The sequence below is a fragment of the Lepisosteus oculatus genome, chromosome 14 (genome assembly GCF_040954835.1).
Source record: "Lepisosteus oculatus isolate fLepOcu1 chromosome 14, fLepOcu1.hap2, whole genome shotgun sequence".
NCBI lineage: Eukaryota > Metazoa > Chordata > Actinopteri > Semionotiformes > Lepisosteidae > Lepisosteus > Lepisosteus oculatus.
This window is the reverse complement of record NC_090709.1, coordinates 40,076,496-40,208,312: the sequence shown is the minus strand read 5'-3', so window position 1 is coordinate 40,208,312 and position 131,817 is coordinate 40,076,496. Positions and strand designations below refer to the sequence as shown.

The following is a 131,817-nucleotide window of genomic DNA, read 5'->3' as shown; positions in this document are numbered from 1 at the left end:
TAGTCCTGTCACTCCTGTGTCACACTCAGGGCATGAACACAACCCTACTAGTGAGAGAACTGTTATAAAGTTACTAGCATTGATATTAGTCTGGTGGAGTAGTTATTCTTGAATTAATAGTAATACTATTACTAGATTTATTAGCCGCACTATTATTGGAAGCAGTATTATTGTTGTTTTCAGTAGCAGTACTAGTAATGGAAGCAGTTCTACTGTTTTCAGCAGAAACACTAGTGATAGAAGCAGTGTTCTTGTCACCTGTATGTAATCTGTATGACACCACCATCAGGACTAGAACAGAGAGCTCAGACATGCCTCTGCTCTGTAGTTGTGATAGGATCCACACAGCTCCTCTGTGCCAAGTGATGTTGTGTAGTTATTGTACAGCTGTAATAGTTAAGGTCAGGTTTTCTCTCTTGAGTGACATGTGAACGCTGGGCTGAAGACAGATGACCAGGCACAGAGAGACTGTTGCCCTCAGACACACAAACCAGCTGTCACAGCTGTGCAGCCTACAGCAGCGTGTCCTGGGATGGAGGTGGGATGCTCCCTCCCGTTTCTTCCATTTTCCAGTAAGTCGGGAGGCTGACACTGGGAAGACCTGTATGTATGAAGATTTGAACCCTCTCCTGTTTTCTCTTCCCTAATTTTCCAGGATGTCCACAAGCAAACAGTCGAGAGGCAGGTGTGGTGTTTGGATTGATTCTGAACTCTCTCCTGTCGTATTTTCCAGGCTGACCAGAGGTGGACAGTGGGGAAGATGGGTATGGCTGGGAGTTGAGATAGAGGTTGGTTACCCTCTCCTGTAACTTTTTCCCGTAACTTTCCAGGATGTCCACAAGCAAACAGTCGAGAGGCAGGTGTGGTGTTGGGATTGATGCTCAACTCTCTCCTGTCGTATTTTCCAGGCTGACCAGAGGCTGATACTGGGAAGACGGGTATGTATGAAGACTGAACTCTCTCCTGTTTTCCTTTCCCTAATTTTCCAGGATGTCCAGTGGCTGACCCTGGGGAGACAGGTATGGATAGGAAGATAGAATGGGGATTGTTGGTCTCTCCTGTCTCCAGCGTCTCCTGTTCTCTGAGCTCCAACACCAAAATGTCAGGGGTCAAAGGTCAAGATGGACTCCAATGCAGGGGCAGACAGTGGGAAGACCAATGTGGATGGAGGTTGATGCTCTGTCCTGTGTTCATTTCTGTAGTTTTCCAGAATATCCAGAGGCTGCCAATGGGAAGACAGGTATGGCTGGGAGTTGGGATAGAGGTTGGTTACCCTCTCCTGTAATCTTTTCCCAAATTTTCCAGGATGTCCAAAATAATTGACAGTGGGAAGACGGAGGTGGAAGGGGATTTGGAATGGAGGTGGGAATCTTCTTTTCCCCCTAATTTTCCAGGATGTCCACAAGCAGACAGTCGAGAGGCAGGTGTGGATGTGGTGCTGGGATTGATCCTGAACACTCTCTCCTGTAGTATTTTCCAGGCTGACCAGAGGTGGCCAGTGGGAAGATGGGTATGGTTGGAATAGAGATTGGATGCTCTCTCCTTTTAATCTTGATGTCCAGAAAACTTAAACCCTCTCCTGTATCTTCCCTAGTTTTCCAGCAAGTTCAGAGGCTGACACTGGGAAGACAGGTATGTATGTATGAAGATTTAAATCCTCTCCTGTTTTCTTTTCCCTAATTTTCCAGGATGTCAAGGGGCAGACAGTGGAGAGACGGGTATGATTGGGAGTTGGAATAGAGGTTGGATGTTCTCTCCCAGAATATTTTCCCTGGTTTTCTAGGATGTCCATAAAATTGACACTGGGAAGATGGGTGTGGAAGGGGAGTTGGAGTGGAGGTTGATGGTCTCTCCTGTCTCTCTTTTTTTCTTATTTTCCAGGCTGGCCAGAGGCTGCCAGTGGGAAGACGGGTATGTATGAAGATTGAACCCTCTCCTGTGTTCTTGTTCCCTTATTTTCCAGGATGTTCTGAGGAAGACAGGGGAGAGAAAGGTATGGATGTGAAGATGGAGTGGGGGTTGGGTGCTCTCTCCTCTTTTCTCTAGTTCTCCAGGGTGTCCAGAAAAGTCAGTGGGAAGACCAGTGTGGATGAAGTGTTGGGATGGAGGTTGATGCTCTGTCCTGTGTTCATTTCTGTAGTTTTCCAGAATGTCCTGAGGCAGACAGTGGAAGACTGGCTGACTGTGGGAAGACCAGTGTGGATGAGGAAGACAGAATGGGGTTGATGGGCTCTCCTGGCTCCAGCAGCGTCTCCTGCTCTCTGAGCTCAAACACCAAAATACCAGGGGTAAAAGGTCAAGATGGACTCCAATGCAGGGGCAGACAGCAGGGAGACCTGTGTGGATGGAGGCTGATGCTCTGTCCTGTGATCATTTCTGTAGTTTTCCAGAATGTCCTGAGGCAGACAGTGGGAATGGAGTTTGGATGCTCGATGGGTATGGATAAGGTGTTGGGATTGACTTTGGACTGTCTTTTCCTTATTTTTCCAGGTTATCTAGAGGCTGCCAATGGGAAGATGGGAATGGCTGGGAGTTGGGATGGAGGTGAGAAGCTCTTTCCTGTCTTTCTCTTCCTCCTTGTGTCGGTCTCTGGGACATCTCTTGAGCTGTGTGTCTCTCTCTGTCCAGCTGCCTGTCCTCTGTAAAACACTACACTTCTGCAGTATTAAACAGGGCTTTTTGACTGTGGGTTGCAGGTTTGATTCCAGAGGGGGACACAGTCTTGTACCCCAGAGTGAGGTACTTTGCTCAGATGGACTGTTCTGATCATGGTTATCAGTGGCTGTACTGTAGGGAGTGGAGTACTGACAATGGTGTACTCAGTTCTCAAGACTATTGTACCTTAATACACTGACACGTCTGTGTTGAACTTTCAATGTACTGAGCTTTGTTACTCAATGAAATAGACCAGTGTGCTGAAGTCTTTCCTATATAATACTTGAACACCCAAACCTGTGTACTGTACTCCCATCTGCACTGATCGTTAATACTGGTAATCCTCACACTTGTGTAAGTAACTCTCTCCTGTCCTGAGCTTTAATTCTCAATGACAGACCTGTGTGCTGAGCTATCCTGTGGACTGTGCTGTAATACTGAAACCTGGGTGCTGAACTTGTACTTAATCTAGTTCTCCCATTGACACACGAGTGCAAAACTCACCTTTACTGTGCTTTAATTCTCAAACTGCAGTAAAATACTTTAAACCAGTGTACTAATCCCTAACTTGTAAGTGAGCTTTAATATTCAGTGCTGTGTATACTGAACCTTCATCTGTAGTGTATTTCAATACTCAAATCTGTGTGCTACTCAGTGAGACTTAATACTTACTGACACACCTGTGTGCTTTAATCTCACCTTTTTATAGCTTAATTTTAACACTCACATCTGTGGAGAAAACCCTCACCTGGACTGTACTAAACTACTTAAACCAGTGTGCTGAACTCTCCCTTGTACTGAACTGGAATACTCAAGGCTGTGTGCTGAGCTGTCAACTGTACTATTAGAGTACTCAGCCCTGTGTGATGAACTGTACTGTTGTAATGCTCAGACTTGTGCTGAACTCTCACCTGTACTGAACTTCAATATTCACTGACATGCCTCTATGCTGAACCTTGTAGTGAACTCTTGATTGTACTGCGCTTCAATACTCAGTGACCCAGTATGGTGAACTTTCACCTGCAGTGTTCTTTAATACTCAAATCTGTGTGCTACACTCTTACCTTTTACTAGGTTTTAATACTCAGTGACACACCTGTATAATTTACTTTTTCACCATTTTTAATTTAATGTTTTAATACTCAGATCTGTGTGGTCAGCTCTCACCTGGACTGTACTAAATATAACTGGTACTTTTTTCTGTTTTAATTCTGAAACCTGAGTTCTGAACTCTCATCTGCAGTGAGCTTTAATACAAAACCCTGTATGCTTCATTCTTGTCTGTAATGTGTGGTAATACTCAGACCCGTACACTAAACTCTAGCCTTTTCTGTGCTTTAATACTCAAATCTGTGTTCAGCTCTCCCCCGGACTGTACTAAACTACTTCAAGCAGTGTGCTCATCTCTCGCTTGTACTGAAATTTAATACTCAGTGACACAACTGTCTGTTGAACCTTCACCTGCAGTGTTTTAATACCCAGATGTTTATGCTAAACTAGCAACTGTCCTATTAGGGTACTCAGCCCTGTGTGATGAACTGTAACCTGTACTGTGTTGTAATAGAGATGTGAACTCACAGCAGACTGGTACTATTTTGCTCTGCTCAGAGTTGTGTACTGAACTATCACTTGTACTGGCCTTCAATGGTGAAAACCATTGGACCTACAGGACATTTATGACAGACGGGGCTTGAGGAAAGCTCTAGGCATCATCAAAGACCCCACCCACCCCAGCTCCAGCCTGCATGACCCTCTACCACCTGGACAACGGTACCGGAACATTCGGGCCCGGGCTACCAGACTCGGAGACGGTTTTTACCCCTGCACTATCAAACTATTCAACTCCCAGCCTCTCTCGCCTACGATCTGAACCCCACAGTGCCTTCTCTTACCACAAACTCAAACACACATTGAAATCTACCCCTACCTTCCATGTCAAAAAGCTCACTCCACATTTCTATCCTTTATTCCATTCTGTTGATGCATGTTTTTGCACATTGCCTGTTGTCTTTTATTATATAATTGTATTGTATTTGGTTTTCTTTTTGCTACTTATCATCTGAGCACAAGCTCGATAGTATTTTGTTGTCCCACATACCTGTATGAGTATAATGACGATGAACTTGACTTGAATCCTCAGTGTTAAACCAGTATGCTGACCTTTTGACCTGCAGTGATCTTTATAATACTCATGCCAGGGTGCTGAACTCTCATCTCTTCTATTTAAACAGGTGGACTGTACTCTAATAGTGTGGCTGAACTCGTACTTGTAACTGAGCTTTAATACACAGTGACATGGATGTAGAGTGAACCTTCAGCGGTAAGTTACTTTAATACTTGAGTCTGTGTGCTACACTCACCTTTACTCAGTTTCAGTACTCAATGACACACCTGTGTGCTTTACTCTCACTTGATTATGATTATAATTACTCAAATGTGTGCTCCCCTCTTACCTGGACTGTGCTGAACTCACTTGTACTAGATATTAATTCTGTGACACAACTGCTTGTTGAACCTTCACCGGCAGTGTTTTAATACTCAGATCTGTGTGATGAGCTGTACTGTGCCAATGCTCAGCCCTGTGTCCTGTACTGTTGTAAGACTGAGCCGAGTGTGTTGAACTGTCACCTGTACTGTTGTCATACTCAGTCCTGTGTGGCGTACTGTGCTGTAATACATGGACTGCTGTACTGAACTGTGCTTGTACACTGTTGTAACAGTCACCCTCTGTTCTGTATTTCAGTGTAACATTCAGACTTGAGTCTGAAACAGTCCCCTGTGCTCTAGTGTCATACCCTGACTTGTCTACTGTACTGTTGTCACCTGTAGTGTTTTGTAATATCCTGCCATGTGTACTGATTTACAATGTAATAACCTGTTTGGTGTACCAAACTATCACCTGTAATCTATTGTAATTCCCTGACTTGTCAACTGTATGGTGTTGTAATACCCACCCATGTGTACTGTCCTATAATGTAATAACCAGTTCACTGTACCACTCACCTGTGCTAATAGTCAGACATGCGTATGCTGTTGTCATGTTAAATGTTTCCTGTATTGTTGTATTACTCAGCCCTGTGTGTTGTATGGGGATGTGAATGGTCACTTGTATTGTTGTATCACCCAGCTGTATGACAGTGTAATAAACACAGCAGTGTCAAACTGTCACCTGTGCTCTAGTGTAATACTCAGTCCTGTGTACTGTACTCTCCTGTTAACTGTTACCTATATTGTAGTAATACCTAGACCTGTACTGTATGGTGATGTAAACTGTCACTTGTAATGCCCTCTGTGCTGTATGATGGTGTAATTAGAGCAGTGTGCCAAACTGTCACCTGTAATCTAGTGTGAGATCCTGATCTCTCTTGTACTGTGATGTCAACTGTCACCTGTATGGTGCTGTAATACCCAGCCATGGGTACTGTACTATAATGTAATAACGTGTTCAGTGTACCAAACTGTTACCTGTACTCTAGTGTAATACTCAGACATGGGTACTGTGCTGTTATGTTAAATGTTACTTATCTTGTTATAATAGCTAGACCTCTGTGTAGTATTGTATGGTGATGTGAACTGTCACAAGTATGATATAATACCCAGCTCCCTGTTGTACAACAATGTAATTAGAGCAGTGTGCCAAACTATCACCTGTGATCTAGTGTAATACCCTGACTTGTCACCTGTATTCTGTTGTAATATAGTCATAAGCCCTATACTGCACTATAATAAGTGGACCTGTGTACTAAATGGTCACCTGTACTCTAGTGTAAGAGTCAGATCTGTGTCCTGTACTGGTGAATGTGGACTATTGTACTGAGCTGTCACTTGTACTGTGTATGAACCCTGGGCCCTCTGTCCACTAATCCACTGTACTATGTGTAGTTAAAACAGTGTTACTAATATAGTACTGTAACCTTTAGCCTTGTCGATCATGTGAACTGTTATCTCTATTGTGTTTTAAGAGCCAAAGTTGTGGACTGTAGTACTTGCCCCAGGAGGCCAACAGCTCCCCTGTACTCCACTGTCCTATTCAGTGCACTGTTGTGTACCTGAAGGTGGACTCTCACCTGTACTGTATTGTAGCACTCCTGTCTCTGACCTGTTCTCTTTTAAAAATGGTTGACCTGCGTCCTGAGCTCTGACTAGTGTTGGTGTAACCTCCCCACATGCCCACACACCAGTCTGCTGCTGTCACAGCTGAAGGCAGGCGTTGATGTTCTTCCTCTAGTGAGCTCCAGTACTTAAAGATGGACCCAATCTGGTGCTGAACTGTTTCGTATTCTGTTACACCGCGCTGAGCCTCTCCCTCAAGTTCAGAGCTGCCGTATCCTGAATAACAGAGGTAAGCTGGGGTGGGGTGAGGTGTGTGTGTGGGCGCGCGGGCGGGCGGGCGGGCTTCACAGGAAGTAGGTCATGTTTGGGAAATGTGGCCTCTGTCATCCTGAGTTGTGCACAAACATACTCCCCCTGTAGCTGAAGGTCAAGAGAGCTGCCTACCCTGTGCCTGTGGTCAGTAAGTCGAGGTGTGAGGGAGGATATTAATCCAGCTGCTGCCTGTGCTCACGAGAGACAGGGGGAGAGCTGGAGCTCCTCACTGCTCAAGAGTAAAGAGGTGAAACCCCTGGTCCAGGACCCAAACTGAGCCATGGGTAAGGAGGTGAGTCTGGGGGTTTCCTGAGGGCAGAGGCTGCTCTGTCTTCTGTCAGTATAACCTCCTACCTGTTTCAGATTGAAGACTCCTCAGTCACCAATTCATGTCTAAAGGGCTGCAGCACCTCTCTCATGCAGAAGAGTTACCCCAGTGGGGGAGCTGAGGTGCAGTAACAGCTGTGCTCCAGCAGATGGCAGTGTGTGCAGGAGAGGAGGTGCAAGAGTCCAGGTTTTTTTATATTTGCCATCTACCACAACCCTAGTGGAATTCTTACTTGCTCAGCTGTACCCAGTGCCACAAGAGGGGAAAAAAAGTCCCCTGCCACAGAGATGATCAGTCTGCTTGCTATTCAATCTAATGCACCACCTTGATATTCGCTCCCTGGTGCAGTCACCCACTCCAGGCTGGACTGGTCTTACAGTGGGAGATACAGGTGGGGCAGTGTTAGTGTGTAAAATGGGCCAAGGCAGGGGTACAGTCTCAACCCTCTGCTACTCTCTCACTGGGACTGTCCTGCTGCAGGACTTCATGAACTACATTTCCCAGCAGGCCATGAGGACGATTGTGGCCAATAGGCTGCCTCCCCTGGGTTGATAAGGTGCAGGTGTTGTCAATTGAAGCCTGCAGCCAGTGTATATAATGAGGAGCTCACAAAAGAGAGAGCTCAGGGCCTGGTTGAATTCCTGCAGAGGGCTGGAGCCTGGAGGTGCAAGTTCACACATTCTGTGTGGATTTGTCACTGGGCACAACTCTGTCAGCTGACCAGCTGCAGAAACAGGATTGGTCAGGTGACAATTATAAAGCAGGAAGTGGAGTCTCCCAGTGTTGCTGCAGCCAGAGCAGTGAGTGGAGGAAGGAGCTGCTGAAGAAAGACCAGTTCACAGTTCTGTCTGTGTCCTTCCCAGCACAACCCCCTGCTCTCCTACAGTCAGGGCATGTGTTTCATCTCTCTCACTTCCACAGAGCTCAGCAGGACGGGTTTGCTTTAGACATCGTTCATATACGATCTGGGATATGGTGTATGTACTCTACTACCTATTTTCCTGTTTTTCCATTGATCTAGAGTGGAAGTTTGCTGGTGACCCTGTGACAACTCACAGATTCTCCCCTCATGACGATCAACCTTTCTCACCAGCCCAGCAGTGGCCCTGACTGACCAGAAGATAAAGCCAGTTGTTTTTCCAGCTCAGAGGGGACAGGAGACCTGTCCTGACCCAGTGTCCAGTTGACAGCCCCACTCCCCGTCCAAGTGAGACGCAGGCAGATGGCTCTCAGAACAAACACTTTCACAGCCAGGTAAGGAAGGTAAGGAAACGGTGTTCTTTATTCACAGTTTGGGATAAAGCAGTCCTGAAACCAGAAGACAAACCTCTAGTTCTTCTGCAAACTGTCGCTAGACATGCATCCAGACACAGCTCCCAGGCTCAGAAGTCAGACCTCCCCCTGACTCAGGTCTGCAGCTCTTCCCTCCTGCTCTGCTCAGCACAACTGCTCTCTGTCCCCAGCAGCACCAGACTGAAGGCCTCCCCTCCTGCCTTTTAACTGTCTCCCCACCAATCGTCTTCCACCAATTAGGCAGGTGATTATAGGCAGCAGGTTGTTCTCCTGGGCCTCGTTGGGGATGAAGGTCAGACCAGTGCCACTCTTGCCTGAACCTGCTGTGGTTTGGGAGAGGCGTGTGACGGGAAGGTGAAGTGGTTTTTGGGTCTTTCTGATCCCATATTATAATCAGTGTTAAACCTTTGCTGTAGTTTGTTTTGGGTCTCAGGATTAACCTTGCTGGATGTCCTACAGGCTCACCCTCCTCATCCTCTGTGTTGGGACTCAGTTGTTCCTGAAATCAATAAAAAATAAACCCAGTTCAACTAGGAAAACTGTGTGATTAGTTTTCCATGGTGAGTAAAAGCATAAATGTTAAAATATGCAGAGAATTCAATGAAAATAAACAGCTTGTTTTTCAGAGGCTTTGATCCCACAGCCCCAGAGTTAGAAGCCCAGAGCTCTTCCACTGAGCCACAGTGTCTCTGTGAGTCTGGGGCTCCTGTGTGCTCTTGGTTTTCCCAGCTCAGGGTTTGAGACTAAGGGATAAAAGACAGACCAAATGAGCTCTCCTTCAGGACAGGAGCCAGTGGAGGAGTGGAGATGGTGCGGAGCTCCTGAGCCCAAGGTTGCAGGTTCAAGTCCTGGCTGAGAACTGAGGTGGGTTTGCAGTGTGGTTCTTCCCAGCAGTGACCGGGGTGAGAAGTAAAAGCCCACAGCTCTCGTGTCTTTATTTATCACCGTGTTACTGTTCACAAGAACTAAATTAACAAAAGCTCCAGGTCCTTCCAGGATTTGAACCCACAACCTCCAGGCAGAAGTCCAGAGCTCTTCCCCTGAGCCACAGTGTGTCTTTGTAGGTCTGGGGCTCCTGTGGGCTCTTGGTCTTCTTCCCAGGTCAGGGCTGAAACGGAGGGATAAGAGCCGGACCGAATCCCTTTCCCCTTGGGCCTGGAGCAGGTGGAGGAGTGGAGATGGTGCTGCACTCATGACCAGGAGGTTGTGGGTTCAAGTCCTGGCTGATCCCTGGTAAGTAAATCAAGGTGAGTATCGGAGGTGAGTATGTGGGCAGGATGATGGGGAGGGGCTATTACTGGGGGGTAGTGGGGGGGTGGAGCAGGCAGAGCAGGGCCAGGGGGAGGGGCAGCTAGTGGGGGGTGGGCTAGGAAGGGTAGAGCAGGGTAGCTGCTAGGTTAGGCAGGGGGGTAGTGGGTGGTTAGGGTAGAGTAGCAGTAGAGGGAGGGGTAGTGAGTGGGTAGAGTAGGGTAGGGCTAGGATAGGATAGACAGTTAGGTGGGTGGGGTAGCACTAGGGGGAGGGGTAGCTCCAGTGGGGTAGTGGGGGGTAGGATAGAGTAGGGCAGGGCTAGGGAGAGAGGTGGGGGGTGGGTGAGTAGGGCAGGGCTGGGGTAGGAAGAGGAGGAGGGAGGGGTGACAGGAGGAGGCAGGGCAGTGTAGGGGCAGGCAGGCAGGTAGGGCAGGGCTGGAGAGGTGAGGGAGGAGGAGTGGCAGGTGGCCTGGGCCTGAGGGGGCAGGAGGAGGAGCTGGGAGGGGGGCCCAGGCCAGGGTAGGAGGGAGGGGTGACAGGTGGAGGAGCTGGGAGGGAGGGAGGGAGGTGGGGCAGGCAAGGAGAGAGGGGGGGTGGGGGGAGGAGGAGTGGCAGGCCCAGGCCAGGAGGGAAGGGGGCAGGTGGAGATGAAAATTTTTTTTCATGGTGACTTCTGGTTCATCTCCACCCCCCCCTCCCCTGCTCTGGGCCTGCCTCCTCCCCTCTCCTGCTCTATCTCCCTCCTGCCACTCCTCCTCCCTCACCTCTCCTTGCCTGCCCCCTCCACTCTACCTCCCTCCCAGCTCCTCCACCTGCCCCCTCATCTCTCCGTGCCTGCCTGCCCCTACACTGCCCTGCTCTACCTGCCTCCTCCTGTCACCCCTCCCTCCTACCCTGGCCTGGGCCCCCCTCCCAGCTCCTCCTCCTGCCCCCTCAGGCCCAGGCCACCTGCCACTCCTCCTCCCTCACCTCTCCAGCCCTGCCCTACCTGCCTGCCTGCCCCTACACTGCCCTGCCTCCTCCTGTCACCCCTCCCTCCTCCTCTTCCTACCCCAGCCCTGCCCTACTCACCCACCCCCCACCTCTCTCCCTAGCCCTGCCCTACTCACCCACCCCCCACCTCTCTCCCTAGCCCTGCCCTACTCTATCCTACCCCCCACTACCCCACTGGAGCTACCCCTCCCCCTAGTGCTACCCCACCCACCTAACTGTCTATCCTATCCTAGCCCTACCCTACTCTACCCACTCACTACCCCTCCCTCTACTGCTACTCTACCCTAACCACCCACTACCCCCTGCCTAACCTAGCAGCTACCCTGCTCTACCCTTCCTAGCCCACCCCCCACTAGCTGCCCCTCCCCCTGGCCCTGCTCTGCCTCCTCCACCCCCCCACTACCCCCCAGTAATAGCCCCTCCCCATCATCCTGCCCACATACTCACCTCCGATACTCACCAGGGATCAGCCAGGACTTGAACCCACAACCTCCTGGTCATGAATGCAGCACCGTCTCCACTCCTCCACCTGCTCCAGGCCCAAGGGGAGAGGGATTCGGTCCGGCTCTTATCCCTCCGTTTCAGCCCTGACCTGGGAAGAAGACCAAGAGCCCACAGGAGCCCCAGACCTACAAAGACACACTGCGGCTCAGGGGAAGCGCTCTGGACTTCTGCCTGGAGGTTGTGGGTTCAAATCCTGGAAGGACCTGGAGCTTTTGTTAATTTAATTCTTGTGAACAGTAACATGGTGATAAATAAAGACACGAGAGCTGTGGGCTTTTACTTCTCACCCTGTCACTGCTGGGGAGAACCACACTGCAAACCCACCTCAGTTCTCAGCCAGGACTTGAACCTGCAACCTTGGGCTCAGGAGCTCCGCACCATCTCCACTCCTCCACTGGCTCCTGTCCTGAAGGAGAGCTCATTCGGTCTGTCTTTTATCCCTCAGTCTTGAACCCTGAGCTGGGAAAACCAAGAGCACACAGGAGCCCCAGACTCACAGAGACACTGTGGCTCAGTGGAAGAGCTCTGGGTTTCTAACTCTGGGGCTGTGGGATCAAAGCCTCTGAAAAACAAGCTGTTTATTTTCATTGAATTCTCTGCATATTTTAACATTTATGCTTTTACTCATCATGGAAAACTAATCACACAGTTTTCCTAGTTGAATTGGGTTTATTTTTTATTGATTTCAGGAACAACTGAGTCCCAACACAGAGGATGAGGAGGGTGAGCCTGTAGGACATCCAGCAAGGTTAATCCTGAGACCCAAAACAAACTACAGCAAAGGTTTAACACTGATTATAATATGGGATCAGAAAGACCCAAAAACCACTTCACCTTCCCGTCACACGCCTCTCCCAAACCACAGCAGGTTCAGGCAAGAGTGGCACTGGTCTGACCTTCATCCCCAACGAGGCCCAGGAGAACAACCTGCTGCCTATAATCACCTGCCTAATTGGTGGAAGACGATTGGTGGGGAGACAGTTAAAAGGCAGGAGGGGAGGCCTTCAGTCTGGTGCTGCTGGGGACAGAGAGCAGTTGTGCTGAGCAGAGCAGGAGGGAAGAGCTGCAGACCTGAGTCAGGGGGAGGTCTGACTTCTGAGCCTGGGAGCTGTGTCTGGATGCATGTCTAGCGACAGTTTGCAGAAGAACTAGAGGTTTGTCTTCTGGTTTCAGGACTGCTTTATCCCAAACTGTGAATAAAGAACACCGTTTCCTTACCTTCCTTACCTGGCTGTGAAAGTGTTTGTTCTGAGAGCCATCTGCCTGCGTCTCACTTGGACGGGGAGTGGGGCTGTCAACTGGACACTGGGTCAGGACAGGTCTCCTGTCCCCTCTGAGCTGGAAAAACAACTGGCTTTATCTTCTGGTCAGTCAGGGCCACTGCTGGGCTGGTGAGAAAGGTTGATCGTCATGAGGGGAGAATCTGTGAGTTGTCACAGGGTCACCAGCAAACTTCCACTCTAGATCAATGGAAAAACAGGAAAATAGGTAGTAGAGTACATACACCATATCCCAGATCGTATATGAACGATGTCTAAAGCAAACCCGTCCTGCTGAGCTCTGTGGAAGTGAGAGAGATGAAACACATGCCCTGACTGTAGGAGAGCAGGGGGTTGTGCTGGGAAGGACACAGACAGAACTGTGAACTGGTCTTTCTTCAGCAGCTCCTTCCTCCACTCACTGCTCTGGCTGCAGCAACACTGGGAGACTCCACTTCCTGCTTTTTAATTGTCACCTGACCAATCCTGTTTCTCCAGCTGGTCAGCTGACAGAGCTCAACTGCAGTCTGGGTCCTGCAGTTGTGACCAGGACCATCGTAGAGTCACAGTGAAGTTTGTCACACTATGAGCTGGAGTGTCAGAAAGCAGCAAAATTGACACAATGGGCAGAGTGAGTTACAAAACTATCTTATTAAAAATAACCCAGTTTGTTGATCAATATATATTCTTTCATCACAGCTTCAGCCAGTTTCCCCTGCTCTTTAACCTCTTCCTTCCCAGTGACAAACCCACAGCATGTATGAACTTGTACCTCCAGCCTCCAGCCCTCTGCAGTTCAACCGGTCTCTGAGCTCATTATATACACTGGCTGCAGGCCTGAATTCACAACGCCTGCACCTTATGAACCCAGGGGAGGAAGCCTATTGGCAACAATCCTTCTCATGGCCTGCTGGGAAATGTAGTTCATGAAGCAGGACAGTCCCAGTGAGAGAGTAACAGAGTTGAGACTGTACCCCCTACCCTGGCCCATTGTACACACACTCCAGCACTGTCCCACCTGTATCTCCCAGTATCCGATGAGTCCAGCCTGGAGCAGATGACCGCACCATGGAGCTGAGAGGAAGGAGGCGCATTAGATTGAAAGGAAACCAGACCATCTCTGTGTCAGACACTAGCTGGTGGACAAAGGCTGTTACTGCACCTCAGTTCCCACACCTTGGGTAACACTTCTGCAGTATGAAGCAGAGCCAGGAGGAGATCACCCTGAGGACAGAGACAGCAGCCCTGCCCTCAGGACTGCCCCAGACTCTCACTCCTTTCCGCTCCTGGGGTTTGACTCCTGGGAGTGGGGTTCCTCGCCCTTGAGCAGTGAAGACGGCGTGGCCACAGGCAGTTGGTGCATCAATCTTCGCTCACTCACCCTGCACGGTCACGTTAGGGACCGGTCCATCAGCTCTCTTGCACATCCGACATGGGGGTAGCCCCCACAGGCTACATTAACAAAACAAGACCTTCTGCGAGGGGCACAGCAAAGGAATATAGGCTGAGAACAGACAATTCACACATCATGTCCACAATAACCTCAGCTCGGGGTGGTTACTGCAGAAGAGAAGGCAGCTCTGATTAAGGGAGAGTAGAGTAGTGGAGCAGGACATGGCAAACGGTTGAGCAGCAAAATAACTAAACACTGCTGCTCAACAGAGGTGAAATAGCAGTAGGCATGTTGTTCTACAACCATACCAGGGAAGAGATCAGGCCTGGAGATTTTACACTTCCTCTCCTAAGTTTAGGACAGAGGTCTGAGCTACAAGTCTTACAATAGACAGTACAGAGAGTGGAATACTACAACAGATTACAGATGACTGTGTACATGAGAGTACAATACAAAGATAAATACTACAACACAGTAGACAAGACAGTGCATCTCCCTACAGGAAGCAAAATACTACCATGGAGTACAGGTGACAGTTCAAATCACCGTACAATACAGAGACCTGAATGTTACAATAGAGTACAGGTGACAATTGACATCAGACTACAGTCCAGACAGCTGAAAACAATAGTGAAGAAGTGACAGTCCAATACAGATCTGAATCTTAAAATAAAGTACAGGTGACAGTTCAATACAGAGTCCTGCATATTACAATAGAGGAGAGGTGACTATGTGCATGTGTACTAAGATCTGAATATGAAAATAGTATACAAGGGGACAATTCACTTCACATTAGAATAGAAATCAGAGTATGACAGAGTACAGGTGACAGTTCACTTCACAGTTCTATACAGAGAATTGAGTCTTACAGTAGAGTACAGGTGACAGTGTATATGACAATACAAAGATCTGAATATGACAATAGAGTACAGAGGACAATTCACTTCACAGTACAATACAGAGTCCTGCATATTACAATGGAATACAGGTAACAGAACAATACAGAGATGTGAGTCTTACAATGTAGTAGAGGTGACAGTTTACATGACAATACAAAGATCTGAATATGACAGTACAGTACAGGGGACAATTCACTTCACAGTACAATACAGAATCCTGCATATTACAATGGAATACAGGTAACAGAACAATACAGAGATGTGAGTCTTACACTGTAGTAGAGGTGACAGTTTACATGACAATACAAAGATCTGAATATGACAGTACAGTACAGGGGACAATTCACTTCACAATACACTGGAGATCTGACTGATACAATAGAGTACAGGTGACAGTACACTACAGGGATCTGAGTTTTACAGTGCAGTACAGGTGACAGTTCACACGAGAGTACAACAAAGAGATCTGAATCTTACACTAAAGTACAGGTGGCATTTCACTTCACAGTACAATACAGAGTCCTGCATATGACAATAGAGTAGAGGTGACAATACCCATAATACAGAGATCTGAATATGACAGAGGACAATTAACTTCACAGTACAATACAGATCTGAATCTTACAATGAAGTGTAGGAGACAGTTCCCATGACAGTACAATACACAGTCCGGCATATGAGAGTACATGACAGTACAATAAAGACCTGGATATTACACTAGAGTACAGGTGACCATGCGCATAAGAGTACAATACAGAGATCTGAATCTTACAGTAGAGTACAGAGAACCAGTTGGCACACTGGTCAACTGAATAGACTAAAGCACAGTCCACAAGTCAGGGTATTACAACACCATAGAGGTGACAGATCAGCACACAGAAGTACACTATTACAGCACAGGACCATGGACAGCTCCAAGTGCTACAATACAGTTCAGCAGCGCAGTCCAATTATTACACTGTCGTACAGCACACAGGTTTCAGTATTACAACAGGAGAGGGGACAGTTCACATCAGGGGACAGAGGGTCGAGCAATACAAGAGGATTGAGGTGACATGTCAGCACATTATTACAGCAGAGTACAGTACACAGGCAGGAGTATGACAGAGGACAGTTTGGAACATGGGTCCAATTATTAGACTGCAACACTACATCGGTCTGGGTTTTACAACACACTATAGGCGATAGTTCAGATTACCACAGACAGGGCTCAGTATTACAATCGATGACAGGGGACACTTTCAGCCTGAAGTCTGAGTATTAACACTGCAATACAGGACACAGGCTGACTGTTACAACACTGTTCAAGTTCATTGTCATTACACTCACCTACAGGTATATAGGATAACGAAATGCTAGTAAGCTGGCTCTCAGATAAGTGGTACAAAAAAAAAACAATACTATTGTATAATAAAAGAAAGACAACAGGCAGTGTACAACACAACATCAACACAATGAAATAAAAAGGACAGAAATGATGTGGAGTGAGCTTTTTGACATGTGAGGTAGGGGTAGATTTCAATGTGTGTGTGAGTTTGTGGTAAGAGAGAAGGCGCTGTGGGGTTCAGATCGTAGGCGAGAGAGGCTGGGAGTTTAGTAGTTTGATAGTGCGGGGGTAAAAACTGTCTCCGAGTCTGGTACTCCGGGCCCGAATGCTCCAGTACTCTTGTTTTCCAGAGTTCAGGTGACGGTTCAGTACACCAGTCCATATATTACAACACAGTACAGTACACAGGTCTGTGGGTTACAAAACAGTACAGATGAGAGTTCAGCACACGACACAGGGCTGAGTATTATAACAGTCCAGATCAGCACACAGATTTGAGTATTAAAACACGCCACAGCTGAAGGTTCAGCAGACTGGTCTAGTACTGAGGCTCAGCACAAGTGAGAGCAGCACACTGGTTTAACTCGTATTGTACAGTACAGGTGAGAACCCAGCACACAGGGGTGCTGTTGTGGATTAAAGCTCAGTACGGGAGACCGTTCAGGACACACGTCTGAGCACTGCACAAAAACAGCACAGGTTACAGTTCATCATGCAGGGCTGAGTATTATAAAACACTGCAGGTGAGGGTTCTACAACCGATTGTGTCACTGAGTATGACAGCTCAGTACAAGCAAGAGTTCAGCACACTGGGTGAAGTAGTTTAGTACAGTCAGGGAGAGAGATGTCCAAACCGATGAGAGGATTAAAGCACAGAAAAGACCAGAGTAAAGATGACCAGTCTGCGTATTACCACTCATTACAGACGACAAAGAAGCAAACAGGTTTTTGTATTAAAGCTCACTGCAGAGGAGAGTTCAGAACACAGGTTTCAGTATTAAGGCACAGAAAAAAGCACTAGGTTATGTTTTAGTACAGTCCGGGTGAGAGGTGACCACAACACTTTCAGGATTAAGGCACAGAAAGTTGAGAATCCAGCACACACACACACACATCTGAGTATTACAATACACTGCAGGTGAAGGCTCAGCAAACTGATGTGTCACTGAGTACTAAAGGTCAGTACAAGCTAGAGTCCAGGTGAGAACTGACCACACAGGTGTGAGTATTAAACAGTCAAGGTGAGAGTAAAGCACACAGGTGTGTCATTGAGCATTACAACTCAGTAAAAGGTAAGAGTGTAGCACACTGATTCATGTATTAAAGAACACTGCAGGTGGAAGTTCAGCATACTGGTGTGTCACTGAGTATTGAAGCACAGTACAATTGAGAGTTCAGCACACTGGTTTAAGTTTTATAGTATAGTACAGGTGAAAATTCAACACAAAGGTATCATTGCGTATGAAAGCTCAGTACTGGCGAGAGTCCAGAACACAGGTCTGAGCATTGTAAAATTGTACCAGTCAGACCCGTGAGTCCACTTATCTGAGGATTACAATACAGTACAGAGTATCAGTATAGTACAGCTGAGAGCCCAGCACAGAGGTTTGAGAATTACAACAGTCAAGGCGAGTTTAGTTTCTAGTTTGGAGTATTACCACACCGCACAGACAGCAGTGCAGCCCTTTGGAGTTTGTATTAGACCACAGTGGAGATGAGAGTTCAGTACACAGGTTTGAGTATTACAGTACAGTCCAGGTGAGAATTGAGCACACAGGTTTGAGTATTAAAACGGTCAAGGTGAGAGTTCAGCACACAGGTGTATCACTTGAATATTAAAGCTCAGTTCACCAAACTTGTTTAAGTATTAATAGTCCAGTCTGTGTGAAGGTTTACAACACAGGTTTGAGTTTGACAGGTTTGAAAGCACAGTAAAGGGGAGAGTTCAGCGCTCGTGTGTCAATGGGAGAATTAACACTCGGTACAAGTGAGGGTTCAGCACACTGGTTTAAATATTTTAGTCCAGTCCAGGTGAGAGCTGAGCACAGAGGTTTGAGTATTAAAGCACAGTCAAGGTTTAGCACACAGGTGTATCACACTGGTTATACTGGTTTAAGTATGATAGTACAGTTCACATGAGGGGTCAGTACACACTTTTGAGTATAAAAGCACAGTAAAGGTGAGAGTTCAGCACTCGTGTGTCAATGTGAGAATTAACACTCACTACAAGTGAGAGCTCAGCACACTGGTTTCAGTACTACAGTCCAGTCCAGGTGTGAGCTCAGCACACAGGTGTGTCACTCAGAATAAAGGCTCAGTACAGGAGAGAGGTACAGGCTTGATAATTACCCCAGTTTTGCATATTAAAGCTCAGTGGAGATGTGGGTACAGTACACAGGTGAGGGTATTAAAATATAATATTGGAAAGAACTCACTGGTGTATCATGCAGTACCAAAGTTCAGCTCAGGTGACAGTTCAACACACAGACGTGTCAGTGTATTAAGGTACAATACTCTTGAGAATTGAGTACACCATTGTCAACACTCCACTCCCTACAGTACAGCCACTGATAACCATGATTCGAACAGTCCATCTGAGCAAAGTACCTCACTCTGGGGTACAAGGCTGTGTCCCCTCTGGAATCAAACCTGCAATCCACAGTCAAAAAGCCCTGTTTAATACTGCAGCAGTGTAGTGTTTTACAGAGCACAAGCAGCTGGACTGAGAGAAAGACACACAGCTCAAGAGACAGACAGACGTCACAGAGACCGCCACAAGGAGGAAGAGAGACAGGAAAGAGCTTCTCACCTCCATGCCAACTCCCAGCCATACCCGTCTTCCCACTGGCCGGCTCTGGACAACCTGGAAAAATAAGGAAAATACAGTCCAATGTCAATCCCAACACCTCCTACATACCCATCTTCCCAGTGGCAGCCTCTGGATAACCTGAAAAATTAGGAAAAAGAGACAGGAGAGGTTTCAAATCTTCATACATACCTGTCTTCCACTGTCAGCCTCTGGCCAGCCTGGAAAATTAAGGAAAATACAGTCCAATGTCAATTCCAACACCTCATCCATACCTATCCTCCCACTGGCAGCCTCTGGACTCTGGAAAATTAGGGAAAAGAGACAGGAGTGAGCATCCAAGCTCCATTCCAACTCCTCATCCATACCCGTCTTCCCACTGTCAGCCTCTGGACATTCGGGAAAACCATAGACATGAACACAGGACTGAGCATCAACCTTCATCCCAACACTTCCTCCACACTAGTCTTCCCACTGACTTTTCTGGACCTCCTGGAAAATTAGGGAAAAGAAACAGGAGACAGCATCCAACCCCAACTCCATCTTCACATCCATACCTGTCTTCCCACTGGCAGTCTCTGGCCATCCTGGAAAATTGGGGAAAAGAAACAGGAGAGATCATGAATCCCCAATCTATCTTCCTATCCATAGACTGTTGGCTTTTGGACATCCTGGAAAATTAGGAATGAACCTCTTCCCATATTCTATCTTCATACATACCCGTCTTCCCACTGTCAATTTTGAGTACATCCCGGAAAATTAGGGAAAAGATTACAGAGAAAGCATCCAACTTATATCCCAACCACACCCATCTCTCCATTGTCTGCCTCTGGACAACCTGGAAAAATACAGTCCAATGTCAACCCCAACACCTCATCCATACCCATCTTCCCACTGGAAGCCTCTGGACTCTGGAAAATTAGGGAAAAGAAAGACAGGAGAGAGCATTCAACCTCCATCCCAACACTTCATCCACACTGGTGTTCCCACTGACTTTTCTGGACACCCTGGAAAACTAGGGAAAAAGAGAGGAGAGAGCACCCAAACCCGACTCCATCTTCACATCCATACCTGTCTCGCCACTGTCTTCCTCAGAACATCCTGGAAAATTAGGAAAGAATACAGGAACAGGTTCAATCTTCATACATTACCGTCTTCCCACTGTCAATTTTGAGTATGTCCTGGAAAATTAGGGAAAAGATTACAGAGAAAGCATCCAACTTCTATCCCAACTCCCAACTATACCTGTCTCTCCATTGTCTGCCTCTGGACATCCAGGAAAATTAGGATTAAGATGGACAGCAGAGAGTATCCCACCTCCATCTTCCCACTGTCTGCCCACTGACCTCAGACCTGGACAGCTCCCGGGCTCGGTAACCCGCTCTGTAGAGTGTAGAGGAGAAGGGCAGCTCTCTGCAGACCACAGTGGCCCTGAAAACAAGGAAACAGCGCCTGTGTGCTTTGGATGTGGACAGAAGGGACACTGAAAGACCCCCAGTGTGTCTCCCGTCCCCCCAGAGAAAGGTACTCCGATACTGTACGTCCCACACCTGACTCACCCAGGTGACACCAGCGATCCTCTAACTCCAGGGAGGGTCTCCTCCCAGTGACGACTGTGGGAAGATCCGACAGCACACAGCCGCTGGGAAGACCTGCGCTGCGGTCATGGAGATCAGGAGGAAGACCCTGAAGCAGACAGGACCGTCAGAACCGAGGGACCCAGCTCGAGGCTGGCCGTGGGTAGTACTGAGGAGTCACCGAACCCATCCTGGTGGACTCCTCACAAGATCCCGATACGAGCTCCCAGGAGTCGGGATGAGAGGAGTCCCAGCACAGTCCCGTGAGGGTTCGAGATGAGGTCGACTGGAACGACAACGGTGGAGAACAGAGGAGACGCACACGAGGTGCACTTCCCACAGAGCCCTGAACTGGAACAGCTTTCCAGAGGTTTATATCGCCTGAGTCCAGCCATGTTCATGTCCAGCCCTGAATGGGGTCTGAAGGGTCTGCTTGGGGCCCGGGGGCTGTTCTTGATGATGTCCAGGGCTCTCAGCTGTTTCTCTGGGGTCCAGTTTAGAACCCTCCCAGGCCAGGAGACCAGGTCAGTGACCCCAGACCGGAGCCCGATATCCACACCGAGCGAGCGTTACCCCCAGGCCTCGCGCCCAGCTGGGGGTCCGGCGCAGCGAGAGAGTGGTCCGAGGCGAACTCCCTCCCTGTGCTGCGGGCGATTGAGACCCCGGAGACAGGACAAGGCGCAGAGAGAGAAGAGCAGAGCGACTGGGCCGGAGGAGACCAGTACCGTGCCCGCGCCCAGGGGAGCAGAGCGACTGGGCCGGAGGAGACCAGTACCGTGCCTGTGCCCAGGGGAGCGGAGCGACTGGGCCGGAGGAGACAGACCGGTCCTTCCCGCCCGGACCGCCTCTCCCGCGGAGACATACTGGGAGCAGGGGCTGTGGAGGCCGAGGAAGACTCCGTGGTGAAGGGCGACTGGCTTCATCACACAGAAAACGAACACAACAGCTTGTTTCAAGATGAACTGCAGTCCCAATTTCTCAACCCAGTTGTTAAATCTCCCCCCAAAAAATTTGAGTTTTGCAAAAGTTGACACGTTCCAAATTAGGCACCGAATTGTGAATTTCCTGACAGTACTGAAGTGTCGCCACTTGGTTGGAAACGCCTGCTCTGGCCTCGGGCAAGAGTTCCCAGGCATCGCGATGTGGAGCTGCCCTTCCTGCTCACTAGTCACAGTGATGAGCGAATGAGCACCGATTGTGCAGCAGATACTTCACCGCAGAGACGTGATCTACGTGCAGAGTTCACAAGGAGTATTTGTGGGCAAAACCCATCTTGAAACGGAGAGTCATCTTTCTATTGAATTAAAGCAGGCCTGCTTGTTCACAGTGTCATAGGGTCACTTCTCCTCTGCCTCGTCCTGAACTACAGAACACAGCGCCGCACGTACCTGGAATTTCGGTCTATTCTGTGACGCCAACAGGAGGTTTCCCAAGTCCAAGTGCACATTTGACTCGTGCCGTGGTTTGCAACGCCCTGATCAATGCTGATTCTCTCTCACCCTGAAATTAAAACAGCGCTGTAGCTCCCCTCTAACCCAGGTGTGTGTGTGTGAAGACGGGACACACACTGGACCGGCCAGAACCAGGGCCAGACACGAACCCAGGGCCCGAACCGATGGACGCCGTCACTGGCCTGGCCACTCCAGGGGTACCAGTCAGAGCCGCAGGTCCTGTCCAGCGTGCCAGCTCACCGGCGGCACCGAGCAGCAGGGGGACAGGGGGGACAGGGAGAGGAGCAGGACAGGGAGCCGTCCGTGAACACGCCACTCAGGGTCCTGAAGTCTTCCCCTGGAAGAAACACAAAGACCCGTCTGACCATGAACACACTGTCCACCTGACACTGGAACAGACCAGGGAACTGGTTCCACTCCCAGACCACTGGGGCCAGTCTAGACCCCGCCGGGAATCCGTCTCCTTCCCACCCGGAGACCGGCGGCCTGGTCAGACGGGTCAGTCAGACTCCGAAGAGCCGGCTTCGGAAGCGCGTGTCCGAGACGGGGATCCGATCGGGACCTCTGGGTGCTGGGGTCGACGTTCGCCCCTGGAAGGGTCCTTCGGGGATCCCCAGGCTTCCCCCCGTCTGCAGGAAGAGAGGCAGGAGAGGAGGAATAGCCGAGCGTCTCCCAGTGACATCTTGAAGACGAGGGACGAGCCGTGCCCGAGCAGCGCACCCTCACTCCCGGACAGGGGGTCCCTCTGAGGCACAGAGCCACTGCACTGCCCCATCTCTGAACTGGCTCCATCCCTCTGCTCTCCTCCCCACTGGGAGCTGCTGTGTGGCGAGAGTACTGGTGGGGGTGGAGGGGATCCCCATGACCTGGGAAGAGCTCTGAGTGGAGGGTCCATCAAGGCGCTATATAAAAGAGTTATGTGCCGACAGACCAGCTTCCTAAGGATGTAGCCGAGGACAGACCAACGACCGGACCTGACCAGCGTCTCCTCTCCCGCTCCGTTCTGGGACTGGTCAGGAGGGAGGGCGGCGAGACCACAGCGTTATCGAGCCGACGGAGACGGGACCGGCCTGAAACCCGACTCGAGGGGCGCCGGCCCGTCCAGACCAGGCAGCTGAAAGAAGAACGAGACACCCTGGTGAAACTGGACCGAACCGAGCCCCACCGGTGAGCCAGCAGGGCAGAACCCGGAGCTCTGGACCCGACGAAGGCGAGATGGAGGTTCGAGACTCTGTGGGGACTTGACCCCCGACACCTGCAGGCGCCCCGGGCAGATGACATACTGGGGAGGCGAGGAACAGTCACACAGATCAGCCCACCAGACCTCTGGCAAGAACACTGCGACACGAACTGACCTTCTGAAGCCTCAGCTGCTCTCCAAACGCCCGGACGTCTGCTTCCAGTTAACTCTCTGCCTTCTGGACCCCAGGGGGCCGCGGAGACTTCCTCCCAGGGGCGCATGGTGATGATGTCATCATCTACCGCCCCCTCCTGGACCGAGCGCCTGCAACGACCGAGACGTCCCTCAAGGGGGGGACCCACCGAGCAGGACCGGGCGGGAAGGGAGCGGTTCGGTCCACCTGGAGCACGGCGCCGGCCACTGGGCTGTCCAAGCACCGGGCCAACGAGATCCCGGCCTCGCTCCCAGACAAGTCCGCTCAGTCCTGGGACTGCTGGGTGGGTACCGCAGGATTATTCCTGGATTCGCAGACAGAGCCTCAGTCCTCCAGGACCTGACTGGAGAGACAGCTGAGTAACAAAGCACACCGGACCAGAGAGCACAGCAGACAGGCGTTACCGACTGGAGAGAGGCCGTTGTGCTCAGAACCTGTGCTGCAGTGTTCAGGCTCCGTCTCCCTCACCCTCGGCTGGGAACAGCCCCCTCCTACCCGTCTTCCCAACGTCAGCCTCTGGACATGCTGGAAAATTAAGGAAAACAGGAAATCTGCTCTGTACCGGAGTCGCTCCTGACCCTTGACCCCTGACCCCGTGGTTTGTGGGTGTTGACATCAGAGAGCAGGAGGCGGGGGTGTAGGCTGAGCAGCTGTTTCAGGAGTCTGAAGGCTCTGCCATCTCAGACAGAGCCCAACCTTCACTCAAGATGAGCTCGCAGGAGACCATAATGACAACAGTACAATAATATTACACCTGAGAATCACAGAGGAGCCAGTTAATGAATCGGAGACGTCTGAACTCTTCCGCTCCTGATGGTGGTGTAGTGCATATTCAGCACCGATAATTAGATTCTAATGCTGGTGCTGCTAATGAATTAATTTGACTATTATAAATGGTAATTAAAATGAACAATATTTCATCATGTACCAATATCAATACTGGTGGAGCATTAACAGTTCTCCTCTCACTAGTAGGGTTGTGGGTTCCAGCCCTGGGTGTGAAAGGACTAACCTGACCTTGTGCTCGAGCTGGACTCGGGTTCGAGAGTGTAGTGTCAACAGCACACTGACCAGGTCCTTGTGGGCGAGAGACAGCAGGAGGTCAGGACACAGCCCTGAGGGTCACCCCCTGGCACCCCGACAGGAGGAGTCCAGCTCTCCACCTGGACCAGGGGCATCTGCAGCTCTTCATCATCGTCACCCTCACAGGCTTAAGCGGGCAGGGAGCGACCTGTCTGGCACCTTGTACCCTCTGCTTATGGGGGTACCCTGTCCCATCTTGTACGACCAGTCACACACCCCTTGTCCTGTGCAGGTCTGGGGGTGCCCTCTCCTGCCTGGTACAGGGTCTGACCTGGCTCCTGGTGGGAATAAACAGGCCTGAAGGCAGCCTGTGCTCCACCGAGTCCCGACTGCTCCGGTCCAGGGCTGCTGTTCTGGAGACCCGTCCTGGAGAAACACAGGTGTTGTCCACAGGCTCTCTCTCCCCTTCCTCACCTCATTCAGAGGTTCTGACACCCCTGGGCTCCTCCTCCTCCTCCTGGCCAGCCCGAGTCTCCGGGGCGGGGGTCCAGGCGCTGGGCTCCTCCCAGAGTCGAGGTCCAGGAGGAGTTTCTTCCTGTTGGCTTCTCCCAGATCTTCCAGACTCCTCAGGCCTGAGCCGGGCTGGGAGGAGGGAACCTTCCCTGAGATCCTGGAGCCCGACGTCCAGACGAGACGACCGGAGAGATGGAGCCGATGGGGGAGGATGAGGGCGTCAGGGCTCCTGGTGTCCGACTGGGAGAGAGCTCCAATGTCGGGGTGTCTGTCCTCCCTCTTGACTTTTCCTCTTTCAGGATTCCAGTGGTACCCCCAGTCCTCCTGCTCTCGCCAGACTGGGACCAGCAGTGGAGTGAATATTCAGGAAAAACACTGGTTTAGTGTTGAACTACTAACAGTGAAAATGCAAGTCGTAATTATTGAGGTAAGAAACTTACTAGTTTGTGAATGTGCAGTACAGAGGTTATTTCTTAGTGAATCGGTCAAAGTGACTAACCACTGCAGTGAGTTTCCAGTAAATATTCAAGAGACTGTAGAAGTGACTGACCATTAATGTGAATACCCAGTACAGTGAATCTGTAGTAAAACTAATCACAAAAAACACTGTTAAAGACAATTTCTCCAAATAAACAGCACAAAATCAAGAAGAAACAGATGACTGAATTGCACAGTTCCTATCCAAGAAAAAGGCCCAATGTCGTTTCTCTGCCTGTTTGTACAGAATATTGAGTCAGATGCTCCAGCAGGAGTTTCTGACTTCCTCTGCTCTGTGAGCTCCACACTTCTGTCCTGTGAATCACACACAGAGCTGCAGCGGGGATGAGTGAGAGGTACCAGCATGGGAACAACACTGAGCTCGTCCTCCCAGTGTCCCCCTGCCCCACAGCCTCCCCAGTGTCTCCCCTGCGCCACAGCCTCCTACAGCCCCGTGTCTCCCTGCCCCACAGCCCCCGACAGCCTCACACAGGTGATTTAAACAGCTCCCCTCACCTGTCCCTCCTCTCTAATCCCACTCCTGCTTCTGGGCTCAGCAGTCTTTTCAGGAGCCCACCTACAACTGAAAAACAGGACTGATCTGTACAGTGATTAACAGACAGCACTCTGAACACCCAGTACAGTGACAATTAATACCCAGTGCAGTGATTATAACAGTGAACACCCAGTAGTTATTATACTGAACACCCAGTGCAGTGATGATTACAGTGAATACCAAGCACAGTGTTTGCCTGTCATAGTGAACACCCACTAGTTTTTATTATACTGAACACCTGGTACAGTGATTTTTACAGTATTTTACAGTAAATACCCAGTACAGCAACTGTCAGTGAAAATGGAGTAGTTACTATAACATCAATTACCCAATAAAGCAATTATACTGAATACCCAGTATGGTGATTACAGTAAAAACCCAGTACAGTGATTCTCCCTCACAATGAAAACAGAGTTCAGTGATCATTACAGTGAACACAAAGTACAGTGAGTATATTAACAGTGCAGTGATTATACTGAATACCCAGTATGGTAATTACAGTAAACCCCCAGTACAGTGATTGTCCCTCACAATGAAAACAGAGTTCAGTGATTATTATATTAAATAAACAGTGCAGTGATGTTTATGGTGAACACACAGTACAGTGATTATTAATACCCAGTGCAGTGATGATTACAGTGAACACCCAGTACAGTTATTATACTGAACACCCAGTACAGTGACTATTAATACTCAGTGCAGTGATTACTGAAGTGAACACCCAGTAGTTATTATACTGAACGCCCAGCACAGTGATTATTATACTGAAGACACAGTATGGTGATTATTACAGTAAAAACCCAGTACAGTGATTGTCCCTCACAATGAAAACAGAGTTCAGTGATTATTACAGTGAACACACAGTATAGGGAGTGTCCCTCATTATGAAAACAGAGTTCAGTGATTATTATATTAAATAAACAGCACAGTGATTATTAATACTCAGCACAGTGATGTTTATGGTGAACACACAGTACAGTGATTATTAATACCCAGTGCAGTGATGATTACAGTGAACACCCATTACAGTTATTATACCGAACACCCAGTACAGTGACTATTAATACTCAGTGCAGTGATTACTGAAGTGAACACCCAGTAGTTATTATACTGAACACCCAGTACAGTGATTAATAATACCCAGTGTAGTGATGATTACAGTGAACACCCAGTACAGCGATTATTACAGTAAAAACCGATTAGTGATTGTCCCTCACAATGAAAACAGAGTTCAGTCATTATTACAGTGAACACACAGTATGGTGATTATTAGTGAACAGTACAGTGATTATTACAGTGAACACACAGTACAGTGACTGTCCTTCGGCATGAAAACAGTGCAGCGATTATTATATTAAAAACCCAGTGCAGTGACTATGATGTTTCATGAGTCTAGAGGCAGCAGTCTGACCAGGATCTTGAGGGAGAGACAGCAGGTCAGGACACCACCCTGAGGGTCACCCTCCGCCACCCCAACAAAAGGAAGGAGATCCCCTCTCCACCTGGACCAGGGTCATCAGTAGCTCTTCGTCATCCTCCTCTTCCTCACAGGCTCCAGCAGGCAGAGAAGAGGAGGAGGAAGGCAGTCGGGACAGCCTGTCCGTCTCCCCGAGACGACTCCTGCTCTGCCCCCTCGGAGTGTGTCAATCCCAGATTGGACCGATCACATCCCTGCAGGATCGATGAAGACCAGCATCACCTGTGAGGGAAACCCAGTGAAGGAGAGACTCACCTGCTCTACACTCACCTGCCTGGCTGATGGGGGGGGTCCCCTGTCCCCCTGTCCTCTACCTGCAGGTTTGGAGGCACCCTCTCCAGTCCTGGCTGCCTGGTCCCATTTCCTATCATCAGGGGGAGCAGCCCCCACATTCCCAGTCCCTCCCCACCCGTCCTGGAGCTTCCCAAACCCAGTTTGCAATTGTGTAGGACTCTGTGTGTGTTTGTGTGTAGGTGGAGCAGGGTTGGGGTGGCGCCTGTCTGTCTCTCAGTGTGTGAGTCAGCATCGACTCCTGACCCAAGACTCAGCTCCCACAGCGAATCCCAGAGTCCAGGCCAGGACTGGGAGCAGACCGGTCAGGGGCGAGTCCAGGAGATCCACTTCAGACCTCTGCCGGCTCTCTTCCTGAAGAGCTTCCTGAGAACCTGCTGGAAGGCCCCTCTGAGACACCCGTCCACAGACACGACCACATGAGCCCACAGACAGTCCTCACCAGCCCACTGCTCGCAGGTGCACCCCAATCCATCACTAGAACCCCAACCTGCCCTGGTCACTCCACACTCGCCATTTCACACCGACGTCTCGCACAATAACCGACATTCGTGCAAAACTCCACCTGGTGTACAGAAAACACTGGTTCTGACTGAAAGTCGTTGATATCTTGCTAGCAAACATACTCCACTATATTGCAAATGATGAGATTTTCCTATAAAGTATTAAGAAACAGCACATAGTTACAGTCTAGGTGTTAATTTATAAGAGAAGCCTGTAAAACAAACCAGCAGGACTCAGTTTTCAGGGAGAAGCTGTGGAGTGAAAATGACTCAAGACAGAAACAGAACTGAGAACAGTCTCTCTGACTCTCACTCATGTTAATGTGCATCAGAAAAACCTGTTTTTTTGAGAGGGTGTAATGTAGCTGCCTCTGAATACATGTTTTTTCTTTAACAGTGAAGGAATTTACAAACGCAACACAAAGTAAAACAATCTACTGCTTTCATCTTCCGGTTGTTTTTATATCATGAACTATTCGCATTATGCCAGCACGGATAACACCAATACGGTCTTTGAAAGAAATAATGTCACAGACCTGTTTTATTAATGACTAAGAGCAGCTGTGTGCATCTTCCGCTATTTAATGTTTTGTTTGTTTTTCCAGCAGTGAAACTATTTTGTAATAAACGAGTCAACAGTGCAACGTTAACAAAAACACTTCAGATAGAAACTGCACAACGGGTGAATAATATATATACACACACCAGCTAAACCACAACACAACACAACCTGAACTTTCCAGAACTGTGCTTTGTAACCAATCAGCAAAAAGCAAATGATCCTTTTTCCCCATTACAAATATTCACCTCGCGTTGAGAACAGTTTAAAAGACGACGAAGCACGGTGATAATTTATCGTTTTTCCAGCAAAACGCAATGACAAAAGCAAATGTTTGTGAAGTTACATAACTTTTTCCCCTTACCTTGGAGAAAAACGCTTTTTATTGCAGTAAAAGTGAAGCACCCGGTCAAGTTCAGGCCTTTTTTAAATGATGACTTTAAGAGCAGCTGGGGGCATCTGTTGCTAATTAATGCTGCACACAAATAGTTTCTATTATAAGGGCATTGCGTGGTTTTTGTGGGTCGGTGTCGTTATATCCAGGTTTGAAAATGTCATTTTACAACAAAAATACTTTACTTGTAGCTTGAATTATCTTTGAACGGTAATATTAAAGCCCTAGTTTATCCAAGACAAAAATTTAAACTGAACCCCCCCAAAATGGATGTTGTTTATAACACGGACCCAAGCTCAAGCATCAGAAAGTGCCTATCCCTTTGTCAAGAAGTACAGACACACACTGTACAGCACATAGTACACACATCCGACAACACGTGTGTATTTGCTAACAACGCTTCACTTCTCCGTTTCCAAATAAATTAACTGTTTTGCAAAATACGGCAAGCGCAGGTGAGGTCCGATAACTCACTAAAGACGAACATAATGTGTGTTTTCACCGCAGTGCAACTATTGTATAATAAACGAGTCAACAGCGCAACGTTTGCCAAAACACTTCAGATACAAACTGCACAACGGAATGATAAATATTTATAAATATAAAAACCACAAAACGCCACACCACGGACTACACATCACAAAACACCAGACGAGCCCAACTCCTCAGAACTGTGTTCTGCAACCAGATACATCAACACACAGCAACACGAACATTTCTTTCCCATTAAAAATATTCACCTCTCGTTTAGAACAGTTTAAAAGACGACAAAGCACGTCGATAATCTATCGGCTTTCCAGCAAAATGCAACGGCAAAAGCAAATGTTTGCTGAGCTACATAAAAACGCCTTTGATTGCAGGACAAGTGAAGCACCTGTCTGCTTGAACACAAGTTGCAGCCAAGATGACGACTCACCCCTCCCACCGGTTCAAATAGCCCGGCTGTGGGAACAGCTCCTCTGATAGGTTGAGGTCTCTGTCATTCCCAGCGACTTCTGACCAATCAGAACCTTAAACCCGCCCCCCCATAGCGCGCATGCCTGGTTTATGTGTTTAAACCCTGTTCTCGTAAGAACTCGAGTAACTTGTGAGGAAACACAGAAAAGTAAAAAAAAAGTGTCAAATCGCCCCTTTTCAAACTGTAAACATTCAAATAAGCCTCTGTAGGAGCAGCCGTAGTGAGAAACAACAATAAAATAATACACACGTGCTTTTTTTCTCCACCACACGGTATTCAAACCTGTATAAATACTGAATAATATTCATGGCGGAAAAACAATCAATCAATCAAAGTTTATTTCTCAAAGGCACGGCAAGACAGCGTGCAGCAGTGGTTGCCGGCAACGAAATGTCTTTTCTGCGAGCTCCAGGTTACAAAAATAAGGTGACAGACTGTAATAGTAGAGAACAGTGCGGTAGAAATGGAACAAGAGAAGCTCAGACAGGGGTCAGTCTACACAGAGCTGCGATGTGTCCAGGCTGTGTGCAGTCCATGGTGTCCCAGTGGTCCAGTTGTGCCCAATACAGTGCAGTCCCAGTGTCCCAGTGGTCCAGTTGTGCCCAATACAGTGACAGCTGTGTCCGTGTAGCCCGGGCGGGGGATGAGCTGAAGGAGCCGCAGTCTGACTGCAGTCTGGCTGTGCCTCTCTTCTGCTGCAGGCAGTATGGAAATAGATCAATGAACTGCAGCAGCAGGAGTCACAGTTGCACTGCAGGGGTTGCTGGGTCGCTGGGTCCAATCCCGGACCCGGGGTGCTGTCTGTGTGGAGTCTGCATGTTCTCGCTGCATGTTCGAGTGGGCTCCTTCCGGGGGGGTGCGCCGGTTTCCTCCCGCACTCCAGTGAATCCAGGGACCGGGGGGTGTCTCTCTCTCTCTCTCCCCTCCGCCCACTGGTGCTCCGTCAGCGCTTTTTTCCCGCTCTCTGATCCGGATTTCATTTCCTCATATTTTCATTTCCTCCCGCCTCGTCAGAACGAAAGAGTCTAGTGAGAGTGAGAGAGAGTGAGAGAGTGCGGATCAACTATAAATATCTAAACGCCAGACATGTGGAAACTTCCTCAGTCTTAGTTCTGTTCCTGCGCCGGACACACACGGCCCGCTGGAGGGGTATCGGTGCGGGGGTGGGCGCTCGGGTGGGGTGGAGAAGGAGCTGCGTGATCCGGGCAGGTGAGTGTTTGGGGGTCGCCCGAACGCGCGTGTGTGTGTGTGTGTCTCACGAACCCGCAGCTGTGGAGAGAGACAGAGAGAAAAACTGTGACTGCGAGAGAGATACTCTGGGATTAGAGAAACATTCTTCCCCGAATTCAGAAATCTCGTCCCAGAGTTCCCACACCTGCCAGAATCCCAGCGGGTCCCGATCCTACTGGGAGAGGGAGGAGGGAACTCCGCTGAACTGGCAGCCCAGTGTGTGATCTCCTGTCCCAGCCTGAGGAACAGTGAGCCTGTCTCCCAGTAATGCTCCATCTGTCTACAGTACATGTCAATATTTTAGGATATGTCTTTGTTGTAAATGTCTGTAATATATCTGTAGCTTTTAATGTGTTTTTAGTTTCGTTTCATGTTAATTTTATTATTTTTATTGGCTTTGGCAACGCTGATTGTACCCATCGGTCACGCTAATAAAGCACCTTGAATTGGATTGGAAATAAAACCCTGTGCAGGCTGGCGCGGTTTCGTTTAGTCTTCCGCGAAAGCGCATGGAACGGCCACGCGGTTCCGATCGCCAGTGTTCCCCGCCTGAGCCACGCGTGAACCACGCGTGGAAGTGGGTGCGTTTCCTCGGGGCCCCTGGGACACGCCTGAAGCTGCGGCCACCCAGTGCCCACGGCGACCCCCGGTTGCAATTCCACGCGATTTCATTGCGGAACAAAGACAAAGAGCTTTTTCAACCAGCCAAAATTTGAAATCAAAACTCACATGGTAAAAACATTTACAGCCACTGGGGGGCATCGTGTGACAGACCACGTGCTGGCGAGCCTGACTTCCGTGTTCTTATAGAGGCGTTTCTCTCTGACGTTTGACATGTGAAAATATCAGGAGCGTCAGTTATCGCGGCAGGTGTCTCGTTTACAAAATCCGGGATTTAGATTTCTGGTGTAACGATTTCAGGCAGATTCTAGTTACAGTTTAACAGCTTCTCCCAGGTCTTCTAGTCCTGCAGACACACACACTGACCCCTCCAGGACCAGGACTGGACAGCCCTGCTTTAGAGACCCCTGGAGACTCTGCAGACACACACACACACTGACCCCTCCAGGACCAGGACTGGACAGCCCTGCTTTAAAGACCCCTGGAGACTCTGCAGACACACACACTGACCCCTCCAGGACCAAGACTGGACAGCCCTGCTTTAAAGACCCCTGGAGACTCTGCAGACACACACACACTGACCCCTCCAGGACCAGGACTGGACAGCCCTGCTTTAAAGACCCCTGGAGACTCTGAGGACACACACACACTGACCCCTCCAGGACCAGGACTGGACAGCCCTGCTTTAAAGACCCCTGGAGACTCTGCACACACACACACACACACACACTGACCCCTCCAGGACCAGGACTGGACAGCCCTGCTTTAAAGACCCCTGGAGACTCTGCAGACACACACACTGACCCCTCCAGGACCAGGACTGGACAGCCCTGCTTTAAAGACCCCTGGAGACTCTGCAGACACACACACTGACCCCTCCAGGACCAGGACTGGACAGCCCTGCTTTAAAGACCCCTGGAGACTCTGCAGACACACACACTGACCCCTCCAGGACCAGGACTGGACAGCCCTGCTGTTTCTGAAATGCCTGATCTACAGTACAGTATGATTGGGCCTGTTCTAAAAGTCAGTGAGTCTTATTCATGTGTTCCTTGTTATAGCGACTGTTTCTGTATTTGCTGTGCTGTGTCTCTCTGCAGAGTCCCAGTATGATGCTCTGGGCTGTCTTCACTGGGATCTTCTTCAATGGAGGTGAGAGCTCAAGACATTTATTCGAATTATTCCCTTCCTCGTATGGGAGCAAATTTAAAAAGCACTATATATTCAACCTGCATACATCCAATACTGACCAACACACCCTGTTGTTTAGTTTTGTTGCTGTTTCTCACTCTACTGTGTGTTTATGAGAGTTGTATTGCTGTCTCTTGCCTCTGATAGCTGTTTGCAAGTGTGTTGTCTTGTGGTGGTGTTGCCTCTCTCTCTCGTGTGATTATGATGGTGTTGTCTATTTGTGTTCTGTCTCTCTTTCGTCTGTTTATGAGTGTGATGTCTAGCTGTGTTGTTGTGTTGCTGTGTCTCTCCCCATTGTGTTTATGAGGGTGTAATTTAGTTGTGTTGCTGTGTCTCTCTCTCCAGTGTGTGTCTGTGAGGGGGTGTCTAGTTGTGTCTCTCTCTCCAGTGTGTGTCTGTCAGGTGGTGTCTAGTTGTGTTGCTGTGTCTCTCTCTCCAGTGTGTGTCTGTCAGGGGGTGTCTAGTTGTGTCTCTCTCTCCAGTGTGTGTCTGTGAGGGGGTGTCCAGTTGTGTTGCTGTGTCTCTCTCCAGGGTGTAATTTAGTTGTGTTGCTGTCTGTCTCAGTGTGCTCAGATCCTGTCTCGGTGTCGGTGAGATTTGGGGGTTCAGTCTCTCTGCCCTGTGACGGATCAGCCTACAGAGGGACCTCAGAAGATCATCTCTTCTTCCTGTGGCAGACAGAGGACAGACGTGTGTGTGAGTACAACAATGGGAAAGTCTACACCGGCCCCGGGTTCGAGAACAGAGCTGAGGTGTCCAGAGAGACGATCAGACGAGGAAACTTCTCCCTGACTCTTCATCACGCCTCCTTCTCTGATGAAGACATCTACAAGTGTTCGTACGAACATGAGAGAGATCGGCTGAAATTTCTGGGAAGTGTCCATCTCATCATCACAGGTAAGTGGTGGGAATTTCTTTTCTACCAGAACAGAAAGTCCCAGGAAGTTTGTGAAACAAAACATTTGATCACACAAATGTAGGTCATTACTGTCTTTATCAGGGGGACTTCTGTCCTTCTCTCTCAGCTCAATCAGAAGGTGGCACAGTATGGGGCCCTGGGTTCAGTGCCGGACTGGGCTGCTGTCTGTGTGGAGTCTGCATGTTCTCCCAGGGTTCATGTGGGTTTCCTCCCACAGTCCAAAGACATGCTGGTGGGTCACTTTCCTTCTGGGAAAACTGGCTCTGGTGTGTCTGTGTGTGTCCTGTGATGGACTGGTGTCCTGTCCAGAGTGTGTGAGTGTGTGTGTGTCCTGTGATGGACTGGTGTCCTGTCCAGGGTGTGTGTGTGTGTGTGTGTGTGTGTGTGTGTGTCCTGTGATGGACTGGTGTCCTGTCCAGGGTGTGTGTGTGTGTGTGAGTGTGTGTGTGTCCTGTGATGGACTGGTGTCCTGTCCAGGGTGTGTGAGTGTGTGTGTGTCCTGTGATGGACTGGTGTCCTGTCCAGGGTGTGTGAGTGTGTGTGTGTCCTGTGATGGACTGGCGTCCTGTCCAGGGTGTGTGTGTGTGTCCTGTGATGGACTGGTGTCCCGTCCAGAGTGTGTGAGTGTGTGTGTATGTGTGTGTGTGTGTGTGTGTGTGTCCTGTGATGGACTGGTGTTCTGTCCAGGGTGTGAGTGTGTGTGTGTCCTGTGATGGACTGGTGTCCTGTCCAGAGTGTGTGAGTGTGTGTGTGTGTGTGTGTGTCCTGTGATGGACTGGTGTCCTGTCCAGGGTGTGTGAGTGTGTGTGTGTGTCCTGTGATGGACTGGTGTGCTGTCCAGGGTTTGTGAGTGTGTGTGTGTGTCCTGTGATGGACTGGTGTCCTGTCCAGGGTGTGTGAGTGTGTGTGTGTGTCCTGTGATGGACTGGTGTCCTGTCCAGGGTGAACCCTGCCTGTTGCTTGCTGGGATAGACTCCAGCTCACCTGCGGCCCTGCACTGGATTAAAGCCGAGATTGAAAGTCATGTGAAACAATGCAGTCCTAGAGCACTAACGCAAATGACTGTGTTTCCTCTGTGTTATTTCAAGAACACCGTCTCTGCCTTCAGCTCCCAGGATGCACAGGGGTCAAAGGTCATAGAGGCACAGGAAATGACATCATGACGGGCTGCTCTTCTGGCTGGTGTTTAATCCACTGGGCACGGAGAGCTGAGAACTCACTGTCCGTAAGTTGTAGATAGTCTGCCTCAGGAACACAGAGACAGGACAGAAGAGCAAGAGAGCTTGGAGCCGATGGGGCAGATCCGTGTGCAGACAAACTCTCCAGAGTGAGTCACATCTGGAGAAGTGCTCCTTGTGTCATGAGAGATTTCGAACACGCTACGTACGATCAGACAACTGAATGGTAGGGCATAGCAAAAGAGAATTTTAACCAAAGGGATTTGTGTCCTTCTCTCTCAGCTCATTCAGAAGTCCTCACCCTGCTGTCCGGAGACAGTCTGACTCTCCCTCTCCACACTGCTGCTCCAGTGGAGGTGCTGTTTGACCCTGCAGGATCTGCCCAGTCTCCCAGAGTCTTACTGAGCAGCGCAGGGCTCCCTGGCCCCGGGTACGAGCAGAGAGTGTGGGTGCAGGACGGCTCTCTGACACTGCGCTCCCTCACACCAGCTGATCAGGGGAGCTACACAGTGAGGGACCTTCAGGGAAACACCATCAGCACTGCGATCGTCACTGTGGAGGGTGAGCAGGTCTACAGTAGGGGGATTAGAGGGGTCTCCACTCCTGACAGAGGGGGGTTCTTATATTGCTCTCTGTCCTGATTGTCTTCCAGCTCGCAGAGACAATGTCACCCTGCAGGCTGGAGCCTCTCTGTCTGTCCCCCTGTTCACTGGAGACCCAGTGGAGGTGCTGTTTGACCCTGCAGGAGGTGGAAACTGGACCTCAGTGTGTTCTGTCCAGAGCAGCACAGCCAGCTGTGTCCCCCAGTACAGAGACAGAGTGTCAGTGGACAATCAGGAGCTCAGGCTGCAGGAGCTGAGGGCGTCTGATCAGGGGAGCTACACAGTGAGGGACCTTCAGGGAAATACCATCAGCGCTCTGATCGTCTCTGTGGAGGGTGAGGATCTTCAGTTCTTCCCATCAGGTCATGTTTTTTATCTAAGGGTTGTGTTAATACAGCCTGTGGAAGATGTTGAGTCCAAGACATGTTGGGGTGCAGTCTGTAGGATTCCAGATGTTGCGCTCCAGGAGTATTGGGGTGCAGTCTTTAGGATTCCAGATGTTGCGCCCCAGGAGTATTGGGGTGCAGTCTGTAGGATTCCAAATGTTGCGCCCCAGGAGTATTGGGGTGCGGTCTGTAGGACTCCAGATGTTGCGCCCCAGGAGTGTGGGGGTGCAGTCTGTAGGATTGTAGGTGTCGTGCCCCAGGAGTGTTGGGGTGCAGTCTGTAGGATTGTAGGTGTCGTGCCCCAGGAGTGTTGGGGTGCGGTCTGTAGGATTGTAGGTGTCGTGCCCCAGGAGTGTGGGGGTGCGGTCTGTAGGATTTTAGGTGTCGTGCCCCAGGAGTGTGGGGGTGCAGTCTGTAGGATTGTAGGTGTCGTGCCCCAGGAGTGTGGGGGTGCGGTCTGTAAGATTGTAGGTGTCGTGCCCCAGGAGTGTGGGGGTGCGGTCTGTAGGATTGTAGGTGTCGTGCCCCAGTGACGCTGTGTCTGTCTCTCCCTCGCCAACAGCCCCTCGTACCCGGAGCCGTGTGGTCAGTGCTGTGGCCACTGGCCTCGCTGGCACCTGTGTCCTGGCAGTGGTGGCTGTGATCTGGGGTAAGAGGGGGAGACTCGGGGGCAGTGGGCCGTACCGGGCAGCACCAGAGGGCCCGGCGCCTGGAGAGGAGAGGGAGGACGAGACGCTGACCGGCCCTCCTCACCAGCACTGTCCCACAGCCTGGCCGGACCACCGGGGGGCCCCACTGAGAGTGGGGGTGCAGGGAGATCCAGCCATTCCTGACGGACACCCTGCTGTTCCCAGTGAAGATCCAGCCATTCCCAGCGGATACCCTGCTGTTCCCAGTGAAGATCCAGCCATTCCCAATGGACACCCTGCTGTTCCCAGTGAAGATCCAGCCATTCCCAGCGGATACCCTGCTGTTCCCAGTGAAGATCCAGCCATTCCCAGTGGTGATCCTACATCCTGACTCGAGGATCTTGTCTGGTCTTCTCAAGGGGAACTGTAGTCACACCACTGTAGTCAGCTCTTTACATATTGGGTGAGACCACTGTAGGTGCGTTTTCTATTCTTTTTTTGTATTGTTCGGCACTGAGTTTTTTTACTGAACAAATGTTTGTTTGTTTTTTAACAAAGGAACAAGTGAGAGGTTTCTTCCCTGCTTGAAAGAGGAGAGAGAAAACGCAACGTTTCGGCTGTGATCTTCACACCCGAAGGGGGCTTCAGAGCCGAAACGTTGCGGTTTTTCTCTCTCCTCTTTCCGGCAGGGAAGAAACCTCTCACTTGGCATGCTGACGCAGCTGCCCGCCTGAAATGTGTTTTTACTGTGTTTGGAACTGATTTAACCTTGACCGTTTAATTGCTCTGAACTGCCGCAAGGTGCTCTTGCTCAGAACAAATGTCTAACGTACTAGAGACTGAGCGGTGCTCATGGGGTTGGGGTTTTGTATGGGGGATTTTTTTATTTTATTTTTGGCTAACTTTCTTACTATGTTTTTAACAAGACTATTTATTGTAGAGGTCCGTAGCGCTGCTGGGCAGCTCTAAAAACCCACCGACAGGCAGCTCTTATTCCTCAAGTCTTCAGTCCCAAAGGGGCAGAGATCAGTAGAATTAAAGAACTACACTTCCCATTATTCACTGGGCCTCACGAGTCTTCAGTCCCAAAGGGGCAGAGGTCAGTAGAATTAAAATACTACACTTCCCAGTATTCACTGGGCCTCACAAGTCTTCAGTCCCAAAGGGGCAGAGGACAATAACATTAAAGAACTACACTTCCCAGCATACACTGGGCCTCAAGTCTTCAGTCCCAAAGGGGCAGAGATCAGTAGAATTAAAGAACTACACTTCCCAGTATTCACTGGGCCTCACAAGTCTTCAGTCCCAAAGGGGCAGAGGTCAGTAGAATTAAAAAATTACACTTCCCAGTATTCACTGGGCCTCACAAGTCTTCAGTCCCAAAGGGGCAGAGGACAATAACATTAAAGAACTACACTTCCCAGCATACACTGGGCCTCAAGTCTTCAGTCCCAAAGGGGCAGAGATCAGTAGAATTAAAGAACTACACTTCCCAGTATTCACTGGGCCTCACAAGTCTTCAGTCCCAAAGGGGCAGAGGTCAGTAGAATTAAAAAATTACACTTCCCAGTATTCACTGGGCCTCACAAGTCTTCAGTCCCAAAGGGGCAGAGGACAATAACATTAAAGAACTACACTTCCCAGCATACACTGGGCCTCAAGTCTTCAGTCCCAAAGGGGCAGAGATCAGTAGAATTAAAGAACTACACTTCCCAGTATTCACTGGGCCTCACAAGTCTTCAGTCCCAAAGGGGCAGAGGTCAGTAGAATTATAAAATTACACTTCCCAGTATTCACTGGGCCTCACAAGTCTTCAGTCCCAAAGGGACTCAGTCGCATTGAAGAACTACAATTCCCAGTTTTCTGTGCCCCTTGACTTGAAAAGCATGCTCCCTTTAAACTCAATCAAGTGCACAGTGATGTACAGAAATGTTGACTCATTTACTTTTTTTCTCGGTATGTGTGAGCGAGTGGGGTATCGCAAAATCAGAACGGAAAATCATTTTATTTCTGTCTCGAGTGAGTGAAGGAAATGATTGGGGGTTTTACATTTCCTTGGGCGTTAGGTTCTGTGTTTCAGTTGGAAGTGATTTTTTTTACCTACTTTTCTATGAAACCGCAGCTGTTCGTATCTGATCATTATCATCAACCAGGAGTTACCTTAAAGTGTTAGTTTTCGGCTTCTAGGATGGACGACTCGAATCACTAATTACCAGGAGCTGAGACATTAAGCGCGTTTCTAATTGACTAGTAGCAGCTTTTTTATGGTTCATTTTCAGTTTTGATGAGGTTTCCAAACGCACTGTTTGGCACTGTGGTTTGCTGTAAGTTTTTTTTTATCTACGACAATGTTTTTATACACCATTTTTATACTACAACCGTGTGTGACTTTGTTTGCAAATGACGGCTTTGACTTGTTTTTTTGATAATTAATAAATGAAGTTGGTCAGTGTGGACTGTTCCTTTGATATTCCTCCTCGATAAAGAGAGTAAAGCAGACCCACTGGACTCAAGACCCTCTGCAACACGGACACAAGCCTGCAGGAGTTATCGGAAACCTCATTTTAGGGAAAACACATTAGGCAGCCTGCTTACTTGTGGACCAGACTCAGCCCAGACCTGTCACTTCTGTCTACTGCATGCATAACCCGCAGTATCGAGTGTCTTACTGTAAAACACTGATGTTTGCACATATACTGTAGATACTATCAAATGGCTTGAAACCATGAGGAAGTGACGATAGGTGTACTCCGAGTCCTGCTCCGATTAACGCCGTTTCTCGACAATTAGATCAGAACGACTTCTTTCTTTTATTTTATTTTTTTGCATTGAGTTCATATTCCCTATAAACAAAAGACCCGCGCACACACACACACTCTTGGGGGGGGAGAGGCGTAATTGTATTGATCATGTCGTCTGCCTCCGCAGAAACATGCAATATACTCGCGTCCGGGGGGGTTGGCTGACTGTAGCACTGGTGAATGTGTTGGGGTTTTTAAAAATACATTTCGGGCTGGCAGGAGGAAGGGAGACGAGAGAGAAAGATCTAATCCCAGAGCTCCCACACCTGCCAGAATCCCAACGGGTCCTGATCCTACTGGGAGAGGGAGGAGGGAACTCAGCTGAACTGTCAGCCCCAGTGTGTGATCTCCTGTCCCAGCCTGAGGAACAGACAGTGAGCCTGTCTCTCAATAATAATAATACAGTGTGTGATCTCCTGTCCCAGCCTGAGGAACAGACAGTGAGCCTGTCTCTCAATAATAATAATACAGTGTGTGATCTCCTGTCCCAGCCTGAGGAACAGACAGTGAGCCTGTCTCTCAATAATAATAATACAGTGTGTGATCTCCTGTCCCAGCCTGAGGAACAGACAGTGAGCCTGTCTCTCAATAATAATAATACAGTGTGTGATCTCCTGTCCCAGCCTGAGGAACAGACAGTGAGCCTGTCTCTCAATAATAATAATACAGTGTGTGATCTCCTGTCCCAGCCTGAGGAACAGACAGTGAGCCCGTCTCTCAATAATAATAATACAGTGTGTGATCTCCTGTCCCAGCCTGAGGAACAGTGAGCCTGTCTCTCAATAATAATAATACAGTGTGTGATCTCCTGTCCCAGCCTGAGGAACAGACAGTGAGCCTGTCTCTCAATAATAATAATACAGCGTGTGATCTCCTGTCCCAGCCTGAGGAACAGACAGTGAGCCTGTCTCTCAATAATAATAATACAGCGTGTGATCTCCTGTCCCAGCCTGAGGAACAGACAGTGAGCCTGTCTCTCAATAATAGAGAGAGATGCACTCCCTTTCGGATGCACTCGCGTCTCTTGAACGCCGCCTCAACAAAGTCAAGGTTTTATTTTCCCCGAAATACGAGGGGTGGAGAATAAAACTTTGACTTTGTTTTCGTCGACAGAAACGAGCGGCGCACCGATGCCACACGTGTCACAAGAGGCCAACAAGACCCTAGGGACCGCAGAGTGCTGCTCTGAACCGAAAGAGTTAAACCGAAAGTAAAAGGACAGTCACGTCGGAGTAGGAGGAGGGGACAGACGCTCAAGGCGCCAAGGTTTGAAAATGTTGGCGGTCCTGAACCTTGTTCACTTTGTCTCGGCTCTTTCTCCCGAGCGGAAGATGACGCAGAAATCTCCGTCCAGGGCTGACGAGGAGCGCACTAGGTGAGTAGAGCCTCTCGGCGGAGAGCTTAGCTTGCAATGACATTATAAGGCTGCACATCCTCTCTTCAGCACAGGGATAAACACCTTCCCTCGTCCCTGTGCCTCCTGACGCAGCCCGCCCTGCTAGAACTGCTTTAATCGCACGGATCCCGCCCTGAAACGGGTTCGAGAAGCCGTGCAAACGCCGTCATCGGGGCTAGGAAAAAAAAAAAGCTATTTTATGAAGGCACCCCACCACCAACACAAACGCGTTAGCAACCGGACGCCGAGGGAGAACGTGCATGATTAGCGCTGTCGCTTGTGCTGGTAGTGAACGGCTTTCAATCGAGTTCCGGTGCGAGTTTTGAACGGCACAGACTAAAACAGAACTGCTGTGTGTGTTTGTGTGTGCGGTGGGTACACAGAGGGGGGTGGGGGTGGGGAACAGGCTGCCCAGCCCTGTGGTTGAAGCCGATACCCCGGCTTCTCTCCAGACACAGCTGGGTGAGCTCCTCCAGTCAGGACAGGAGGCTCTGCTGTACACAGAGGGGGGTGAGGGTGGGGAACAAGCCGATACCCTGGCTTCTCTCCAGACACAGCTGGGTGAGCTCCTCCAGTCAGGACAGGAGGCTCTGCTGTACACAGAGGGGGGTGAGGGTGGGGAACAAGCCGATACCCTGGCTTCTCTCCAGACACAGCTGGGTGAGCTCCTCCAGTCAGGACAGGATGCTCTACTGTACACAGAGGGGGGTGGGGGTGGGGAACAAGCTGCCCAGCCCTGTGGTTGAAGCCGATACCCTGGCTTCTCTCCAGACACAGCTGGGTGAGCTCCCCCAGTCAGGACAGGAGGCTCTGCTGTACACAGAGGGGGGCAGGGGTGGGGAACAAGCTTGGGCTGCTTCTCTGCAGACGCAGCCGGTCGAGACCCTCAGATCAATTCGCTACCACCAACCCAAGCGAACCAGACGAGCTCCTCCTGCTCGTGACCCGTCTCCTGCTCTTACCTGGGTGTCCCCCAGTCGGGCGGGAACCCCAGTCAGCTGCCTGTCTCCCTCCAGGAAAGGCCAAGACGCTGCCGATGGGAGCGAGGCCCGGAGACGGATTCTCTGGGCGCCGGGGCGGCCCGCCCGGAGCGGTCACCGCCCGGAGGCCAGCCAGGTGCGGTCCGGGTCAGAACCTCCGGCTCGGCGTCGCGACAGCGCTCTGGGTCGCTGTGGCTTGGCAGACCTGGCTCGGAGGTACAGACTCCCGGTTCACCCTCGCTGCTCCTGCTGTCTGGCTCAAAGTTTCTCAGGCCGCTGAACTGTGAACTGTGTGTAGGAGAGACTCGTTTCAGGGTGTGCAGCAGACGCTGCACTGCAGGAATGTTCCAGCGCGACGCAGGCAGGGTCGTCAAGCAGGTGGTATTTCTCGGCAACACCATACCAGAGTCGAGAGCAATATTCCTACTGGCGGAAAAGAGGGGTTTTCGCAAGCCTGCTCGTTTACAGAGTCATAAGGCCGTTTCAGCTCACCGGGAGTTTTGTGGCCTCGTTCTGAATCGCAGAACAGGGCTCTGCTCAGACCTGGGAAGTTTGTATATTTTTTTTTGATTGGAGATTCACCGTGTACATTTTAATTTCATTGTGGTTTGAAATGCACAGCCCTGCCGGTTCTTTCTAACCCCGAAATATAAAAAATAGCTCTGCAGCTCCCCTTCAACCATGTCTCACGAGTGTGTGTCTGTGAGGGGGTGTCTAGTTGTGTTGCTGTGTCTCTCTCTCCAGTGTGTGTCTGTGAGGGGGTGTCTAGTTGTGTTGCTGTGTCTCTCTCTCCAGTGTGTGTCTGTCAGGGGGTGTCTAGTTGTGTCACTGTGTCTCTCTCTCCAGTGTGTGTCTGTCAGGGGGTGTCTAGTTGTGTCACTGTGTCTCTCTCTCCAGTGTGTGTCTGTCAGGGGGTGTCTAGTTGTGTCACTGTGTCTCTCTCTCCAGTGTGTGTCTGTCAGGGGGTGTCTAGTTGTGTCACTGTGTCTCTCTCTCCAGTGTGTGTCTGTCAGGGGGTGTCTAGTTGTGTCTTTCTCTCTCTCTCCAGTGTGTGTCTGTCAGGGGGTGTCCAGTTGTGTCACTGTGTCTCTCTCTCCAAGTGTGTGTCTGTGAGGGGGTGTCCAGTTGTGTTGCTGTGTCTCTCTCCAGTGTGTGTCTGTCAGGGGGTGTCCAGTTGTGTTGCTGTGTCTCTCTCCAGGGTGTAATTTAGTTGTGTTGCTGTCTGTCTCAGTCTCTGCAGACCCTGTCTCGGTGTCGGTGAGATTTGGGGGTTCAGTCTCTCTGCCCTGTGACGGATCAGCCTACAGAGGGACCCCAGAAGATCAGCTCTTCTTCCTGTGGCAGACAGAGGACAGACGTGTGTGTGAGTACAACAATGGGAGACTCTACACCGGCCCCGGGTTCGAGAACAGAGCTGAGGTGTCCAGAGAGACGATCAGACGAGGAAACTTCTCCCTGACTCTTCATCACGCCTCCTTCTCTGATGAAGACATCTACAAGTGTTCGTACGAACATGAGAGAGATCGGCTGAAATTTCTGGGAAGTGTCCATCTCATCATCACAGGTAAGTGGTGGGAATTTCTTTTCTACCAGAACAGAAAGTCCCAGGAAGTTTGTGAAACAAAACATTTGATCACACAAATGTAGGTCATTACTGTCTTTATCAGGGGGACTTCTGTCCTTCTCTCTCAGCTCATTCAGACGTCCTCACCCTGCGGTCCGGAGACAGTCTATCTCTCCCGCTCCACACTGCTGCGCCAGTGGAGGTGCTGTTTGATCCTGCAGGATCTGCCCAGTCTCCCAGAGTCTTACTGAGCAGCGCAGGGCTCCCTGGCCCCGGGTACGAGCAGAGAGTGTGGGTGCAGGACGGCTCTCTGACACTGCGCTCCCTCACACCAGCTGATCAGGGGAGCTACACAGTGAGGGACCTTCAGGGAAACACCATCAGCACTGCGATCGTCACTGTGGAGGGTGAGCAGGTCTACAGCAGGAGGACTAGAGGGGTCTCCACTCCTGACAGAGGGGGGTTCTGATATCGCTCTCTGTCTTGATTGTCTTCCAGCTCGCAGAGACACTGTCACCCTGCAGGCTGGAGCCTCTCTGTCTGTCCCCCTGCTCACTGGAGAGCCAGTGGAGGTGCTGTTTGACCCTGCAGGAGGTGGAAACTGGACCTCAGTGTGTTCTGTCCAGAACAGCACAGCCAGCTGTGTCCCCCAGTACAGAGACAGAGTGTCAGTGGACAATCAGGAGCTCAGACTGCAGGAGCTGAGGGCGTCTGATCAGGGGAGCTACACAGTGAGGGACCTTCAGGGAAACACCATCAGCGCTGTGATCGTCTCTGTGGAGGGTGAGTGCAGGTCTCGGGGGTCCGCCCTGTGCACCGTCGTCGCCACAGACCCGACAGCGGTTTCCTCCCTGACATCACGGTGGACTACGGTGTTTGTGTGCGTGTGCCCCTCTTCGACAGAGCCCCCTGGTGGTGGAATCGCTGTCGTGTGCGGAGTGGCGGTGGGGGTCCTTCTGGTTGTCGTGGCTACGGTGGCCGTGGCGAGGAGGTGGACGCGGAGAGAGGCCGACACCAGGGGGCGCCGCTGGTGCGTCTGCGGAGATTCGGCAGCCGAGAGCGCGGGACCTCTGGTGGCGATTACCGGTGCTGAACTGCCCGGCCCCCGCCCTGCTCTCCTCCTCTGTAAGGAGCGGCTCATGACTGGATTCTGCAGGACGGTCCCTGGGTCTGTCCCTGCATGACTAGCACCGGGATTCACACCCTGAAGACAGCCTGAGCAGGACTGGGAGCAGGGGAGCCACACACACACACCCTGAAGACAGCCTGAGCAGGACTGGGAACAGGGGAGCCACACACACACACCCTGAAGACAGCCTGAGCAGGACTGGGAACAGGGGAGCCACACACACACACCCTGAAGACAGCCTGAGCAGGACTGTGAGCAGGGGAGCCACACACACACACCCTGAAGACAGCCTGAGCAGGACTGGGAACAGGGGAGCCTCACACACACACACACCCTGAAGACAGCCTGAGCAGGACTGTGAGCAGGGGAGCCACACACACACACCCTGAAGACAGCCTGAGCAGGACTGTGAGCAGGGGAGACACACACACACACACCCTGAAGACAGCCTGAGCAGGACTGGGAACAGGGGAGCCACACACACACACACCCTGAAGACAGCCTGAGCAGGACTGGGAGCAGGGGAGCCACACACACACACCCTGAAGACAGCCTGAGCAGGACTGGGAGCAGGGGAGCCACACACACACACCCTGAAGACAGCCTGAGCAGCACTGTGAGCAGGGGAGCCACACACACACACCCTGAAGACAGCCTGAGCAGCACTGTGAGCAGGGGAGGGACACACACACACACACACACAGCGGGAGCCCAGTATCATCACCGACGGGAACAGGACCAGCGACTTCCAGCTCGTCCCCTCAGAGCGCTGGTGGGGGCTGCCTGGACTCTACGAGCACCAGAACTAAATCATTTTATATCTGTTAACCTGCTTGATTTGACAACTGATTGTAGATTTATTTTCTGTTATAAAAATAATAATGACGCCTCGCACGTCTAGAGCTCTTCTCTGGACCCTCCACTCAGAGCTCTTCCCAGGTCATGGGGATCCCCTCCAGCCCCCCCCAGTGTGTACCCCACCTGGATGATGCTCCAGTCCTCTCACACACAGCAGCTCTCAGTGGGGAGGAGAGCAGAGGGATTAATATTTACTTTTTTTGTATTTAATTATATATAGATTTGCATTCTCGTTATACAGGCATGTCTGTTCTTCAGTACTGGGCTCATGTGTGAAAGGAGTGTTGTCTGTTTCACCTGCCTGCAAAGCACATTGCCCATCTGGGCCAATGAAGTTAGAAAGTCTCAGGGCAGAGCTGTCCTGACCACAAGGGGGCAGCAGAGAGCCGGGGCTCAGTGGAGCTGAGAGGGAGTCTTGTAAATATCTGTAATAAGTCTGTCGATTTTATTTTACTTTTATTTTTTGTTTTGTTTCATGTGAATTTTCTTATTTTTATTGGCTTTGGCAACACTGATTGTACCCATGGGTCACGCTAATAAAGCACCTTGAATTGACTTGAGAGTCACTGTTGGACGTCATGTATTGCACATTATATATGGAGAATATTTCTGAGCGGGATCGGGCTTCGTTTCTCACTGAAACAGGGTTTTCCTGCCTTAGGAGAAAAAGCACAGCCGCTCCCCTCGAACCTGTGACCATCTGTTAGCGCACTGTACATCGCTTGAAATGCTAGATCATGTTTGTGATGGAAAAAATTCAACTTGCGAGGATTTGTGGAGGGGACGCTTAGATTGAGTCAACGAGAATGGAAACGGTCTGAAGTGTTTTCAATTCTTTAATTAATAATAATAACTGCTCACACTTATAGAGCGCTTTTCTGGACACTCCACTCAAAGCGCTTTACAGGTCAGGGGGATCCCCTCCACCCCCCCAAGTGTGCAGCCTGGATGATTAATCCCCCCTGGATGATTAGATGGATCAATAGGATTAATAACCATTTTTCCCAGCGGTGTGTTCTTGCTCCTATTCGGTCATGGCGAGGGGTAGGTCGTCTGCGATTTGCGATTCCATTCTGACCAGCCTGAACACACTGATCAATAAGCCGATGGGGTCAGAGGTCAGAGCTCTGTCCTTGGCGCTGGATGTTTCTGGGTTCAAATCCTGGCGATCTCTTTTTTCGATCTCTTCTCCGCCCCTTGTTGATCAGCGAGTCCGGGTGCGCAAACTCAAGTCCAGAGAAGGCTCAGAACTCGCTCTGGGTTCGAACTCCCGGGTATAAAAGTCCATAGCCTTCACTCATACTCAAACACCCGCCCCACCATCTTTACTCAGCAGGGTGGAAACTCTCGGTGAGAACTCAATGGAAAACAGAGTTTGGGCCTCCCCAAGGACTCGAACCCACCACCACACAGTCACCGCCCCCCACACCGAGGCCCTGCTCTCCAGATGCCCCACCTGTTCGTGTTCCAGGACAAAATTAAATGCAGCAGGAAACGCTTGCTGGACCCAGGCTTCAGAACCGAAGCCTTCCTCCTTCATAGGCCACAGAGTTCATTAGCTGAGCTCTGGCAGGTCACACCCACCCACCCAAAGGTCTCCCTCTTTTTGTTCAGCACTGCGTCACTGTGGGAAAGAAGGAGATTGGAAATATAACCCTGCAGGTTATGCTGGGGATTTGAACCTGAACGGCTGAGGGACACAGCCCCCACTTAAAAACAAAGATCAAGTCCCACAGAGGGGTTTGAACCCACAGCCCCAGGGTCAGGGGTCAGGAGCTGTCCCACTGAGCCCCAGTGTCTCAGTGGGAGTGGGAGTGGGGCTCCTGTGTCCTCTAAGGGGTCCCACAGCTGAGTGTCAGAGTCCAGGGGCCCTCCCCTCTCCCCCCAGCTGCCCGCTTCTGCTCCAGGGGGAGAACAGCGCCTCACTGTGGAGGGATCGAGAGATTGAGGGGGCCCAGAGCTCCCCTCCGGCTCAGGGTTCGACACGGAGGAGAAACAGCTCAGCCGATGCCACTCAGCGAGTGGGAGACACGAGTTTGAGTGGGTGCTTCCCCGTGGCAGGAAAACAACATCGTCCCAAAACCCCAGGGAATAAGCCTACACATACCCTCACGGGCTGAAGGACTTTCTTGTCTTTAATGAACGATAAACGAAGAAAAAAAGGTAGATACACTGACGCTTACAAATACACATCCGGAACGGAAACGAGTAACGAACAGAAAACTGTCCGCAAGCGATCCGCTCCGAGCCCAAGACTCGGCCCACACGCACCTGTCTCCCCACGACCAGAACAAACTCAAATCCTTCCCCAGGCGCCGCACGAAATCTGGACGAAACACTCTCGGCAGAAAAATGAAACGTCCGTACTCACAGGCTCTGGGGAACACGTGTCAAGCCTTTCCGTCTTTCGGTGTTCGTAAATGGGTGAACAGTGTCTCAGATCCACGCGTGTCAATTACAATTCAGTCCAATTCAAGGTGCTTTATTAGCGTGACCGAGGGGTACAATCAGCGTTGCCAAAGCCAATAAAAATAATGAAATTCACACAGAGACCATTCACTTCCGCAGCACAAGGAAGACACGCCCACTGGTCACAGAACGGGGCTCCTGATTGGTTCACAGACCTGTAACACAGACGCTCCTGATTGGAAACCACGGACACTTCTGATTGGTTCCGAGAGAAGCACACACTCACTTCTGATTGGTTCACAGATGGACGCTCCTGATTGATTCACAGAGAAACCCACAAACCCTCCTGATTGGTCAGCACAGACACTTCTGATTGGTTCATAGGTAGGCGACTATGGACCCTTGTGATTGGCTCACAGGGAAAGCAGTGAGGCGGAGATACGCGTGTGAGATTATGTTGCATTTTTTTTTTCCAACAAGACCGGTCTCTCCAGCGCCACCGAGGTTCAGAAATATCTAGCGATCGACTCATCGATCATCGTCTATAATAAACATTAAGAATGTTATTTTTTAACGATTTGGGCTGTTTCACAACCATAAGGTGTTCCTCATTTAAGGAAACTGAGGGCGATCTTACAAACCCCATGAACGAAACAAAAGGTTACAAAAGTTATGGATAATATAGTCTCTGTTTCAAGAAATTTCCTAAGAGCGAATTACCCTCGTAAAATGAGCAATTCCTATCGTTCCCTGTAAGAGGAAAAAGTAACTTGATTTGGAATAATTTCTGTTACCACTAAAGTACACAGGAGACTCTTCTTTACACCGAGTGTGGCGGGAGTGTGGAACAAGCTGCCCAGCCATTTTGCCAAAGCTGAAGCTGGGTGAGGTCCTCCAGTCAGGACAGGAGGCTCTTCTGTACACAGAGGGGGGTGGGGGTGGGGAACAAGCTGCCCAGCCCTGTGGTTGAAGCCGATACCCTGGCTCCTCTCCAGACACAGCTGGGTGAGCTCCTCCACTCAGGACAGGAGGCTCTACTGTACACAGAGAGGGGTGGGGGTGGGGAACAAGCTGCCCAGCCCTGTGGTTGAAGCCGATACCCTGGCTTCTCTCCAGACACAGCTGGGTGAGCTCCTCCAGTCAGGACAGGAGGCTCTTCTGTACACAGAGGGGGGTGGGGGTGGGGAACAAGCCGCCCGGCTGTGTTGCTGACTTGTTCAGAGTGAAACCAGCAACACAAGCGCATCGCCTCTGAGGTGAGAAACAGCCACAGGAAGAGAGTGACACCCTGCTGTCACTCTGCAGAGTGAGTCAGAGATCAACGTGCTACAGGCAGTACAGGCTTTTAATAAACAGGTTGTAACGCAGTGGAAAAATACAGCACTTGGTCCCTTTCTAATACTTTTCTAAAACTTTCCTCAGGACAAGAAAGATGACAACACATCATAGACACTAAAAGAAAACGCCCGTCCATATTTATGCAAAAATACCCTCATGAGGTAAAACAATCACAATATCACAGAGCTCTACTGAGGTAGTTCACATACATGCTATTTCATACAGTAATTCCTTATAAGTGCTGCAGGGCATCCCAGCCCAATAGGTCTGGGGTGTCCCCCACCCACATCAGTAGTTAAAACTGTACATCTTTTCCCAAGTAAGTAAGAATTCCATTGTACCAGTACCGGTTACATATGGCAATAAAGTTCAAGTTCAAGTTCAAGTTCAAGCAGACTGTGACAGCTTATATCTGCTTTAAACACAACCCGTGCCCCTCTACTCCTGTAACCTCCTGTAGCTATTATGAGCAAACCATACTCTGTCCTCCCCTGGAGTCATTTCCTGTCCCTCCATCTCCACCAGGACAGCACCCCGACTCCCAGAGCCAGGACGACACACAGCAGGGCTTGGAGACCTCCAGGCCAGCGGGCACCAGGACTGGAGCCTGCAGAGAGAACAGGACACAACAGGACTGGAGCTCCTATTGGAACAGACTGTTCTACTGGACTGGGACTGGAGCTCCTATTGTAACAGACTGTTCTACTGGACTGGGACTGGAGCTCCTATTGTAACAGACTGGTCTACTGGACTGGGACTGGAGCTCCTATTGTAACAGACTGTTCTACTGCACTGGGACTGGAGTTCCTATTGTAACAGACTGTTCTACTGCACTGGGACTGGAGCTCCTATTGTAACAGACTGGTCTACTGCACTGGGACTGGAGCTCCTATTGTAACAGACTGTTCTACTGGACTGGGACTGGAGCTCCTATTGTAACAGACTGTTCTACTGCACTGGGACTGGAGTTCCTATTGTAACAGACTGTTCTACTGCACTGGGACTGGAGCTCCTATTGTAACAGACTGTTCTACTGCACTGGGACTGGAGTTCCTATTGTAACAGACTGTTCTACTGCACTGGGACTGGAGCTCCTATTGTAACAGACTGGTCTACTGCACTGGGACTGGAGCTCCTATTGTAACAGACTGGTCTACTGGACTGGGACTGGAGCTCCTATTGTAACAGACTGGTCTACTGGACTGGGACTGGAGCTCCTATTGTAACAGACTGTTCTACTGCACTGGGACTGGAGTTCCTATTGTAACAGACTGTTCTACTGGACTGGAGCTCCTATTGTAACAGACTGTTTTACTGCACTGGGACTGGAGCTCCTATTGAAACAGACTGGTCTACTGCACTGGGACTGGAGCTCCTATTTTAACAGACTGGTCTACTGCACTGGGACTGGAGCTCCTATTGTAACAGACTGGTCTACTGGACTGGGACTGGAGCTCCTATTGTAACAGACTGGTCTACTGCACTGGGACTGGAGCTCCTGTTGTAACAGACTGTTCTACTGGACTGAGACTGGAGCTCCTATTGTAACAGCACTGTTCTACTGGACTGGGACTGGAGCTCCTATTAATCAGTTACAAATTCCTCTCTCCCTTATCCACTCACCCTCCACAGTGACGATCACAGTGCTGATGTTGTTTCCCTGAAGGTCCCTCACTGTGTAGCTCCCCTGATCAGACGCCCTCAGCTCCTGCAGTCTGAGCTCCTGATTGTCCACTGACACTCTGTCTCTGTACTGGGGGACACAGCTGGCTGTGCTGCTCTGGACAGAACACACTGAGGTCCAGTTTCCACCTCCTGCAGGGTCAAACAGCACCTCCACCGGCTCTCCAGTGAACAGGGGGACAGACAGAGAGGCTCCAGCCTGCAGGGTGACATTGTCTCTGCGAGCTGGAAGACAATCAGGACAGAGAGCGATATAAGAACCCCCCTCTGTCAGGAGTGGAGACCCCTCTAGTCCCCCTACTGTAGACCTGCTCACCCTCCACAGTGACGATCACAGTGCTGATGGTGTTTCCCTGAAGGTCCCTCACTGTGTAGCTCCCCTGATCAGCTGGTGTGAGGGAGCGCAGTGTCAGAGAGCCGTCCTGCACCCCCACTCTCTGCCAAATGGGGATCCCACGGCCGCCCACGTGCGCCTTCTTGAATTTGGGGTCGTCGTCCTCCGGGTACACAACCGTACCGTTCAACAGGAGCACCACTGGCCCGCCAACGCCGAGGGGGACCGAGAGATCTTCTCCGGCCCGCCTGGTGTGACCTTCCGTCCGAGCTGAGATTGGGGCACACAGGCAGAGGAGGAGGTCAGTGCTCAGCTGGATCGGATCTGTCCTGGGGGGAGGGGGGGTCAAAGGTCACAGACGCAGGTCCTGGTTATCAGAGCGGGGGACGGGACAGGACACCCCAGGACCCGGACTGGCAGCATTCCCTGATCACTCCCACCTCCCAGAGGTCACTCCTTTTAACACCAGCTGCTCCCTCGTGCTCCTGCGGGACAGGGCGCGGGATTACAGAGCTGCCCAGTGTCCAGCGTTCGTCCAGCCCGCTTCAGACCAGCTCTGGGCTGGGGCAGGTGTCTGGGCACGCAGGGGCAGTTACCCGTGTGGCAGGTGTCTGGGCACGCAGGGGCAGGTGTCTGGGCACGCAGGGGCAGTTACCTGGGCACGCAGGGGCAGTTACCTGTGTGGTAGGTGTCTGGGCACACAGGGGCAGTTACCTGGGCACGCAGGGGCAGTTACCTGTGACGCGGAGATGAACACTCCCCAGAAACTTCATCAGGCCATCTGTCCCTCTGTGGAAGCACTCGTACAGCCCACTGTCAGAGAAGGAGGCCTGGAGGAGGCTCAGGGAGAAGTCCCCCTATCTGACCTTCTCCCGGGACACCTGGGCTCTGGGCTCGAACCCGGGGCCGGGAAAGGCTCGTCCGCTGTGGAAATCCAGCACAGGCCTCGTGGGGGTTTTCCACTGGACGTGTAACTGGTCCTCGGGGATCCCAGCGGCTGGTGTCCCATCACAGGGCAGAGTGACCGAGTCCCCGACTGTCAGGAACACTGGGACTGGAGCTGCTGAGGCTGAGAGAGACAGCAGCACAGTTACACAACTGCACACACCCTCCGACACACAGCTACACAACTACACAACTGCACACACCCTCAGACACACAGCTACACAGTTACACAACTGCACACACCCTCAGACACACAGCTACACAGCTACACAACTGGACACACCCTCAGACACACATCTACACAACTACATACTGTACACCCTCCGACACACAGCTACACACACCCTCAGACACACAGCTACACAACTGCACACACCTTCAGACACACAGCTACACAACTACACAACTGCACACACCCTCAGACACACAGCTACACAGCTACATACTGTACACCCTCAGACACACAGCTACACACACCCTCAGACACACAGCTACACAGCTACACAACTGCACACACCCTCAGACACACAGCTACACAACTATATACTGTACACCCTCAGACACACAGCTACACAACTACACAACTGCACACACCCTCCGACACAGAGCTACACAACTACACACACCTTCAGAGACTCACAGCAGCACACAACCAGACGCCGTCAAAAGACACACAACGGAGAGAGAGAGAGACTGAGACATACTGGGAACACAACTCCACCGCGCTCTAACATACGGAAAACACCGGGCAGAACTACACAACAGCCCCACTGTAAATAAAGGAAGACTCGACTTACCCGGGCGATGTGGGACCACCAGTACGATCAGGACCACCAGCGCGGCGCGCATCCTGCACAACGGCACAAAAACATGCGCTTGCTGGGCAGGGGAGAGAGTCTCTCTCCGGACCAAACAAAACCAAAGCAAAAACAGAAAAACATCCCGCACGAGTCCTCAGCCGCTCCTCGCTGTGTTTCCAATTTCCAAAGACAACGGCGTGTTTCGGTCGCGACTGGAGATCTCCGTGACTGGACGCCGGGTATTGATCCGAGGACCTCTTCACGAGTGGCCTCGTGACTGACGTCTGCCATGCGGAGTTTCCCAGAAACTTTTTAGATTTTTTTTTTAGAAAATCCCACGCCTCACAACAGCGGCCCTGACCTTTCTTGCCGCTTTCGCTTCCCACGGCGGAAGACTTCTGGGATCGCGTGTTTGTGTGTTCGTGCGTTTTTCCTCTCCGTTTATAATGACGGGGGGGCTCTGCTGCACCAAGGGGGGTGTAGACTTTCTAAAGGCCCTGTATACTGTATATAGGCACCTACAGTATTACTGCTGAACCACTGAACTGTGGAACACCTGCTAACACGTGCTCCCACAGCACGGCTGGGCAGCCTGTTCCCCACCCCCACCCCCCTCTGTGTACAGCAGCGCCTCCTGTCCTGACTGGAGGAGCTCACCCAGCTGTGTCTGGAGAGAAGCCAGGGTATCGGCTTACACCCCTACTCTTTTCGAGAGACACCCCAGGATTGTTAATGAGCACAGAGAGTCAGGACCTCGGTTTTACGTCTCGGTGCCTGTTTACAGTCCAGTGTCCCCGTCACTATACTGGGGCATTAGGACCCACATGGACCGCAGGGTGAGCACCCCCTGCTGGCCCCACTAACACATCTTCCAGCAGGAACCTTAGTTTTTCCCAGGAGTCTCCCATCCAGGTACTGGCCAGGCTCACACCTGCTGAGCTTCAGTGGGCTGCCAGTTGTGAGTTGCAGGGTGATATGGCTGCTGGCCATATCCAGCAGGATAGGTAAGAGACTTATAGAGCTCTCTTACCTGAATACCCACCCGCTGAGAACTTTGTATATTGCAAGTCTCCCCCCCGCGTTACGGCGTCCGTACTACTCCTGCCACAGTACCACCGATACTAACACTACTACTAATAATTATAATTATTAATAATTAATAAAACTCACGTTCAGTTCAACGGCGTTTCTGAGTCGGTGTCGCTCGACAAATGTGAAGCGACAAATGAAAGTGAATGATATTATCTCACTGGGAGTCCCCAACTCGGGGGGAGCCCCCTTTCACTCTGGGGGGGAGTGGGGTGCTTTCTTGTTTTAGTTTTGTTAGATCACGAGTTTCTGTCGCGGGGTGGGGGTCATCAATTTCCCACTCGTCCGACACTCTCGTGGGAGGCGCGACGGTTTCCACGCACTACACCCAGACATCCAGAAGACGCGTGGGGGGAGGTGTCGCTGAGGGGTCCCCCGCGTCCTGCAGTTGCTGGGGTAGCGAGGTTGTTTCACGGCTGACCCCTGAACCCCACGAACGCGCGCCGATCTGTGTTGCGGATTTCGGATTTTTGTCGGGTTTCAAAATATGGTTATATCTGCTTCTATCAAATGGGACAGCTTGGGAATGGGACCCAAGTCTAGACACGTTATCCATTTACATGTCAAAATATCATGTTTTGATTAAAAGGTTACAGTACACGTACTGTACGCCATTGGTATTTTATTTTTTTACTTTACAGGTCTGAAGTTTTATGTCAGGTAAAAAAACAAAGCACTGAATAGGATTACAGGTACATAAAAGGAAAACTGAAAAAAGATAGCATTTTATTTTTAAAGGGATGTACAAGTACAGGCAATGACGCTAGTCAAGGTACAGTCATACATGGGAGGGGAAATTCAGATCTCCCGTAAAAATAACGTTTTGTACTCACCGTACACCCCAAAACAAAACGAAACTTGAGCATCGCAGCTTACAAACTTGAAGATAAATGCAAATACGTCCCTGTGAGCTGGAAAGTTCGGTAAGTTATTTGTGGGAAAAACAAAACTTTTGGAGGTTTTCGGATTTGGGCATTTCGGATGAAGGATTTTCAACCCGTATTGACATATCCACGGACTGCAGCATCTGTGCGGTACTGCCACTCGGCAGGATCACACTCTGCAATATCCTGACAGGGGGCGGAGTTACCGAGTCAGTACGTCTTCGCCATAACGTTCGCCGACCTTCAGAAGCAGGACGCGTTTAGAGGTTACAAACCAGAAGGAAGCCCTTCAACCATTTCATTACATCGCTGAGCCAAGGCGAATCCCTCCCAGCTGTGTTCCCCACCCCCACCCCCCTCTGTGTACAGTAGAGCCCCCTGTCCTGACTGGAGGAGCTCATCCAGCTTGTTCCCCACCCCCACCCCCCTCTGTGGGGTACTCTGAGGAGTAGAGCCTCCTGTCCTGACTGGAGGAGCTCACCCAGCTGTGTCTGGAGAGAAGCCAGGGTATCGGCTTCAACCACAGGGCTGGGCAGCCTGTTCCCCACCCCCACCCCCCTCTGTGTACAGTAGAGCCTCCTGTCCTGACTGGAGGAGATCACCCAGCTGTGTCTGGAGAGAAGCCAGGGTATCGGCTTCAACCACAAGGCTGGGCAGCCTGTTCCCCACCCCCACCCCCCTCTGTGTACAGAAGAGCCTCCTGTCCTGACTGGAGGAGCTCACCCAGCTGTGTCTGGAGAGAAGCCAGGGTATCGGCTTCAACCACAGGGCTGGGCAGCCTGTTCCCCACCCCCACCCCCCTCTGTGTACAGTAGAGCCTCCTGTCCTGACTGGAGGAGCTCACCCAGCTGTGTCTGGAGAGAAGCCAGGGTATCGGCTTCAACCACAGGGCTGGGCAGCCTGTTCCCCACCCCCACCCCCCTCTGTGTACAGTAGAGCCCCCTGTCCTGACTGGAGGAGCTCACCCAGCTGTGTCTGGAGAGAAGCCAGGGTATCGGCTTCAACCACAGGGCTGGGCGGCCTGTTCCCCAACCCCACCCCCCTCTTTGTAAAGGCGTGTTTTAGTAGAATCGAACTCGAGGCCTGGGGCGACCGCCTCTTGCGCCGACACGACGACGCCACGCACCCCCGCCCCCGACCCGAGGTGTCTGGTGGGGGGAGGGGGGTGGGGGTGGAAAAGGGCACGCGCGGGGGCCCACGCTCGTCAGTGTCCGAGCCGTTGCGCGAGATGACGGGAGGGAGGCGCCGCGCGGCAGCGTCTCTGCTGCTCCTCGTGATCCGTGAGTACCAGCGAGGGCGAGGAGGAGGAGGAGGAGGAAGGTGATGGGGGGGGGGGCACCCGAGGTCTTCCGAACCTCGGTCCCGACAGTCAGGCTCACCTCGCCCGTCCCCGAGTCTCTGGTCCTGCTGCAGCTGAAGTTCTGCGGCTCGTCGGCTGATCGATCGATTTATTGGGCCGACGGGTCGCCGAGACAGAGTGTGGGGCGCCCCCGCCACGGCACTGGGGTCCGGACTTGGGGTGCGGTCTGTGTGGAGTCTGCATGGTCTCTCTGTGTTCTCTGTGTTTCCTCTGGGGGCTCCGGTTTCCTCCCACAGGCCAGAGACAGGCTGGGGGGTTAATGGGCTTCTGAGGTGAGTGTCTGTGTGTGTGTGTGTGTGTGTGTCCTGTGATGGACTGGCGTCCTGTCCAGGGTGTGTGAGTGTGTGTGTGTGTCCTGTGATGGACTGCTGTCCTGTCCAGGGTGTGTGTGTGTGTGTGTGTGCATGTGTGTGTGTCCTATGATGGACTGGTGTCTTGTCCAGGGTGTGTGAGTCTGTGTGTGTGTCCTGTGATGGACTGGTGTCCTGTCCAGGGTGTGTGTGTGTGTGTCCTGTGATGGACTGGTGTCCTGTCCAGGGTGTGTGAGTGTGTGTGTGTGTCCTGTGATGGACTGGTGTCCTGTCCAGGGTGTGTGTGTGTGTGTGTGTCCTGTGATGGACTGGTGTCCTGTCCAGGGTGTGTGTGTGTGTCCTGTGATGGACTGGTGTCCTGTCCAGGGTGTGTGTGTGTGTTCTGTGATGGACTGGTGTCCTATATACATGTACAGCTGTGTGTGTGTGAGCGAGAGAGAGAGATTGTGTGTGTGAACTCTGAAAGCTACACTATTGGTCTGACATTCGTTGCTGTGACAGCGACCACATCCTGCCAGGAGCAGATCGGTTTCGCTAACAGGAAGGGCCCCAGCCATCAAAGAAGCAGAGGCGCATAAAATTAACCCCTGACACGCTACTCGTAAGGCAGGGGACGTTTAATGGTCTACCGAAGGGCAGGACGCCCAGCGTCGCGGTCAGATCACCCGTGTTCACTCACTGATCACCCGTGTTCACTCACTCACAGATCACCTGTGTTCACTCACAGATCACCCGTGTTCACTCACTCACAGATCACCTGTGTTCACTCACAGATCACCCGTGTTCACTCACTCACTGATCACCCGTGCTCACTCACAGATCACCTGTGTTCACTCACTGATCACCCGTGTTCACTCACTCACAGATCACCCGTGTTCACTCACTGATCACCCGTGTTCACTCACTGATCACCCGTGTTCACTCACTCACTGATCACCCATGTTCACTCACTGATCACCCGTGTTCACTCACTCACGGATCACCCGTGTTCACTCACTCACTGATCACCCATGTTCACTCACTGATCACCCGTGTTCACTCACTCACTGATCACCCGTGTTCACTCACTCACAGATCACCCGTGTTCACTCACTGATCACCCGTGTTCACTCACTGATCACCCGTGTTCACTCACTCACTGATCACCCATGTTCACTAACTGATCACCCGTGTTCACTCACTCACGGATCACCCGTGTTCACTCACTCACTGATCACCCATGTTCACTCACTGATCACCCGTGTTCACTCACTCACTGATCACCCGTGTTCACTCAGTCACTGATCACCCGTGTTCACTCACTGATCACCCGTGTTCACTCACTCACTGATCACCCGTGTTCACTCACTGATCACCCGTGTTCACTCACTCACTGATCACCCGTGTTCACTCACTGATCACCCGTGTTCACTCACTGTCCCCGCGGCTGCAGGCGCTGCTGTCCAGGAGAGGGTCTCCGGCGGGCCAGAGGTGAGAGCGGCGATCTGCGGGGAGACCGTCACCCTGCCCTGCGTCGTCGGGCAGCAGTACGAGGTCATGTGGTTCGTCCAGCGCTCGGACGGGGCGCTGGCTCTGAGCGTCCTGGGCAACGCCAACACAGCGAGCGGCCAGACGGACCCCTTCACCTACGTGAGGAGACCGGACTCTCGCTTCAGCCTGGTGCTGAACTCCTCCACTGACTCTCCTGATCTGAGGATTGAGGGGGTCACAGAGACAGACCAGGGGCTGTACTACTGCGCCACCAGAGACAGAGGAGAGATTCACATCGGAAAAGGCACCAGGCTGGAGCTCGTCGCAGGTGAGAACTGGTCCTGATACGAGAGTGTCTTCTCATGTCAATCTTGCAATCTTCGATATGTGCTTATTAATAATAGCTCCTCACACTTCTAGAGCTCTTTTCTGGACCCTCCACTCAGAGCTCTTCCCAGGTCATGGGGATCCCCTCCTCCTCCACCAGTGTGTACCCCCACCTGGATGATGCTCCAGTCCTCTCACACACAGCAGCTCTCAGTGGGGAGGAGAGCAGAGGGATGGAGCCAGTTCAGAGAGGGGGGTGATTAGGAGGCCATGATGGGTAAAGACCAGGGGGGTATTTGACCAGGACACTGGGGTAACACCCCTACTCTTCTCGAGAGACGCCCTGGGATTGTTAATGAGCACAGAGAGTCAGGACCTCGGTTTTACGTCTCATCCGAAGGACGGCGCCTGTATACAGTCCAGTGTCCCCCGTCACTATACTGGGGCATCAAGACCCACACAGACCGCAGGTTGAGAGCGCCCCCTGCTGGCCCCACTGACACCTCCTCCAGCAGCAGCCTCAGCTCTCCTCCCAGGAGTCTCCCCTCCAGGTACTGGCCAGGCTCTCACCTGCTGAGCTCAGTGGTGAGCTGCAGGGTGATATGGCTGCTGACATAATTAGATTATTTATTAGATTAATGTGTCATTATTTTTGTGCATGTTACTGTTTGTGATATCTATTTTCTATCTGTCGTACAGTATGTCTTGATATGGTTTTTTTTTAACTAGACTACACCAAACCATACCAAACCATAACAAATTCAACCATACCATACCAAAAAACCAAATCAAACTTGACAAAACGAAACGAAAATATACCAAACCAGACTATACCAGATTAAACCAAATGAAACCAAACTACACCAAACTAAATCAAACTATACCAAGCCATAACAATTTAAACCATACCACACCAAACCATAACAGACCAAGCTTTACCAAACTATATCAAACTAAACTATACCAAACTAAACCACACTAACCCAGACGTATCCAAACTAAACCGAACTAAACCACACCAAACAACACTAAATCAAACTTAACTAAACCAAACTATACTAAAGCAAACTATACTAAACCAAACCACACTAAACCAAACTATACTAAACCAAACCAAACTAAACCTAACCAAACCAAACTAAACAACACTAAACCAAATTAAACCAGACTAAATCAAACCACACTAAACCAAACTAAACAACACTAAACCAAATTAACAAGTTATAGGTTTATTCCATGCTGAAAAAAAGAAGAAAGAGAACACAACGTTTCGGCCGTGGAGGTTGAGAGGGAGGAGGAGTGAGAGGCGGGAGCAGGGGACAGACAGAGAGGCCAATCAGGAGGTGTGGAGTCAGGAGAGGTGGGAGAGAGGAGGAGTGAGAGGCGGGAGCAGGGGACAGACAGAGAGGCCCATCAAGAGGTGTGGAGTCAGGAGAGGTGGGAGAGAGGAGGAGTGAGAGGCGGGAGCAGGGGACAGACAGAGAGGCCAATCAGGAGGTGTGGAGTCAGGAGAGGTGGGAGAGAGGAGGAGTGAGAGGCGGGAGCAGGGGACAGACAGAGAGGCCAATCAGGAGGTGTGGAGTCAGGAGAGGTGGGAGAGAGGAGGAGTGAGAGGCGGGAGCAGGGGACAGAAAGAGAGGCCAATCAAGAGGTGTGAAGTCAGAATGGGTGCAGAGAGGTGTGAAATGAAACTTCCAATGAATGGAGAAAATTTAAAAGAACAGTAGTCTGTCGTTAAGGGAAGGGGCCAAACTAAACCAAATTAAACCAAACTAAACTAAACAACACTAAACCAAATTAAACCACACTAAACCAAACTATACTAAACCAAACCAGACTAAACCAAACCAAACTAAACCAAACTAAACAACACTAAACCAAACTAAACAAAATTAAACCAGACTAAACAAAATTATACTAAACCAAACCACACTAAAGCAAACTAAACCTAACCAAACCAAACTAAACCAAATTAAACCACACTAAACAAAATTATACTAAACCAAACCACACCAAACCAAACTAAACCTAACCAAACCAAACTAAACCAAATTAAACCAAACTAAACAACACTAAACCAAACTAAACCTAACCAAACCAAACTAAACCAAATTAAACCACACTAAACCAAACTAAACAACACTAAACCAAACTAAACCTAACCAAACCAAACTAAACCAAATTAAACCAAACTAAACCAAACTAAACCTAACCAAACCAAACTAAACCAAATTAAACCACACTAAACCAAATTAAACCACACTAAACCAAACTAAACCAAACTAAACAACACTAAACCAAACTAAACCTAACCAAACCAAACTAAACCAAATTAAACCACACTAAACAAAATTATACTAAACCAAACCACACCAAACCAAACTAAACCTAACCAAACCAAACTAAACCAAATTAAACCAAACTAAACAACACTAAACCAAACTAAACCTAACCAAACCAAACTAAACCAAATTAAACCACACTAAACCAAACTAAACAACACTAAACCAAACTAAACCTAACCAAACCAAACTAAACCAAATTAAACCAAACTAAACCAAACTAAACCTAACCAAACCAAACTAAACCAAATTAAACCACACTAAACCAAATTAAACCACACTAAACCAAACTAAACCAAACTAAACAACACTAAACCAAACTAAACCTAACCAAACCAAACTAAACCAAATTAAACCACAGTAAACCAAACTAAACAAAACTAAACCAAACTAAACCTAACCAAATCAAACTAAACCAAACCAAACCACACTAAACCAAACTAAACCACACTAAACCTAACCAAACCAAACTAAACCAAACCAAACCACACTAAACCAAACCAATCTCTCTCCCGCATCGGGACGCTCGTGGGGTGGTCGTGGGGTGGTCTTGGGGCGCCCGAGGTGGGCGTCAGGGCACTCTGGGGGATACTGACCGTCTCCCTGTCCCCTGGTCAGGAGGAGAGGAGCCCAACTGCACCAGTCAGAGCCCCCCACCCTGCGGTGACCCGGGGGTCCCGCCTGGGGGCGCCCTTGCGCTGTCCGCGCTGCTGACCGCCATCCTGACCGCCATCCTGACCGCCGGCTTCCTCCGCTGCTGCCCGGCCTGCCGAAAAGGCAAGGGGTTTGGCTTCTCTGTGTCCCTGCTGGAGGATATGTCTTCTTTCTTTCTGTGATTACAACTGCGGTGGGCGGGGCGACACGGGGGTCAGCCGCACCACGCTGGTGCCCTGGGTTCGATTCCCAGACCCTGGGGGAGGGTGCATGTTCCCCCCATGTTAGTGGAGGTTTCTTCCAAGTGCTCTGGTTTCGGGCTGGTGGGTTAATGGGCTTCTGGGAAATTTGGCCCTGGTGTGTGTGAGTGTGTCTGTGTGTGTGTCCTGTGATGGACTGGTGTCTTGTCCAGGATGTGTGTGAGTGTGTGTCTGTGTGTGTGTCCTGTGATGGACTGGTGTCCTGTCCAGGATGTGTGTGAGTGTGTGTCCTGTGATGGACTGGTGTCCTGTCCAGGGGGTGTGAGTGTGTGTGTGTGTGTCCTGTGATGGACTGGTGTCCTGTCCAGGGGGTGTGTGTGTGTCCTGTGATGTACTGGTGTCCTGTCCAGGGTGTGTGAGTGTGTGTGTGTGTCCTGTGATGGACTGGTGTCCTGTCCAGGGTGTGTGAGTGTGTGTGTGTCCTGTGATGGACTGATGTCCTGTCCAGGGTGTGTGAGTGTGTGTGTGTCCTGTGATGGACTGGTGTCCTGTCCAGGATGTGTGAGTGTGTGTCCTGTGATGGACTGGTGTCCTGTCCAGGGTGTGAGTGTGTGTGTGTCCTGTGATGGACTGCTGTCCTGTCCAGGGTGTGTGAGTGTGTGTCCTGTGATGGACTGGTGTCCTGTCCAGGGTGTGAGTGTGAGTGTGTCCTGTGATGGACTGGTGTCCTGTCCAGGGTGAACCCTGCCTTGTGCCTGTTGCTTGCTGGGATGGACTCCAGCTCCCCTGTGACCCTGGACTGGAAGAAGCAAACAAGGATCTCTTCTGGAATGACTATAGATCTGTAGTCTATATAGCGCCTTACCTCTCCAAGTAGCTGAGACTCGTCTCTGGAGGATTCATGCCCCGCCTCTCTCTTTCTGCACAGCAGGCCCGCCCGAACCCGAACCCGGAGCCGGGGACCCGCGCAAGGCAGGAAACAAGGTGAGGAGCCCCACCCTGTCTGCGCCTCGCCTCGAACCCGCGCACAGATCCGCCCATCTGTACATTCACTCGTCCATCACCAGCGCATTCACTCATTCACCCATCTGTACATTCACTCGTCCATCACCAGCGCATTCGCTCATTCACCCATCTGTACATTCACTCGTCCATCACCAGCCCATTCAATCATTCACCCATCTGTACATTCACTCGTCCATCACCAGCGCATTCACTCATTCACCCATCTGTACATTCACTCGTCCATCACCAGCGCATTCACTCATTCACCCATCTGTACATTCACTCGTCCATCACCAGCGCATTCACTCATTCACCCATCTGTACATTCACTCGTCCATCACCAGCGCATTCACTCATTCACCCATCTGTACATTCACTCGTCCATCACCAGCCTATTCACTCATTCACCCATCTGTACATTCACTCGTCCATCACCAGCGCAATCACTCATTCACCCATCTGTACATTCACTCGTCCATCACCAGCGCATTCACTCATTCACCCATCTGTACACTCACTCGTCCATCACCAGCCTATTCACTCATTCACCCATCTGTACATTCACTCGTCCATCACCAGCGCATTCACTCATTCACCCATCTGTACATTCACTCGTCCATCACCAGCGCATTCACTCATTCACCCATCTGTACATTCACTCGTCCATCACCAGCGCATTCACTCATCCACCCATCTGTACATTCACTCGTCCATCACCAGGGCATTCACTCATTCACCCATCTGTACATTCACTCTCCATCACCAGCGCATTCACTCATTCACCCATCTGTACATTCACTCGTCCATCACCAGCACATTCACTCATTCACCCATCTGTACATCCATTCATTCACCAACTGCCCATCTGTACATTCACTCATCCCTTCACCCACCTGTACCCTCACTCATCCCCCCACACACAGTGGGTGAAGGGATGAGTGTAGAGATGGGGGGTGAGTGAGTGTACAGGTGGGTGAAGGGATGAGTGTAGAGATGGGGGTGAGTGAGTGTACAGGTGGGTGAAGGGATGAGTGTAGAGATGGGGGTGAGTGAGTGTACAGGTGGGTGAAGGGATGAGTGTAGAGATGGTGGATGAGTGAGTGTACAGGTGGGTGAAGGGATGAGTGTAGAGATGGGGGTGAGTGAGTGTACAGGTGGGTGAAGGGATGAGTGTAGAGATGGTGGATGAGTGAGTGTACAGGTGGGTGAAGGGATGAGTGTAGAGATGGGGGTGAGTGAGTGTACAGGTGGGTGAAGGGATGAGTGTAGAGATGGGGGTGAGTGAGTGTACAGGTGGGTGAAGGGATGAGTGTAGAGATGGGGGGTGAGTGAGTGTACAGGTGGGTGAAGGGATGAGTGTAGAGATGGGGGTGAGTGAGTGTACAGGTGGGTGAAGGGATGAGTGTAGAGATGGGGGATGAGTGAGTGTACAGGTGGGTGAAGGGATGAGTGTAGAGATGGGGGGGTGAGTGAGTGTACAGGTGGGTGAAGGGATGAGTGTAGAGATGGGGGGTGAGTGAGTGTACAGGTGGGTGAAGGGATGAGTGTAGAGATGGGGGTGAGTGAGTGTACAGGTGGGTGAAGGGATGAGTGTAGAGATGGTGGATGAGTGAGTGTACAGGTGGGTGAAGGGATGAGTGTAGAGATGGGGGTGAGTGAGTGTACAGGTGGGTGAAGGGATGAGTGTAGAGATGGGGGTGAGTGAGTGTACAGGTGGGTGAAGGGATGAGTGTAGAGATGGTGGATGAGTGAGTGTACAGGTGGGTGAAGGGATGAGTGTAGAGATGGTGGATGAGTGAGTGTACAGGTGGGTGAAGGGATGAGTGTGGAGATGGGGGGTGAGTGAGTGTACAGGTGGGTGAAGGGATGAGTGTAGAGATGGTGGATGAGTGAGTGTACAGGTGGGTGAAGGGATGAGTGTAGAGATGGGGGTGAGTGAGTGTACAGGTGGGTGAAGGGATGAGTGTAGGGATGGTGGATGAGTGAGTGTACAGGTGGGTGAAGGGATGAGTGTAGGCGCAGGACGCGAGCCCCTGGCCCCGGGTCTGACTGGCTGCTCCGTGCTTCTGGCAGGGCGGCTGCGCGGAGCTGGAGTCTGTCGCGGTGGTGGCGCGGCGCCCGCCGAGCCCCGAAGACGTCTCCGCCTACGAGCAGATCTGGCCGGGCCTCGGGGAGGTGACCGAGACCCGACGAGACCGGGAACGTGACACCGGCCCCGGTCCTCGTCCGCTGCCCTGCTCTTGTTCCTGATCTCCCCCCCCGGCTCTGATCCAGAGTGTGGGGTTTCCTCCTGTTCCCGAATCTTTATTCCTGTTCCCCATCGCCTGATTAGCGTTGTTCTTCCTGTTCCCGATCCCATTTTAGTTCCTGATCTGGATTTTGATGCTCCTTATTGTTCCTGTTCCCGAGTCTTGTTCCTGTTCCTGATCCCATTCTGTTCTTCCCCCTGAACCCGGGCCTTTTCTGGTTCCTACACTCATCCTTGTTCCTACTGCTGTTCTTGTTCTTATTGCTGTTCCTGGTCTTATTGCTGTTCTTGTTCCTACCCCTAATTCTTGTTCTCGACTATTAATATTCTTGTTCTTATTGCTGGTCTTGTTCCTGTTATTATACTAGTTCGTATTTCTGTTCTTGTTCGTATTTCTGTTCTTGGTCTTATCGCTGTTCTTGTTCCTACTCCTAATTCTTGTTCTTGAATATTAATAGTCTTGTTCCTGTTCCTGATCCCATTCTGTTCTTTCTCCTGAACCCGGGCCTTTTCTGGTTACACTAATCCTTGTTCCTATTGCTGTTCTTGTTCTTATTGCTGTTCTTGTTCCTACTCCTAATTCTTGTTCTTGAATATTAATATTCTTGTTCCTATCACTTTTCTTGTTCTTATCTCTGTTCTTGTTCCCTGAAGGTTCCTACCCCTAATTCTCGTTCCGATTCCTATATGGGCAAGAAACTCGCACGAGGCTACAAGGATATTTATTCTGCTGGAGATATTTATTCGCTCGGCTTTCCAAACCCGACTCGCACAAGCTCTGAAGCAGAACTTCGGGACCCACAGTCCGGTCCGGGTTCTTACTGAGAGCGTGTCCGACTAATTTTGGGGGGAGGAGGGGTTGCTGTCATGTAGTGGGATCGTGTCGTGTAAAATGTAGTGAAAAAAATGTTTTTTTTTTCTGTTAATCGTTTCTGTTTTCAAACAAGTTTAAAATAAAGAGGAAGTCTTGCAGGCATCCTGGAGCCAGAAAACTGGTTTACAACAAACTGGACTCAGTCCGAAGCAGGGCTATCCAGTCCTGGTCCTGGAGGGGTCAGTGTGTGTGTGTCTGCAGAGTCTCCAGGGGTCTTTAAAGCAGGGCTGTCCAGTCCTGGTCCTGGAGGGGTCAGTGTGTGTGTGTCTGCAGAGTCTCCAGGGGTCTTTAAAGCAGGGCTGTCCAGTCCTGGTCCTGGAAGGGTCAGTGTGTGTGTCTGCAGAGTCTCCAGGGGTCTTTAAAGCAGGGCTGTCCAGTCCTGGTCCTGGAGGGGTCAGTGTGTGTGTGTGTCTGCAGAGTCTCCAGGGGTCTTTAAAGCAGGGCTGTCCAGTCCTGGTCCTGGAGGGGTCAGTGTGTGTGTGTCTGCAGAGTCTCCAGGGGTCTTTAAAGCAGGGCTGTCCAGTCCTGGTCCTGGAGGGGTCAGTGTGTGTGTGTCTGCAGAGTCTCCAGGGGTCTTTAAAGCAGGGCTGTCCAGTCGTGGTCCTGGAGGGGTCAGTGTGTGTGTGTCTGCAGAGTCTCCAGGGGTCTTTAAAGCAGGGCTGTCCAGTCGTGGTCCTGGAGGGGTCAGTGTGTGTGTGTCTGCAGAGTCTCCAGGGGTCTTTAAAGCAGGGCTGTCCAGTCGTGGTCCTGGAAGGGTCAGTGTGTGTGTCTGCAGAGTCTCCAGGGGTCTTTAAAGCAGGGCTGTCCAGTCCTGGTCCTGGAGGGGTCAGTGTGTGTGTGTGTCTGCAGAGTCTCCAGGGGTCTTTAAAGCAGGGCTGTCCAGTCCTGGTCCTGGAGGGGTCAGTGTGTGTGTGTCTGCAGAGTCTCCAGGGGTCTTTAAAGCAGGGCTGTCCAGTCCTGGTCCTGGAGGGGTCAGTGTGTGTGTGTCTGCAGAGTCTCCAGGGGTCTTTAAAGCAGGGCTGTCCAGTCGTGGTCCTGGAGGGGTCAGTGTGTGTGTGTCTGCAGAGTCTCCAGGGGTCTTTAAAGCAGGGCTGTCCAGTCCTGGTCCTGGAGGGGTCAGTGTGTGTGTGTCTGCAGAGTCTCCAGGGGTCTTTAAATCGTCCGTGCTCGTTATTGCTGGTCATTAGCACACAGGCCTGCAGGTCTGAGCAGGAGGAAATGAAGCAGTTGAGATGCGAGGCTGGTTTCAGAAATCTGACACCGCGAGAGGGAAGTGGAGTGTTTCTGTTCCGCTAGAACGGGCCGGGATTGGAGCTGCTCTGTCTCACTTCTGTATCAGAGTGTGTGTGTCAGTCTGAGTGTGTGTGAGAGTGTGTGAGTGTGTGGGAGTGTGTTTGAGTCTATCAGTGAATGTAACTCACAGTGTGTCTGTGAGTGTGTGTAAGAGTGTGTGAGTGTATCATCAGTGTGTGTGTCAGTGTGAGAGTGTAACTCTGTGTACGTGTGTGTGAGTGTATCATAGTGTGAGTCGGTGTGTATGAGTGGTTGTGAGTGTCTGTGAGTGTGTGTGTATCAGTGTGTGTGTGAGAGTGTGTGAATGTATCATTGTGTGTGAGATTCTATCAGTGTTTGTGTATCATCAGTGTGTGTGAGTGTATCAGTGTGTGTGAGAGTGTGTGAGTGTATTAGTGTGTGTGTGAGAGAGTGTGTGTCAGTATGTGTGAAAAACGTGTTTTACTCTGCGTTTTTCAAAACCCGCCGGGCCACGCGATTGAAACGGGACCATCAGGGGCCTCACCTTGCAGTCTCACAGCCCGATCCTCCGGGCGTTTCTGGGGTACCCCCGGGGGAACCCACCCCCCAGGGCTGGGTGATCGGTACTGATCACTCTTTGAGCGACTAACAAGCCTAACGATCATTAATCTCTGCTAACGATCATTAGTTGTTTAGGAAACAGGGAAACAGAGGCACGACTTTACGCAGAGGGGTGTGGGGGTGTGGAACGAGCTGGCCAGCCCTGTGGCTGAAGCTAAAAGCCTGCTTATTTCTGCTCTCTCTGTTTACTGTCTGGGCTTCTGTTTCTCGGTAAGGGGCTCAGGGCAGAGGTAAGCACCTCTCTGAGCGTGGGGTCGCTTCCTGACGAGGTGCTGACGCAGAGGTGTGTTAGTTCACTGCTCTGGCAGGAAGTGAGGTCGTCGTGGGCAGAGCGTGACTGTTCAACAGACAACAAGGCTCCAGTGTCCTTACCAGAGAAAAGCCACATCCTCCTCTGAGCTGCGGCTGAGAGCTGGGCTCTGGACCTGCAGGGACACGGTACTGACCCATACTGACTGACCACAGAGGAGCTGGGCTCTGGACCTGCAGGACACGGTACTGACCGATACTCACTGACCACAGAGGAGCTGGGCTCTGGACCTGCAGGACACGGTACTGACCGATACTCACTGACCACAGAGGAGCTGGGCTCTGGACCTTCAGGGACACGGTACTGACCGATCCTGACTGACCACAGAGGAGCTGGGCTCTGGACCTGCAGGACACGGTACTGACCGATACTGACTGATCACAGAGGAACTCAGCTCTGGACCTGCAGGACACAGTACTGACCGACACTGACTGACCACAGAGGAGCTGGGCTCTGGACCTGCAGGGACACGGTACTGACTGATACTGACTGACCACAGAGGAGCTCGGCTCTGGACCTGCAGGACACAGTATTGACCGACACTGACTGACCACAGAGGAGCTGGGCTCTGGACCTGCAGGACACAGTACTGACCGACACTGACTGACCACAGAGGAGCTGGGCTCTGGACCTGCAGGGACACAGTACTGACCCATACTGACTGACCACAGAGGAGCTGGGCTCTGGACCTGTTCTCAGTTTAAGTTCAGGTTTTTGAACAGCTGTTTTTTTTTTTTAAGACGTAAGAGCACTTACTGTTGTAAAGGCCTGTTCAAGGAGAGTGGAGTCCTGCAGTACCGCTGACTGACCATCAGTGATTCAAGCAACACGACCGTAGCCACACTGCCCCCTTGTGGCCGGAGAATAGAATAGCACATCGGACATAAACGGCAGGACAGCGAACAGCGGAGGTTTCGAGACCTTAAACCCACAGAGAGGGGTGGGGGTGGGGAACAGGCTGCCCAGCCCTGTGGTTGAAGCCGATACCCTGGCTTCTCTCCAGACACAGCTGGATGAGCTCCTCCAGTCAGGACAGGAGGCTCTGCTGTACACAGAGGGGGGTGGGGGTGGGGAACAGGCTGCCCAGCCCTGTTGTTGAAGCCGATACCCTGGCTTCTCTCCAGACACAGCTGGGTGAGCTCCTCCAGTCAGGACAGGAGGCTCTGCTGTACACAGAGGGGGGTGGGGGTGGGGAACAAGCTGCCCGGCCCAGCTGTCCTTGTGTGTTCTCTCTTGTATTGTGTATTCTATTCCTGAGAAGCACGTTGAGGAGCCACTTTTAAAATAAAATGAAATAAAAGCCGGAGGACACTCAATGCGACAGGCTTTTTTTTTTTTATTGGGGTTTTACAGTTTCGGAGCCAGCCACAGCCCAGCCCAGTCTCACACCCTGCAGGAGACGTCACCTGCGAGGGGGGGGGCGGCAGTCAGGTGACTACCTCACTCGAGTGTGAACTAACCTGCGTGACCAACTCGTTTAACTACCTCGCCCGAGCGCCTAGCTTGTTTAACTCACCTGCGTCACCCACCTGAGTCACTGCCCCACTCGAGTGACCGAACTGTTTTGACTCACGTGTCTGAGCACACTGGCTGCGTGGGTGACGTTTTAACTGCTGCTCACCTGTGTAACTACCTCGCCTTACCTCACCTGTCTGGCACGACTTGAGCTGCTGCCCAACCTGGGTCGCTGACCCGTTGAACTCGTCCCTTTACTGAACTGCCAGCGAGTTCGGTCCAGCACTGCGCAGGAGAGCAATCAAGCGGCTCTTGTGCACAGCAGGCCTAGTGTTAATACTGACTCCCCAGGTGGAGGCAGACAGAGTGTGGCGCCCCAGAATCTCCAGCGTGGCCCCAGATAATCGGACCCGCGGATTTTCATTTCGCCCCTCAAAAGATTCAGTTTCTCCCCCCACACGTTCAGCGCATTTTAATTAAAAAAAAAGTTACACCTCATTTCAATAAATTAAAGTCGTTTCCCAGGGAACTGGAGTGTGTAGTGGGGCTCCGGGAGATTCCAGACCTCCGAGGAAATAAGGCGGAGACAGATTCCCAGGACACAGGCAAGGGTGCAGGGAGCCAGTCTGTGCCCGTCTGACTCTCAGATGCAGATGCAGTGAGCCAGTCTGTGCCAGTCTGTGCCAGGAGTCTCCCATCCGGATACAGTGAGCCAGTCTGTGCCAGGTCTCTCCCATCCGGATACAGTGAGCCAGTCCCATCCGGATGCAGTGAGCCAGTCTGTGCCAGGAGTCTCCCATCCGGATACAGTGAGCCAGTCTGTGCCAGTCTGTGCCAGGAGTCTCCCATCCGGATACAGTGAGCCAGTCTGTGCCAGGAGTCTCCCATCCGGATACAGTGTGCCAGTCTGTGCCAGGAGTCTCCCATCCGGATACAGTGAGCCAGTCTGTGCCAGGAGTCTCCCATCCGGATAAAGTGAGCCAGTCTGTGCCAGTCTGTGCCAGGAGTCTCCCATCCGGATACAGTGAGCCAGTCTGTGCCAGGTCTCTCCCATCCGGATACAGTGAGCCAGTCCCATCCGGATACAGTGAGCCAGTCTGTGCCAGGAGTCTCCCATCCGGATACAGTGAGCCAGTCTGTGCCAGTCTGTGCCAGGAGTCTCCCATCCGGATACAGTGCGCCAGTCTGTGCCAGTCTGTGCCAGGAGTCTCCCATCCGGATACAGTGAGCCAGTCTGTGCCAGGAGTCTCCCATCCGGATACAGTGAGCCAGTCTGTGCCAGTCTGTGCCAGGAGTCTCCCATCCGGATACAGTGAGCCAGTCTGTGCCAGTCTGTGCCAGGTCTCTCCCATCCGGATACAGTGAGCCAGTCCCATCTGGATACAGTGAGCCAGTCTGTGCCAGGTCTCTCCCATCCGGATACAGTGAGCCAGTCCCATCCGGATACAGTGAGCCAGTCTGTGCCAGGAGTCTCCCATCCGGATACAGTGAGCCAGTCTGTGCCAGGAGTCTCCCATCCGGATACAGTGAGCCAGTCTGTGCCAGTCTGTGCCAGGAGTCTCCCATCCGGATACAGTGCGCCAGTCTGTGCCAGTCTGTGCCAGGAGTCTCCCATCCGGATACAGTGAGCCAGTCTGTGCCAGGAGTCTCCCATCCGGATACAGTGAGCCAGTCTGTGCCAGTCTGTGCCAGGAGTCTCCCATCCGGATACAGTGAGCCAGTCTGTGCCAGTCTGTGCCAGGAGTCTCCCATCCGGATACAGTGAGCCCGTCTGTGCCAGTCTGTGCCAGGTCTCTCCCATCCGGATACAGTGAGCCAGTCCCATCTGGATACAGTGAGCCAGTCTGTGCCAGTCTGTGCCAGGTCTCTCCCATCCGGATACAGTGGGCCAGTCCCATCCGGATACAGTGAGCCAGTCTGTGCCAGGAGTCTCCCATCCGGATGCAGTGAGCCAGTCTGTGCCAGTCTGTGCCAGGAGTCTCCCATCCGGATGCAGTGAGCCAGTCTGTGCCAGTCTGTGCCAGGAGTCTCCCATCCGGATGCAGTGAGCCAGTCTGTGCCAGTCTGTGCCAGTCTCGCAGGTGGCCCTACGCCGTCGACCCGGCGCCCACCTCCACCTTGATGTAGAGGGTGTCGTTGCGCAGGTAGGGAGACGCGCCCCCCGCGCCCCCCGCGCCCAGCCCCAGCAGCGCCAGGCTGGCGAACAGCGGGCAGCCGCTGGCCGCGTTGGCGGCCTGGCGGGGCCGCTGGAAGGAGCCGGACCGGGGGTCGGGCAGGAAGGCCTCGCGCAGCGGCCGCCCGCCGCGGGCGCCGGCGGCCAGCAGGGAGAAGCTGACCCGCTGGGCGAAGGGCCAGGGCAGCACGTCGTCGAAGTCGCCCCGCAGCAGGCAGAGGAAGAGCGACAGGTGGGTGCCCCGCCCCGCCCCGTCCCCCTGGGGGTACAGGCGGCAGCACAGCCGGTACCCGAAGGGGCCCGTCTGGAAGGGGGGCGAGGTCAGGGAGTAGGGCCTGCGGGCGGCGGGGGGGGAGGAGGAGGCCGCCCGGAAGTGTTCGGAGAAGCGCTCCACCTTCCAGATCAGGACCCCGTTGTGGGAGGCGACCGGAAGAGGGGGGGGGGGGAGGAGGGGGGAGGCGGGGGGGGGCGTCTCCCAGGTCTCCGGTCCCGGGTGGCGGTGAGGAGGAGGAGGAGGAGGAGGAGGGGCCCGGAGGAGACGGTCGTAGCGCTCGCACCGCGCCCGCAGCGCCTCGATGGCCCGGTGGCAGGCGGCCAGGTCCTCGCTCAGGACCCCCACGAGCTGGCGCAGGGTGGAGGCGTCCTCGCAGGCGCCCGCGGCGGGGGCGGGGGCGGGGGGCGGCGGGGGGGCGGGCGCCAGGCCCAGCAGCCGGGCCATGGCCAGCCTCTTGAAGGCGGAGTTGACCTCCTCGCCGCGGCCCAGCCGCGCCCCCAGCGCCAGGCTGAAGGCCAGCAGCAGGGCCAGGTGCTCGGGGGCGGCCGCGCGCAGGTGCTCGGGGAGGCGGGCCGGCTGCAGGAGAGAGGGGGGGGGCGTCAGTCCGCGCGCCAGCTTCCCTGGGGGCTGCCTCTCCCAGCGTTCCCATCATCCCCCTTCCTGCCCTGCTCCCCGGCTTTCTAGATCTCCCCAGACCAGTCCCTCTCCCAGCGTTCCCATCATCTCCCTTCCTGTCCTGCTCCCCTGCTGTCTAGATCTTCGCAGACCAGTCCCTTCCCTGCATTCCCATGATCCCCCTTCCTGTCCTGCTCCCCTGCTGTCTAGATCTTCCCAGACCAGTCCCTCTCCCAGCATTCCCATCATCCCCCTTCCTGTCCTGCTCCCCGGCTGTCTAGATCTTCCCAGACCAGTCCCTCTTCCAGCATTCCCATCATCTCCCTTCCTGTCCTGCTCCCCTGCTGTCTAGATCTTCCCAGACCAGTCCCTTCCCAGCATTCCCATCATCTCCCTTCCTGTCCTGCTCCCCTGCTGTCTAGATCTTCCCAGACCAGTCCCTCTCCCAGCATTCCCATCATCCCCCTTCCTGTCCTGCTCCCCGGCTGTCTAGATCTTCCCAGACCAGTCCCTCTCCCAGCATTCCCATCATCTCCCTTCCTGTCCTGCTCCCCTGCTGTCTAGATCTTCCCAGACCAGTCCCTTCCCAGCATTCCCATCATCTCCCTTCCTGTCCTGCTCCCCTGCTGTCTAGATCTTCCCAGACCAGTCCCTCTCCCAGCGTTCCCATCATCTCCCTTCCCGCCCTGCTCCCCTGCTGTCTAGATCTTCCCAGACCAGTCCCTTCCCTGCATTCCCATCATCCCCCTTCCTGTCCTGCTCCCCTGCTGTCTAGATCTTCCCAGACCAGTCCCTCTCCCAGCGTTCCCATCATCCCCCTTCCTGTCCTGCTCCCCTGCTGTCTAGATCTCCCCAGACCAGTCCCTTCCCAGCGTTCCCATGATCCCCCTTCCTGTCCTGCTCCCCTGCTGTCTAGATCTCCCCAGACCGACTCCTTCCTTTCCCACTCCGACCCTGTGGAAACATTCCCTGACCCATCCCTCTCCTGGGGAGAGCTGGGAGTCTCCGATAAGCACGGAGTCCGGGCCGTCGAGGCTCACGGCCGCCCGGCTCGGGATATTTTTCCCTGTGTTTTTCCCGGGGTTGGAGACGCTCCTACCTTGGCGTCACAGCCGACGGCGTGGAACGGGCAGAGGCTCCCTTCCTCCAGGGATCCAGCGTCACTGGGAACCTGGGAAGACCGGACACAAGGCCCCGTGAGCGACGGCTTTGCGGACATATTTATTTTTTGCGGGAGACGGGAGCGGCGCGGGGCATTCTGGGAATTCGGCGCGGCCGGCAAGGGGTTCCGCCTCCCGCCAAGAGTCCCTGGGAATGCTCGGCCTGTTTTCCAGGCCCTGAAGATTCGGGTCAGGACATCCCTGCGGGGGCAGCTGGGAAGGGGTTTTTTTTCCGGGCTGGCAATGAATTCTGGGAGCGCGCGAGGTCTGGCACGCAGGGTCGGGAGAGTGGGGGCAGAGAGGGGCCCACAGAGGGGCGGGTGGACGCCGGCGTCCCACGCGGTCACTGACCTGCTCTCCGGTGCCCCGGGCCTTCAGCGCCGGCTGGGCGGACTGGCCGGGCCTCTGCGGACAGCACTGCAGGTGGTCCTGGGACACGGGAAGAGAGTCAGAGGCGGGGCGCTCGGAGACGGGCCGGCGGGCGGCGCCCGGTGCCGGGCCACGGGACCGGCTCACCTGCAGCAGGGTCCAGGCCTGGGCCAGCTGGCAGTGGGGACAGGGGACCACCCTCCACTCACACTGCAGGCTCTCGTGCCAGCGCAGGGCCGCCCGGTCACCAGAGAACCAGCAGCCCAGGTTGGAGTTGGTGCAGGGCTCCTCCCTGTGGTCACACTGGCCATAGTGACTGGACTGAGAGAGAGAGAGAGAGAGAGAGAGGGGTTCATACGCACACACTGACTGGACACTCCAGTACATGAACACTGCACTGAGAGAGAGAGGGGTTCATACACACACACTGACTGGACACTCCAGTACATGAACACTGCACTGAGAGAGAGAGGGGTTCATACAGACACACTGACTGGACACTCCAGTACATGAACACTGCACTGAGAGAGAGAGGGGTTCATACAGACACACTGACTGGACACTCCAGTACATGAACACTGCACTGAGAGAGAGAGGGGTTCACACACACACACTGACTGGACACTCCAGTACATGAACACTGCACTGAGAGAGAGAGGGGTTCATACACACACACTGACTGGACACTCCAGGACATGAACACTGCACTGAGAGAGAGAGAGAGGGGTTCATACAGACACACTGACTGGACACTCCAGTACATGAACACTGCACTGAGAGAGAGAGAGAGAGGGGTTCATACAGACACACTGACTGGACACTCCAGTACATGAACACTGCACTGAGAGAGAGGGGGGTTCATACAGACACACTGACTGGACACTCCAGTACATGAACACTGCACTGAGAGAGAGAGGGGTTCATACACACACACTGACTGGACACTCCAGTACATGAACACTGCACTGAGAGAGAGAGGGGTTCATACAGACACACTGACTGGACACTCCAGTACATGAACACTGCACTGAGAGAGAGAGAGGGGTTCATACACACACACTGACTGGACACTCCAGGACATGAACACTGCACTGAGAGAGAGAGGGGTTCATACAGACACACTGACTGGACACTCCAGTACATGAACACTGCACTGAGAGAGAGAGGGGTTCATACACACACACTGACTGGACACTCCAGTACATGAACACTGCACTGAGAGAGAGAGGGGTTCATACAGACACACTGACTGGACACTCCAGTACATGAACACTGCACTGAGAGAGAGAGGGGTTCATACACACACACTGACTGGACACTCCAGTACATGAACACTGCACTGAGAGAGAGAGGGGTTCATACAGACACACTGACTGGACACTCCAGTACATGAACACTGCACTGAGAGAGAGAGGGGTTCACACAGACACACTGACTGGACACTCCAGTACATGAACACTGCACTGAGAGAGAGAGGGGTTCATACACACACACTGACTGGACACTCCAGTACATGAACACTGCACTGAGAGAGAGAGAGAGGGGTTCATACAGACACACTGACTGGACACTCCAGTACATGAACACTGCACTGAGAGAGAGAGAGGGGTTCATACACACACACTGACTGGACACTCCAGGACATGAACACTGCACTGAGAGAGAGAGGGGTTCATACAGACACACTGACTGGACACTCCAGTACATGAACACTGCACTGAGAGAGAGAGGGGTTCATACACACACACTGACTGGACACTCCAGTACATGAACACTGCACTGAGAGAGAGAGGGGTTCATACAGACACACTGACTGGACACTCCAGTACATGAACACTGCACTGAGAGAGAGAGGGGTTCACACAGACACACTGACTGGACACTCCAGTACATGAACACTGCACTGAGAGAGAGAGGGGTTCATACACACACACTGACTGGACACTCCAGTACATGAACACTGCACTGAGAGAGAGAGGGGTTCATACAGACACACTGACTGGACACTCCAGTACATGAACACTGCACTGAGAGAGAGAGGGGTTCACACAGACACACTGACTGGACACTCCAGTACATGAACACTGCACTGAGAGAGAGAGGGGTTCATACACACACACTGACTGGACACTCCAGTACATGAACACTGCACTGAGAGAGAGAGGGGTTCATACAGACACACTGACTGGACACTCCAGTACATGAACACTGCACTGAGAGAGAGGGGGGTTCATACAGACACACTGACTGGACACTCCAGGACATGAACACTGCACTGAGAGAGAGAGGGGTTCACACAGACACACTGACTGGACACTCCAGTACATGAACACTGCACTGAGAGAGAGAGAGGGGTTCATACAGACACACTGACTGAACACTCCAGTACATGAACACTGCACTGAGAGAGAGAGGGGTTCATACAGACACCCTGACTGGACACTCCAGTACATGAACACTGAGACACACATCCTCACCAGGTAGTCCTGCAAGGGTCCACTCCAGTCACACCCGTCCTGCGCGTTCGGACACCGGACCGGGATGTAGGAGGCGTCGTTCTCCGCCGCCCGGTCTGGGAACACCTGCAACCCAGCGATCAATCGATTAGCCGGCCGATCAATCAATCAAAACACAGATATCGACCCCCACCACTAGGGGGGCGCTATATTGGCTAACGACAGCCTCCACTGCGGTCCGTCAGCCCGTGCAGCGCAGGCCCCCGCCCTGAGGGTCTCCGGTGATGCTAGCGCCCCCTAGCGTGTCCGCTGGCCCGGTCTCTGTGCGGTGGGAACGGGCCCGCGGGTCAGGGAGCAGGACTTTACCTTGGACTGCTGTATGGGCTCCTGGCAGATCTGGCACGCGGCACTGCCGGCCTTCCTGCAGGGCAAACACAGGGCACAGTGACACAGGGCACAGGGCACAGGGCACAAGGGCACAGGGCACAGAGGCACAGAGACACAGAGACACAGGGCACAGGGCACAGGGCACAGAGACACAGAGACACAGGACACAGGGACACAGGGCACAGGGCACAGTGACACAGGGCACAGGGCACAGGGCACAGAGACACAGAGACACAGAGACACAGGACACAGGGACACAGGGACACAGGGACACAGGGCACAGGGCACAGGGCACAGGGCACAGGGCACAGTGACACAGGGCACAGAGACGCAGAGACGCAGAGACACAGGGCACAGAGGGACAGTGACACAGTGACACAGTGACACAGTGACACAGGGCACAGAGACGCAGAGACGCAGTGCACAGTGACACAGTGACACAGTGACACAAGGCACAGTGACACAGAGACACAGAGGCACAGGGCACAGTGACACAGTGACACAGGGCACAGGGCACAGGGCACAGAGACGCAGGGCACAGGGCACAGGGCACAGGGCACAGTGACACAGTGACACAGGGCACAGTGACACAGGGCACAGTGACGCAGAGACACAGGACACAGGACGCAGGGCACAGAGACGCAGGGCACAGAGACGCAGGGCACAGGGCACAGTGACACAGGGCACAGTGACACAGAGACACAGGGCACAGGGCACAGTGACACAGTGACACAGGGCACAGAGACACAGAGACACAGAGACACAGAGACACAGGGCACAATAACACAGAGACTGACACAGTGCACAAAGTGACTCAGCACAGAGACAGAGAGAGACAAAGTGACTCAGAACAGAGACAGAGGGACTGAGCACGGAGACAGAGGGACACCGCGCACAGACAGGGTGACTCAGAGCGGGCAGTGCGCTCCAGGACAGGGACCCCGGAGAGGAACCCGAGATTCACCGCGGTTCGGGTACGGTCCGAGACGCCCGGTTCCGATCAGTGCCCGGCCCGCTCTCCGGTGATCCTGGTATCGGTTTCTCTTGTCTGTGCGTGTGTCTGTTTGTTTTTTTTAAATTTTTTCGATTAGAGACGGGATATGCCTCACGAGCCCGGGGGGGGAGACACCTCGCAGGCACGTGCACGGAAAGCCCCCACCCCCAGCGCCTCGCGCCGCCTGCTCTCAATCTTCATCGTTTTTTTTTAAGCGATTTTTTCTTTTTACTTCCTACCGTCAGGGCGTGACTGGTACAGTATTTCCGGGACGGTCTCTCAGCTGCGATTATTTCTTGATTATAAAGTTCTAAATCTATCATATACGGGATATAAAGTTAACTACCCGCCATGAGAGCACACGACCGCGCAGTGACATTGGCGTCTCCTATACTGGCACTGTGCGACACGTCTTCCTGCGTGCTGTCTGTTCCGGTCCGCCTCCGTGTCTTCTGTCCCGCCTTCAGGTCTCTGCGCGGTGCTGTCGCACCGTCACTGTCTCACTGGGCTGCTCTGACTGCGCAACATCCGCCAGGTGAGACAGAGGGCAGAGACAGGAGACAGGAGACAGGGGCAGGGGCAGAGACACAGAGGCACGGATAGAGACAGAGACAGGGGCTGAGACACAGAGGCACAAACAGGAGACAGGAGAGAGAGGCAGAGGCAGAGACAGAGAGGCAGAGGCACAGACAGAGGCAGAGGCAGGAGACAGGGGCAGAGAGAGAGGCACAGACAGGAGACAGGAGACAGGAGACAGGAGACAGAGAAACAGAGGCCGAGACAGAGGCAGGGACAGAGACACAGAGGCACGGAGACATGAGACAGAGACAGAGACAGGAGACAGGGGCAGGGGCAGGGGCAGAGACACAGAGGCACGGATAGAGACAGAGACAGGGGCTGAGACACAGAGGCACAAACAGGAGACAGGAGAGAGAGGCAGAGGCAGAGACAGAGAGGCAGAGGCACAGACAGAGGCAGAGACAGGAGACAGGGGCAGAGAGAGAGGCACAGACAGGAGACAGAGGCAGAGAAACAGAGGCCGAGACAGAGGCAGGGACAGAGACAGAGACAGGAGACGGGCACAGGGTCCGACAGTGGAGGGGGTGTCAGAGACCAGCCGGATACCCCTGACCCCTCACTCACCCCAGCAGCGCGCGGACGCAGGCGGCGCAGTAGCGGTGACCGCAGAGGGTCTGGCGAGGCCGGACCAGCAGGAACCCGCAGGCCGAGCACAGCAGCCCCGAACCGGAACCGTCCAGCGGGCTGAGCCCGGACACCTGGGCCACCATCCCCGAGGAGCCCGGGGGGCAGCAGGGCTCGGACGGCGGCGGGGTCGTCCGTCTGTCCGTCTGTCTGTCTGTCTCGAGCCTCCTCCGGCCGCGACAGAAACACCCGTGGGCGGTGTGTGGGTTAGCTCTCGTGTTTCTTTCCCCGCGGATTGAAAAACAAAACACAGAAACGGCAGCGCGGGGCGTCCCGTGTGCGACGACAGTAGCCGCTCCTGACGCCGGAGAAGAGAAATGAATAATAATAATATTAATCAGACTAATAATAATAATAATAATTCCAGACGATGCTCACGGACACGGACTGCACTCCGGCAGGCAGGCAGGCGCTCTTGTGCTGAGAAGTGAGTCAGGCTTTTTAAACCCGCACCCACTTCCTCGTCAGAAAGCACCGGCCGGGCTTCCCCGCTGGGGGGGGGCAGAGGGCCCCCCGGGCCGCGCGCAGGTAGGCCCTGGGTCTGGGTGGGGGAACCCTCTGTCTGTACCCCTCATTCTCCCTCTGTACCCCCCTATCTCTCTCTGCACCCCTCGTTCTCTGTCTGTAACCCCTCATTCTCCCTCTGTACCCCTCGATCTCCCTCTGTACACCTCTATCTCTCTCTCTCTCTGTAACCCCTCATTCTCCCTCTGTACACCTCTATCTCCCTCTGTACCCCCTCTATCTCTCTCTGAACTCCTCATTCTCTCTCTGTAACCCCTCATTCTCCCTCTGTACCCCCTCGTTCTCTCTCTGCACCCCTCGTTCTCTCTCTGTAACCCCTCATTCTCCCTCTGTACCCCTCATTCTCCCTCTGTACTCCCTCTATCTCTCTCTGAACTCCTCATTCTCTCTCTGTAACCCCTCATTCTCCCTCTGTACCCCCTCGTTCTCTCTCTGCACCCCTCGTTCTCTCTCTGTAACCCCTCATTCTTCCTCTGTACCCCTCATTCTCCCTCTGTACACCTCTCTCTCTATAACCCCTCTATCTCCCTCTGTACCCCTCATTCTCCCTCTGTACACCTCTATCTCCCTCTGTACCCCTCATTCTCCCTCTGTACACCTCTATCTCTCTCTGCACCTCTCATTCTCTCTCTGTACCCCTCGATCTCCCTCTGTACACCTCTATCTCTCTCTGTAACCCCTCATTCTCCCTCTGTACTCCCTCTATCTCTCTCTGCACCTCTCATTCTCTTTCTGTACCCCTCGATCTCCCTCTGTACACCTCTATCTCTCTCTGTAACCCCTCATTCTCCCTCTGTACACCTTTATCTCTCTCTATAACCCCTCTATCTCCCTCTGTACCCCTCATTCTCCCTCTGTACTCCCTCTATCTCTCTCTGAACTCCTCATTCTCTCTCTGTAACCCCTCGATCTCCCTCTGTACACCTCTATCTCTCTCTATAACCCCTCTATCTCCCTCTGTACCCCTCATTCTCCCTCTGTACTCCCTCTATCTCTCTCTGAACTCCTCATTCTCTCTCTGTAACCCCTCTATCTCTCTCTGTAACCCCTCATTCTCCCTCTGTACACCTCTATCTCCCTCTGTACCCCTCATTCTCCCTCTGTACTCCCTCTATCTCTCTCTGAACCCCTCATTCTCCCTCTGTACACCTCTATCTCCCTCTGTACCCCCTCTATCTCTCTCTGAACTCCTCATTCTCTCTGTAACCCCTCATTCTCCCTCTGTACCCCTCGATCTCCCTCTGTACACCTCTATCTCTCTCTATAACCCCTCTATCTCCCTCTGTACCCCTCATTCTCCCTCTGTACTCCCTCTATCTCTCTCTGAACTCCCCATTCTCTCTGTAACCCCTCGATCTCCCTCTGTACACCTCTATCTCTCTCTATAACCCCTCTATCTCCCTCTGTAACCCCTCAATCTCTCCCTGTACCCCTCATTCTCCCCCTGTAGCCCTCTATCTCTCTGCACCCCTCGATCTCTCTCTATAACCCCTCTATCATTCCCTGTACCCCTCATTCTCCCTCTGTGCCTCTTCGTACCCCACTATCTCTCTCTATTACCCCTCTGTCTCCCTCTGTACTCCTCGTTCTCTCTCTATAACCCCTCTATCTCCCTCTGTACCCCTCATTCTCCCTCTGTACCCCCTCTATCTCTCTCTGAACTCCTCATTCTCTCTCTGTACTCCTCATTCTCTCTCTGTAACCCCTCATTCTCCCTCTGTACCCCCTCTTTCTCTCTCTGCACCTCTCATTCTCTCTCTGTAACCCCTCATTCTCCCTCTGTACCCCTCTATCTCTCTCTATAACCCCTCTATCTCCCTGTACCCCTCATTCTCCCTCTGTACACCTCTATCTCTCTCTATAACCCCTCTATCTCCCTCTGTACCCCTCATTCTCCCTCTGTACTCCCTCTATCTCTCTCTGAACTCCCCATTCTCTCTGTAACCCCTCGATCTCCCTCTGTACACCTCTATCTCTCTCTAATACCCCTCTATCTCCCTCTGTAACCCTCTATCTCTCTGCACCCCTCAATCTCTCTCTATAACCCCTCTATCATTCCCTGTACCCCTCATTCTCCCTCTGTGCCTCTTCGTACCCCACTATCTCTCTCTATTACCCCTCTGTCTCCCTCTGTACTCCTCGTTCTCTCTCTATAACCCCTCTATCTCCCTCTGTACCCCTCATTCTCCCTCTGTACCCCCTCTATCTCTCTCTGAACTCCTCATTCTCTGTACTCCTCATTCTCTCTCTGTAACCCCTCATTCTCCCTCTGTACCCCCTCTTTCTCTCTCTGCACCTCTCATTCTCTCTCTGTAACCCCTCATTCTCCCTCTGTACCCCTCTATCTCTCTCTATAACCCCTCTATCTCCCTCTGAACCCCTCAATCTCTCCCTGTACCCCTCATTCTCCCCCTGTAGCCCTCTATCTCTCTGCACCCCTCGATCTCTCTCTATAACCCCTCTATCATTCCCTGTACCCCTCATTCTCCCTCTGTGCCTCTTCGTACCCCACTATCTCTCTCTATTACCCCTCTGTCTCCCTCTGTACTCCTCGTTCTCTCTCTATAACCCCTCTATCTCCCTCTGTACCCCTCATTCTCCCTCTGTACCCCCTCTATCTCTCTCTGAACTCCTCATTCTCTCTCTGTACTCCTCATTCTCTCTCTGTAACCCCTCATTCTCCCTCTGTACCCCCTCTTTCTCTCTCTGCACCTCTCATTCTCTCTCTGTAACCCCTCATTCTCCCTCTGTACCCCTCTATCTCTCTCTATAACCCCTCTATCTCCCTGTACCCCTCATTCTCCCTCTGTACACCTCTATCTCTCTCTATAACCCCTCTATCTCCCTCTGTACCCCTCATTCTCCCTCTGTACTCCCTCTATCTCTCTCTGAACTCCCCATTCTCTCTGTAACCCCTCGATCTCCCTCTGTACACCTCTATCTCTCTCTAATACCCCTCTATCTCCCTCTGTAACCCTCTATCTCTCTGCACCCCTCAATCTCTCTCTATAACCCCTCTATCATTCCCTGTACCCCTCATTCTCCCTCTGTGCCTCTTCGTACCCCACTATCTCTCTCTATTACCCCTCTGTCTCCCTCTGTACTCCTCGTTCTCTCTCTATAACCCCTCTATCTCCCTCTGTACCCCTCATTCTCCCTCTGTACCCCCTCTATCTCTCTCTGAACTCCTCATTCTCTGTACTCCTCATTCTCTCTCTGTAACCCCTCATTCTCCCTCTGTACCCCCTCTTTCTCTCTCTGCACCTCTCATTCTCTCTCTGTAACCCCTCATTCTCCCTCTGTACCCCTCTATCTCTCTCTATAACCCCTCTATCTCCCTCTGAACCCCTCAATCTCTCCCTGTACCCCTCATTCTCCCCCTGTAGCCCTCTATCTCTCTGCACCCCTCGATCTCTCTCTATAACCCCTCTATCATTCCCTGTACCCCTCATTCTCCCTCTGTGCCTCTTCGTACCCCACTATCTCTCTCTATTACCCCTCTGTACTCCTCGTTCTCTCTCTATAACCCCTCATTCTCCCTCTGTACCCCCCTGTCTCTCTCTGTAATCACTCATTTTCACATCAGTGCCCTCAAACGCAGAACGGCACGGAGCTGCCGTCTGTCCGATTATCACGGGGCGTCTCTAAATCAGAATCTCCCCCCCCCCAAAAAAATACATATATATCTCAAAATCCCCAAAAAGAGGGCGACGAGTCGTGTTTTTAAGCAGAAAGGAAATGACCGAACATGAGACCGAAACAGTCGGGTTGTTTGGCGGTTCAGTGCCGGGATGAGTACAGCTCACAGCGGGGCCACCTGCGGTCGTGATTTCACATGCGGGTCATGCGCTCTCGGTTTTAACGCGCTGGCCCCTGTCCAGACCGTGTTGTGAACTGTTGTTGTTGTTGTTGTTGTTCTTGTTGTACAACAGACTGCAAAGAATTGTGTAGCTGCTGTCCTCACAGCTGGGTGGGTTGCGGTCTGTTTCTGCGCTTCTCTGTTCTTTAAAAAGAAACAAAACGCAACAAAAAAAAAACCCCGGAGTCTTTTTTCCTCGGCCGGTGCCCGGCAGCAGGGCCCCACGCTGTGACGCACGACCCCGGCCGGATCCAGGTTCGGCCAGGTTCGGTCTTAAGAAAGCGTGTGCGTATGTGTGTGTGAGGGGCAGTTCGAACCGGAAGTCGCGCCCGGACGTCACTTCCCCGTTCCGGCCTCGCGGCACGGAACGTCCTGGTTCTGCCGGCCGGAGCGGGACGTCCCCAGGGGGGTGACGTCATCGGCCGCCGTTGGGGGGGCAGCTGTGAGTCAGCGCCCGTGCGCTCACGTGAGTGTGACACAGTGTGTCTGCAGTCTGATAAGTGTTGTGTGTGCAGTTGCTACTGTAACAGACTGGTCTACTGGACTGGGACTGGAGCTCCTATTGTAACAGACTGTTCTACTGCACTGGGACTGGAGCTCCTATTGTAACAGACTGTTCTACTGGACTGGGACTGGAGCTCCTATTGTAACAGACTGTTCTACTGCACTGGGACTGGAGCTCCTATTGTAACAGACTGTTCTACTGGACTGGAGCTCCTATTGTAACAGACTGGTCTACTGCACTGGGACTGGAGCTCCTATTGTAACAGACTGTTCTACTGGACTGGGACTGGGGCTCCTATTGTAACAGACTGTTCTACTGCACTGGGACTGGAGCTCCTATTGTAACAGACTGGTCTACTGCACTGGGACTGGAGCTCCTATTGTAACAGACTGTTCTACTGCACTGGGACTGGAGCTCCTATTGTAACAGGACTGTTCTACTGGACTGGGACTGGAGCTCCTATTGTAACAGACTGCTCTACTGCACTGGGACTGGAGCTCCTATTGTAACAGACTGTTCTACTACACTGGGACTGGAGCTCCTATTGTAACAGACTGCTCTACTGCACTGGGACTGGAGCTCCTATTGTAACAGACTGTTCTACTGCACTGGGACTGGAGCTCCTATTGTAACAGACTGGTCTACTGCACTGGGACTGGAGCTCCTATTGTAACAGACTGGTCTACTGGACTGGGACTGGAGCTCCTATTGTAACAGACTGGTCTACTGGACTGGGACTGGAGCTCCTATTGTAACAGACTGTTCTACTGGACTGGGACTGGAGCTCCTATTGTAACAGACTGTTCTACTGCACTGGGACTGGAGCTCCTACTGTAACAGACTGTTCTACTGCACTGGGACTGGAGCTCCTATTGTAACAGACTGTTCTACTGCACTGGGACTGGAGCTCCTATTGTAACAGACTGTTCTACTGGACTGGGACTGGAGCTCCTATTGTAACAGACTGGTCTACTGCACTGGGACTGGAGCTCCTATTGTAACAGACTGTTCTACTGGACTGGGACTGGAGCTCTTACAACAATACAGTTCTGCTGTTTCCTCAACTGTGGGACTCATCCGAATAACATCCGAGTAACATTATTATGACACGACAAGAGTTAAAAATAGAAAAACCTGCAAATCACGTAGGGCGTCTGGAAAAAAAAAAAGAAAACTTTCAAAATGACTCGACATGACGTCACTCCGCCGTCGAGACGCCGGCAGCTCCCCCACCCTCCCCCCGCGAAGAACAGCTGTTGGAACACCCACTGACCAACCCCCCCTCCGCGCACAGGCCACCCCAGCTCACCGGGGAAATTCTCGGCCGGTACTGACGGACAGAGGAGGCGAGGAGGGGGACTCAGTCCTTCTGTCCGGCCACCGACTTCTCCTTCAGGGTCCGTCTTCCCAGAACCGGCCTCAGCTCAGGCGCTGGGGCCCAGCCCGGGCAGCGCTGGACCTGGGGGGAACCCCTACATTCCCTGATCTCTCGGGGAGCCCTCTCTCTCTGACTCTCTCTCTCTCTCTGAGAGGGCCCTTCGACGCGATTTATTCTGTTGTTCTGTAGCAGATGAAACCGCCGGAGACCTGAACGCCGCGGTTCAAAGGCAAAAGATTAAAAAAAAAAAACATTTAAAAAAAGTACAACCGACAACAGCAGGATTTAGGAAAGGGATGCGTGTGCTGATTTCCTTTTAGGGTTCGGAAGGACATGGGGGACCCCCCCTCCCCATCGCAAACACACACACAAGACCAGGACCCGCCCCCTGTCAAAAAAAAACTAAAGGAAAAAAACTGAAACATTATTCATTCAATAATTCATTCATTCTTTCAGTTATGGCCCATAAAGCATTTCATTCATTATTTCAGTTATTGCCCATAAGGCATTTGATTTATTTCATTCAGTATTTCAGTTATGGCCCATAAAGCATTTAATCAAATCAGGTTCCCCTGTCTCGACGCGCTGTGCCCAGACATCCCAAAATCCCAGCGGCGTCGAGGTGCTTTCCTGATGTACTTGCGCTTACGAGCAGTTGGGAGACGAAGAGGACGGATTTCACGCGGTTTTTTTTTGCGATGGGAATTTAACGTCGCCTCAACGGGTTTTTTTTGTTTTTCCCGGTCGAAGAGCAGAAGGCTCGTCCCGTGACGTTCGTGGACGGGCTGATCCCGGTCTGGACACCCGTGTGTGCCGGATCAAACAGCAGTCCCCTCTCTCCCAGAGCTCCCACACCTGCCAGAATCCCAACGGGTCCTGATCCTACTGGGAGAGGGAGGAGGGAACTCAGCTGAACTGGCAGCCCAGTGTGTGATCTCCTGTCACAGCCTGAGGAACAGACAGTGAGCCTGTCTCTCAATAATAATAATACAGTGTGTGATCTCCTGTCCCAGCCTGAGGAACAGACAGTGAGCCTGTCTCTCAATAATAATAATACAGTGTGTGATCTCCTGTCCCAGCCTGAGGAACAGTGAGCCTGTCTCTCAATAATAATAATACAGTGTGTGATCTCCTGTCCCAGCCTGAGGAACAGTGAGCCTGTCTCTCAATAATAATAATACAGCGTGTGATCTCCTGTCCCAGCCTGAGGAACAGACAGCGAGCCTGTCTCACAATAATAATAATACAGTGTGTGATCTCCTGTCCCAGCCTGAGGAACAGACAGTGAGCCTGTCTCTCAATAATAATAATACAGTGTGTGATCTCCTGTCCCAGCCTGAGGAGCAGTGAGCCTGTCTCCCAATAATGCTCCATCTGTCTACAGTACATGTCAATATTGTATGACATGTCTGTGTTTTAAACGTCTGTAATATGACTGTAGATTTCATTTTACTTTTATTTTGAAGCACCTTGAATTGAGAGAGAGTTAGCTCTGCCGAATCCAGAGAAGAAAAACGCGCCCGTTTCACGGTTCGGTTCAGGTCTCCACGACAGTGCGCCCCCGTATTCGTCCACCGGACTTCTATTGAAGATCAAGCAATCCAGCCCAAGGAGCACAGGAATCCCAAGACAAAGAGATGATACATGAACAAAACATGTATCGTTTGTTTTTTTTAATGAAAAAAACGGTTAATCTCACTAACCCCCGACTATTTTAACACGCGGAAACGGTGAGGATCTATTATTATTATTATTGCAGGGTGCAATCAGCAGCCATATCACCCTGCAACTCACAACTGGCAACCCACTGAAGCTAAGCAGGTGTGAGCCTGGTCAGTACCTGGATGGGAGACCTCCTGGGAAAAACTAAGGTTGCTGCTGGAAGAGGTGTTAGTGGGGCCAGCAGGGGGTGCTCACCCTGTGGTCCATGTGGGTCCTAATGCCCCAGTATAGTGATGGGGACACTATACTGTAAACAGGCGCCGTCCTTCAGATGAGACGTAAAACCGAGGTCCTGACTCTCCGTGGTCATTAAAAATCCCAGGGTGCTTCTCGAAAAGAGTAGGGGTGTAACCCCGGCATCCTGGCCAAATTTCCAATTGGCCCTTACCAATCATGGCCTCCTAATAATCCCCTTCTATGAATTGGCTTCATTACTCTGCTCTCCTCCCCACTGAGAGCTGGTGTGTGGTGAGCGTTCTGGCGCACTATGGCTGCCGTCGCATCATCCAGGTGGGGCTGCACATTGGTGGTGGTGGAGGGGAGTCCCCATTACCTGTAAAGCGCTTTGAGTGGAGTGTCCAGAAAAGCGCTATATAAGTGTAAGCAATTATTATTGTTATTATTATTATTATTATATGTATTTTTACGGCCACACTTGGCTTCTATGCGTGTGAACACCCCTCAAAACAGCACGCCTGTTACACATACTCTACAACACGCAGTCTATGACAGCGTATACATACTCTGCTCGGCTCACTGCGTCTCCCCCAGCCCTCTCCTTGAGACAGCGACTTTCACAGAGGAGGGAAGATCGATGTGATCCGCACTCGGCAGCCCCGGGACGCTCTGCAGAGGGGACGAATACTTCTTTCAATACCAGTCGCTGGAATAGCAGTGAACGTACTGCACTGGGTACTACAGTACATACTATACTGAACTGTACTGCACTATACTGAACTTTACTGTGCTGAACAGTACTGTACTGCACTGTGTACTACAGTACATACTATACTGAACTGTACTGCGCTATACTGCACTGTACTGTGCTGAACAGTACTGTACTGCACTGGGTACTACAGTACATACTATACTGAACTGTACTGCACTATACTGCACTGTACTGTGCTGAACAGTACTGTACTGCACTGGGTACTACAGTACATACTATACTGAACTGTACTGCGCTATGCTGCACTGTACTGTGCTGAACAGTACTGTACTGCACTGTGTACTACAGTACATACTATACTGAACTGTACTGCGCTATACTGCACTGTACTGCACTGTACTGTGCTGAACAGTACTGTACTGCACTGGGTACTACAGTACATACTATACTGAACTGTACTGCGCTATACTGCACTGTACTGTGCTGAACAGTACTGTACTGCACTGGGTACTACAGTACATACTATACTGAACTGTACTGCGCTATACTGCACTGTACTGTACTGAACAGTACTGTACTGCACTGGGTACTACAGTACATACTATACTAAACTGTACTGCGCTATACTGCACTGTACTGAACTTTACTGTGCTGAACAGTACTGTACTGCACTGTGTACTACAGTACATACTATACTGAACTGTACTGCACTATACTGAACTTTACTGTGCTGAACACAGTAAAGCGCTATACTGCGCTATACTGCACTGTACTGAACCTTACTGTACTGAACACTACTGTACTGCACTGGGTACTACTATACCATGTGTTATACTGAATCCTACTGTAAAATACTGTACTGAACACTGCAGTACTGCACTGTGTCCTGTACTACATATACTTTACTGAACTTTACTGTACTGAACAGTTCTGTACTGTACCGCACTTTTCTGAACTGTACCGTACTACATTGTACTGGACCAAACGGCACTCTACTGTACTGAACTTGTCTGTGCTGTACCTTACTGCACTGCATATTGTTTTGTGCCTTTTGTTGTTGTTGTTGTTGTTGTTGTTCACCTCCGTGGGTAAGTTCTCCTTTGTGTTACTTGATGCTCAATGACTGTCGGGACGGAAAACAAGTCCCGCGGTTCGGCTTCGCCCTCGTCACATGACCGCAAACCGGCCAATAGGAGCCTCTTCCGTGTTTGCCCCCTTCCCTCTCTCCCCTTGTTGCCCGGCAACGGTTGCTCGGGCGACGGCGGCGAACACCGCGCGAGGGGGAGAGGAGCGCATTTATAAACACGAACTTTATACGCCCGTAAACCCTTTTTTTTTTAAAATTATTTTCTGGTGATAATTATCCACAGGTATTTTGTGTTGGTTTGTTTTGGGTTATTTTTTTTAAGTACGGACGGCCCTCCCGGCTTTTTAAGTCAGAGGGCTCTTCGGAGAGACGGGATTGCGAATTAAAATTGTTAAATTGTTTTCCGCGGCTGTTCCGCGGTCACTCGTGGGAGACGACACTCCTGTTAATCAACTGCACCGTTTCGGCTTGTGCAGCCGCTGCTCCTTCAGTACATTGCCCTAATTGTTCCGTCCAGATCGATCTTGATTATCGATTATCGATTACTGATCAGAAAGGCATGCGAGTCCAGTCCGCCCCTCCGGCCACGGAGACCATCGGGCCGGAGTCCTGGCGGGAGAGCACGGTCCGGTCCATCCGCCTGGCCGAGCGCTTGGTGCGTCTCTCCCGGGGGCCCGACAGAGCCGGCTCGGCCCGGTCCCGCGGTGCCGCCCAGCCCGGCACGCCGCCGCCCCGGACCGCCGGGTCCAGAGAGGCCGGTCCCGGTCCGGGCGAGGAGGCGGCGGGGTCCGTGGATCAGCAGGATGTGAAGAAAGTCAGGCCTGTGTCCGCGGACACCCTGGTGAGTCTCTCAACTCCTGGAGTGTCCAGTCAGTGTGTGTGTGTGAACCCCTCTCTCTCTCAGTGCAGTGTTCATGTACTGGAGTGTCCAGTCAGTGTGTGTGTATGAACCCCTCTCTCTCTCAGTGCAGTGTTCATGTACTGGAGTGTCCAGTCAGTGTGTGTGTATGAACCCCTCTCTCTCTCAGTGCAGTGTTCATGTACTGGAGTGTCCAGTCAGTGTGTCTGTATGAACCCCTCTCTCTCTCAGTGCAGTGTTCATGTACTGGAGTGTCCAGTCAGTGTGTGTGTATGAACCCCTCTCTCTCTCAGTGCAGTGTTCATGTACTGGAGTGTCCAGTCAGGGTGTGTGTATGAACCCCTCTCTCTCTCAGTGCAGTGTTCATGTACTGGAGTGTCCAGTCAGTGTGTGTGTATGAACCCCTCTCTCTCTCAGTGCAGTGTTCATGTACTGGAGTGTCCAGTCAGTGTGTCTGTATGAACCCCTCTCTCTCTCAGTGCAGTGTTCATGTACTGGAGTGTCCAGTCAGTGTGTGTGTATGAACCCCTCTCTCTCTCAGTGCAGTGTTCATGTACTGGAGTGTCCAGTCAGTGTGTGTGTATGAACCCCTCTCTCTCTCAGTGCAGTGTTCATGTCCTGGAGTGTCCAGTCAGTGTGTCTGTATGAACCCCTCTCTCTCTCAGTGCAGTGTTAATGTACTGGAGTGTCCAGTCAGTGTGTCTGTGTGAACCCCTCTCTCTCTCAGTGCAGTGTTCATGTACTGGAGTGTCCAGTCAGTGTGTGTGTATGAACCCCTCTCTCTCTCAGTGCAGTGTTCATGTCCTGGAGTGTCCAGTCAGTGTGTCTGTGTGAACCCCTCTCTCTCTCAGTGCAGTGTTCATGTCCTGGAGTGTCCAGTCAGTGTGTGTGTGTGAACCCCTCTCTCTCTCAGTGCAGTGTCTATGTACTGGAGTGTCCAGTCAGTGTGTCTGTATGAACCCCTCTCTCTCTCAGTGCAGTGTCTATGTACTGGAGTGTCCAGTCAGTGTGTCTGTATGAACCCCTCTCTCTCTCAGTGCAGTGTTCATGTACTGGAGTGTCCAGTCAGTGTGTCTGTGTGAACCCCTCTCTCTCTCTCTCAGTGCAGTGTTCATGTACTGGAGTGTCCAGTCAGGGTGTCTGTATGAACCCCTCTCTCTCTCTCTCAGTGCAGTGTTCATGTACTGGAGTGTCCAGTCAGGGTGTCTGTATGAACCCCTCTCTCTCTCAGTGCAGTGTTCATGTACTGGAGTGTCCAGTCAGTGTGTGTGTATGAACCCCTCTCTCTCAGTGCAGTGTTCATGTACTGGAGTGTCCAGTCAGTGTGTCTGTGTGAACCCCTCTCTCTCTCAGTGCAGTGTTCATGTACTGGAGTGTCCAGTCAGTGTGTGTGTATGAACCCCTCTCTCTCTCAGTGCAGTGTTCATGTACTGGAGTGTCCAGTCAGTGTGTCTGTATGAACCCCTCTCTCTCTCAGTGCAGTGTTCATGTACTGGAGTGTCCAGTCAGTGTGTCTGTGTGAACCCCTCTCTCTCTCAGTGCAGTGTTCATGTACTGGAGTGTCCAGTCAGTGTGTGTGTATGAACCCCTCTCTCTCTCTCTCTCAGGGTCCAGTCTCTCCCTCTCCCCGGCTGCCCCCTGCCTGTCTGCGGGAGCGCTGCGCGGGCCGGAGCGTGGGCGTGGCTCTGGAGCACATGCGCGGCGTGCGGGCGGCGGAGGCGGCGCTGCGGGGCGAGGCGGCCAGGCTGGGGGCCGAGGCGCGGAGGCTGGGGCGCGGCCGGCAGGCCCTGGAGGGGGCGCTGTCCTCCCTGCGGCGGGAGCTGCTGCTGAACCGGCGCTGCGTGGAGGGGCGGGGCCTGAGGCCCACCGGCGCGGAGACCGTGAGTGTGGGGTCAGCTGGACCCCGGACACACAGGAGACACATCGCACTGCGTCCAGCACACGGGCGGACAGGGATCCTGGACTGCAGTCATACAGTACCACAGGGATCCAGGACCGCAGTCATACAGTACCACAGGGATCCAGGACCGCAGAGATACAGTACCACAGGGATCCAGGACTGCAGTCATACAGTAATATAGTCATACAGTACTGCAGTGATACAGTACTATAGTCATACAGTACTGCAGTGATACAGTACCACAGGGATCCAGGACCACAGTCATACAGTAATATAGTCATACAGGACTGCAGTGATACAGTACCACAGGGATCCAGGACTGCAGTCATACAGTACTATAGTGATACAGTACTGCAGTGATACAGTACCACAGGGATCCAGGACCACAGTCATACAGTAATATAGTCATACAGGACTGCAGTGATACAGTACCACAGGGATCCAGGACTGCAGTGATATAGTACTGCAGTGATACAGTACTGCAGTGATACAGTAACACAGGGATCCAGGACTGCAGTGATACAGTACTATAGTCATACAGTACTGCAGTGATACAGTAACACAGGGATCCAGTACCGCAGTCATACAGTACTATAGTGATACAGTAACACAGTACTACAGTACTGCAGTCATAGAGTAATATAGTCATACAGTACTGCAGTCATACAGTAACACAGGGATCCAGTACTGCAGTCATACAGTAATATAGTCATACAGTACTGCAGTCATACAGTAACACGGGGATCCAGTACTGCAGTCATACAGTAACACAGTCACACAGTACTATAGTCACAAAGTACTGCGGTGATACAGTACTGCAGTCATATAGTAATGCAGTCATACAGTACTGCAGTGATATAGTACTGCGGTGATACAGTAACACAGTGATCCAGTACTGCAGTCATACAGTACTATAGTCATACAGTACTGCAGTGATACAGTAACACAGGGATCCAGTACTGCAGTCATACAGTAATATAGTCATACAGTAACACAGTGATACAGTACTGCAGTCATGCAGTACTGCAGTCATACAGTAATATAGTCAAAAAGTACTGCGATGATACAGTACTGCAGTCATATAGTAATACAGTCATACAGTACTGCAGTGATACAGTACTGCAGTGATACAGTAACACAGTGATACAGTACTGCAGTCATACAGTACTATAGTCATACAGTAACACAGTACTGCAGTGATACAGTAATATAGTCACTCAGTACTACAGTAATACAGTACTACACTACACTACTATACAGAAGCAGGACACACAGGGGACACACTTGCGCTGAGGTTCAGGACATGGGTGTACACTGATACAGTAATGAATACAGTACTACAGTACTAGAGTAATACAGTACTACAATAACACAGTTATACAGAACTACAGTCATACAGTAATACAATACTACAGTAGAATACAGTAATACAGTACAGTACACTCCAGTACTATACAGCAAGACAGTACACTGCAGTAACGTACACTACTGTAATGTAGAGTAGAATATAGTATAGTACCCTAAACTACATTACTGTACGTAAAAATATAGTACAGTGCAGCACATTACACTACATTATTGTACAGTAAAGTACAGTACAGTGTAGTAGGACTACAGTACAGGACTAAAGCACAGTACAGTGTAGTAGGACTACAGTACAGGACTAAAGCACAGAACAGTGTAGTAGGACTACAGTACAGGACTAAAGCACAGAACAGTGTAGTAGGACTACAGTACAGGACTAAAGCACAGTACAGTGTACTGCAGGACTTGAGAGTAGAATGTATTATACTTCCCTACACTACAGTAATGTCGTTTGGAATATTGTACCATTAGCGCAGCGCAATTCGCTACGATACAGTTGGGCACTGTCCAGTGGCACGCCGCCGAAACGTCAATCACTTCTCGAAACCACCCCCCCGAGCCCCGCGGCCCGAGAGCGACAGCTCCCACAAGACGCGGGGCTCAGTGGGCGCCGTGCCTCGCAGGGCCGAGACGGAGCGGACCAGCTGCTGGACAGGGAGCGGGCAGAGCTGACCGCGCTGAAGGCCCAGCTGGAGGGCAGGCTGAGGGCCACCGTCACCCAGCTCCAGGTGTGTGTGTGTACTGTACAGGAGGGCCTGACCAACCTGTACTGGAGTGTCCAGTCAGTGTGTGTGTATGAACCCCTCTCTCTCTCAGTGCAGTGTTCATGTACTGGAGTGTCCAGTCAGTGTGTCTGTATGAACCCCTCTCTCCCTCTGTGTTCAGGCCCTCAGTGTGCGTGTATCCACCCCTCTCTCCCTCTGTGTTCAGGCCCTCAGTGTGCGTGTATCCACCCCTCTCTCCCTTTGTGTTCAGGCCCTCAGTGTGCGTGTATCCAGCCCTCTCTCCCTCTGTGTTCAGGCCCTCAGTGTGTGCAGTAGGAGGCTGCTGGACTGTGCAGCGGAGAGGTCCCGAGTCCTGGATCTGATCCCGCACACCGGGTCTGACGGGGCCGGACGCGCCGCCACACCGTCCCCCTGCGGAACCAGTCCCACCGGACCCGTCACTCCAGGTTCTGTCCCGCCCCGAGCTCCGGCTCAGACGCTCGGGAGTTCAGATGGTGACTTAATCTCCGAAAAAGGCAAATCGGGGAGTTTATCACCCCGTCTCGGAGCCCGGATATTATGTGGCTCATTTGCACATACGATGTGAGCAGAAAGCCCCGTGCGTGACCTCTCCTCGCCTGTCTCCCTCATTCCGTCCCGGTGCGTCCTCTCTGTGCTCTCTGCCTTGGAAAACCACAGGAAAAGGGCAGTGCAGGATCTCCTGAGGTTACAGCAAGAGTCAATTCAATTCCTTTCAAGGTGCTTCATGAGCACGACCGATGGGTACAATCAGTGTTGCCAAAGCCAATAAAAATAAGAAAAATCATATGAAACAAAACCAAAAATAAAAGTAAAATAAAATCTACAGACATATTACAGACATTTACAACAAAGACATATAATAAAATATTGACTTATACTGTAGACAGATGGAGCATTACTGGGAGACAGGCTCACTGTTCCTCAGGCTGGGACAGGAGATCACACACTGGGCTGCCAGTTCAGCGGAGTTCCCTCCTCCCTCTCCCAGTAGGATCGGGACCCGTTGGGATTCTGGCAGCGGTGGGAACTCTGGGATGAGGTTTCTGAATTCGGGGAAGACTGTTTCTCTAATCCCAGCATATGTGTCGCAGTGCAGTAGGACGTGTAGCCATCTCTGTCTCTGTTTCCACGTCTTTCCGGCCCTCAGAGTGCAAGGAGGTCATGGAATCGTCCCAGGCGGCTTTCAGCCAATCACAGCAGCTGAGGCAGGAGATCCGGCAGGCGATTGGCCAGGCCGTCGCCCGGCAACGGGCCACCCACCAATCCGTGAGCGAGGGGCTGGTCCGGAAGATTGCGGAGACCGTGATTCTGTCGGTAAGGGACCTCGGCGGGGGTGGGGGGTGGGGGGTCAAGGGTCGGGGGTCAAGGGTCCAGCAAGTCAGCGTGTCTCCCCCCCCCCCCTTTCAGCAACGCCTGGCCCTGAGCTCCGCCGCCACCCGACAGGCCGTGCACCAGCAGCAGAGGCAGCTGGACTGGATTCAGCACAGCCGGGACTCGGCCCTGGTCAGTGCCCCCCCGCCGCCGGACGCCCTGCGAGCGCGCCCCTCCCCCGCGGCGTCCTGACCGGGCCCTCTCGTCCGCAGGGCCCCGTGTCCAGCGCCGACCTGCTGACCCGCGAGAGGCTGGACAGGCCTGTGGTCAGAGTCTACCAGCGGCACCCCGGGACGCAGCTGCCGGAGGCCGGCGCCCTCATCCAGGTGATGCAGGGGTCTGCAGGAGACGCAGGCGGGGGGGTGTCTGCGTCCTGTGATGGACTGGTGTCCTGTCCAGGGTGTGTGAGTGTGTGTGTGTGTCCTGTGATGGACTGGTGTCCTGTCCAGGGTGTGTGAGTGTGTGTGTGTCCTGTGATGGACTGGTGTCCTGTCCAGGGTGTGTGAGTGTGTGTGTGTCCTGTGATGGACTGGTGTCCTGTCCAGGGTGTGTGAGTGTGTGTGTGTGTCCTGTGATGGACTGGTGTCCTGTCCAGGGTGTGTGAGTGTGTGTGTGTGTCCTGTGATGGACTGGTGTCCTGTCCAGGGTGTGTGAGTGTGTGTGTCCTGTGGTGGACGGGTGTCCTGTCCAGGGTGTGTGAGTGTGTGTGTCCTGTGGTGGATGGGTGTCCTGTCCAGGGTGTGTGTGTCCTGTCCAGGGTGTGTGTGTGTGTCCTGTGATGGACGGGTGTCCTGTCCAGGGTGTGTGTGTGTGTCCTGTGGCGGACGGGTGCCTGTCCAGGGTGTGTGTGTCCTGTCCAGGGTGTGTGTGTGTGTGTGTGTGTCCTGTGGTGGATGTGTGAATGACCGCAGGAGTAGCCAGGTGTCGTTTCCTCTCCCGGCCACAGGGGGGCGCTGTCCTGCGGCGCGCCCTGGGCTCCTCGGCCCGCGACCTGGCCCTGCTGCAGCTGGCCCGCCTGCGGCTGGACGAGGACCTGCGCGGCAAGCGGGCCGCCGCCCGGGTGGACTCCGCCGTGCTCAGGATGCGCCGGCGCCACGCCGAGTGTCCCCGCGCCCCCCCCCGCCTCCCGCCGAGCGTGTGCTAGGAGCCGCCGCCGCCCAGCTCGGTACGCCCGTGGACACTGAGACCAGTCCAGGCACTGGACACAGTGGACACTGAGAGACCAGTCCAGTCACTGGACACAGTGGACACTGAGACCAGTCCAGTCACTGGGGCTGCTGGCCTGGACACAGTGGACACTGAGACCAGTCCAGTCACTGGGGCTGCTGGCCTGGACACAGTGGACACTGAGACCAGTCCAGGCACTGGACACAGTGGACACTGACACCAGTTAAGTCAGTGAGGTTACAGCCCTGGACACAGTGGACACTGAGAGACCAGTCCAGTCACTGGGGCTACTGGCCTGGACACAGTGGACCCTGAGACCAGTCCAGTCACTGAGGCTACTGGCCTGGACACAGTGGACACTGAGACCAGTCCAGTCACTGGGGCTGCTGACCTGGACACAGTGGACACTGAGACCAGTCCAGGCACTGGGGCTGCTGGCCTGGACACAGTGGACACTGAGACCAGTCCAGTCACTGGACAGGCCTGGACACAGTGGACACTGAGACCAGTCCAGTCACTGGGGTTACAGAACTGGACATAGTGGACACTGAGACCAGTCCAATCACTGAGGCTGCTGGCCTGGACACAGTGGACACTGAGACCAGTCCAGTCACTGGGGTTACAGAACTGGACATAGTGGACACTGACACCAGTCCATCACTGGACACAGTGGACACTGAGACCAGTCCAGTCAATGTACAGAACTGGACACAGTGGACACTGAGACCAGCCCAGTCAGTGAGGTTACAGAACTGGACACAGTGGACACTGAGACCAGTCCAGTCGGTGGAGTGACAGAGTGTTATTTTGCAGTTGAGCGAGTAATCCGATGACGATAAAATGTTAACAGAAAATCTTTTGAATTTCGAGTTCTGCTGAAAGCCTGTGTGCTGATCTGAAGTCGATGAGCTAAACCGATAACCTGCAGTACCACTCTTGCAGAAATGAGCTAAACAGGTTCTGGTCCATTTGAAGCCGTGAAAGGGCGTCCTTTTCCTTCTTCCAGAGGCTGTAGAGACCTGTACAGACCAGCCAGGCTGAGTTGATGTCGTGGCGTGGTAGTCTTCAGATAAAAAGTCCCTGTGCTTAATCTTAGGTTTTGATTCAGGTGGTTTGTGTGTGTGCGTGTGGGTGTTTTTACGTGGAAATGTTACGATACTTACCCGAATTTAATAAACATGAAAGTTTCCAACCTGACCCCGAGGCCTTCTCGTTTTCTACCCAGGTGTGTGTGTGTGTGGGGGGGTATTTTGAGGTTTTACCAGCTGATTCTACAGCTGTCCGGCTGCGACACATCAGTTTCGGTGAACTTCACCAGCTCCTGCGGCTCCCGAGAGCTTTTACCCCTGGTTATCAGGCTACAGTCTGCCTGCTTCAAAACATCCCAGTCACGCCAGCTGCAACTGAGAGAGAGGAGAATTTTTATTTTTAAAAAAAGGACCATTTGGTCAAGGGGAAAAAAAAACAAAAAACTCCAGCCGAAAGAGGGAAAGACACCCGTGTGTAGCTTCCTCTTCCCGAGCGGGAAAAGATAGCAGCAAAGTGCTTCTCTCCCCACCCCCCAAAAAAAATAAAATACATTTATATATATATATTTCGCTTTTTAAACGAACCGGGGTCTCCGTCTCCGTCTCAGTTTTGAAGAACGACCCTGTTTGATCACAGGGAAATCGTTCTCTCTCTCTTTTTTGGGGTGCCTTTGTGTTTCGTTTTTCCTGGACCGGGAGCAAAAAAACACCCCCGTCCTAAAACGTTTTTAATTACAATGAAATGCGACTAGCCTAGTTTCTGCCCGAGAGAGCTGAGCTGAGATGTTCTCTCACGTATATTACCGAATGTAAAAACGGCTTTTAAAAACGTTCACAACAGGGGGCTGAGAATGAATGTGATGTAATGCAATACCGTTTCCACGATGCAAATTAGATCCTATTTTGTTATCGTTTTCGGGGTTATTTTACTTATTCAGGGAGAAGGACCTGATCTTAATTTACGCCGTTCAAACTTCTTACGTAAAGTGTGTTTGTCCAGTATTATGGTGACGGTGTTATTAATATTGATATGTTATGTGTTATCTTGTTTGTATTGTATTTACTTTTGTTGTTCAAATAAAAAGAAAGTTAAAGAAAGAGAGAAGTTGTCTAGGTCGCGTTTTTTAAGTTTTTTTTATGCATAAACAATCACAATAATTACAATACAAGCAAGAGTACATATAACAATTCCAAGACAAAAACATCGCCAGGGGTACATAGTACAAAATAAATTCAAATTATAAAGATAACGTCCGCAGCGCTTTCATGTTTTTGACCATTTGAAATAGCCTGGAGATAACTCCTTTACATCCATTTTAAAACGCTCAGAGATAGGTTTCTTCCCAGGCCACTTCATTTCGTGTATATAATAACGTGCCATCATAATAATTAAATGTATTACCAATGATATTTTAGTATTGTTTTCGAGGGGGCTGAAACTTAACACAACATCTTTTTTCTTCAAAAGCAAATATGGTCTCTTTTTTTATATAAGTTTGCAACTCAGTCCAAAGTCACACAAAAAAACACACATTTATCATCTATATAAATTAATTTTTAAATCGATGGACAGCAAGTGTCTTAATATTTAACGGGGTATACGCCGCGTGGAAAGAGGAACGCGTCCCAGACACGGGCAACCATCACCAAGGAAGTGACGTCAAGCCGCCGAGCCCTATGGGTAGCGGGCTCCTTCCGGCCCCCCCCTCCATAGTCCCCTCCCCTCTGCACGGATATCAGCCGCGCCTGCGCGCTGCGCCTCCTCTTTCGCCGCCACACTGCGCCCCAGCCGGACGGGCCCGAGTCGAAGTGAGTGCCCGCAACCCGGCTTTTCCGCCGAAAATACCCCCGCCAGGCGCTCCGGGGCGGCACGGAGGTGGTCGGGGACGGGAGTGCGCCGGGCCGGGGAGCGTGTGGGGTTCGGGGGGGTGTTTTCGGTCCTGTTTCGGGCTCCCCGATGCGCCCCGTGTGCGGCAGCCATGTGGCTCCGCTCGCAGGCGGAGGAGAGCTGCGCTCCAGGACGGGGACCCCGGCCGGGGCTCTGCCGTTTAATGACCCCCCTCACATTAAACCCTTTTTATAAGCTGCGAGACGGGAAATGCACGCAGAAGCCGAGTCCCGGGGTCACCTCGGCCGTCCGTGGTTTCTAAGAGTTTTAAAGAGGGTTTTTGTCTTATTGGGGGGGAGATAAATAAAATATATTCAGTAGAGCGGGCTTTGTGGGTGGACGTTGGGTGTTTTTTGGGCCGGGGCCGGCGCCTCGGGTCTGTGCGTGTGTGTATATTCGCGTTGGGGGGTCGGCGGACCTCTCTCCCGCGCCTCACCCGGGCAAGGGTGCGGGCCCGCCGGCTGCGCGCTCTACGGCGAGGCCGGGGATCCGCGGTGGGGCCTAGTGGGGGAGTCCTGCGTTTACCGGCTGCGGTGGACCAGACCCCCGGGTCCGATGTAACGAGATGCCGTTTCCGTTCCACGTGTGGTCGCCGTGGGGCGCAGTTAGGGACTCGTGGGTCGAGACACGCGTGTCTGTGTGCGCCTGTAAAGGGGGGGTTTCTCCCCCGTGTGGGGTCGCGTCCACGCCTTGCACCTCTAGCTGGGGATGTGGGGGGGGGGGGTATTTCTCCCGTTTTCATCGCTTCGTCTCCTGCGGTCCGGTTACTTCGGACCTGAGCCCAGATCGACGCGTCGTAACTGAAAACTGCAGCTGTCGATGATCGGAGCTCTTGTTTTCCTCCGTCTGGATACTCGCGGGTTGCAATCGTAAACAGGCGCCGTCCTTCGGATGAGACGTCAATCCTGACTCTCTGTGCTCATTAACAATCCCGGGGTGTCTCTCGAGAAGAGTAGGGGTGTTACCCCAGTGTCCTGGTCAAATACCCCCCTGGTCTTGACCCATCATGGCCTCCTAATCACCCCCCCTCTCTGAACTGGCTCCATCCCTCTGCTCTCCTCCCCACTGAGAGCTGCTGTGTGCTGTGCGGACTGGAGCATCATCCAGGTGGGGGGCTGCACACTGGGGGGGCTGGAGGGGATCCCCCTGACCTGGGAAGAGCTCTGAGTGGAGGGTCCAGAAAGGCGCTATATAAGAGCAAGGAATCGCACACTGACTCCCCTGCTGTGTGCTGAGCGGACTGCAGCTTCATCCAGGTGGGGGTACACACTGGGGTGGGGGTGGAGGGGAGCCCCCTGACCTGTCATGTAAAGAGCTCGGAGTGGAGGGTCCAGAGGAGCGCTGTAGAAGTGGGGGGATTCTGATTATTCATATTGATCAAGACGTGGGAGACCGGCTCTCTCTCTCCCTCCCTCACGGTGGAAGAGGAGTTTCTTTTCCCCGGCCGTTCTGGGGCGCGGGATCGATCCCGGTCCCCGCGGCTGTGCTCATCCCCCGTTCCTCTCCCGCCAGGATGACCGATTGGGAAGCCGCACCCGCTGTCGCCGAGACCCCGGAGATCAAGCTGTTCGGGAAGTGGAGCACGGACGACGTGCAGATCAACGACATCTCCCTGCAGGTATTCCCGGCCCGCCCGGCTCGGGCGAGCTCCTGGCCCCTTTCTCTCAGTCTGGTTTTGAAGATCGTTGTTTTTGATCGCGGTCCAGGCATGGAGAAATTGTTTCTTCAAAAGGGTTGGTCTCCCCACCCACGCGTCGGCGTTGGCAAGGGGACAAGGTGTCGTCCTGGGGGCTTTCTCTTAATATTGATTCGATTTATTGATGAGCGTGGTGACAGATGGGCAGCACCCTGGTCCCTGTTAACTCTTAACTGCCTTTTCATGTGAATGTGAGTTTATGTAATAGTGGGCATCTCTTTTCACGGAGGGTGTTTTAATGAAAGACTCCCACTGTGTTGAGAGAGTGTCCCACCTCATTTCCTGCCTGAACTGCCCGTGTTGTGCGTTTGTCCTGCTGCGCTCTGGGGCCAGTGTGCAGGGTCTCTCGTTTTCTCTCTCTCTCTGTCTCCTGGAGCGAGACTAGAGTCACACCCCGACACCCTCCTCGTTGTCCTGGTGTGCTAGAGTCCTCGCAGATCAAACTTCTCTGCTTATTCATTGGCTGCAGCATCTCAGGGCTCAGCTGATCACCGGCTCAGAGACACTAGTCCGATAAACTCAGTGCTGTGTTGATGTGCAGGAGTGTCCAGTCAGTGTGTCTGTATGAACCCCTCTCTCTCTCAGTGCAGTGTTCATGTACTGGAGTGTCCAGTCAGTGTGTGTGTGTATGAACCCCTCTCTCTCTCAGTGCAGTGTTCATGTACTGGAGTGTCCAGTCAGTGTGTGTGTATGGACTCCTCTCTCTCTCTCAGTGCAGTGTTCATGTACTGGAGTGTCCAGTCAGTGTGTCTGTATGAACCCCTCTCTCTCTCAGTGCAGTGTTCATGTACTGGAGTGTCCAGTCAGGGTGTGTGTGTGAACCCCTCTCTCTCTCAGTGCAGTGTTCATGTACTGGAGTGTCCAGTCAGTGTGTCTGTATGAACCCCTCTCTCTCTCAGTGCAGTGTTCATGTACTGGAGTGTCCAGTCAGTGTGTGTGTGTGTGTGAACCCCTCTCTCTCTGTGTCTCAGGACTACATCGCAGTTAAAGAGAAGTATGCCAAGTACCTTCCTCACTCTGGGGGGCGCTATGCAGCCAAGCGTTTCCGCAAGGCGCAGTGTCCCATCGTGGAGCGTCTCACCAACTCCATGATGATGCACGGGCGCAACAACGGCAAGAAGCTCATGACGGTCAGGATCGTCAAGCACGCCTTCGAGATCATCCACCTGCTGACCGGAGAGGTACTGACCCCTTCTGCTCTGTCACACCTGTAGAGTCTTATTGGACACTATACATACACGCTGTGGAGACCTGTCCTACTGCACTGGAACTGGAGCTCCTATTGTAACAGACTGTTCTACTGGACTGGGACTGGAGCTCCTGTTGTAACAGGACTGTTCTACTGGACTGGGACTGGAGCTCCTATTGTAACAGACTGCTCTACTGGACTGGGACTGGAGCTCCTATTGTAACAGACTGTTCTACTGGACTGGGACTGGAGCTCCTATTGTAACAGACTGGTCTACTGGACTGGGACTGGAGCTCCTATTGTAACAGGCTGTTCTACTGCACTGGGACTGGAGCTCCTATTGTAACAGACTGTTCTACTGGACTGGGACTGGAGCTCCTATTGTAACAGACTGGTCTACTGGACTGGGACTGGAGCTCCTATTGTAACAGACTGTTCTACTGGACTGGGACTGGAGCTCCTGTTGTAACAGGACTGTTCTACTGGACTGGGACTGGAGCTCCTATTGTAACAGGCTGTTCTACTGGACTGGGACTGGAGCTCCTATTGTAACAGACTGTTCTACTGCACTGGGACTGGAGCTCCTATTGTAACAGACTGGTCTACTGGACTGGGACTGGAGCTCCTATTGTAACAGGCTGTTCTACTGCACTGGGACTGGAGCTCCTATTGTAACAGGCTGTTCTACTGGACTGGGACTGGAGCTCCTATTGTAACAGACTGTTCTACTGGACTGGGACTGGAGCTCCTGTTGTAACAGGACTGTTCTACTGGACTGGGACTGGAGCTCCTGTTGTAACAGGACTGTTCTACTGGACTGGGACTGGAGCTCCTGTTGTAACAGGACTGTTCTACTGGACTGGGACTGGAGCTCCTATTGTAACAGACTGTTCTACTGGACTGGGACTGGAGCTCCCACCTAATACAGAAAAATGAGCGAGACTAGAGTCACACCCCGACACCCTCCTCATTGTCCTGGTGTGCTAGAGTCCTCGCAGATCAAACTTCTCTGCTTATTCATTGGCTGCAGCAACTCAGGGCTCAGCTGATCACCGGCTCAGAGACACTTGTCCGATAAACTCAGTGCCTTGTCGATGTACTGGAGTGTCCAGTTTGTATTAACCCCCTTTCTTTCTCGGTCAGAACCCACTCCAGGTTCTGGTCAACGCGATCATCAACAGTGGTCCCAGGGAAGACTCCACCCGTATCGGCAGAGCTGGAACTGTGAGAAGACAGGCTGTTGATGTGTCCCCCCTGCGCCGGGTCAACCAGGTCAGGACCACCATGAGCAAAAGTGTCCAGTCAGGGTGTCTGTGTGAACCCCTCTCTCTCTCAGTGCAGTGTTCATGTACTGGAGTGTCCAGTCAGTGTGTCTGTATGAACCCCTCTCTCTCTCAGTGCAGTGTTCATGTACTGGAGTGTCCAGTCAGTGTGTGTGTATGAACCCCTCTCTCTCTCTCTCCTGCAGGCGATCTGGTTGCTGTGTACTGGTGCCAGAGAAGCTGCCTTCAGGAACATCAAGACCATCGCGGAGTGTCTGGCCGACGAGCTCATCAACGCAGCCAAGGTGAGGCAGGAGCTGGGCTAGCCGGCGGTCAGCAGGGGGGGGAATCAGAGCTGGTCCGAGTCTGGAGTGACTGCCCTCAGTCTGGCTGTGCGGTCAGTTCTCATGCACCGCAGATCCAAACTCGTGTCCCAGTATGCTTTGCGGTGAACAGGACAACTTTGGGAGTCTCTCCCTACAGCTTTGTAGGGCTGTGACCTTTACCCATTGATAATGGCCTGACTTTCCATCAGACTCCCAGTGCGCAGCAGTCTGATCCGCTCCAGGTGTGACAGTGCAGCAGTCTGATCCGCTCCAGGTGTGACAGTGCTGTCAGTCAATCTCCCAGTGCGCAGCAGTCTGATCTGCTCCAGGTGTGACACTGCTGTCAGACTCCCAGTGCGCAGCAGCCTGATCCGCTCCAGGTGTGACAGTGCTGTCAGTCAGACTCCCAGTGCGCAGCAGTCTGATCCGCTCCAGGTGTGACAGTGCTGTCAAGACTCCCAGTGCGCAGCAGTCTGATCCGCTCCAGGTGTGACAGTGCTGTCAGTCAGACTCCCAGTGTGCAGCAGTCTGATCCGCTCCAGGTGTGACAGTGCTGTCAGTCAGACTCCCAGTGCGCAGCAGTCTGATCCGCTCCAGGTGTGACAGTGCTGTCAGTCAGACTCCCAGTGCGCAGCAGTCTGATCCGCTCCAGGTGTGACAGTGCTGTCAGTCAGACTCCCAGTGTGCAGCAGTCTGATCCGCTCCAGGTGTGACAGTGCTGTCAGTCAGACTCCCAGAGCGCAGCAGTCTGATCCGCTCCAGGTGTGACAGTGCTGTCAGTCAGACTCCCAGTGCGCAGCAGTCTGATCCGCTCCAGGTGTGACAGTGCTGTCAGTCAGACTCCCAGTGCGCAGCAGTCTGATCCGCTCCAGGTGTGACAGTGCTGTCAGTCAGACTCCCAGTGCGCAGCAGTCTGATCCGCTCCAGGTGTGACAGTGCTGTCAGTCAGACTCCCAGTGCGCAGCAGTCTGATCCTCTCCAGGTGTGACAGTGCTGTCAGTCAGACTCCCAGTGCGCAACAGTCTGATCCGCTCCAGGTGTGACAGTGCTGTCAGACTCCCAGTGCGCAGCAGTCTGATCCGCTCCAGGTGTGACAGTGCTGTCAGTCAGACTCCCAGAGCGCAGCAGTCTGATCCGCTTCAGGTGTGACAGTGCTGTCAGTCAGACTCCCAGTGTGCAGCAGTCTGATCCACTCCAGGTGTGACAGTGCTGTCAGTCAAACTCCCAGTGCGCAGCAGTCTGATCCGCTCCAGGTGTGACAGTGCTGTCAGTCAGACTCCCAGTGCGCAGCAGTCTGATCCGCTCCAGGTGTGACAGTGCTGTCAGTCAGACTCCCAGTGCGCAGCAGTCTGATCCGCTCCAGGTGTGACAGTGCTGTCACTCAGTCTCCCAGTGCGCAGCAGTCTGATCCGCTCCAGGTGTGACAGTGCTGTCAGTCAGACTCCCAGTGCGCAGCAGTCTGATCCGCTCCAGGTGTGACAGTGCAGCAGTCTGATCCACTCCAGGTGTGACAGTGCAGCAGCCAGACTGATTCACAGTGAAGCTTCCCTTAGAAGCAAATTAGAAGATTCTCTCTTCTCTGGCAGCCCAGCAGCAAACACGCCCCAGGGGACTCGAACTTAACAGGTGTTGTGGATGATGCCCTCTTGTGGCAACATCTGGTTCCTGCAGGCTGCGAGTGAGAGAACCTTCCACAGTACAGACAGATTGTAAATATTGGCAGATCCCTCCTGCCTCCCGATTCACAGTGAGACACACAGACGCTCCCGACTGGTTCATCTTTAAGCTGTTCGGTAATTTACCCGGAAGGATAGCGCCGTGTCCTTGTTTTTTTTTTTACCCAGCTGGCGGTCGTCCTCATCGTGTCCCCCTCTCTTGTCTCCCCAGGGGTCGTCCAACTCCTACGCCATCAAGAAGAAGGACGAGCTGGAGAGAGTGGCCAAGTCCAACCGTTAACCGGGAGGACAGGACAGGACAGGCCTGGGCTGTGTCCACCCCACCTCCGACTGTGCTCGTGGGATTGGAGGAGAAATAAAGCTGTTTTTCTTGTTGTACTCGTGTGTCTGAGACGGTGTTTTTCCCCATGCTGCCCCTGTGCGCTCTTTCGATTTAATTTTTACTTTTAAAAATATTAATAAATGGATCAAATGTGAGATCCATTTCGGTGTGAGACCTGGGGTATGGCTGTGGACCCAGAGCTGGGTGGCTGCGGGTTTGAATCTTGCCGAAACGCTCTGCGTGTCTTTTGGTTTAAGTCTTATCGACAGTAACACATCGAGAAGTTAATAGGAGTGGGAAGCGAAGGGGTGTGGCTCTATAGTGTGGAGGGTAAAAACTGTAGACTCACGAGTTCAAACCCGGGCTGTGCCCCTGTGATTTGTTTTCGCTTGAATTACTATTCCTAACACTAATAAGCGAAGATTTAAGGGTTAAGAGTGTCTGGCTCTACAGAGTAAGAGGGTGTAGGATCTGGGTTAAATATCGTTCTATCTCTGCTACGGGACATAGCAGATAGCAGCTCACCCCATCGAGAGTGAACAGTCATGTTTCTTGTCTCTCAATGTGTCCACTCAGCAGACAAATGTAAGAAAAAAAACAGCAGGTGTTTTTTTCCCCGTTTTCACAGATCATTCTTTTTCATTTTTTAGTCCTATCAGTTGGCCCAAAGTGCCTGTACGATAGGCCTCGTCCTAGGTGTCGACTAGCTTGCATAAAAATCTGGGACAAATTGATTAATCTTAAAAAAATAAAAATAATTCTGTATTGTTTTTTTGTGAAGACTGGACTGGAAATTTCTCACGTGACAAACTGAGCGATCTGCGCTTCACAACCACTAAACGTGAGCAGAAACATACCCCTGCGAAAATGTTTATAAAGAATCGAAAACACTTCAGACAGTTCACATTCTCATTCACTAAATCCGAGCATCCACTCCACTGGAAAAATAAAATCTCGCCTTAATTTATTCATCACAAACATGATATAGCATTTCAAGCGATGTACAGTCTATCTCTGCTACAGATGGTCTCTGTTCAGATGGTCACAGATTCGAGGGGAGCGACTGTGCTTTTTCTTCTAAGACACGAAAACCCGGTTGAACCCTAATATTGCAAAAAAATTCTGACACCTGAACTGTATACGATGTCCAGCAGTCTGACTCAGTTCAATTCAAGTTACTTTATTAACCTGACCGATGGGAATGATCAGTGTTGCCAAAGCACATAAAATAATTAAGTTAACATGGAACAAAACAGAAATAAACTCTCTCGGCTCCACTGAGCCCCGGCTCTCTGCTGCCCCCTTGTGGTCAGGACAGCTCTGCCCTGAGACTTTCTAACTTCATGGGCCCAGATGGGGATTGTGCTTTGCAGGCAGGTGAAACAGACAACACTCCTTTCACACATGAGCCCAATACTGAAGAACAGACATGCCTGTATAACGAGAATGCAAATATATATATATAATTAAATACAAAAAATTGTAAATATTAATCCCTCTGCTCTCCTCCCCACTGAGAGCTGCTGTGTGTGAGAGGACTGGAGCATCATCCAGGTGGGGCTGCACACTGGTGGGGGTGGAGGGGATCCCCATGACCTGGGAAGAGCCCGGAGTGGAGGGTCCAGAGAAGAGCTCTAGACGTGCGAGGCGTTATTATTATTTTTATAACAGAAAATAAATCTACAATCAGTTCTCAAATCAAGCAGGTTAACAGATATAAAATGATTTAGTTCTGGTGCTCGCAGAGTCCAGGCAGCCCCCACCAGCACTCTGAGGGGGACGAGCTGGAAGTCGCTGGTCCTGTTCCCGTCGGTGATGATACTGGTCTCCCGCTGTGTGTGTGTGTGTGTGTGTGTCCCCTGCTCCCAGGCCTGCTCAGGCTGTCTTCAGGGTGTGTGTGTGTGTCTACCTACCCTGCTCCCAGTCCTGCTCAGGCTGTCTTCAGGGTGTGTGTGTGTGGCTCCCCTGCTCCCAGTCCTGCTCAGGCTGTCTTCAGGGTGTGTGTGTGTGTCTACCTACCCTGCTCCCAGTCCTGCTCAGGCTGTCTTCAGGGTGTGTGTGTGTGGCTCCCCTGCTCCCAGTCCTGCTCAGGCTGTCTTCAGGGTGTGTGTATGTGGCTCCCCTGCTCACAGTCCTGCTCAGGCTGTCTTCAGGGTGTGTGTGTGTGGCTCCCCTGCTCCCAGTCCTGCTCAGGCTGTCTTCAGGGTGTGTGTGTGTGGCTCCCCTGCTCAGGCTGTCTTCAGGGTGTGTGTGTGTGGCTCCCCTGCTCAGGCTGTCTTCAGGGTGTGTGTGTGTGGCTCCCCTGCTCACAGTCCTGCTCAGGCTGTCTTCAGGGTGTGAATCCCGGCGCTCGTCATGCGGGGACAGACCCAGGGACCGTCCTGCAGAATCCAGTCATGAGCCGCTCCTTACAGAGGAGGAGAGCAGGGCGGGGGCCGGGCAGTTCAGCACCGTTAGTCGCCACCAGAGGTCCCGCGCTCTCGGCTGCCGAATCTCCGCGGACGCGCCTCGTCCTGCACCAGCGGCGCCCCCTGGTGTCGGCCTCTCTCCGCGTCCACCTCCTCGCCACGGCCACCGTAGCCACGACAACCAGAAGGACCCCCGCCGCCGCTCCGCACACGACAGCGATTCCACCACCAAGGGGCTCTGTCGAAGAGGGGCACACGCACACAAACACCGTAATCCACCGTGATGTCAGGGAGGAAACCGCTGTCGCGTCTGTGGCGACGACGGTGCACAGGGCGGACCCCCGAGACCTGCACTCACCCTCCACAGTGACGATCGCAGTGCTGATGGTGTTTCCCTGAAGGTCCCTCACTGTGTAGCTCCCCTGATCAGACGCCCTCAGCTCCTGCAGCCTGAGCTCCTGATTGTCCACTGACACTCTGTCTCTGTACTGGGGGACACAGCTGGCTGTGCTGTTCTGGACAGAACACACTGAGGTCCAGTCCCCTGAGCCTACAGGGTCAAACAGCACCTCCACCGGCTCTCCAGTGAACAGGGGGACAGACAGAGAGGCTCCAGTCTTCAGGGTGACATTGTCTCTGCGAGCTGGAAGACAATCAGGACAGAGAGCGATATAAGAACCCCCCTCTGTCAGGAGTGGAGACCCCTCTAGTCCCCCTGCTGTAGACCTGCTCACCCTCCACAGTGACGATCGCAGTGCTGATGGTGTTTCCCTGAAGGTCCCTCACTGTGTAGCTCCCCTGATCAGCTGGTGTGAGGGAGCGCAGTGTCAGAGAGCCGTCCCGCACCCACACTCTCTGCTCGTACCCGGGGCCAGGGAGCCCTGCGCTGCTCAGTAAGACTGCGGGAGACTGGGCAGATCCTCCAGGATCAAACATCACCTCCACTGGCTCAGCAGTGTGGAGAGGGAGAGTCAGACTGTCTCCGGACAGCAGGGTGAGGACTTCTGATCGAGCTGAGAGAAACAGAAGGGTAAGGACATGATTGTACAGACCTTTACACACTGGTCAATATCTCTACTGTTTGTGTTGTCAGGCTAGATCACAGGGTACAGCAACATGACACACAAGAATATTCTTCACAAGATGAAAGAGGAGAACTGGATCTCCACACCTTGTGTTTTCATCGTGTTTCTGACACCTGTGACAAAAGAAATACAGTTTGTACCTGTGACATTCAGCCTGATGCTTCCCAAAATCATCAGGTTGTTGATTTCCTTCTTGAACGCGCACTCATAGACATCTTCATCAGAGAAGGAAGGGTGATGAAGAGTCAGGGAGAAGTTTCCTTCTCTGATCTTCTCTCGGGACACCTCAGCTCTGTTCTCGAACCCCGGGCCAGTGTAGAGGTGTCCTCTGCTCAACTCATAGACGAGGAGCTGTGGAGTCTTCCACCTCAGGTAGATCCGATCTTCTGGGGTCCCCCTGTAGGCTGATCCGTCGCAGGGCAGAGAGACAGAGTCCCCAAACCTCACCGACACCGAGACAGGACCTGGGCAGACTGAGGGAGACAGCAGCGCCGTCACGGACACACAAAGATACAGGTTTTTCTACCCAATCAGCCACTGCCTCCCAGCGACACCGAGAAAGAGACGCAGGACAGCACCCTTACAGACACACGCAGGAGAAACTCAGACGCAGCGAGCATCGGTCTACGACACCCCGACTGTAATCAATAGATCTGGTCACAGATTGAAGCAGCACTGTGCCCTGAGCACATTCTTTGCATGATGAACACAGGATATTCAATCTTCACCAAGCTCCACAACACAGTGAAACAAACATGTACCGGATGTTAATATTACTGTGATCAAACTTTTCCTTACTGAGAAAGTTGCCGGATTTCCAATAAGAACAAATACCGATTTATGTGAGAAATACTGATCTATTTTGGCAGGAGCACAGTTCATAGTGTTTAGAAACTAAAAAGACGGAAAATGACACCTCAATCGGGTATAAGGATTAAACGCAGGCATTAGACGTTAAATGAAGAAAATGTTGGTTGTTATCTGCATGTTGAATATTTACTGTAGTTCTTTTTACTTTCACCTCTCTAAAAAGAATGGAATTATCAAAAAATGTCTTGAGCTCTCACCTCCATTGAAGAAGATCCCAGCGAAGACAGCCCAGGGCATCATACTGGGACTCTGCAGAGAGACACAGCACAGCAAATACAGAAACAGTCGCTATAACAAGGAACACATGAATAAGACTCACTCACTTTTAGAACAGGCTCAATCATAGATCAGGCATTTCAGAAACAGCAGGGCTGTCCAGTCCTGGTCCTGGAGGGGTCAGTGTGTGTGTGTCTGCAGAGTCTCCAGGGGTCTTTAAAGCAGGGCTGTCCAGTCCTGGTCCTGGAGGGGTCAGTGTGTGTGTGTCTGCAGAGTCTCCAGGGGTCTTTAAAGAGGGCTGTCCAGTCCTGGTCCTGGAGGGGTCAGTGTGTGTGTGTGTGTGTCTGCAGAGTCTCCAGGGGTCTTTAAAGCAGGGCTGTCCAGTCCTGGTGCTGGAGGGGTCAGTGTGTGTGTGTCTGCAGAGTCTCCAGGGGTCTTTAAAGAGGGCTGTCCAGTCCTGGTCCTGGAGGGGTCAGTGTGTGTGTGTGTGTGTCTGCAGAGTCTCCAGGGGTCTTTAAAGCAGGGCTGTCCAGTCCTGGTGCTGGAGGGGTCAGTGTGTGTGTGTCTGCAGAGTCTCCAGGGGTCTTTAAAGCAGGGCTGTCCAGTCCTGGTCCTGGAGGGGTCAGTGTGTGTGTGTCTGCAGAGTCTCCAGGGGTCTTTAAAGCAGGGCTGTCCAGTCCTGGTGCTGGAGGGGTCAGTGTGTGTGTGTCTGCACAGTCTCCAGGGGTCTTTAAAGCAGGGCTGTCCAGTCCTGGTCCTGGAGGGGTCAGTGTGTGTGTGTCTGCAGAATCTCCAGGGGTCTTTAAAGCAGGGCTGTCCAGTCCTGGTCCTGGAGGGGTCAGTGTGTGTGTGTGTGTGTGTGTCTGCAGAATCTCCAGGGGTCTTTAAAGCAGGGCTGTCCAGTCGTGGTCCTGGAGGGGTCAGTGTGTGTGTGTCTGCAGAGTCTCCAGGGGTCTTTAAAGCAGGGCTGTCCAGTCCTGCTCCTGGAGGGGTCAGTGTGTGTGTCTGCAGCACTAGAAGACCTGGGAGAAGCTGTTAAACTGTAACTAGAATCTGCCTGAACTCGTTACATCAGAAATCTAAATCCCGGATTTTGTAAACGAGACACCTGCCGCGGTCTCTGCCGGAGACGAAAACAAACAGGTCTCGATGAAGGACGGGACCGAGACAGCAATAACTGACGCTCCTGATATTTTCACATGTCCAACGTCAGAGAGAAACGCCTCTATAAGAACACGGAAGTCAGGCTCGCCAGCACGTGGTCTGTCACACGATGCCCCCCAGTGGCTGTAAATGGTATTAACATGTGAGTTTTGATTTCAAATTTGTGCGGGTTGAAAAAGCTCTTTGTCTTTGTTCCGCAATGAAATTGCGTGGAATTGCAACCGGGGGTCGCCGCCGTGGGCACTGGGTGGCCGCAGCTTCAGGCGTGTCCCAGGGGCCCCGAGGAAACGCACCCACTTTCACGCGTGGTTCACGCGTGGCTCAGGCGGGGAACACTGGCGATCGAACCGCGTGGCCGTTCCATGCGCTTTCGCGGAAGACTAAACGAAACCGCGCCAGCCTGCACAGGGTTTTATTTCCAATCCAATTCAAGGTGCTTTATTAGCGTGACCGATGGGTACAATCAGCGTTGCCAAAGCAAATAAAAATAATAAAATTAACTTGAAACGAAACTAAAAACACATTAAAAGCTACAGATATATTACAGACATTTACAACAAAGACATATCCTAAAATATTGACATGTACTGTAGACAGATGGAGCATTACTGGGAGACAGGCTCACTGTTCCTCAGGCTGGGGCAGGGGATCACACACTGTATTATTATTATTGAGAGACAGGCTCACTGTCTGTTCCTCAGGCTGGGACAGGAGATCACACACTGTATTATTATTATTGAGAGACAGGCTCACTGTCTGTTCCTCAGGCTGGGACAGGAGATCACACACTGTATTATTATTATTGAGAGATGGGCTCACTGTCTGTTCCTCAGGCTGGGACAGGAGATCACACACTGTATTATTATTATTGAGAGACAGACTCACTGTCTGTTCCTCAGGCTGGGACAGGAGATCACACACTGTATTATTATTATTGAGAGACAGGCTCACTGTCTGTTCCTCAGGCTGGGACAGGAGATCACACACTGTATTATTATTATTGAGAGACGGGCTCACTGTCTGTTCCTCGAGCTGGGACAGGAGATCACACACTGTATTATTATTATTGAGAGACAGGCTCACTGTCTGTTCCTCGGGCTGGGACAGGAGGTCACACACTGTATTATTATTATTGAGAGACAGGCTCACTGTCTGTTCCTCGGGCTGGGACAGGAGGTCACACACTGTATTATTATTATTGAGAGACAGGCTCACTGTCTGTTCCTCAGGCTGGGACAGGAGGTCACACACTGTATTATTATTATTGAGAGACAGGCTCACTGTCTGTTCCTCGGGCTGGGACAGGAGGTCACACACTGTATTATTATTATTGAGAGACAGGCTCACTGTCTGTTCCTCAGGCTGGGACAGGAGATCACACGCTGTATTATTATTATTATTGAGAGACAGGCTCACTGTTCCTCAGGCTGGGACAGGAGATCACACACTGTATTATTATTATTGAGAGACGGGCTCACTGTCTGTTCCTCAGGCTGGGACAGGAGATCACACACTGTATTATTATTATTGAGAGACGGGCTCACTGTCTGTTCCTCAGGCTGGGACAGGAGATCACACACTGTATTATTATTATTGAGAGACGGGCTCACTGTCTGTTCCTCAGGCTGGGACAGGAGATCACACACTGTATTATTATTATTGAGAGACAGGCTCACTGTCTGATCCTCAGGCTGGGACAGGAGATCACACACTGTATTATTATTATTGAGAGACAGGCTCACTGTCTGTTCCTCAGGCTGGGACAGGAGATCACACACTGTATTATTATTATTGAGAGACAGGCTCACTGTCTGATCCTCAGGCTGGGACAGGAGATCACACACTGTATTATTATTATTGAGAGACAGGCTCACTGTCTGTTCCTCGGGCTGGGACAGGAGATCACACACTGTATTATTATTATTGAGAGACAGGCTCACTGTTCCTCAGGCTGGGACAGGAGATCACACACTGTATTATTACCCTCCTCCCTCTCCCAGTAGGATCGGGACCCGTTGTGATTCTGGCAGGTGTGGGAACTCTGGGATGAGATTTCTGAATTCGGAGAAGAATGTTCTCTAATCCCGGAGTATTCAATTTTCAATTCAAGGTGCTTTATTAGCATGACCGATGGGTACAATCAGTGTTGCCAAAGCAAATGAAAGTAATGATATTTACATTAAACAAAACAAAAAATAAAAGTAAAATAAAATCTACAGACATATTACAGACATTTACAACAGGGACATATTATAAAATATTGACATATATTGTAGACAGATGGAGCATTACTGGGAGACAGTATCTCTCTCGCAGTCACAGTTTTTCTCTCTCTCCACAGCTGCGGGTTCGTGAGACACACACACACACACGCACACACACACACACGCGCGTTCGGGCGACCCCCAAACACTCACCTGCCCGGATCACGCAGCTCCTTCTCCACCCCACCCGAGCGCCCACCCCCGCACCGATACCCCTCCAGCGGGCCGTGTGTGTCCGGCGCAGGAACAGAACTAAGACTGAGGAAGTTTCCCCATGTCTGGCGTTAAGATATTTATAGTTGATCCGCACTCTCTCACTCTCTCACTCTCTCTCACTCTCACTAGACTCTTCCGTTCTGACGAGGCGGGAGGACATGAAAATATGAGGAAATGAAATCCGGATCATAAAGCGGGAACAAAGCACTGACGCAGCACCAGTGGGCGGAGGGGAGAGAGAGAGAGAGACACCCCCCGGTCCCTGGATTCACTGGACTGCGGGAGGAAACCGGCGCGCCCCCCCCGGAAGGAGCCCACTCGATCATGCAGCGAGAACATGCAGACTCCACACAGACAGCACCCCGGGTCCGGGATTGGACCCAGCGACCCAGCAACCCCTGCAGTGCAACTGTGACTCCTGCTGCTGCAGTTCATTGATCTATTTCCATACTGCCTGCAGCAGAAGAGAGACACAGCCAGACTGCAGTCAGACTGCTGAACAGCCGGCCTGCGGCTCCTTCAGCTCATCTCCCGCCCTGGCTACACGGAGACAGCTGTCACTGTATTGGGCACAACTGGACCACTGGGACACCATGGACTGCACACACCCTGGACACATCGCAGCTCTGTGTAGACTGACCCCTGTCTGAGCTTCTCTTGTTCCGTTTCTATCGCACTGTTCTCTACTATTATGTCACCTTATTTCGTAACTTTAACTGTGTGATGTTTTCATTTTGGGAGCTCGTAGAAAAGACATTTCATTGGCAGCAACCACTGCGGCACGCTGTCTTGCTGTGCCTTTGAGAAATAAACTTTGAATGATTGACTGTTTTTCCACTATAAATATTATTCAGTATTTATACAGGTTTGAATACCGCGTGGTGGAGAAAAAAAGCACGTGTGTATTATTTTATTGTTGTTTCTCACTACGGCTGCTCCTACAGAGGCTGATTTGAATGTTTACAGTTTGAAAAAGGGCGATTTGACACTTTTTTTTTACTTTTCTGTGTTTCCTCACAAGTTACTCAAGTTCTTACGAGAACAGGGTTTCAAAACATAAACCAGGCATGCGCGCTATGGGGGGGGCGGGTTTAAGGTTCTGATTGGTCAGAAGTCGCTGGGAATGACAGAGACCTCAACCTATCAGAGGAGCTGTTCCCACAGCCGGGCTATTTGAACCGGTGGGAGGGGTGAGTCGTCATCTTGGCTGCAACTTGTGTTCAAGCGGACAGGTGCTTCACTTGTCCTGCAATCAAAGGCGTTTTTATGTAGCTCAGCAAACATTTGCTTTTGCCGTTGCATTTCGCTGGAAAGCCGATAGCTTATCGACGTGCTTTGTCGTCTTTTAAACTGTTCTAAACGAGAGGTGAATATTTCTAATGGGAAAGAAATGTTCGTGTTGCTGTGTGTTGATGTATCTGGTTACAGAACACAGTTCTGAGGAGTTGGGCTCGTCTGGTGTTTCGTGATGTGTAGTCCGTGGTGTGGTGTTTTGTGGTTTTTATATTTATATTTATAAATATTTATCATTCCGTTGTGCAGTTTGTATCTGAAGTGTTTTGGCAAACGTTGCGCTGTTGACTCGTTTATTATACAATAGTTGCACTGCGGTGAAAACACACATTATGTTCGTCTTTAGTGAGTTATCGGACCTCACCTGCGCCTGCCATAGTTTGCAAAACAGTTAATTTATTTGGAAACTGAGAAGTGAAGCGTTGTTAGCAAATACACACGTGTTGTCGGATGTGTGTACTATGTGCTGTGCAGTGTGTGTCTGTACTTCTTGACAAAGGGATGGGCACTTTCTGATGTTTGAGCTTGGGTCCGTGTTATAAACAACATCCGTTTTTTGGGGTTCAGTTTAAATTTGTATGTCTTGGATAAACTAGTGCTTTAATATGACCGTTCAAAGATAATTACATGCTACAAGTAAAGTATTTTTGTTATGTAAAATGACATTTTCAACCCTGGATATAACAACACCCACCCACAAAAACCACGCAATGCCCTTATGATAGAAAATATTTGTTTGCAGCATTAATTAGCAACAGATGCCCCCAGCTGCTCTTAAAGTCATCATTAAAAAAGGCCTGAACTTGACCGGGTGCTTCACTTTTACTGCAATAAAAAGCGTTTTTCTCCAAGGTAAGGGGAAAAAGTTATGTAACTTCACAAACATTTGCTTTTGTCATTGCGTTTTGCTGGAAAAACGATAAATTATCAGCGTGCTTCGTCGTCTTTTAAACTGTTCTCAACGCGAGGTGAATATTTGTAATGGGGGAAAAAGGATCATTTGCTTTTTGCTGATTGGTTACAAAGCACAGTTCTGGAAAGTTTAGGTTGCGTTGTGGTTTAGCTGGTGTGTGTGTGTATATATTATTCACCCGTTGTGCAGTTTCTATCTGAAGTGTTTTTGTCAGCGTTGCACTGTTGACGCGTTTATTACAAAATAGTTTCACTGCTGGAAAAACAAACAAAACATTAAATAGCGGAAGATGCACACAGCTGCTCTTAAAGTCATTAATAAAACAGGTCTGTGACATTATTTCTTTCAAAGACCGTATTGGTGTTATCCGTGCTGGCATAATGCGAATAGTTCATGATATAAAAACATCCGGAAGATGAAAGCAGTAGATTGTTTTACTTTGTGTTGTGTTTGTAAATCCCTTCACTGTTTCTGAAACATGTATTCAGAGGCAGCTACATTACACCCTCTCAAAAAACAGGTTTTTCTGATACACATTAACATGAGTGAGAGTCAGAGAGTGTAGCTGAGACAGAGGGACTGTTCTCAGTTCTGTTTCTGTCTTGAGTCATTTTCACTCCACAGCTTCTCCCTGAAAACTGAGTCCTGCTGGTTTGTTTTACAGGCTTCTCTTGTAAATCAACACCTAGGCTGTAGATGTGTGCTGTTTCTTATTACTTCAGGGGGAAATTACATTTAAAATATTGGTGTATTTGCCATTAAGGTTGCTTCAGTCAGAACCAGTGTTTTCTGTACACCAGGTGGAGTTTTGCACGAATGTCTGTTATTGTGCGAGACGTCGGTGTGAAATGGCGAGTGTGGAGTGACCAGGGCAGGTTGGGGTTCTAGTGATGGATGGGGGTGCACCTGCAGGCAGTGGGCTGGTGAGGACTGTGTCTGTGGGCTCATGTGGTCGTGTCTGTGGACGGGTGTCTCAGAGGGGCCTTCCAGCAGGTTCTCAGGAAGCTCTTCAGGAAGAGAGCCGGCAGAGGTCTGAAGTGGATCTCCTGGACTCGCCCCTGACCGGTCTGCTCCCAGTCCTGGCCTGGACTCTGGGATTCGCTGTGGGAGCTGAGTCTTGGGTCAGGAGTCGATGCTGACTCACACACTGAGAGACAGACAGGCGCCACCCCAACCCTGCTCCACCTACACACAAACACACACAGAGTCCTACACAATTGCAAATTCGGTTTGGGAAGCTCCAGGACAGGTCAGGAGGGACTGGGAATGTGGGGGCTGCTCCCCCAGATGATAGGAAATGGGACCAGGCAGCCAGGACTGGAGAGGGCGCCCCCAGACCTGCAGGTAGAGGACAGGGGGACAGGGGACCCCCCCCATCAGCCAGGCAGGTGAGTGCAGAGCAGGTGAGTCTCTCCTTCACTGGGTTTCCCTCACAGGTGACGCTGGTCTTCATCGGTCCTGCAGGGATGTGATCGGACCAATCTGGGATCGACACACTCCGAGGGGGCGGAGCAGGAGTCGTCTCGGGGAGACGGACAGGATGTCCCGACTGCCTTCCTCCTCCTCCCTGCCTGCTGGAGGAAGAGGAGGATGACGAAGTGCTACTGCTGACCCTGGTCCAGGTGGAGAGGGGATCTCCATCCTTTTGTTGGGGTGGCGGAGGGTGACCCTCAGGGTGGTGTCCTGACCTGCTGTCTCTCCCTCAAGATTCTGGTCAGACTGCTGCCTCTAGACTCATGAAACATCATAGTCACTGCACTGGGTATTTAATATCATGTTCACTGAACTGTTTTCATGATGAGGGACACTCACTGTACTGTGTGTTCATTGTAATAATCACTTCACTGTTTATTTAATAATAACCACTGTACTGTGTGTTCACTAATAATCACCATACTGGGTATTCAGTATAATAATCACTGAACTGTTTTCATAATGGGGGACACACACTGTACTGTGTGTTCACTGTAATAATCACTGATCTCTGTTCTTATTGTGAGGGACAATCACTGTACTGGGTTTTTACTGTAATAATCACCATACTGGGTCTTCAGTATAATAATCACTGTGCTGGGTGTTCAGTATAATAACTACTGGGTGTTCACTTCAGTAATCACTGCACTGAGTATTAATAGTCACTGTACTGGGTGTTCACTTCAGTAATCACTGCACTGAGTATTAATAGTCACTGTACTGGGTATTAATAATCACTGTATTGTGTGTTCACCATAAACATCACTGCACTGTTTATTTAATATAATAATCACTGAACTCTGTTTTCATAATGAGGGACACTCACTGTAATGTGTGTTCACTGTAATCACTGAACTCTGTTTTCATTGTGAGGGACAATCACTGTACTGGGGGTTTACTGTAATTCAGTATAATTGCTTTATTGGGTAATTGATGTTATAGTCACTACTCCATTTACACTGACAGATAGTTGCTGTACTGGGTATTTACTGTAAAAATCACTGTACCAGGTGTTCAGTATAATAAAAACTGTAATGGGTGTTCACTATGACAGGCAAACACTGTGCTTGGTATTCACTGTAATCATCACTGCACTGGGTATTTATCATCACTGCACTGGGTGTTCAGTACAATAATAACTACTGGGTGTTCACTGTAATCATCACTGCACTGGGTATTAATAGTCACTGTACTGGGTGTTCAGAGTGCTGTCTGTTACTCACTGTACAGATCAGTCCTGTTTTTCAGTTGTAGGTGGGCTCCTGAAAAGACTGCTGAGCCCAGAAGCAGGAGTGTGATTAGAGAGGAGGGACAGGTGAGGGGAGCTGTTTAAATCACCTGTGTGAGGCTCTCAGGGGCTGTGGCGCGGGGAGACACTGGGGGGGCTGTGGCGCGGGGAGACACTGGGGGGGCTGTGGCGCAGGGAGACACTGGGGGGGCTGTGGCGCAGGGAGACACTGGGGGGGCTGTGGCGCAGGGAGACACTGGGGGGCTGTGGCGTGGGGAGACACTGGGAGGAAGAGCTCAGTTTTGTCCCCATGCAGGTACCTCTCACTCATCCCTGCTGCAGCTCTGTGTGCGATTCACAGGACAGAAGTGTGGAGCTCACAGAGCAGAGGAAGTCAGGAACTCCTGCTGGAGCTCCTGACTCAATATTCTGTACAAACAGGCAGAGAAACAACATGGAGCCCTTTTCTTGGATAGAAACTGCAATTCAGTTATCCGTTTTTTCTTGATTAATAATTTTGTGCTGTTTATTTGGAGAACTTTTCTCTAACAGACAATGTTTTTTGTGAATAGTTTTACTACAGATTCACTGTACTGGGTATTCACTTTAATGGTCAGTCACTTCTACAGTCTCTTGAATATTTACTGGAAACTCACTGTAGTGGTTAGTCACTTTAGATAGATACTTTATTAATCCCGTGAGGGAAATTGCAGTGCAACAGCAGCTTAACACACACAACAGCCACAGTGTAACGAATTATATAATAATAGTGCAATACAAGAGTTACTCACAGTCCGGACACACAAGAACAAACTAGAACAGTACACAGAACATCGTATCATACATATGAATATAAATATAGATGTAACTATAGATATAGATATAAATGTATTGCACAGGTCCCTGGCATATATATATTGCACAAAAAATGGTTGTAAACGGGAAAGGAAAGAGAACAGATGTAGCAGTAGATGTGTTCAGTCCAGAAACAGGTCACTGTCGATGTTGCCTCTGCCCAGACACAAGGTGGATGTGTTGTTCAGTCTTATGGCAGACGGCAAGAATGACCTCCTGTAGCGCTCCCTGTCGCACCGTGGATGGATCAGTCTATTCCTGAACGTGCTCTTCATTCCTGCAAGCCTGTCATAGAGGGGATGGGAGAAGTTGTCCATGATGGCCTTTGACAGATTCACTAAGAAATAACCTCTACTGCACATTCACAAACTAGTAAGTTTCTTACCTCAATAATTACTGACTTGCATTTTCACTGTTAATAGTTCAACACTAAACCAGTGTTTTTCCTGAATATTCACTCCACTGCTGGTCCCAGTCTGGCGAGAGCAGGAGGACTGGGGGTACCACTGGAATCCTGAAGGAGAAAAAGTCAAGAGGAAGGACAGCCGCCCCAACATCGGAGCTCTCTCCCAGTCGGACACCAGGAGCCCTGACGCCCTCATCCTCCCCCATCGGCTCCATCTCTCCGGTCGTCTCGTCTGGACGTCGGGCTCCAGGATCTCAGGGAAGGTTCCCTCCTCCCAGCCCGGCTCAGGCCTGAGGAGTCTGGAAGATCTGGGAGAAGCCAACAGGAAGAAACTCCTCCTGGACCTCGACTCTGGGAGGAGCCCAGTGCCTGGACCCCCCCGGAGACTCTGGCTGACCAGGAGGAGGAGGAGGAGCCCAGGGGTGTCAGAATGAGGAGGAGGAGTCCAGTGTTGCCACAGTAATGAAGAGGAGCCCAGGATTGTCAGAACCTCCTAACGAGGTGAGGAAGGGGAGAGAGAGCCTGTGGACAACACGCCTGTGTTTCTCCAGGACGGGTCACCAAATCAGCAGCTCTGGACCGGAGCAGTCGGGACTCGGTGGAGCACAGGCTGCCTTCAGGCCTGTTTATTCCCACCAGGAGCCAGGTCAGACCCTGTACCAGGCAGGAGAGAGAGGGCACCCCCAGACCTGCACAGGACAAGGGGGTGTGTGACTGGTCGTACAAGATGGGACAGGGTACCCCCATCAGCACAGAAGGGTACAAGGTGCCAGACAGGTTGCTCCCTGCCCGCTGAAGCCTGTGAGGGTGACGATGATGAAGAGCTGCAGATGCCCCTGGTCCAGGTGGAGAGCTGGACTCCTCCTGTCGGGGTGCCAGGGGGTGACCCTCAGGGCTGTGTCCTGACCTCCTGCTGTCTCTCGCCCACAAGGACCTGTTCAGTGTGCTGTTGACACTACACTCTCGAACCCGAGTCCAGCTCAAGCACAAGGTCAGGTTAGTCCTGTCACTCCTGTGTCACACGCAGGGCTGGAACACACAACCCTACTAGTGAGAGGAGAACTGTTAATGCTCCACCAGTATTGATATTGGTACATGATGAAATATTGTTCATTTTATTACCATTTATATTAGTCAAATTAATTCACTAGCAGCACCAGCATTAGAATCTAATTATCGGTGCTGAATATGCACTACACCACCATCAGGAGCAGAGGAGAGTTCAGACGTCTGTTGCATTAACTGGCTCCTCTGTGATTCTCAGGTGTAATATTATTGTACAGTTGTCATTATGGTCTGTTTCTCCTGCGAGCTCGTCTTGAGAGACGAGTGAAGGTTGGGCTCTGTCTGAGATGACAGAGCCTTCAGACTCCTGAAACAGCTGCTCAGCCTACACCCCCGCCTCCTGCTCTCTGATGTCAACACCCACAAACCACGGGGTCAAGGGTCAAGGGTCAGGAGCGACTCCAGTACACGGCAGATTTCCTGTTTTCCTTAATTTTCCAGCATGTCCAGAGGCTGACGTTGGGAAGACGGGTAGGAGGGGGCTGTTCCTAGCCGAGGGTGAGGGAGACGGAGCCTGAACACTGCAGCACAGGTTCTGAGCACAACGGCGTCTCTCCAGTCGGTAACGCCTGTCTGCTGTGCTCTCTGGTCCGGTGTGCTTTGTTACTCAGCTGTCTCTCCAGTCAGGTCCTGGAGGACTGAGGCTCTGTCTGCGAATCCAGGAATAATCCTGCGGTACCCACCCAGCAGTCCCAGGACTGAGCGGGTTTGTCTGGGAGCGAGGCCGGGATCTCGTTGGCCCGGTGCTTGGACAGCCCAGTGGCCGGCGCCGTGCTCCAGGTGGACCGAACTGGGAGTGGAACCAGTTCCCTGGTCTGTTCCAGTGTCAGGTGGTACTGCGGCCGCTGGACAGTGTGTTTATGGTCAGACGGGTCTTTGTGTTTCTTCCAGGGACACCCTTCAGGACCCTGAGTGGCGTGTTCGCAGACGGATCCCTGTCCTGCTCCTCTCCCTGTCCCCCCTGTCCCCCTGCTGCTCGGTGCCGCCGGTGAGCTGGCACACTGGACAGGACCTGCGGCTCTGACTGGTACCCCTGGAGCGGCCAGGCCAGTGACGGCGTCCGGCGGTTCGGGCCCTGGGTTCGTGTCTGGCCCAGGTTCTGGCCGGTCCAGTGCGTGTCCTGTCTTCACACACACACACCTGGGTTAGAGGGGAGCTACAGCGCTGTTTTAATTTCAGGGTGAGAGAGAATCAGCATTGATCAGGGCGTTTCAAACCACGACACGAGTCAAATGTGCACTTGGACTTGGGAAACCTCCTGTTGAATTTCCAGGTACGTGCGGCGCTGTGTTCTGTAGTTCAGGACGAGGCAGAGGAGAAGTGACCCTATGACACTGTGAACAAGCAGGTCTGCTTTAGTTCAATGGAAAGATGACTCTGTTTCAAGATGGGTTTTGCCCACAAATACTCCTTGTGAACTCTGCACGTAGATCACGTCTCTGCGGTGAAGTATCTGCTGCACAATCGGTGCTCATTCGCTCATCACTGTGACTAGTGAGCAGGAAGGGCAGCTCCACATCGCGATGCCTGGGAACTCTTGCCCGAGGCCAGAGCAGGGGTTTGCAACGAAGTGGCGACAATTCAGTACTGTCAGGAAATTCACGATTCGGTGCTAAATTTGGAACGTGTCAGCTTTTGCAAAACTGTCAAATTTTTTGGGGGGAGATCTTGAAATGAGCTGTTGTGTTCGTTTTCTGTGTGATGAAGCCAGTCGCCCTTCACCGCGGAGTCTTCCTCGGCCTCCACAGCTCCTGCTCCCAGCGTGTCTGGGCGGTCCGGGCGGGAAGGACTGGTCTGTCTCCTCCGGCCCAGTCGCTCCGCTCCCCTGGGCGCGGGCACGGTACTGGTCTCCTCCGGCCCAGTCGCTCCGCTCTCCTCTCTCTGCGCCTTGTCCTGTCTCCGGGGTCTCGATCGCCCGCAGCACAGGGACGGAGTTCACCTCGGACCACTCTCTCGCTGCGCCGGACCCCCAGCTGGGCGCGAAACCTGGGGGTAACGCTCGCTCGGTGTGGATATCGGGCTCCGGTCTGGGGGTCATTGACCTGGTCTCCTGGTCTGGGAGGGTTCTGAACTGGACCCCAGAGAAACAGCTGAGAGCCCTGGACATCATCAAGAACAGCCCCCGAGCCCCAAGCAGACTCTTCAGACCCCCTTCAGGGTACGAACATGGCTGGACTCAGGCGATATAAACCTCTGGAAAGCTGTTCCAGTTCAGGGCTCTGTGGGAAGTGCACCTCGTGTGCGTCTCCTCTGTTCTCCGCCGTTGTTGTTCCAGTCGACCTGATCTCGAACCCTCACGGGACTGTGCTGGGACTCCTCTCATCCCGACTCCTGGGAGCTCGTATCGGGATCTTGTGAGGAGTCCACCAGGATGGGTTCGGTGACTCCTCAGCACTACCCACGGCAAGCCTCGAGCTGTGTCCCTCGGTTCTGACGGTCCTGTCTGCTTCAGGGTCTTCCTCCTGATCTCCATGACCGCAGCGCAGGTCTTCCCAGCGGCTGTGTGCTGTCGGATCTTCCCACAGTCGTCACTGGGAGGAGACCCTCCCTGGAGTTAGAGGATCGCTGGTGTCCCCTGGGTGAGTCAGGTGTGGGACGTACAGTATCGGAGTACCTTTCACTGGGGGGACGGGAGACACACTGGGGGACTTTCAGTGTCCCTTCTGTCCACATCCAGAGCACACAGGTGCTGTTTCCTTGCTTTCAGGGCCACTGTGGTCTGCAGAGAGCTGCCCTTCTCCTCTACACTCTAAAGAGCGGGTTACCGAGCCCGGGAGCTGTCCAGGTCTGAGGTCAGTGGGCATGTCAGTTCACAACACGTATGGGTGGAGAGATCGGGTATAGGCTGGACTCTCTCTGCTGTATTTTCCTTAATTCTCCAGGATGTCCAGAGGCAGACAGTGAGAAGATGGAGGTGGGATACTCTCTCCTCTCCGTCTTAATCCTAATTTTCCAGGATGTCCAGAGGCAGACAATGGAGAGACAGGTGTAGTTGGGAGTTGGGATAGAAGTTGGATGCTCTCCTGTAATCTTTTCCCTTATTTTCTAGGATGTACTCAGAATTGACAGTGGGAAGATGGGTATGTATGAAGATTGAACCTGTTCCTGTATTCTTTCCTAATTTTCCAGGATGTTCTGAGGAAGACGGTGGAGAGTCGGGTATGGATGTGAAGATGGAGTCGGGTTTGGGTGCTCTCTCCTCTCTTTTTCCCTAGTTTTCCAGGGTGTCCAGAAAAGTCATTGGGAACACCAGTGTGGATGAAGTGTTGGGATGGAGGTTGAATGCTCTCTCCTGTCTTTCTTTTCCCTAATTTTCCCAGAGTCCAGAGGCTTCCAGTGGGAAGATGCGTATGGATGAGGTGTTGGGGTTGACATTGGAATGTATTTTTCCAGGTTGTCCAGAGGCAGACAATGGAGAGATCGGTATGTTTGGGATATAAGTTGGATGCTTTCTCTGTAATCTTTTCCCTAATTTTCCAGGATGTACTCAAAATTGACAGTGGGAAGACAGTAATGTATGAAGATAAAATACAGGAAGAGGTTCATTCCTAATTTTCCAGGATGTCCAAAAGCCAACAGTCTATGGATAGGAAGATAGATTGGGGATTCATGATCTGTCCTGTTTCTTTTCCCCAATTTTCCAGGATGGCCAGAGACTGCCAGTGGGAAGACAGGTATGGATGTGAAGATGGAGTTGGGGTTGGATGCTGTCTCCTGTTTCTTTTCCCTAATTTTCCAGGAGGTCCAGAAAAGTCAGTGGGAAGACTAGTGTGGAGGAAGTGTTGGGATGAAGGTTGATGCTCAGTCCTGTGTTCATGTCTGTGGTTTTCCCGAATGTCCAGAGGCTAACAGTGGGAAGACGGGTATGGATGAGGAGTTGGAATGGAGCTTGGATGCTCACTCCTGTCTCTTTTCCCTAATTTTCCAGAGTCCAGAGGCTGCCAGTGGGAGGATAGGTATGGATGAGGTGTTGGAATTGACATTGGACTGTATTTTCCTTAATTTTCCAGGCTGGCCAGAGGCTGACAGTGGAAGACAGGTATGTATGAAGATTTGAAACCTCTCCTGTCTCTTTTTCCTAATTTTTCAGGTTATCCAGAGGCTGCCACTGGGAAGATGGGTATGTAGGAGGTGTTGGGATTGACATTGGACTGTATTTTCCTTATTTTTCCAGGTTGTCCAGAGCCGGCCAGTGGGAAGACGGGTATGGCTGGGAGTTGGGATGGAGGTGAGAAGCTCTTTCCTGTCTCTCTTCCTCCTTGTGTTGGTCTCTGTGACGTCTGTCTGTCTCTTGAGCTGTGTGTCTTTCTCTCAGTCCAGCTGCTTGTGCTCTGTAAAACACTACACTGCTGCAGTATTAAACAGGGCTTTTTGACTGTGGATTGCAGGTTTGATTCCAGAGGGGGACACAGTCTTGTACCCCAGAGTGAGGTACTTTGCTCAGATGGACTGTTCTGATCATGGTTATCAGTGGCTGTACTGTAGGGAGTGGAGTGTTGACAATGGTGTACTCAATTCTCGAGAGTATTGTACCTTAATACACTGACACGTCTGTGTGTTGAACTGTCACCTGAGCTGAACTTTGGTACTGCATGATACACCAGTGAGTTCTTTCCAATATTATATTTTAATACCCTCACCTGTGTACTGTACCCACATCTCCACTGAGCTTTAATACGCAAAACCGGGGGAATTATCAAGCCTGTACCTCTCTTGTACTGAGCCTTTATTCTGAGTGACACACCTGTGTGCTGAGCTCACACCTGGACTGGACTGTAGTACTGAAACCAGTGTGCTGAGCTCTCACTTGTAGTGAGTGTTAATTCTCACATTGACACACGAGTGCTGAACTCTCACCTTTACTGTGCTTTTATACTCAAAAGTGTGTACTGACCCCTCATGTGAACTGTACTATCATACTTAAACCAGTATAACCAGTGTGATACACCTGTGTGCTAAACCTTGACTGTGCTTTAATACTCAAACCTCTGTGCTCAGCTCTCACCTGGACTGGACTAAAATATTTAAACCAGTGTGCTGAACCCTCACTTGTACTGAGTGTTAATTCTCCCATTGACACACGAGCGCTGAACTCTCCCCTTTACTGTGCTTTCAAACCTGTCAAACTCAAACCTGTTGTAAACCTTCACACAGACTGGACTATTAATACTTAAACAAGTTTGGTGAACTGAGCTTTAATATTCAAGTGATACACCTGTGTGCTGAACTCTCACCTTGACCGTTTTAATACTCAAACCTGTGTGCTGAACTCTCATCTCCACTGTGGTCTAATACAAACTCCAAAGGGATGCACTGCTGTCTGTGCGGTGTGGTAATACTCCAAACTAGAAACTAAACTCGCCTTGACTGTTGTAATTCTCAAACCTCTGTGCTGGGCTCTCAGCTGTACTATACTGATACTCTGTACTGTATTGTAATCCTCAGATAAGTGGACTCACGGGTCTGACTGGTACTATTTTACAATGCTCAGACCTGTGTTCTGGACTCTCGCCAGTACTGAGCTTTCATACACAATGATACGTTTGTGTTGAATTTTCACCTGTACTGTACTATAAAACTTAAACCAGTGTGCTGAACTCTGTTGTACTGTGCTTCAATACTCAGTGACACACCAGTATGCTGAACTTCCACCTGCAGTGTTCTTTAATACATGAATCAGTGTGCTACACTCTTACCTTTTACTGAGTTGTAATACTCAATGACACACCTGTGTGCTTTACTCTCACCTTGACTGTTTAATACTCACACCTGTGTGGTCAGTTCTCACCTGGACTCTAGCTTGTACTGACCTTTAGTACTCAGTGACACATCAGTTTGCTGAGCCTTCACCTGCAGTGTATTGTAATACTCAGATGTGTGTGTGTGTGTGTGTGCTGGATTCTCAACTTTCTGTGCCTTAATCCTGAAAGTGTTGTGGTCACCTCTCACCCGGACTGTACTAAAACACATAACCTAGTGCTTTTTTTCTGTGTCTTAATACTGAAACCTGTGTTCGGAACTCTCCTCTGCAGTGAGCTTTAATACAAAAGCCTGTTTGCTTCTTTGTCGTCTGTAATGAGTGGTCATCTTTACTCTGGTCTTTTCTGTGCTTTAATCCTCTCATCGGTTTGGACATCTCTCTCCCTGACTGTACTAAACTACTTCACCCAGTGTGCTGAACTCTTGCTTGTACTGAGCTGTCATACTCAGTGACACAATCGTTTGTAGATCCCTCACCTGCAGTGTTTTATAATACTCAGCCCTGCGTGATGAACTGTAACCTGTGCTGTTCTTGTGCAGTGCTCCGACGTGTGTCCTGAACGGGCTCCAGTACTGAGCTTTAATCCACAACAGCACCCCTGTGTGCTGGATTCTCACCTGTACTGTACAATACGAGTTAAACCAGTGTGCTGCTCTCACTTGTGCTGAGCTTCAGTACTAGACCAGTCTGGTGAACCTTCACCTGTGGTGTGTTTTAATACTCAAATCTGTGTGCTGATCTGGACTATTATAATACTCAGCCCTGTGTTGTGTGCTGAACTCTCATCTGTACGGTTTTGTAACCCACAGACCTGTGTACTGTACTGTGTTGTCATATATATAGACTGGTGTACTGAACCGTCACCTGAACTCTGGAAAACAAGAGTACCGGAGGTTTCGGGCCCGGCGTACCAGACTCGGAGATGGTTTATACCCCCACACTATCAAACTACTGAACTCCCAGCCTCTCTCGCCTACGATCTGACCCTCACAGTGCCTTCTCTCTAACCACAAACACACACACATTGAAATCTACCCCTACCTTCCATGTCAAAAAGCTCACTCCACATCATTTCTGTCCTTTTTATTTCATTGTGTTGATGTTGTTGTGTTGCACACTGCCTGTTGTCTCTTTCTTTTATTATACAATTGTATTGTTTTTTTTTTGTACTACTTAGCATCTGAGAGCCAGCTAACTAGCATTTCGTTATCCTATATACCTGTAGGTGAGTGTAATGACAATGAACTTGAACAGTGTTGTAACAGTCAGCCTGTGTCCTGTATTGCAGTGTTAATACTCAGACTTCAGGCTGAAAGTGTCCCCTGTCATCGATTGGAACACTGAGCCCTGTGTGTGGTAATCTGAACTATCGCCTATAGTGTGTTGTAAAACCCAGACCGATGTATTGCAGTCTAATAATTGGATCCGTGTTCCAAACTGTCCCCTGTCATACTCCTGCCTGTGTACTGTACTCTGCTGTAATAATGTGCTGACATGTCACCTCAATCCTGTTGTATTGCTCAACCCTGTGTCCTGTGATGTGAACTGTCCCCTCTCCTGTTGTAATACTGAAACCTGTGTGCTGTATGACAGTGTAATAATTGGACTGCGCTGCTGAACTGTATTGTAGCACTTGGAGCTGGCCATGGTCCTGTGCTGTAATAGTGTACTTCTGTGTGCTGATCTGTCACCTCTATGGTGTTGTAATACCCTGACTTGTGGACTGTGCTTTAGTCTAATCACTTGACCAGTGTGCCAACTGGTTCTCTGTACTCTACTGTAAGATTCAGATCTCTGTATTGTACTCTCAAGCGCATGGTCACCTGTACTCTTGTAATAGTTAGATCTCTGTATTGTACTCTGCTGTGAACTGTCACCTGCACTCTAGTGTATTATTCAGGTTTTTATTGTACTGTCATGTTCACTGTCACCTGTACTCTGTCAGACGCAGGACTCTGTATTGAACTGTCACCTGTACTTTATTGTAAGATTTCAGATCGCTGTATCGTACTGTGATGTGAACTTTCACCTGTACTTTATTGTAAGATTCAGACCTGTTTTGTACTGTGAAGTGAAATGTCTTTTTGTACTCTGTCATTCAGATTTTTGTATTGTGTACTATCACTTGTACTCCACTGTAGTTCCAGAACTTTGTGTTGTACTGTATATTAAGTGTCACCTGTACTTTAGTGTAAGAATCAGATCTCTGTATTGTACTCTGATGTAGTAATGAGATCTCTCTATTGTACTCTGGTGTAGTAATGAGATCGCTGTAGGGTACTGTCATCTGTACTCTGTTATAAGCAGGATTATGTGTTGAACTGTCACTCTATAGTATTGTGAATTGTCCCCTGTACTCTTTTGTCATATTCAGGTCTTTGTATTGTCATGTACACAGTCACCTGTACTCTACTGTAAGATTCAGGTCTCTGTATTGAACTGTCACCTGTACTTTGTTGTAAGATTCAGATCTGTATTGGACTGTCACTTCTTCACTATTGTAGTATTCAGCTATCTGTGCTCTAGTCTGTGAATTGTCACCTGTACTCTGTCATATTCAGGTCTCTCTATTCTATGGTGATTTGAACTGTCCCCTGTATGCTATTGTAATATTTGTATTGTACTCTTATGTACACTATCACCTCTACTCTGTTGTAGTATTCCACTCTCTGTACTGTAGTGGGAGGTGTATTGTTAGCTGTCATCTATTGTAAGACTCGTAGCTCAGCTCTGTTCTGAGTATCAGACCTCTGTGCTAAACTCTTAGGAGAGGAAGTGTAAAACCTCCAGGCCTGCCCTCTTCTCTGGTACTGTCCTAGAACAACATGGCTACTGATGTTTCACCTCTGTTGAGCAGCAGTCTTTATAGTTGGTATTATGTTGCGGCTCACCAGTTTGCTATGTCCTGAATTCTCTTCCACAGTAACCACCCCAAGCTGGGGTTATTGTGGACATGTGTGAATTGTCTGTGTTCAGTCTCTGCTCCTCTGCTGTGCCCCTTGCAGAAAGAGGTCTCGTTTTGTCAATGTAGCCTTGTGGGGGCTTACCCCCATGTCGGATGCGTAGGAGAGCTGATGGACCGGTCACTATAGTGACCGCGCAGGGTGAGTGAGCGAATACTGATGCACCTACTGCCTGTGGCCACGCCGTCTTCACTGCTCAAGGGCGAGGAACCCGACTCCCAGGAGTCAAACCCCAGGAGCGGAGAGGAGTGCGAGTCTGGGGCAGTCCTGAGGGCAGGGTGATCTCCTCCTGGCTCTGTTTCATACTGCAGAAGTGTTACCCAAGGTGTGGGAACTGAGGTGCAGTAACAGCCTTTGTCCACCAGCTGGTGTCTGACACTGGGGGCACAGAGATGGTCTGGTTTCCTTTCAATCTAATGCGCCTCCTTCCTCTCAGCTCCATGGTGCAGTCATCCGCTCCAGGCTGGACTCATCGGATACTGGGAGATACAGGTGGGACAGTGCTGGAGTGTGTGTACAATGGGCCAGGGTAGGGGGTACAGTCTCAACTCTGTTACTCTCTCACTGGGACTGTCCTGCTTCATGAACTACATTTCCCAGCAGGCCATGAGAAGGATTGTTGCCAATAGGCTTCCTCCCCTGGGTTCATAAGGTGCAGGCGTTGTATATAATGAGCTCAGAGACCGGTTGAACTCCTGCAGAGGGCTGGAGGTACAAGTTCATACATTCTGTGGGTTTCACTGGGAAGGAAGAGGTTAAAGAGCAGGGGAAACTGGCTGAAGCTGTGATGAAAGAATATATATTGATCAACAAACTGGGTTATTTTTAATAAGATAGTTTTGTAACTCACTCTGCCCATTGTGTCAATTTTGCTGCTTTCTGACACTCTAGCTCATAGTGTGACAAACTTCACTGTGACTCTACGATGGTCCTGGTCACAACTGCAGGACCCAGACTGCAGTTGAGCTCTGTCAGCTGACCAGCTGGAGAAACAGGATTGGTCAGGTGACAATTAAAAAGCAGGAAGTGGAGTCTCCCAGTGTTGCTGCAGCCAGAGCAGCGAGTGGAGGAAGGAACTGCTGGAGAAGAAAGACCAGTTCACAGCTCTGTCTGTGTCCTTCCCAGCACAACCCCCTGCTCTCCTACAGTCAGGGCACGTGTTTCATCTCTCTCACTTCCACGGAGCTCAGCAGGACTGGTTTGCTTTAGACATCGTTCACATACGATCTGGGATATGGTGCATGTACTCTACTACCTATTTTCCTGTTTTTCCATTGATCTAGAGTGGAAGTTTGCTGGTGACCCTGTGACAACTCACAGATTCTCCCCTCATGACGATCAACCTTTCTCACCAGCCCAGCAGTGGCCCTGACTGACCAAAAGATAAACCCAGTTGTTTTTCCAGCTCAGAGGGGACAGGAGACCTGTCCTGACCCAGTGTCCAGTTGACAGCCCCACTCCCCGTCCAAGTGAGACGCAGGCAGACGGCTCTCAGAACAAACACTTTCACAGCCAGGTAAGGAAGGTAAGGAAACTGTGCTCTTTATTCACAGTTTGGGATAAAGCAGTCCAGAAACCAGAAGACAAACCTCTAGTTCTTCTG

At 51.5% G+C, this 131,817-nt stretch overlaps 7 protein-coding genes, 1 long non-coding RNA gene and 2 other non-coding genes across 15 annotated transcripts; 7 read left to right on the top strand and 3 right to left on the bottom strand.

Annotated features, from left to right (window-relative positions):
• Positions 1-24,977: 24,977 nt before the first annotated feature.
• On the bottom strand, positions 24,978-30,302 carry LOC138243202 (uncharacterized). 2 transcript variants are annotated; one of them, XR_011192035.1, is made up of 4 exons: positions 30,029-30,302; positions 27,567-27,763; positions 26,025-26,091; positions 24,978-25,369 (listed from the first exon to the last, which is right to left on the bottom strand). It is a non-coding gene; the product is annotated as an uncharacterized lncRNA (long non-coding RNA). The 2 variants fall into 2 exon arrangements; XR_011192036.1 differs by having other exon boundaries at positions 27,567-27,735.
• Positions 30,303-30,944: 642 nt separating this feature from the next.
• Positions 30,945-39,454, top strand: LOC138243214 (uncharacterized). The gene is made up of 6 exons (XM_069198734.1): positions 30,945-31,455; positions 33,198-33,249; positions 33,853-34,185; positions 35,668-35,946; positions 36,038-36,322; positions 36,936-39,454. The coding sequence occupies exons 2-6, from the start codon at positions 33,207-33,209 to the stop codon at positions 37,391-37,393; spliced, it is 1,398 nt and encodes a 465-aa protein (XP_069054835.1). The 5' UTR covers positions 30,945-31,455; positions 33,198-33,206; the 3' UTR covers positions 37,394-39,454.
• Positions 39,455-41,051: 1,597 nt separating this feature from the next.
• On the top strand, positions 41,052-46,285 carry LOC138243215 (uncharacterized). Its single transcript, XM_069198735.1, has 6 exons — positions 41,052-41,178; positions 42,216-42,395; positions 43,411-43,743; positions 43,872-44,150; positions 44,242-44,526; positions 44,647-46,285. The coding sequence occupies exons 2-6, from the start codon at positions 42,236-42,238 to the stop codon at positions 44,925-44,927; spliced, it is 1,338 nt and encodes a 445-aa protein (XP_069054836.1). The 5' UTR covers positions 41,052-41,178; positions 42,216-42,235; the 3' UTR covers positions 44,928-46,285.
• A 3,181-nt stretch (positions 46,286-49,466) lies between these two features.
• Positions 49,467-114,403, bottom strand: LOC107076046 (uncharacterized). Of its 2 annotated transcripts, XM_069198736.1 has the most exons (7): positions 114,195-114,403; positions 110,595-110,646; positions 109,668-110,000; positions 109,177-109,455; positions 108,801-109,085; positions 51,101-51,385; positions 49,467-50,084 (listed from the first exon to the last, which is right to left on the bottom strand). In XM_069198736.1, the coding sequence occupies exons 2-7, from the start codon at positions 110,635-110,637 to the stop codon at positions 49,975-49,977; spliced, it is 1,335 nt and encodes a 444-aa protein (XP_069054837.1). In that variant the 5' UTR covers positions 110,638-110,646; positions 114,195-114,403; the 3' UTR covers positions 49,467-49,974. The 2 variants fall into 2 exon arrangements, with proteins under 2 accessions (XP_069054837.1, XP_069054838.1); XM_069198737.1 differs by lacking the exons at positions 49,467-50,084; positions 51,101-51,385 and adding an exon at positions 107,199-108,680 and having other exon boundaries at positions 114,195-114,398.
• LOC138243199 (uncharacterized) lies at positions 56,405-66,097 on the top strand. 4 transcript variants are annotated; one of them, XM_069198719.1, is made up of 5 exons: positions 56,405-56,492; positions 58,316-58,681; positions 61,641-61,799; positions 62,808-62,860; positions 65,784-66,097. In XM_069198719.1, exons 1-5 carry the CDS (start codon positions 56,441-56,443, stop codon positions 65,952-65,954), a joined length of 801 nt encoding a protein of 266 aa, XP_069054820.1. In that variant the 5' UTR covers positions 56,405-56,440; the 3' UTR covers positions 65,955-66,097. The 4 variants fall into 4 exon arrangements, with proteins under 4 accessions (XP_069054820.1, XP_069054819.1, XP_069054822.1 ...); XM_069198718.1 differs by having other exon boundaries at positions 64,955-65,876; XM_069198721.1 differs by lacking the exon at positions 61,641-61,799 and having other exon boundaries at positions 64,955-65,876.
• Positions 69,511-79,373, bottom strand: LOC138243047 (TNF receptor-associated factor 2-like). The gene is made up of 7 exons (XM_069198536.1): positions 79,215-79,373; positions 77,057-77,111; positions 76,712-76,816; positions 74,382-74,555; positions 74,217-74,294; positions 73,805-73,876; positions 69,511-72,666 (listed from the first exon to the last, which is right to left on the bottom strand). Exons 1-7 carry the CDS (start codon positions 79,358-79,360, stop codon positions 71,731-71,733), a joined length of 1,566 nt encoding a protein of 521 aa, XP_069054637.1. The 5' UTR covers positions 79,361-79,373; the 3' UTR covers positions 69,511-71,730.
• On the top strand, positions 88,466-97,844 carry tektl1 (tektin like 1). Its single transcript, XM_069198942.1, has 9 exons — positions 88,466-90,080; positions 91,706-92,178; positions 92,876-92,890; positions 93,743-94,091; positions 94,384-94,534; positions 95,257-95,423; positions 95,517-95,612; positions 95,693-95,918; positions 96,395-97,844. Exons 1-9 carry the CDS (start codon positions 89,799-89,801, stop codon positions 96,622-96,624), a joined length of 1,989 nt encoding a protein of 662 aa, XP_069055043.1. The 5' UTR covers positions 88,466-89,798; the 3' UTR covers positions 96,625-97,844.
• rps5 (ribosomal protein S5) lies at positions 99,376-106,090 on the top strand. The gene is made up of 6 exons (XM_069198738.1): positions 99,376-99,484; positions 101,076-101,181; positions 102,231-102,440; positions 103,592-103,720; positions 103,917-104,015; positions 105,924-106,090. The coding sequence occupies exons 2-6, from the start codon at positions 101,077-101,079 to the stop codon at positions 105,990-105,992; spliced, it is 612 nt and encodes a 203-aa protein (XP_069054839.1). The 5' UTR covers positions 99,376-99,484; position 101,076; the 3' UTR covers positions 105,993-106,090.
• LOC138243910 (small nucleolar RNA SNORA3/SNORA45 family) lies at positions 101,634-101,767 on the top strand. Its single transcript, XR_011192526.1, has one exon. It is a non-coding gene; the product is annotated as a small nucleolar RNA SNORA3/SNORA45 family (small nucleolar RNA).
• LOC138243909 (small nucleolar RNA SNORA3/SNORA45 family) lies at positions 103,384-103,517 on the top strand. The gene has a single exon (XR_011192525.1). It is a non-coding gene; the product is annotated as a small nucleolar RNA SNORA3/SNORA45 family (small nucleolar RNA).
• Positions 114,404-131,817: the final 17,414 nt, after the last annotated feature.

Bases quoted from the DNA above. Each gene is read 5' to 3' on its own strand.
- LOC138243214 (XM_069198734.1), top strand. From the start codon at position 33,207: ATGATGCTCTGGGCTGTCTTCACTGGGATCTTCTTCAATGGAG. The intron at 33,250-33,852 runs GTGAGAGCTCAA...TGTCTGTCTCAG, and splicing joins TGGGATCTTCTTCAATGGAG to TGTGCTCAGATCCTGTCTCG. The intron at 35,947-36,037 runs GTGAGCAGGTCT...ATTGTCTTCCAG, and splicing joins TGCGATCGTCACTGTGGAGG to CTCGCAGAGACAATGTCACC.
- tektl1 (XM_069198942.1), top strand. From the start codon at position 89,799: ATGCGAGTCCAGTCCGCCCCTCCGGCCACGGAGACCATCGGGCCGGAG. The intron at 94,092-94,383 runs GTGTGTGTGTGT...CTCTGTGTTCAG, and splicing joins CCACCGTCACCCAGCTCCAG to GCCCTCAGTGTGTGCAGTAG. The intron at 95,919-96,394 runs GTCCTGTCCAGG...TGACCGCAGGAG, and splicing joins GTGTCCTGTGATGGACTGGT to TAGCCAGGTGTCGTTTCCTC.
- LOC138243047 (XM_069198536.1), bottom strand. From the start codon at position 79,360: ATGGTGGCCCAGGTGTCCGGGCTCAGCCCGCTGGACGGTTCCGGTTCG. The intron at 76,817-77,056 runs GTAAAGTCCTGC...GCTGGGTTGCAG, and splicing joins AGCCCATACAGCAGTCCAAG to GTGTTCCCAGACCGGGCGGC. The intron at 74,295-74,381 runs GTGAGCCGGTCC...CCCGTGTCCCAG, and splicing joins AGGCCTGGACCCTGCTGCAG to GACCACCTGCAGTGCTGTCC.
- LOC138243199 (XM_069198718.1), top strand. From the start codon at position 56,441: ATGACGGGAGGGAGGCGCCGCGCGGCAGCGTCTCTGCTGCTCCTCGTG. The intron at 61,800-62,807 runs GCAAGGGGTTTG...TCTGCACAGCAG, and splicing joins CTGCCCGGCCTGCCGAAAAG to GCCCGCCCGAACCCGAACCC. The intron at 62,861-64,954 runs GTGAGGAGCCCC...TGCTTCTGGCAG, and splicing joins CGCGCAAGGCAGGAAACAAG to GGCGGCTGCGCGGAGCTGGA.
- rps5 (XM_069198738.1), top strand. From the start codon at position 101,077: ATGACCGATTGGGAAGCCGCACCCGCTGTCGCCGAGACCCCGGAGATC. The intron at 102,441-103,591 runs GTACTGACCCCT...TTTCTCGGTCAG, and splicing joins TCCACCTGCTGACCGGAGAG to AACCCACTCCAGGTTCTGGT. The intron at 104,016-105,923 runs GTGAGGCAGGAG...TTGTCTCCCCAG, and splicing joins AGCTCATCAACGCAGCCAAG to GGGTCGTCCAACTCCTACGC.
- LOC138243215 (XM_069198735.1), top strand. From the start codon at position 42,236: ATGGGAGCGAGGCCCGGAGACGGATTCTCTGGGCGCCGGGGCGGCCCG. The intron at 42,396-43,410 runs GTACAGACTCCC...TGTCTGTCTCAG, and splicing joins TTGGCAGACCTGGCTCGGAG to TCTCTGCAGACCCTGTCTCG. The intron at 43,744-43,871 runs GTAAGTGGTGGG...CTTCTCTCTCAG, and splicing joins TGTCCATCTCATCATCACAG to CTCATTCAGACGTCCTCACC.
- LOC107076046 (XM_069198736.1), bottom strand. From the start codon at position 110,637: ATGATGCCCTGGGCTGTCTTCGCTGGGATCTTCTTCAATGGAG. The intron at 109,086-109,176 runs GTGAGCAGGTCT...ATTGTCTTCCAG, and splicing joins TGCGATCGTCACTGTGGAGG to CTCGCAGAGACAATGTCACC. The intron at 51,386-108,800 runs GTGAGTGCAGGT...ATTGTCTTCCAG, and splicing joins TGCGATCGTCACTGTGGAGG to CTCGCAGAGACAATGTCACC.